Raw genomic sequence first — 143,515 nt, forward strand, 5'->3', positions numbered from 1 at the left:
TTCGGAATCTTCCAGCATGGTGGGCCGAAGTAGCCGTCTCGGAGAGCTTTGTGGGCTAGCGTTCTTGCCCCCATGTGGTGTCTGGAGATGCCTTCGTGAATCTCTGTCAGAATGAGCTCCGCGTCGGCTGGGCCGACACATTTCAAAAGTGGTCTCATCACAGACCTTCTGTATAGTTCTCCTTCGAACACCAGGTACCTTGCGGCTGATAAGGCTAAAGTCATATCACCTTAATCAAAGTAAACCTAAACTACTACTAACAAAATAGCTAGCGGTAAGTCAGGGTCGAATCCACAGGGAGGCGGTGATTATCTAGTTTGTTTATATTTAAATCTGTCTTAAAGTAACCAATTGTGGGGGTTTGTTTTGTTTGTATGCTAACCAACTAATTGCAAGTAATTTAAAGGGCAAATAACAATAATATTAAAGGTCTAGGATTTCCGGTTCACTAGGTCAATTATATGGGGTCTATTAATCAATTGCTAGATCTGTCAAGCTGTCTAAGGTCATAAGATCGATCGACTCTATTATGCCCTTTAGATCGATTCTAACATGCGGTCGCTATAATTAGATACAATCTATTTGATTATCGCAGCCTATATTAATTCTAACCCGGTCGGTGAAAGGATTAATTCGCTACACTAATTAACAACTCAGGCCTAAGTTAATTAACTAGAATAAGAACAATAATCAAACGACAACTTATATGATTTCCCTAGCAATTAATCAATTTTCCCCTTTTAATTAACCTAGATCCCCTTCATCCTAGATGAGGAAATTAGCTACGCATAATAGAAACAATAACAATAATAGTAATGGAAAACATGATGAACAATAATAAAGATAAACAAGTAATTGAAATAATAATTGAAGAAAGATTAGAACAATACCGTAATTAAAGGCAATAGATCCGAACAATAATTAAACTAAACTAAGTATTTGAGAGAGTTTTCTAAGGTAGCTATATTAAACCTACTAAAAATAAAGCATAAATAACCTAGGGTACGAGTTTTGGTATTTATAGCAATACATAACCGACTTAAGGAAAGTTGCGGGAATTATAAAACTGGAAGGTTCCTCGATCGAGCCTCATGCCACTCGATCGAGGCACCTGTTGTCGTCCTTTTCCTTTCTTTATTTATCAATTACCCGCAATTGGGAACAATCAAAGCAGCTCAAAGCTCTTAAGAGTCGATCATAAATCTGTGCATGTGCTACACAAAAGCATAAGTAGCACCAAGATATAACAGGAGCATATAAAATCAGTGTTAAAGACCGTCTCAGCATATCAAATATTTGATGACAATTATAGCAAAACCGCATCAAATTGTTAGTCCAACCAAAAGAGTATGGAGTATGAAAACACAAAGTAGAGGTCATACGAGGTAATTTATCACTCTCTACACCAGTAATCCTTATGAAACTATCGTCAACAATTACCTCTTGGTCAGGAGGTCTACCACTCCTAATATCAGAATCGTTGGCAAAAGAATATACTACCTCTACCAGGCTAGAAGTATTCATTGACTCATATGCCTTCTCATTCCCTTTGTTGATAAGCTTTATCCCATATACTTCAGCCTCTAAAGCATCCAACTCGGCTTTCCATATGGGAGATTCACCTGCACATGTCTCCAAAGATATCAAAGCATCTAAAGGGTCCATAGTAGGGGGGCCTTGTGCAGAGTATTCATCAATATCATCTTCAACATCAGAAATATCAAAATATGCATTATGCACAGGTGTAATAAAATGAACCTCCTTTGGACTCAAAATTAGAATCAAATTCAACAATGAAGGGGAAGTATCCAAAGAAAGAGTCAACATATCGTCACATGAGTCCCATTTAACCTCAAGATCTTTGAATCGCGCATCATCACTCTCCTTATCCCAAGACTCATCACAAAAGGGGTAATCTAAGGGGTCTGTCAAGTCTTCCTCATGTGACTCACTATCCGTAAAATCGCCCCGAGCATATGGTCTCATCCTCTATGTTTCCCTCAATATCCTTTTCATTCCTTAAAACGGGTTCTATGGTCTCACCCATACCCTCATCCATGTATGGCTGAAATGAAAAAGTGGGTTTAATATATTCAATAGCAAGCCATTCAAAGAAAGAAAGGACATCTTCAATATTCTTACCACCAAAATCTCCCATACCTATGGAGTCAATGTAGGCTTGGGTTTGTCTGTTCATACCTTTTATGATGGTAAGACACATAGTAAGCCGCGGAATTTTGGCTTCGTAATTATGGGAACGAATCCAATCATTCCATCTATGCATGTAATCATGGAAGTTCTCATCTTCACCCTGTAGAAACTCGATGGAAAACATTAGAACGGTCTCAAGGAACGATGTTCCCTCGAGACAAAAGACAAACTAAACAAAAACAAAAGAAAAATTGTTGCCTCCCAACAACGGCGCCAAATTTGATAAGGCTAAAGTCGTATCACCTTAATCAAAGTAAACCTAAACTACTACTAACAAAATAGCTAGCGGTAAGTCGAAGTCGAATCCACGGGAGGCGGTGATTATCTAGTTTGTTTATATTTAAATCTGTCTTAAAGTAACCAATTGTGGGGGTTTGTTTTGTTTGTATGCTAACCAACTAATTGCAAGTAATTTAAAGGGCAAATAACAATAATATTAAAGGTCTAGGATTTCCGGTTCACTAGGTCAATTATATGGGGTCTATTAATCAATTGCTAGATCTGTCAAGCTGTCTAAGGTCATAAGATCGATCGACTCTATTATGCCCTTTAGATCGATTCTAACATGCGGTCGCTATAATTAGATACAATCTATTTGATTATCGCAGCCTATATTAATTCTAACCCGGTCGGTGAAAGGATTAATTCGCTACACTAATTAACAACTCAGGCCTAAGTTAATTAACTAGAATAAGAACAATAATCAAACGACAACTTATATGATTTCGCTAGCAATTAATCAATTTTCCCCTTTTAATTAACCTAGATCCCCTTCATCCTAGATGAGGAAATTAGCTACGCATAATAGAAACAATAACAATAATAGTAATGGAAAACATGATGAACAATAATAAAGATAAACAAGTAATTGAAATAATAATTGAAGAAAGATTAGAACAATACCGTATCAAAAGTAATTAAGGGGAGGCATAAATATGTATATAATTATGAGTCATCAGCGGCGATACTTTTTATTTTCTGGGAGAGACTGCGGTTCTCCGGCAGCTCTTTTGTAAGTTTATATTTCTTTATCGGAGTCATCCACGTTGTCTCGGCTTCTATGTCGCCCACCATGCCAACGGTCTCAGTGATGCTTTTAGCATTCCTGATATCCACCAGCACGGTTCGACTGACATTCTTGATGGTTGAACTGGCAAGTTTTGAGAGAGCGTCGGCTCGGTTGTTCTCGGACACAGGGATGCATTGGATTTGGAAAGATTTCAATTTTCTTTGTGTCGGCTTTTACCTTTCCGGGTATCTTACCATCCCGTCGTCTCGAGCCTCAAACTCTCCTCTGATTTGGTTAGTAACCAATAGTGAGTCTGTCTTCAACACAATGTGTTCTGCCCCGGCGGCTCTAGCTAACTCGACTCCGGTTATCACCGCCTCGTACTCGGATTCGTTGTTTGAGGCCGAGAAGGTAAACTTCAAGGCGTACTCAAATTCGTCCCCGTTTGGGCTGATGATAAGGATGCGGCTCTGAGTGTTCGTCGTGGAGGACCCGTCGGTGTATACTTCCCATACACCGGGGTGTGATTCTTCTTGGTAAGTGCACTCGGCAAGGAAGTCTGCAAGTGCCTGCCCCTTTATCGAGGGCCTCGGCTTGTATTGAATGCCGAAGCCGGATAGCTCTACTGCCCATTTGATGAGCCTGCCCGATTGTTCAAATTTTTCTAATGCTTTCTCCAATGGCTGTTCGGTTAAGACCGTTACGGGATGCGCGTCGAAGTAAGGTTTTAGTTTCCTTGCGGCAACGACGACAGCAAAGGCTGCTTTTTCAATCAGTGGGTAGTTTCTTTCGGCGGGAACAACATGTGTATGGTGATAAAGTAGATTGGGTGTTCTTTGCTTGTTTTCTTCTCGACGATTACAGACCGACCGTGGCGAGGTAATAGCGCTAAGTATAGATATAGAGTTTCCCCGGCGTCGGTGCGGGACAGGGTCGGGAGAGTTTGTAGATGAGCTTTCAGTTGCCTGAAAGCTGTGCTCTGTTCCTCCCCCCAACAAAAGTCTTTATTCCCCTTCAACACTTTGAAGAATGGGGTGCTCATGTCGGCTGACCGAGAAATGAAGCGGGCGAGAGCCGCCATCCTTCCGGTCAGCATCATAACCTCCTTTCGATTCCTCGGCTCCGGCAGGTCTAGAATTGCTTTGATTTGAAGGGAAATATCCGTATAAAACCCATAAATTGAAGGATTATAACGCAAATTTTATACGTGATTAATAGTCATAAAACGAAAAACACAATGAAACGATAAAAATTAAGTAATAACCTCCGGTCCTAGTGCAATACGGCAATGAGAGATCAAAGTAGATCTCCTCCTAATTGTTGCACCCAAGATCGTCTGAGAAATGCCCTTGTGCTAGAAAGAATCCTCTAATTGCCTTGCAATATTGAGAGGATTGTTTTGTGAGTTTTCGTTGGATGTGAGATCCGAATTTTGAGAGGCAATTTTCTCAAAACCCTAATTATTTTGCAAATGATTATCATTAGGTTACAAAAGAGAGAGAGCTCTCTTTTGTCTATACCATTCGGCCGGCCATGGGCTACCTAGGGAAGTGGGCTTCCACTTCCTTTTAGTTTTAGCTCATGGTGCAGTTCGCAAATCGCTAAAATGTATATGACGCGGTTTTGTTATAAATCGTCATCGGTTATCGGTTATTAAAGCATCAACTAATAATACGGATTAGTTGAAACATTAATACATGTCCGACAAAGACGATATTGTATAATTATATTCAATATACATTTAATTAAATATAAAACGCTTATATTCAATTTACGAATTAATCGCTTAATTCGCCTTAGCCATTATTATTTAATCCGTATTAAATAAAATATCTCAACATCACATTTTGACTAATTATTAGTCAAATAACTCAACTAATCTGGTTAGTCAAATTTGGCATCTACATGATTGTATTTTCATACCGTCACATCTCTCAAACGTATCCTATAGGTGTGACTTTTAGGGACCAGTTGATCACCGCCATCCGTATGACAATAACGTCAAACTTATCTAGCAAGCCAACCGTTATTGATAAACGTGGACCAACCGATTATAATACAAAAGTATACCCTTTGATCCTTTTAGAGATTTATAAGTCCTTGCACTAATCAAAGGACACGACCCCAACAAGCTCCCACTTGTCCGTACAAGTGTATGTGCAATGACGTTATCCGCACTAATGGAGGACATAGCTCCAACAAACTCCCACTTGTCCGTACAAGTGTATGTGCGATAACCGATTCTCATATTCATTTAAAATTTCTCCCACTCAATGTAAAACAATTTGCAGATCCGGATCCGCAAAGGTCGTCTTTTACAATCGATCCGTATCCAGTGGTTTCCCGACTAGAGAGTAACTTAAGCGATAAAACGAATTCGTATTCGAGCATGGCCATGCATTTCGATTCTGACTCCTCGAGTGGCCCCGAGAAATATCGAGTACACGATAAAGGTGAATATTTCCTTCAACTCGAACTCCTTCCGATCTAAGCACGGCATGAAATGACCCAGAAACAATCTACTTGGCCCCCTGTTACGGATGACCGTGAGAAAGAAACCAAAGTCACCCAAAATCTGCCTTAGTCTCAAGAGACAGTCGATAGTCAAAATAATCGACTCTTAGGATCACTATGGAGGTCCTATCCACGACCGGGCACCGAATGTTGTAAAACATTTAGGACTCCACGTTGATGTCACAATTGTGTCCTACGAGATATCCGTATAAATCGCCTCGTGATTGGTGGTCAACTTTGTTGACTTATGGCTCGTTGAACCCACCATCAACCAACGTCACAAAATAATTACCTTGAGTTATCAGCTCACGTGGGCAATTAAGGACCAAAAATATAATGTTTGTTCAGTTCACTTTGTGGTGTTCAAAATTTGTCGTACAAATCCACATGAAAAACAAAATATATATAAATGTCAAAACGATGATGTCGTATAGAGTACAAAAGAGAATGAATCTAATCCATAAAAGAGTACTACAACTTAGGAACACGTTTAATTCCCATGGAATTAACATGCCCTTCATGCTTATCTTGTCGTAATGGTTTAGTGAGAGGATCTGCTATGTTATCATCTGTAGCAATCTTTTCTATCACTACTTCCTTTTGCTCCACGTAATCTCGGATTAGATGAGCTTTCGATTGTACATGTCTAGACTTGTTGCTAGACTTTGGCTCCTTAGCTTGGAAGATGGCACCTCTATTGTCGCAATAGATGGTGATCGGGTCATTCGAACTAGGCACTACGAGATAGTCCATGTAAGAATTGACGCATCCATATCGCTTCCTTTGTAGCTTCGGACGCGGCATAGTACTCGGACTCGGTCGTAGAATCTCTTTATAATGAGTTTGTTTGGAACTCTTCCGGTGACTGCAGCGCCATTAAGAGTAAAAACAAATCCAGATCGAGATTTAGAGTCATCCCGATCCGTTTGGAAGCTAGCATCTGCGTAACGATTCGCATAGCTTTTGTTCGCCTCCATAAGTCAATGCCCAATCTTTAGTCCTCCGTAGGTACTTAAGAATGTTCTTTGTGACCATCCAATGTGATTCACCGGATCTTGTTGGAATCGACTTGTCATACTCAATGCATATGCCACGCCCGGACGTGTGCATATCATGGCATACATGATTGATCCTATAGCCGAGGCATAAGGAATCCGTGTCATGCGCTCTTTCTCTTCCGGTGTCTCTGGTGACTGAGACTTGCTCAAATGCACCCTCGGAGCCATAGGAAGAAACCCCTTCTTGGAGTTAGTCATGCTGAATCTCTCTAGGACTTTGTCTATATAAGACTCTGATCGAGAGATAACATCCGTCGTGATCTATCTCGATAGATACGGATGCCTAGAATTCTTTGCGCCTCACCCAGATCTTTCATCTGGAAATGGTTTTTCAACCATACTTTCACCGAAGTTAAGAGAGGTATGTCATTCCCAATCAGGAGTATGTCATCGACATACAATATTAGGAAGACAATCTTGCTCCCACTCGACTTGATATAAAGACATGGTTCCTCGACCGATCGAGTAAATCCATTTTCTTTAATCACTTGGTCGAAGCGATGATTCCAACTCCGAGATGCTTGCTTAAGTCCATAAATGGAACGCTTAAGCTTGCACACTTTCTTAGGATGTTGTGGATCGATGAAACCTTCGGGTTGTACCATGTACAACTCTTCCTCCAAAAAGCCGTTTAAGAAGGCGGTTTTCACATCCATTTGGCAAATTTCATAGTCATGAAAAGCGGCAATCGCTAAGATGATCCGAATGGAACGCAACATGACTACGGGTGCAAAAATTTCATCGTAGTGCAAACCTGGCACTTGGGTGAAACCTTTAGCAACTAGTCGTGCTTTATAGATATCTTGTTGACCTTCCACGAAATGCTTTATCTTGTAAAGCCATTTGCATTGAAGGGGACGAACCTTAGCAGGTAAGTCAACAAGATCCCATACGTTGTTCTCATACATAGAGTCCATCTCGGATTGCATGGCCTCAAGCCATAGCTTTGAGTCGGAACTAGTCATGGCACCTTTATAGGTTGCGGGTTCACTACTCGTTAGGAGTAGAACGTCATCTATGTCATGTTCCTCGACCATACCAATGTATCTGTCTGGAGGAATAGAGACTCTTCCCGACCTCCTAGGTTCCTCAGGAATATTCACCACAGCCGGGATTGAAGGAATTGGTTCCTCCAATGGTTGCTCGGTATTTGGTTCTGGAATCTCCGACAGGTCGAAGGTTCTATCACTCTTTGCATTCTCGAGAAATTCCTTCTCTAAGAATGTCGCACTAGCCGCAACAAAAACACGTTGTTCGGTTGGCGAATAGAAGTAATGACCAAGTGTTCCTTTAGGATAACCTATAAAGTATGTCTTGACCGATCGCGGGCCGAGCTTATCCTCGTGTCTCCACTTGACATAAGCCTCGCAGCCCCAAACCCGTATAAAGGACAAGTTAGGGACCGTTCCCTTCCATAGTTCATATGGAGTCTTGTCAATGACTTTAGACGGACTTGGTTAAGTATTAGAGCGGTGACGAGAAGAGCATAACCCCACAATGAGTCAGGCAACACGGTGTGACTCATCATGGATCGAACCATATCAAGTAGTGCTCGATTTCTCCGTTCGGACACACCATTTAACTGAAGTGTTCCAGGTGGAGTTAACTGTAAGGCAATCCCACAGTCTTTGAGGTGATGATCAAACTCGTGAGAAAGATACTCGCCACCACGATCTGAACGTAGGGTTTTAATCTTTCTACCAAGTAGGTTCTGGACCCTATTTTGGTATTCTTTGAATTTCTCAAAGGATTCACTTTTGTGCTTCATTAAGTAGACATATCCATATCTACTTAAATCGTCCGTGAAAGTGATGAAATACCTATAGCCTTCTCGTGCGGTGATTGACATAGGTCCACATACATCTGTGTGTATGAGTCCTAATAGGTCAGCAGCGCGCATTCCAACACCTTTGAAGGAAATACGAGTCATCTTACCGATGAGACATGATTCACACGTGCCAAATGATTGAAAATCAAAGGCCGAGATAGCTCCATTCTTGATGAGCTGTTTTACGCGTTTCTCATTAATGTGTCCCATACGGCAGTGCCATAGGTACGTTTGATCTTTGTCACCAACCTTTAACTTTTTATTCATTACGTGTAATATTTCGGTGGTCTGATCTAAAACATAAATTCCGTTCATGGAGACTGCCTTGCCATAAATCATATCGTGTAAAGAGAAAATGCAAGTATTATTCTCTATTACAAATGAAAAACCAAGTTTGTCAAGTGCAGAAACTGAAATAATGTTTTTCGAAAGATTGGGTACATAATAGCAGTCATATAATGACAACTCAAATCCGCTAGGAAGCTGGATCACATATGTCCCCTTTGAGACGGCAGCCACTCTTGCTCCATTCCCAACACGCAGGTCCACCTCACCCTTTACGAGGGGTTCGATGTTTCGGAGCCCCTGCACATGATTACACAGATGAGAACCACAACCAGTATCTAGTACCCAAGTTCCGTAACTTGCGTGGTTAATCTCAATCATATGAATAAAAGTAGAAGAGAGAGAGAAGACATACCAACAGGTTTAACGCGACCCGCTTTTATGTCCTCATGATAAACAGGACATGTACGCCTCCAATGCCCAGTCTTGTGGCAGTGATGGCATTCCATGTTTTTGGTTTTGCTCTTTGTCGCGCCTGATGAGGTGCTCGACTCACCAGGCCCACTCTTACCTGAACCCGACTTCTTAAACTTCGGTTTGCCTACTGCTAGGCCTGGCTGAACCTTGCCCTTACCCTTGCCCTTGTTTGACACAACGAGAACATCTTGTTTCATGCTCCCACTGAACTTCATGTCCTTCTCGGTCTGTACGAGAAGGGAGTGCAGTTCGTGGGGACTTTTCTTCAAATCATTCATATAGTAATTCGCTCTAAATTGCGAAAAACCATCGTGGAGTGAGTGAAGCATGCGGTCAATAACAATGTTCTCGCCGATCTTACAATCAAGCGTCTCGACTTCTCGACATTCTCAATCATGCTGAGAATGTGTGGGCTAACTGGTTGGCTTTTTCGAGTCTCGCATCAAAGAAGCGAGTGGTATGCTCATAGGTCACGATTCTCGGTGCTTTCGAGAATTCCTTGGTGAGCGTGGTGAAAATCTTGTTTGCACCTTGGGCTATGAAGCGTTTCTGCAAATTGGGTTCCATTGCAAAAATGAGTACGTTTTTAATCGCACCCGCTTCCAAGGCGAAATCGTTATACTTGTCGATCTCGTTAATTCCAGCCGTGGGGCCTGGGTTCGACGGCATGGGCTCAGCGGAAATTTGAGCTTCCGTCGCGCCAGCAAAGATTCCGTAATCCGCTCCCGATCCATGAAGTTTGATCCATCATTCTTGATCGAGTTGACTGATTCATCTGATTCATGAAGATCCGAAGCCAGGACTCACGGTCCAATGTGGCACTTGGCATTGGGTCGTTCAAGTGACCAGCCATATTGTTATTAGCAGTTTATGTGAACGTGATCTACACTGAAAAAGAAAGAAAAACCAAAACGAAATAAGCAACTCATCGAGGTGATTTAAGTCTATTAAAATTTATTTTAAACGTGTAGACTCATTGCACTTGTATAATTGATCTCCCTCAAGAATAATACAAGTGATCCCAAGACTCAATTTCCGTAAATTGATAAGCCAACTGTTTAGCTAGTTCTTCCGTAAAAACTCTTGGTCGATAGATTTCTGGAAATCCTATCTATAGTCCACCATAATCACAGGATCGTACGAGTGACCATAGTGTTGAGATAAAATAAGTCAATCGGTTCCAACTTACCCGACGTAGAAGGGGTCATATTATGCCTACCGACGAAGAAGGGATTCATTGGAGTTTGACCTATAAAGACCGTTCTCAATTTTTGTTTATACGAGGAAGATCCCATCAACTAAGTTTCAATTCATTTTAAGTGAACGAATAACTAGCAACTGCGTGAATGAATTAATTTAGATGATGGCCTAAATCGTGTGACATACGAATGTCATAGAAAACTAACGCGTGACCTCTACATGAGTCAGTTTTCATGCAATAATTAGGTGGTTTGGTTTTTAGGCGGAAAATGATGCATACTATCGTTACGATAAGATAAATAAATGAATGCAATACGTAAATAAAAATTCCTAGTGTGGCCTATCCTAGTAAAAAGAACATAATACAACTTTGGAATCCACCGTTGGACCCGAAAAGCTTGTCTTGATGTTCCATCTTTGTCCATGTAGCGGGAGTGAGCATCCGGTCTCCTTCTTTAGTCTTCTCAAAATTACAATTAAAATTTACAAAATATAAACCTATTTACATTCTAAATAAAAACTGTAATTAAAAGAAATAAAGGAGATACGAGATCTCAAAATACAACCAAGACCGTGTTCCATCATTACGGTAACACGTTCTACTAAGGCCACACTAAGTTACAACCGTTTGCAAAATAAATAAATAAATACGTAATTAAAAGCATTCAAATTAAACAATAACGATAAATAAAATGCATCAACTAAATTAAATTTATTCGTGACATAATTCCGTAATTATGTTAAATTATCCAAACCACCAAAGATAATTAAAATTATGTGACAAAACCGCTTCATCAACTTAATTTTAATCCGAGATAATCCGTTACTATAAATCGTTTTAAAGTAACTTAATTATACGTGGGTGAACCGTTTCACTATCAAGCGAGAGCATAAATCCGTTTTATGCAAAATTGGCCGAAAAAAAAAAACAAACAACAAAATTTTTTTTTTTTTTTCTTCTGCACTGCTGTACGTGAACAGTACCAGAAAGAAAATTTTTTTTTTTTTTTTTTTTAAGGCTGAAATGCCGAGAGCCTCTAAAGGCCAAAAAAAAAAACAATCGGCTTAAAACGAGAGCAACAAGAGATCAAAACAAAACGGTTTGATAAAACACAATTGCAATTTTATTCTAATCCGTATAGAAATCAAACTACAATTGTTACATCTTCAACATATTGCAATAATTATCGGTTAAAATTACAACATGTGAAGAACGATTGAAAACAAGAGATCGAACGATCTAACAAAAATGTGTGGCACGCAAATCAATGCAAAAACAAGGAAAAACAGGCCGTGATACATGAAAGGCCACACGGTTTTCCAAAAAAAAACTGGCCGAGACAAAAAAAAAAAAATTGCCACACGAAATTTTATGCAATCATTTTGATAGATCTTTAACATATTGCGATGAATATCGATTACAAAACAATATGCAAAGATCAAAATGAAAACAAAACAAAAGACAACCATCACCGTGTATACAAGACACGGATCCCAAGGCACAAAACAACAACAAAAAAACGCAGCAATTTAAAAAAAAATTGCCGAGAAAAAAAAATTTGTGCCGTGAGGATTTTAATCAAAATTTACCGATTCAAAATCCGTTTGATGAAAATCACATAGAAAAAATTTACGTGGCCTCGCTCTGATACCACTTGAAGGGAAATATCCGTATAAAACCCATAAATTGAAGGATTATAACGCAAATTTTATACGTGATTAATAGTCATAAAACGAAAAACACAATGAAACGATAAAGATTAAGTAATAACCTCCGGTCCTAGTGCAATACGGCAATGAGAGATCAAAGTAGATCTCCTCCTAATTGTTGCACCCAAGATCGTCTGAGAAATGCCCTTGTGCTAGAAAGAACCCTCTAATTGCCTTGCAATATTGAGAGGATTGTTTTGTGAGTTTTCGTTGGATGTGAGATCCGAATTTTGAGAGGCAATTTTCTCAAAACCCTAATTATTTTGCAAATGATTATCATTAGGTTACAAAAGAGAGAGAGCTCTCTTTTGTCTATACCATTCGGCCGGCCATGGGCTACCTAGGGAAGTGGGCTTCCACTTCCTTTTAGTTTTAGCTCATGATCTGGTTCGCAAATCGCTAAAATGTATATGACGCGGTTTTGTTATAAATCGTCATCGGTTATCGGTTATTAAAGCATCAACTAATAATACGGATTAGTTGAAACATTAATACATGTCCGACAAAGACGATATTGTATAATTATATTCAATATACATTTAATTAAATATAAAACGCTTATATTCAATTTACGAATTAACTGCTTAATTCGCTTTAGCCATTATTATTTAAACCGTATTAAATAAAATATCTCAACATCACATTTTGACTAATTATTAGTCAAATAACTCGAATTAACCGGTTAGTCAAATTTGGCATCTACATGATTGTATTTTCATACCGTCACATCTCTCAAACGTATCCTATAGGTGTGACTTTTAGGGACCAGTTGATCACCGCCATCTGTATGACAATAACGTCAAACTTATCTAGCAAGCCAACCGTTATTGATAAACGTGGACCAACTGATTATGATACAAAAGTATACCCTTTGATCCTTTTAGAGATTTATAAGTCCTTGCACTAACTGTAAAGGACACCAGCCCCAACATGATTTTCTCTGGATTGGCATCAATTCCCCTGGCGCTGACAAGCACGCCGAGGAACTTGCCGGCCCGGACACCGAAGTTGCATTTCATTGGGTTAAGCTTCATCTTGTATTTTCTTAGCGAACAAAATGTTTCGCTCAAGTCGGCCAAGTGCTCGCCGTCAGACTTGCTTTTTACAATAGCATCGTCGACGTAAGCCTCGATATTTCGCCCTTTTTGGTCTTGAAACACTTTGTCCACCAGCCTAGTGTAAGTTGCGCCAGCGTTTTTCAAACCGAACGGCATCATTTTGTACATGTACGTGCCGTGTATGGTGATGAATGCGCACTTAGGCATGTCTTCTTCGGCCATGAATACCTGATGGTACCCTGAAAAGGCGTCGAGCAGGCTAAGCATAGTGTAGCCTGCCGTTGCGTCTATTAAGCTATCTATTCGAGGCAAGGGATAACAATCTTTGGGGCATGCTTTATTAAGATTTGTAAAATCAACACACATCCTCCACCCCCCTGATGACTTCTTCACCATTACAACATTTGCTAGCCACTCAGGGTAAGTACAAGGCATGATAAAGCCCGCCTCTAATAATTTATCTACCTCGGCCTTGATGGCATCATCCTTCTCGGCCGAGGAGTTCCTCATCTTCTGCTTCACAGGGCGAGCGCTGGGGAGTACGTTCAGCTTGTGAACGATAACCTCTCGGCTCACGCCTGGCATCTCGGCGGCTGAGTACGCGAAGACGTCTTTGTTCTTCCTCAGCAGGTCTAGGAGATTGGCTCTGAACTTTGGCTCCAGGCCGACACCGATAGTTACGGTGCGCCCCGGGTCAATCTCTATCTACTCGGTCTCGGCACCTTCGACCACGCCGACGTGATTGGTGCTCATCAGATCACCCTCCTGTCGTAAGTATGGGCTCTTCCCTTTCTCTGACTTTTTCGCCACTTTGAGGGACTGCATGTTGCACCTTCTGGCAGATACTTGGACATTGACAATCTCGTCCCTTTCATCCTTTGAGACGAGCTTTTGCGCCTCCCGCCGGTCCGAGACATACATCAATGTCAGGGCCCGGATGGACATTACAGCATCGGCCTCGCTCAAGGTAACTCGGCCTATGAGGACGTTGTAGGCAGACGAACCATCAATGACCACGAACTCAGATAAAACATTCTTGGCCGCATCGGCTTGTCCAAACATCACCGGCAGTCTGATAGACCCCAGGGGTACCAGGCCGGCCCCGGAGAAGCTGTACAGTGGGTTGGTGCAGGGACTCAGGTCCTCAATCTTCAGACCGAGATTGAGAAAGCATTCCCTGAACATGATGTTTGTATAGGCACCTGTATCAACCAGGCACCTCTTGACCAAGTGGTTGGCGATGTCCAGGTGGACCACCAGCGGGTCGCTGTGTGGGGCTACGACTCCTTCGTAGTCTTTCCTTCCGATGGTTATATCGGGGACGGTGTGAGCGGGGATCGCTGTGGTGGGCACAAAGTTGATGGCTTGGTAAAGCTCATTTAGGTGTCGTTTGTGCCTATTAGCCGACCCACCGTTCTCGTTCCCTCTGATGACAACCTGGATCACTCCCATCCTGTGGAATACTGATTTTCTCTTCTCCCCGCCGGAGCTGGATTCTGGGTTCCCAGCTACGTACTTGCTGAGGGCCCCCTTTTGGATCAGCTCCTCAATGGCGTTCTTCAGTTGCCGATAGTCGTCGGTCTTATGGCCGGGCTGGCCGTGGTAATCGCAAAATTGGCTTGCGTCGCCTTCCCTCTTCATCTTGGAGGGTCATGTCCACTTCTGCCCTTCGCTCTTGCTCAGGGCGAAGACCTCTGCCGGTGATTTGACCAGAGGGGTGGGACCGCTGTACCACTTATGGGTGTATGGTCCCGAACTCCCTCCGGCGCCCGCCGAGTTTTGCTTCCTGTTGGATCTTTCCGGCCGTGGCCTATTGCTGTCACGGCGTCCTTCATCCTCGTTGTCTCGGTGGCTCCTCCTTCCTGAGTGCCCAGATTCACTGTGACTTACCGAGGTCTTGTGGTAGTCCTCCACCTTTATGGCTTGGTCGGCCATCCTTCTGGCGGAGTCCAGGTTGAGGTCACCGCACTTGATCAGCTCATCTTTGAGCTCGCCTTTCGGGAGGCCCTTCATCAGTGCGAAGGCCGACAGCTCGGCATTCAGCTCACGGATCTGCTGAGCTTTCGCGTCGAACCTCTTCACGTAGCTCCGGAGGGACTCGTCCTCCCCCTGTCGGATAGTGAGGAGATCGGATGTCTCCACGGCCCTTCTCTTGTTGCAAGAGTACTGGGCTATGAAGTTGTCTCTTAGGTCGGCGTAGTAATATACCGAGCCATTGGGTAGCCCCTTGTACCAACTTTGGGCCATCCCATGAAGGGTTGTTGGGAAGATTCGGCACCAAACCTCATCAGGTTGCTCCCACACTGACATGTAAGACTCGAAAGCCTCGGAGTGGTCGGTTGGGTCGCTATCCCCTTTGTAGGATAAGGGTGGCAGCTTTAGTTTAGCGACGCAGGGACCTCGAGGACATAGGTCTTTGAGGGGCCGTCGACCACGTGTCGAGTAGCACGTGGCGATCGGCTCCTCGTGGCCCTAGTCCGGCTTCTCTCCCCGTGACGGGAAGGGCTTCTTGTTGTCCGACTTTGGAGAGTCGGACTTCTGTCTTCATTTCTTAGGGGGTGGCCTCTTTGATGCCGCGGCGACGCTGTCCTCCCTCGCGTGGGGGAAGGACTTTGGTCGGCCACTGACACCACGGGAACCGCCGGCGTCCTAGTATGCTCCACTCCTTGCATTGCCCCGGACAAGTTGTTCGGGGTCACTTTATTGGCCCTGGTCACTGCGGGTGTCTTGCCGTCACCGTCGTTGCGGCGGGGTGATCGCGTATTACCCATCAGTCCAGGAGTAGTTTCGATTTCTTTGCATCGACCACATGTCCCATGATAGTGACTTGGCCGGTAAGCAGTGGTGTTTCTGGTATTATTGGCATCCCGTACGCCGGTTGAATTACCCGGCCGGTGGGGGACTGCCCAATCTCGGAATTGTGGACTGTGTCATCCTGATAGAATGCAGTTTCTTCAGTCACAATTATTTCTTGTTGCTTTGACATTTTCTTAGCTTGTTGGGTGAGTTTTGTTTTATGTTTTTTTTTGTAAGGGATTTGACTAGCTTCCATTCTCTGATCCCCACAGACGGCGCCAATTGTTCCGGGTGTAATTCCAGAGCAGATTTGTTTACCACGTAAGCTTGGTGAAATGATGTCTTTCCTTGTCTCGACTCTTCCTTTCGGTCTCTCCTGAAACGATGAACAAACTGAGGGCTCGGCTTTGCACCGAGCGTACTCACTCCGACGCTCAAGTCAGTAAACTTAAAGGGATTAAGTTGTGTGTTACTTGACAAAGTATATTATAGAGAGATAAGGGAGTTTATACCAGATGAATAGTGAGTTTTAGGTTAGATTGTGGATCCCCTTCTCAATGAGAGAAGTGGAGTATTTATAGACTTTCACCTTTTGTCACGTAGTGGCCAAGTGGGCCAAGTGGCGTAACAGGTGGAAAGTCTGTTCTACCCTCGGCCGAGGGACCCATGGCAGGCCGGCGGGCCCTGTTGACTCCATGCCGAGGGGTCTTGGATATGAGTACGCGGATATGTCTCCCGGCTGGCTAGTTGCCTAGCCGAGACCCAAGTGATCGGCCGACAGGCTGCGTCGGTTAGGCGGTCTAACATGTTGACTTGCTGTCTTTTGATCCTTGACCTTGCTCAATATGTTGACTCGGTCAGCGGGTGCAGAATATGCCCCATCAATTTGCCCCTAGGGTAGTCTATGCCGTGGTATGGACCTTCGATGAGTGTTGAGCGTATTCTGCGCAAGTTGCATTTTCTTCCCCGGCTTCCTCTTCCCGCTTGTTGCATTGCCGCCGTACCATATCCCCCCTCCACATGGATGTGTAATGGACATCAAATGTGGAAAAGAAGGTGTCGCTGGCCGGCGGGTCCAAGGTTGAGAGTGCCAGATGCTTTGATTGCCCCCGGCCGGTGCTGCCAAGCTTGGTTGATCAGCTGGCCGTTTGGCAAGTAGATAACATGGAGCGTGTTGAAGAAGATACGTCGATTGGCATTCCGCCAAGTAGCGTGTCAAAGAAGATTGGTAACTGTTGTGACGATTGACATTCCGTGGCTGCATGCTTGACTAGGGGTGAACAAAAAGTGGTCCGGACCGGCAAATCGGACCGACCCGGACCGTCCGGTCCGGTCCGGTCCAGACCGGATACAAACCGGTCCGGTCTCCGGGTCCCAAAAAATATGGTGACCAGTCTCCGGTCCGGTCCGGTCCGGTCCACATTAAAAAATAAAAATAAATTTGCCTTATAAATTAGTACCGGTCCGGTCCCCACCCGGAAAAAACCGGACCTAAAGGGTTCTGGTCCGGTCCGGGTCCCCTTCTAAGCGGTCCGGTCCGCGGTCTTGGGTTATGTGGTTATCCGGTCCGCGGGTTCATCCGGTCCGGTCCGGTCCGGTCCGGTTTTAGACCGGTGAGCACCCCTATGCTTGACACGTGTCTCGGTGTTGATTGGTTGACGCTTCATGGGCTTTGCCCTGATTGATCGGATTTGAGTGGGCTTTGCCCTATAAATAGGGCAGTTAGCCCCTGAATTTGGACTTCCAAATTCATTCTCTCAAAAAATTTTCTTCTTTTCGCTTAGTTTTCTTTGACGAAACTTCTCTCTAGTCTTTGAAGCGTTACTCGGCGTAACACTCTTCCCAAGGTAAACAAACAAATTTTCCAACTTTTAATTGTTAAGTTTTTGTTGTGAACATGTCTTCTGCTGATGTCGGACCTAGTAATCCTGCGCCGGGGGGTTACCCGTCGCGCCTTGATGAGGAGGAGGCACTGGCCGCCATCCCGATAAGGTCCGGGGGCCCTAGGTCTCCTTCTCCTGAGGTTGATGATCAGTATTTGGATGGTTTCTCGGATGATGATGATGGTGATAATGACGGTGATGATGAGGAAAGGACTCATTCTGATGAGGAGAGGCCGCATCTCTTGGATCACGGCGACGCCTGTAAGATCGGCCCTGATCGTGCTTGGACCAACAAGTTCGCCGATTTGCTCGGGTCCCGACTTTTCGAACATCATTTCTCCTTTGGCGTAGAGAGTATAGGATTGTTATTCCTAAAGAGGGGGGGCCGTCTGTTGCTCTCCCCGGGTTGTATCGGCGTATACATGAGACACCTGGAGTATGGGCTCCGGTTTCCTCTCAATGCATACGTTTCGCCATAATTAAAGCAATGAACGTCGCTGTGGCACAGCTGCATCCGTTGGCCATCAGGACGATTGTTGGCTTTGTGTGGCTATGCCAGTTTAAGGGGGAGGCCCCAACGGTGAACCTATTCCGCCGGCTTCATCACCTTCGACTGAATGTTCAAGGTGGCAAGGGGTGGTATAGCATACAGACCGAGCCAGTTTAACTCACTATTTTAGTTCAGTTTTATTTGATTATTGCACTTCTATTAGTGTATTTATGAGTTAATTCCGTGTTCTAGGTGTTTTTGCTCGTATTCATTGCATTTTGTAGGAAATGAAGCCTTTGGTAGCTTTTTCCCGTCAAATTAGCATTCACCCACGTTCAAAGCTAATAGGAGCAAGTCTTGACCATGCAAGGACGTTCCGGAAAGTATAAGGGCATTTCGGGAAGAAATTGGAAATCCCGAACTTGTTGAAACCAACTTTGATTGGTGGACAAGTAAAGAAATGAAGTCCAAATAAAAGCCCAAGTTAAGAGCATTCATTGGATGTCATATGATCCCTAGGATGCCTTAAACGGACTCATAAATATGTAAGCACTGGATTTCGCATCACCATAAAGCAAAAAGTTAAGACGGAATTAAGACAAAGACCAAGAACATCACGTCCTCGATCGGGGTGGGGTGTCCCCGATCGAGGTTACCCCTCCTTAGATCGTTTACGTTGCACCTCTTATTCCTTTATAAGGGGTTTTAATTCGGGGCCTCTTGCACGACTCTCACGCCACTTTTAGAAGTTTTTCATACACTTTATTTCAGTTCGTAGTATAGTTTTGATTTTATTTACGCATTTCCTTTATGTTATAACAAGTTATTTTCATTTGTTATCTTGTTCTTCATTTCGAAGTCCTATTTTCATTGTTAAGATATCTTATCTTCAGTACTCCCTCCTATTCTAAATAACCCTCTCTATTTAAGGGGGGCACAAGAATTAAGGAAGAGAGTATTATATGGTAAAGTATTTGTGTGGGGGTAGGAGATTGGAGAAAGAGAAGGTATTGTGTGATTAAAATAAGTATCGTTGTAGGGTAAGGTGATTAAAATAATTATTGTTGTGGGGTAATAAGGTGATTAAAATAAGATAAAGTATGAATATTGTGGAGTATTGTTGTGGAGTGGAGTGATTAAAATAAGTATAAAAGTTTGTCAAATAAAGAAATATAGAGAGTATTGTGAATAGACGAAAAAAGAAATAGGGAAAGTTATTTAGGATATGAGGGAGTATTACTTTTGTTATTCATTTGTCATTCCCATTACTAGTTAGTATGTTCATATTTACTACATCATTTGTCATTAGTTTAGTTTTCATTATTCAAGAGTAGTTCTTTTGTCTACGGACTAGGGGAGCCATGCATAAATAGTACATGTAATATTGAATCGGCATGCGATAATATCAATTAAAAGTTTATATCATATGCTTGTATTGAATTGTTAGTTTTTTATTACTGGCCACAATCCTAGATTAAATTTGTTAATTCTTTCTATAAGTCGAGAGGCACATAACTGAATTAGCCTATGTATATTTTACACTACTACAGATACAGGTTATAACAACGGTTAAAAACCGTTGTTATATAAAAAAGCGGACGTTGTTAAAGCGTCCTTTGTAAAAGGTTTTAACAACGGTTGGTTTTCTTAAGGAACCCGTTGTTAAAACTATTAACAACGATTTTAAGTATAAAAACTCGTCGTTGTGGAAAGTGTGACTCAATTTTGGTGGGAAAGTTATAACAACGGTTGTAATATACAAAACCGTTGTTATAACTAAAGACAACGGGTTGTTTCTCAATAACCGTTGTTGTTTGTTTTTAAAAAATAAATAAATAAATATTACTAGATGCATGCATAATTACGGTCCGTTATAATTCCGATGCATGCATTATTACTGCCATCCCTGTGCATATGAATGGACAATATGGAATGAGAAGGGTTGTAATAAGATTTGAAGCAGCAGAGAGAGATATGATGATGATTATGGCACAACTTCCTAAACATATATTAATTAAAAAACAACTCAAACCACACATTACTAAGTATAAATACATGCATTATCTCAACCACCATTCCATTATCTCACTATCTCCAAACCCTAACTGCTAAAACAAACTCCAAACCCTAATTAATCTTTCAAACAAACTCCAAACTTCATCAATAAAATGAATGATATCATCCTTAAGACTCTTACTATGATCGAGAACAACAACAGTTTCATCCGCCGGTTGCTCCACATTGAGGACAGTTTCAGGCGCTACCTTGTGGATGCTCGATCCGTACTCAAGGACGCCAAAAAAGATGGCTTGACAGAGCAGCAGTTGTTGCAGCTATATGACGATATAGCAACTGCTGAACGGAACCTCCAAATAGCTAAGGAGGAGAGGACGGATATCATAGAAGAGAATAAGACTCTCTATGAAAATATAAGAATTGCATTTTTATTAATGTAATTCTTTTTTTAATTTATGTATTTATATATATATATATATATATATATATATATATATATATATATTAATTAATTAAGTTTATCATGCATTTCTCTCTATCATCTTGCTTCTTCTTTGTTTTATTTTATTTAATTTGTTTTACTAGCTAATTAAGCGAATAATACTTAGAGAAATAACATAATGATCGATAAAAACACATACATGCAAATGAAATAATTAGAAAAAGAAAATAATGACGATGAAAGACGATGAAACCAACAGTGACGGCGAGATTTACCTGATAATTAGAGAAAGTAAGAGACAATGAAACCAACAGTGACGGCCAGATGATAAAGCGACGATGAGAAAGAGAGAAAGAGACGATGAGAAAGTGTGTGTTTTGTGTTTGTGTTTGTGTTTGTCTGTGTTTGTGTTTGTGTTTGTGTTAAGGTTTGTGTTTTGTGTTTTGTGGCTGTAGCTGATCTGTGTTTGTGTGGTTTATAGTATGGAAAGTATTGACAACGGTTGTTAAACAAAAACCGTTGTTAAAAAGTTTTAACAACGGTTGTTAAAAAAAACCGTTGTTAAAAAGTTTTAACAACGGGTTTAAAAAATAACCGTTGCGATTACTTTTCACTAACTTTGCGCCAATTTTGCGCTAAATTATTAACAACGGTTGTGCATGTTTGACCCGTTGTTAAAACTTATAACAACGGTTATATAACCATAACCGTTGTAATTAATTTTAGTAAAATTCGCGCCATACGTTCTACAACGTCTATGGTGATTTTCGTGAATAAGCGTTGTTAAAGGGGCGTTGTAGTTGCCTGGATTTGTAATAGTGTTAGTAGACCGATCTAATAATAGCGAGAGCTCGCTAGGACCTGCTCTACGGTTGACAATAAGACCGAAAAGTGGTTGTCTTTAAGCTTAAACAATTATCGTTATTATCAATTTTCTAGTTTGACATGAGCATTTACATAATTTGCATGTGTTACCCGATTCCCATAGACTCTTCTTTATTATTGTTTTCTTCTATTATTTTATCATTGTTTCTAAAACCAACCAAACAATCAATTGATAACCGACCTTGATAGAGTTCACCCCATGACAACTTGTTTAGCAACTCAAATCCCTATTACTACATTCATTTGTTACTAGGATATTTATCTTTGTTAGGTGTGCGATAATCTATCAGTTCAACAAGTCGGAATGGAATTTAATGGAGTTTGATAGTCCGAATGGAATGGAATGTTGTTTGGTTCGCCAAAATTTGTAAAAGGGGGAATGAAGTTTTATTCTAAGGGAGATAAGTGACTGGTGAATATGGGATTTCAAGGGGTTAAGGTGGAGTTGGAATCCATCATATAAGTAACTCCATTCCAGATCACTCCAATCAAACGATGGAATGAATGAAATTCATTCCATTTCTTTTCAAAGTAATCAACCAAACACCTCATTAACAAGTATGAATATAGATACTTATACCCTCATTCCATTTCATTTCAAATTATGGAATCAAATGACACCTTAAATATTGTTTGGTTCACCAAAAAAATTCTAAAAGGGGGGAATGTTGTTGGATTCCAAGGCAAATGGGTGGGTATGAGATTCCATGGATTGGGATGGAGGTAAAATTGATTAGGTATCCAACTCTATTCCAAATTACTCCTATCAAACATTGAAATTTATCAAATTTATTCAATTTCATTCCAAAGTAGCCAACCAAACACTCTCTAATTGTGTGTTTTCCAAGTCTTTGATGTATGCTTGACAGGTAAGAACAAGATTAAGCTCAAATGGGAAGAAATTTCTTACTCCAAACGTGACCTTGGGGGTTCGATTCTTACACGCGATATAGTGCGCTTATTCGGAAAAAAAAATTGCTTGATAAGTTTAAAGACTATTCAATGAAGACATTAACCCTATAAGAGAAGATGTGTCACTAGATTTACTTTAGTTGTTGTTGAGTTTATGGATTCAAGTACCTAAGAGGGGGAGGGGGTGAATTAGGTACTCTTTTAAAAATTTTAACTTCAACTTTATTTGATTAAAGTAAGTTAAGTGAACAAAAGAGATTTAGAGGATACTTAGAATAATATTGAAAGATTGAACAAGTATCACGATGAATGTTTGCTGAAGTATGAAAGCAACAATCGTTCTGACTGTATCTATTTGTCTCAGTTTGTGAAGTATGACTGCAGACCAAATGCGACAGTATGATGAACTGTTGCTTCTAAGTTTAAGCGAAACAAAACAAACAAACAAAGAAAGAAAGCAGCGGAATTAAAGAGATAAACAATGAACACGAGTTTTTGAATTGGTTCGGCAAATACTAAAGTGCCTACGTCCAATCTACCTTTTTATTACTTTCCTTTAGTGATCTACTCCGACAACTAAAAGACCCTTGTAATAAAAGACGCCAACCTACTCCGGTTGCAAAGCTAGTACAAGAACTACTCCGTTCTATGACAAGCTAACTCGCAATCTACTCCGATTGCCAACTCACAACCTACTCCGGTTGTCAAGAGTTAAAGACTACTCCGTCCTAAACTCTACTAACACACTTAAAATGTAAAGGATCAAGTTTCCACTAACACATTCTTAACAAAGAATAGAGGTGGACAACTTTTACAAGATCAACACTTTTAAGCAAGAGAGTTTAGTATAGAAAAGCAACAGTAGCCACGACTGTAGAAACTGAAAGACACTTGAAGACTTTTAAAGGATTTTGCAAAAGACACGATTTTTACTCTTTAAAAACACTTTGCAAAACATGAAAGAATTAATTCAGAAAGTCTTGGGGATTTAATGAGGAGGATGCACGGTTTATATAGAGGAGGTGAGTGAAGGGGTTGCTAGGGTTTTGAAGGGTCAAAGACCTCACATGTGAAGACCATTTGCAACCACCTAATAACTTGCACCAAAAAGGAGTCTTTTGCAAAGGTAAGAATAGAGAAAGAAGGTTTGAAAGACAACCTTAAATGCTCATGCTTTTTCAGAAAAACAAAGGATGTGAGACAAGTCACATGATGACAAGTTAGCACCAAAATGGCAAAAAGCAATTTTTGTTTTCTTAAAAACCAAAGGATTGAATTTGCATAAAGAGGAAACATTTTGAATAATTCAAACCACTCTTTAAAGAATACTACCTCCTTAATAAAATCAGATTTTTATCTTTGAAAATATAAGTCACGTGAAAGCATTTGAAAGAAAAAAGAAGCTTCAAGTTTCTACGAGTTGTGGCAAAGTCCACTCAGCTGTATGCGTGTTAAAGCAACAGTCATCCTGGACTGGTTATTTCTATTACTCTTTATACTTAACTTTCTCACTTGTACATTAGATGACACACGACTAATTACAATGGGATTAGTAACAACTTCAACACTTCTTAATCCAAGCTTGATTACATCATTAATCCTGAAAAGGTGAACTAAGATAATACAAATCAAATGGGCATGTTATCATCAACATAAGGAACCCAACAAATTCCCCCTTTGATGATGACAAGCCCCAAACGAATGTATAAGCAATGTAAACACCTTGATTCAAGAATTTTAAGCAAGCAAGATCAAATGATAGAGAAGGGACAATATTACCTTACCAAGGGCAAAAGCAAGAATCAAACTATCAAGACAATTTTACATTGCCCCAAAACAAGAATCAAGCTTAAGAAGGTTAGACAAGACATTGGTTTAATCAATAGCAAGGAGATTAAGAGCATGAGTTTACCTTTTCCCCCTCTTGACATCATCAAATGGATAGAGATGTCAAAAGCATTAGAGTGCAAATAGGCATAAGAAAACACAAAAAGACACATATAAGTGTGACAAGGTAACAAGGTCAACATCAACAAGGATTAAGCATAAGTTAATCAAAGTTCAACAAAGCTAAATAGAGTTTAAAGTACACCACCAATTGTTCAAAATAACAAGCAATAAAACATAGTCTTAGAAAGGCACAACCAAGGGTGGAACAAAATGAAGGGATACGGGTAAAAGGTTAAAAGGGCCGAGAGGAAGGAGGAAGGCTAAGGGGAGGAGGCTTGTTCACCATCCGAGCCACTACCCAACGGGTCATCATCCACATGATCATCACCGACTTCTTTTGTTGACACAAGGGTGGAAATGATGTCCACCTCTCCACGGATGAGATCCATTGTGGAGGCAAGGGCCGAGATGGCCAAGTCCTTCTTACGAGCATCTTCCTTAAGCCACGCACCTAACTCTGCCACGGCATTGAGTACTTCCCGCATACCACCCGCATTCACTTGACTTGATGACCCAACTTAGGGTCCTTTTTAATTTTTACAGAAATCAGCTCATCATTCTCAATTTTGATCAACATCTTTCCCATTTGCCCATCACTCATCACATCACACATATCCAACGAACCCAAGCTAGTGTTTACCAACACCCCTTGTGCCTTGAGCACAACCGATAACCACATGCCATAGGGGAGGTAAATTATACTAGAAGAAGGTCGACGAAGCTTGGTCGAAATGAGGTGAAATCTTTTAAACATCAAACCAACTAGGTTCACCTTCTTATGGGTAGCAATATGATAGATTAAATATTGTATGGCAATGGTGAGTTTTCCTCTATCACCCGAAGGATAAATTGAGCGACACAACATGTTAAAAATGATTCGAAGAGGAGGTGGGATTTGGGTGTTGCTCACGGGTCCGGGGGAGACAGTTTTGGGACACACGGTTTGAGCAATGCTAAGAGGTGAGGCATAAGACAAAGCCACCCAAGTTTCGGAGGGGAGTTTGTCATAACCTCCAACGGGAATACCAAGGGCGGTAGCGAAATCAGATTGAGACAGTTTAAGGGGCTTACCGTTCACCTTGGCCGTAAGAGTTTCACCAGATTTATCAACCCGTACCGTAGCAAAGAATTGAATCACCTCACTAACAAACACCGGCTCTCGCATTTCCAACAGTTTTTCCCAACCTTGAGCTAAAACCATATCTCGGACTGAGTGAAAGGCAGGCGGGTCAAACCACGTTTGATTGTAAACCCGAGGGGAGTGAATAGCTTTGATGTTCATTAACCTCTCACAGTTTTTGTAAATTGAAGTAGGGAGATCAATACTCTCAAGGTGATCCCAAACCACGGCCAAGTCCCACTTCGAGATAAGGGACACCGGATCTGAGGGAGCAAGGTAGACAAGCTTTTTCTTTGAAGGTTTCGATTTTTTCTGAGGGGGTTCATTTGGATTTTCAATTGGGGTATCAACAATCGGGTTATCAACATTGCTTTGCTCGAAAGTTTCTGAAATTGGGGGTAATTGAGAGGAGGAGGCTTTTTCTTTTCTCTTGTTGTTCTTTTTCGCCGGAGTCGGGTCAGACTCGCCGGACTTTGATGGGTTTTCATTCAAATCAAATTCGGTTTCATCTTCAACATCTTCAACCAATACCGTCTTTGGTTTGGAGGAGGAGCTCGGAACAGTGGAGCTCTTCTTTCGAACACCTCGCGTGCGTCGTCCTACCATTGTGGCGATGGGTATGTCGTCGGATGATGGAGGGTCAGAGGGTTTTGGTGATGGTTGAGGGCTAGGTGGATCTGGGTTTGTCGAAGGTGTGGTGTTTGAAGTTTGTGGAGGAAAGGCGTAGGATGTTTTGACTGGGGTCATAGTTGGAGTTGGTGATATAGGTGGTTTTGATGTGACAGGGGAGGTAATTTTTGTGGGTTTAATGGGTGTGTTAAATGATGTTTTTACCATGGTGGGTTAGGATAGGTGAGATATGAGGGAGTTGGATTTGGGAGAAGAAGAGTTAGTGGGTTTAGGCGGTTTGGACGGGTAGGTGTAGGTAGTGGATTGAAGAAATTAATGGCCCATTTAATGTGGTAAGTGAGGTGGTTGGCCCAACTAGACAAATTGAATTACTCGAAATAAAAACGCAAGGTAGCATATAATAAACGTAAATTTAGATATGAGGTTGAGTGATTAGGAGACTCACAAATACGGTGTCAATTTTTGGTCTAATCATGAATTCAATGCACTTAGAACACTTAATAACATATATCCAAATTTAATTAAATCAATTAAGGAATTATGTAAAATTCACACAAAAAATCACATGCTATTAATTAACCCAATTTCTAATCTAAATTTCTCAAAATGTTCTCTTGCAAGTGGTTTAGTAAAAATATCGGCAATTTGATTTTCGGTCTTGCAAAAGATAAGTTTAATATGTCCTTTTTCCACATGATCACGAATAAAATGGTGACGAATATCAATATGCTTGGTTTTGGAGTGTTGAATAGGATTTTTGGAAATATTTATTGCACTCGTGTTATCGCACATTAAAGGAATGGAGTCAAAAATAATACCAAAATCCAAGAGTTGTTGTTTTACCCAAAGGAGTTGAGAACAACAATGTGCCGCACTAACATACTCACTTTCGGCCGTAGAAAGAGCTACCGTGTTTTGTTTCTTTGAGGCCCAAGAAGTCAAGCAAGGACCCAAGAACGTTGCAATTCCGGAGGTACTCTTTTTATCCACCGTGCACCCCGCATAGTCCGCATCCGAAAAGCCTATAAGATCAAAAGGACAATATAAGGGGTACCATAGGTAAAGATTTTGTGTTCCAATCAAATAAGAAGAAGAATTCGTTTAACGGCTTTGAAATGTGATTCTTTCGGATTTGCTTGGAATCTAGCACATAAGCATACACTAAAGAGAATGTCGGGACGACTTGCGGTCAAGTAGAGAAGTGAGCCTATCATACCTCTATACACCTTATCACTAACATTCTTACCGAGTTCATCCTTGTCCAATTTGGACCCGGCTACCATAGGTGTATCATGAGGCTTACCATTAGTCATCCCAAATTTCTTAAGCATTTCTTTGATGTACTTTTGTTGATGGATCATGATTCCATCCTTTGATTGCTTAATTTGGAGCCCAAGGAAGAATCCTAGCTCACCCATCATGCTCATTTCAAACTCCGATTTCATTAGTTACGAAAAATATAAGTAAAGGAGTTCATTTGTTGCACCAAATATAATGTCATCAACATATACTTGTACAACCAACAGTTAAATCTGATTGTTGCTTCAAGAACAATGTTTTGTCAACGGAGCCTCTTTTAAAACCATTTTCAATAAGAAATTTAGACAATCTATCATACCAACATCTTGGTGCTTGTTTTAAACCATAAAGAGCTTTGTCTAATTTGAAAACATGGTTAGGCAAGTCATTGTTCTCAAAACCGGTGGTTGCTCTACAAAGACATCTTCTTCCAAATATCCATTTAAGAAAGCGGTTTTGACATCCATTTGGAAGAGTTTAATGCCTTTGTGAGCCGCAAAAGCTATAAGCAATCGTATGGCCTCAAGTCTAGCTACCGGTGCATAGGTTTCATCGTAATCAATACCCTCTTGTTGGTTATAACCTTGCACCACTAGTCTAGCCTTGTTCCTTACGATTTCTCCCGAGTCATCAAGCTTGTTGCGAAAGACCCACCTAGTACCAATGACGGTACGATTAGGCGGTCTAGGGACTAAGTGTCATACCTCATTTCTTTTGAATTGATTGAGCTCATCTTGCATGGCAAGCACCCAATCTGCATCGATCAAGGCGATCTGTTACATTTGAAGGCTCAATTTGAGAAAGGAATGCATTATGGGCACAATACTCATTGAGGTGAGCGAGTTTGTTGACGGATGATCTTGTTCGAATTCCCGAGTTGAGATCACTTGTGAGATTAGTGAGTGGATGAGAGCTTTGATGTTTCCACTTCTTTGGAACAAAGGTTTCTTGTTCCCCCTCAATTTGCATCGATCCAAAGTGGATTGTTTCCATTGGCCTGGAAGGTTCTTCATCCTCACTTTGTTTTGGTTTTCTTGATTCTGGAGGTAGAAGCAACGATCGTTGGGTCTGTTGCTTCCAGAGAGGAATCGGAAGTACTACGTGTTCCCCCGATTCTTTGCTCTCCTTTGATGGCGACAGTCTCTCGTGTCTCTGTTGCAATTCAGTCTTTGGGGCTTCTTCATCCGTGAACACGAAGTCTTTTCGAACAAGACCAATCTCAAATTCATCATCCTCATCCTCATCATCATCATCCATGTTTTGTACCTGTCCAAGCACACTAGATTCATCAAAAATGACATGGATGCTTTCTTCAATTAACAAGGTTCGTTTATTGTAAACTTTATAGGCCTTGCTATGATCGGAGTACCCAATAAATACTCCTTCATCACTACGTGGATCGAACTTACCCAAGTTGTTTTTACCATTGTTGTGAACAAAACATTTGCTTCCAAAACATCTAAAGTATGAAATATTGGGCTTTCTTCCACGTAATGATTCATAGGGAGTTTTATTTAAGATACTCCTTATCATGACACGATTATAAATGTAGCAAGCGGTATTTACCGCTTCCGCCCAAAAGTTCTTAGGCAACTTACTAGTTAATAACATTGTTCTAGCCATTCCTTCAAGGGTTCTATTCATCCTTTCAACCACACCATTTTGTTGTGGGGTTCTAGGAGCTGAGAAGTTATGGTCTACACCATTGTCATCACAATAAGCACCAAATGATGAGTTTTCGAATTCGGTTCCATGATCGGTTCTCATTGAAACAAGTTTTAAACCAAGTTTATTTTGAATTTTCTTTAACCAAATTAGAAACTCATCAAATGTCTCATCCTTAGAGCTTAGGAAGAGTGCCCAAACAAACCTAGAGTAATCATCAACAATGACACACACGTAACGACTACCACCTCTACTTCTAGTTCTCATTGGTCCACACAAGTCGATATGTAAAAGTTGCAAAGGTTGAGATGTGCTCATAATTCTTTTGGATTTGAAGGAACTTTTAACATGTTTACCCCTAGCACATTCATCACATACTTTATCAATTTCAAATTTTATATTAGGAATGCCTTCAACCAAATCAAGTCTTTTAAGGGTATTAAGAGTTTTTGTGCTAACATGACCAAACCTTTTATGCCATAACCAAGGATCATTGTTCATTACACTCATGCAAGACATGGTGTGACCGGATAGAGAGTTCAAATTAGTTAAGTAAACATCTTTGACACGTCTTCCTTCGAGTATTAGTTCATTAGTAGTGGCATCAAAAATTCGACACATATTAGCATGAAATTCAACAACATTACCCTTATCACAAAGTTGAGAAATACTAAGGAGATTATGTTTCAAACCTTTGACAAGCCGCACATTGTCGACACAAAGTAAGGATGACTTACCAACTTTTCCAATACCAATTACTTCACCTTTCTTGTTGTCACCAAACCTTACCGTGCCACCATCATACGCTTTAAGTGAGAGGAATTGGCTTCTATCACCCGTCATGTGACGAGAGCATCCACTATCCAAGTACCAATTGCGGCCGCCTCTCACCAAGCCCTACACAAGATTAGTTTTTGAGTTTAGGAACCCAAATGAATTTGGGTCCCTTTTTGTGATCAACATAACTTGTGGTGTCTTTCTTAATGTCCATTTCTTTTAATGTTTTGGTGTTCTTATCAATGTCATCAAATCGTTTTGTGCAACCATTAAAAACATGACCATTGTCACCACAATAATTGCAAATGATGTATTCGGGAAGACCTACATACTTCCTTCCTCTAAAATCGTTTTTTTTAGGCGGATGCAACGGTCGTCGATTGTTCCATTTGAACCCCAAACCAGCGGATTTCTCACATTTCTCGGTTTGATTCGTGAGGAAGTTTAACACGGTTTGACTTCCTTCCCATTTTTCAGTGATGTTCTTAGCATTGACAAGTTCATTGGTCAAGTCATGGACACGTGAGAGAAGATGCAAGTTCTTTTCTTTTTCTCTTTTAAGTTCATCATTGTTAGCACTTTCTATGGACAATCTTTTCTCAACAATGAAGTCGTGGGTGTGATTGTTGAGTTTAGACACAAGATAAATGATTCTTTCTTTAGACTCTTCATATTTAGATGTCATCTCGTCAAGTCTCTTGCTTAGATCAACGACTTCATCGGATCTATGGTGAGGTGAAGACCTAGAAGTGCTACATTCGGGCATACCTTTTTGAAAGAAAGTAAGCCTATCATGGAGATCTTCTATTTCATTCTTGAGACAAACAACCTCACTTTTAAGACACTCATTTTCATTTTCCAACCATTCACTTTTTCTTTTAAACTTGTCTAACTCGTGGTCAGAAGCAACAGTCTTAGAGACTGTTTCTCTTAAGTCAACAACTTCAACTACAAGGTCATAGATCTCATTTTCAAGACCATCTTTGTCCTTCAAAACGTCATCACATTCCTTGGTTAGTTGGGACACTTGCATCACCAAAGTTGTGTTGACATTTTCAAGGTCAGAGACATCCGTGGGGGTCAACCTAAGACGCTCTAGTTCTTTAGTCAAATGCTTGTTTAACTTGTTGACTCTTTTGACCTCATTATATGCCTCGAAGTGACGATACTTGTGATCTGTTGCTTTTAGTTCATTTTTGATTAAAATTCTCTTGAGCAATTTCCTCAATCTCATTTTGCATTATATCAAGCTTGTTAGTTTGAGACCGACACTTATCAAGAAGTTGATCAAGAAGCTTACATACTTTCTCTTTGGAGTAAGTTCTAGCCTTGGCCTTTAGATTGTTTACCTCGTTGTCGGAATCGGAGTCGAAATCGTCGGGGTTAGCCATGAGGCATCTTAAGTGTTCAAGTTTTGAGGTTTTTGAGACTTTTTCTTTACCATGATTTGCAACACACATTTTAGCCTCAAGTTCCTCCTCGATGAGTTCCTCATCTTCCTCGGAGTCGGACATTCCCCATATAGCACTCATGACTCTATGTTTGTAGTCCTTTTTAACCTTTTCTCTTCTTTCCTTAGATTTGATTTCTTCCCACTTGGGACATTCTTTAATTTGATGAGTTTTATCACCACATTTAAAGCATCCCATGGTGGAAGTAGGTCGTCTCTTAGGAAAGCGTTTTTTAGAGTAATTATTAGTGAACTTTTTGTTACCTTGGCCATTGACCAACCCGGCTAAGTTCCTTGTGAACATAGCAAACTCGTCTTCCTCCTCATCTTCTTCATCACTTGGAGAAGATGTGAGGGCGAGACTCTTTCCCTTTGATGACTCACTAGAATGCTTATCGAGATTGAACTCGTGAGCCATTAGTGATCCCATTAGTTCATGAAGAGATAGGGTTGACAAGTCTTTAGCTTCCTCTATGGCGGTGACTTTAGGTTGCCATTTAGGGGTTAGACTACGAAGGATTTTTCGAATGATGTCCTCGGACTCGAAATTCCTTCCTAGACTTTGAAGCTCATTAATAATACAAGAAAAACGAGAAGAAAAATTATTTAAAGACTCGTCCTTTGACATTCTAAACATTTCATATTGTTGCATGAGAAGATCAATACGGTGTTTTCTTACTTGGGACGTCCCTTCATAAGCAAGTACAAGGGAATCCCAAATAGATTTTGCCGTAGGACACCCGGAGATTCGACTAACTTCCCCCTCACCAACACAACGTTGAAGAATCGACATTGCTTTGGAATTCTTTTCGGCAAGCTTGAAGTCGTTCTCATTGTAATTTCTTTCCTCTTTTGTCTTGGTGAAACCGTTAAGAATATCGGTTTCCTCAATGGCAAGAGGTCCATTTTGGATGATGTTCCAACATTGATAATCGATACTTTTGATGTAATGTTCCATTTTGAGTTTCCACCATCCAAAATTCGAACCGGTAAAGACCGGGATCTTGGAGTGTTTCTCGGAATCCATTACCCACGAATCAAACTCTAAGGCGGTTAGCCTCGATCAAGAGCACGAGGCTCTGATACCAATTGTTGAGTTTATGGATTCAAGTACCTAAGAGGGGGAGGGGGTGAATTAGGTACTCTTTTAAAAATTTTAACTTCAACTTTATTTGATTAAAGTAAGTTAAGTGAACAAAAGAGATTTAGAGGATACTTAGAATAATATTGAAAGATTGAACAAGTATCACGATGAATGTTTGCTGAAGTATGAAAGCAACAATCGTTCTGACTGTATCTATTTGTCTCAGTTTGTGAAGTATGACTGCAGACCAAATGCGACAGTATGATGAACTGTTGCTTCTAAGTTTAAGCGAAACAAAACAAACAAACAAAGAAAGAAAGCAGCGGAATTAAAGAGATAAACAATGAACACGAGTTTTTGAATTGGTTCGGCAAATACTAAAGTGCCTACGTCCAATCTACCTTTTTATTACTTTCCTTTAGTGATCTACTCCGACAACTAAAAGACCCTTGTAATAAAAGACGCCAACCTACTCCGGTTGCAAAGCTAGTACAAGAACTACTCCGTTCTATGACAAGCTAACTCGCAATCTACTCCGATTGCCAACTCACAACCTACTCCGGTTGTCAAGAGTTAAAGACTACTCCGTCCTAAACTCTACTAACACACTTAAAATGTAAAGGATCAAGTTTCCACTAACACATTCTTAACAAAGAATAGAGGTGGACAACTTTTACAAGATCAACACTTTTAAGCAAGAGAGTTTAGTATAGAAAAGCAACGTGATAGCCACGATGTAGAAAGCGAAAGACACTTGAAGACTTTTAAAGGATTTTGCAAAAGACACGATTTTTACTCTTTAAAAACACTTTGCAAAACATGAAAGAATTAATTCAGAAAGTCTTGGGGATTTAATGAGGAGGATGCACGGTTTATATAGAGGAGGTGAGTGAAGGGGTTGCTAGGGTTTTGAAGGGTCAAAGACCTCACATGTGAAGACCATTTGCAACCACCTAATAACTTGCACCAAAAAGGAGTCTTTTGCAAAGGTAAGAATAGAGAAAGAAGGTTTGAAAGACAACCTTAAATGCTCATGCTTTTTCAGAAAAACAAAGGATGTGAGACAAGTCACATGATGACAAGTTAGCACCAAAATGGCAAAAAGCAATTTTTGTTTTCTTAAAAACCAAAGGATTGAATTTGCATAAAGAGGAAACATTTTGAATAATTCAAACCACTCTTTAAAGAATACTACCTCCTTAATAAAATCAGATTTTTATCTTTGAAAATATAAGTCACGTGAAAGCATTTGAAAGAAAAAAGAAGCTTCAAGTTTCTACGAGTTGTGGCAAAGTCCACTCACCATTTGTATGCGTGTTAAAGCAACGATCATCCGGACATTTCTATTACTCTGCTATACTTAACTTTCTCACTTGTACATTAGATGACACACGACTAATTACAATGGGATTAGTAACAACTTCAACACTTCTTAATCCAAGCTTGATTACATCATTAATCCTGAAAAGGTAAACTAAGATAATACAAATCAAATGGGCATGTTATCATCAACATAAGGAACCCAACAGTTGTTATTGTAAAATGAGAGAACGAGCAAGTATTATATTGGGGAAATAAATTGAACCGTTGATAGAAATGTTCAGTTAAGGAGATGATCATAGGCATAAAAATATATTAACTTGACGTTTACAAACATTTTTACTATGCTTTTGTTTCTTGATAATTACTTAGTGTTGCTTAACTTCCTTTATTTTTCAAGTCTATCTTTTAGGATTTAAAACGTTTTAAGATTACTATTCTCGTTTATACATAATTTTCTCAATCATTTACAATATTGACCATTTTAGTCATTCTGTTTTAACACCCACATATTTCAATTTTATTCTCATTTTAAATATCCATTTCAACCGCCTCCTCTACTTTAATCAGCACCCTTAGAGTGAAAAAAGAGCCGCTACAATCATCTATCTTTGGAATAAAGACTTGAAACAATGGGCAAAAGTACTCATAATTAGTCACACAAAACAATGATAATCGTCTATATTGTCAATTTCATAAGATATAAGCAAATATAATTGAACTCAACGAAATTCATGAAAAACTTAAAAGTGTGCTTACCCGTAAAAGTAAACCAAAACATATAAGTTCTCATAACTTCACATAAATCTTTCATAAATACTCACATCCTTGTTGAAAAGACCCCCATGAATACATGAATAAAATTCACTAAACGTTTGGCTTCTTCGGGAAGTATTCCGTACCGCATATTTCCTTCTCACCGAAAAGACTATGGAGTAATAGGCAAATGCTTACTCGCCATTTCCTTGCATAGGTAAGACTGCAATTATTTAGGTCCAAAAAACTATGCAAGTTTTCTTAGGCAATTTACAAAATTAAGTTGAATTAAGTTGTCTCTTTATTACCCTTTACTGTTATTTATATGTAGAATTTTGTATGGTTGTAAGTTTTATCTAAATTTATTTTTTAATTCTTTAATGGAATATTAAAGTGTCATACTTTTCCGAGAAAAGTCTTTCTTTTGACCCTTTTATCTTATGGTTACTTCGTGGTAAATGGAAATTCTTTAAATTTCGCTTATCTTTCACATCCGCAAGGACGTTATAGGTTGATTTATAATTGTTCTTGTTTCCTTACTTTATAAAAAAAAAAAAAGGAATACGGACCGAGTACATAAAAAGTCAAACTTAACACTATATCAGCGTTTAAAAACACACACACACAATGACAAAAAATAAGTTCCTCATAATTGTAGAAATATGTCTAGAAAAATCGCTAAATAATCAATGACATTAAATAAGCAAATAAAATACCGGACTGTTCTATCATACACCCAAAAAGACTAAAAACATACGAGTTAGAATAAGGTGGTTAACTCTGTTGTTTTTTAAACGTATTTGCTATGACCTTATCTTAATGTCCTGACTCATAAACTGTATTTGACTTGATTTGTACTTTGATTTGTTTTGCATAACCTAATCCAAAGCCTTAAGTCTGAGTCCATCTATCTGGTCTAGAGGTTATAGTACAATAGATGTTTGAAAAAAAAATTGTCGAAAAGAATTACATTTAAACCAAATTTACATGGTTCATTATGCAAATTTGGAGTTAGCATCGACTAATAAAACTAAAGTGGTTGTAGAGTAACTAATCAAAGTTACTTTTAGTCGTATTAATTTAGTCTGCTAAAGTGTTGGCATGTTTAAAAGGCTAGACGCTGTAAAAAAGAATATTATGTTCAATCATAAAATTTGCAACACGGAAATAAAATGTTTGAATTAAGAACTAAAAATATACATATATCTAATATGATTTATGTATGAACATTCATACTTAATTTTATAAAATGTTTATTGGTTTTCTTAATGTAGGGCTATGCGACAAAGTTGGAAAAGTTGAATTACATTTTTGTATAACAAAATATCATTAATAAAAGTGAAAAACAAAAAAACAAAGGGAGACAAAATTATAATAAAAAAAAGTATAAAATAAAGTGACTAGGGTATAGAAAATGTACCAATATGTTATAAATTGTAACATAAAGGTATTAAAATCATACGCCCTTCAATTTTTGGGGATCGCCTATAAAATATTCCTTGCAAATCTTAAAAAGTGAGGAAAATCAAAAGAATCAGAGATTGTGGTATAAATTAAAGACTTATCTCGGACCATGAACATATGATCCGATAAGATCTGAGTCCTAATCTAACTCAAACTCTATAATCAAAACTCGACCTACCCTACTCATTTGACATATATTTACGACGTTTATTACACATGGCTTAAATTCCAGTATAAGGTAATAAACGAAGGTGAATCAAACTAAATGATCGTCTATATTTAGTTCATCATTCCATTTTAAATGGTCTCTTTATTAATTCATATAGTTAAGTACATGATGCATATGAACTTTATTAGCGTTCAAAACGTTCTCAAAAGCGTACATAACCTCTCGTGGCTAAAACCTCTATTAATGCCACGTGATGTCCTACTTCGGTTTTAATATAAAACAAGACATTTTTTTACACTACATTAAGAGGGTTGAATCCAAAAAATTAATAAGCTATTACACGGGGAATATATAGCGGAACTCCAAAAATGTCTTCACGTAAAATGGAACGAGGTTTTATCGCTGGATAGTCTAGCAAAATCCGGTCCATGCTTGAATGTACTATACACTACGATTACTTAACCAATAAGTGGCTCGGTTAGTCTCCATGTAGCAATGCTCTAATTTCATCGTCCGACTATTGTCATTATTAAATCTTTGCATATTTTCATTATATATACAGCGGAGATTGTTACTAACAAGTTGGTCTTCATTAACGTGCTGAATACAAGATTTATATAATAAGTCATAAATAGTTTTAGTTTTCATGTCATTTTGGATAACACACAACATTTTATGTTTTTCGCTATATATCCTACTATAAAGCGCTAAAGAAAAATATGGTAAAGACGACATAAATTTTAGACATCAAATTTACGCATTATAATGGTGGGCATTAATGATATGAAATCAAAATTATATAAATAACACAAATGGACTAGAAAATAAACAAAATAAATATTTCTTAAATATGATACTGTTGACACTACTACCAAAAAAAACTCCTTGATTATTGTTTTCAGTTGTGGAATAAATCTGCATTCATTTTAGACTAATTCTTAGTTAAACAACATAAATTTAGAAGTATATATATCCCATCCCTTTTTATACTAATAACTATCATATCTACCTACACTTCTAAGCTAAATATTCACCCTAAAATCAGTGAAACTTATAACAATGGTGGATTTTAGATTTACATATCACTATATTTTCATTATAGCAGGGTTCATCATTGTAGTCGAGGGGGCAAAAAATCACATCGGTCACAATTGGGAATCGGCACATGCAACATTTTATGGAGATATCGAAGGTGGCGAAACTATGTGTACGTAATTTTTCTAATCTTTGTTGTATTTTTTACTCCGTATAATCCTAAGTCGTTTCTTTTTGTCTAATACATAAATATATAATGCGTAAATATTGCTCTTATCTTGTTATATAAGTGAAAATATTTTCGGAATGATACATATAATATGAATTTTGAAACATTAATAAAGTCAATGTTTTCAACTAAGATTATAAAATGTTGATTCTATATATTGAAGTAGATGTATAGTATAACTGAGAATATTTTAGAGCACTATAGGAAAGAATAGTAGAGTATATATATATAAATAATATATATTGCGGTTCTGGATACATTAGGTACACATTAATAATGCAAATAGTTCAAAAGATAGAAACATTCTCATGAAAATTTGAAATATTAAAATAAATTTTATTATTTATTGTTATAAAATATTTTTTTAATAATTATGTTTTTGCATCATAACATATACCTTCACTACCTTTGAGTTTATTTTTATTTGATCCTTCAATATTTTATATGTTTCTTTCATATTAGGTGCACTAATATGAAAATCAACCTAAAATAAAAGTAAGTTGATCATTCAAATATTTTAGTTAATACTATTGAACCACGCTCTAAACACATGTGGTCAAATGATGTTTTTTGATAATATATTACACTATGAACTATCAAAATATAAAACAACCTCATATTCTTATAATGAAATCCTTAATTAATTCTCAAAATCATCAAAACATTAATTTTTCTAGTTTCAATATTCGAGAGTGCGTTAGACGTTATTCGGAATATGATGCGTATCGAATGCCATATGTATATCAGTATATGTATTAGCTACAAATTCTCGACTTCTTTCAAATGATTATGAGATATTTGGTTGTTATAAATCAATTAGTGCAATATATATTGTTTATCGACGTATATAGTTAAAGAAATTAATATGAAAATTAACATGAACGTTTACATCATATTATATAGATGGTGCATGTGGCTACGGAAATCTATTTGAGCAAGGATATGGACTCGAAACAACTGCCCTAAGTGAGGCCCTATTTAACAAAGGCGCAGCGTGTGGGTCATGTTACGAAATTAAGTGTGTTGACTCAAAATGGTGCAAAGAGGGGGCCGGTCCAATCAAAGTCACGACCACCAATTTTTGTCCATCAACGTACTCAGAAACCCAAGAACCATGGTGCAATCCTCCTCGAAAACATTTTGATTTATCAATGCCGATGTTTTTAAAGATGGCCGAATACAAAGGCGGTGTAGTGCCCGTCCTTTTTAGGAAGGTAAAATGCCGTAAGCAAGGGGGTGTCAAGTTCGAGCTAAAGGGAAATTCATATTGGTTGTTGGTTTTGATTTATAATGTTGGTGGTGTAGGAGATGTTGCAAGGGTGGACATTAAAGGGTCAAAAACTAGTTGGATACAAATGCAACGTAATTGGGGTCAAAATTGGCAAACTTTTGAGAGGTTAAACGGTCAAAGTTTGTCGTTTCAGATTACTACTAGTAATGGTAGGAAAAACCGTTTTAATAATGTTGCACCGGAGAATTGGCAACTTGATCAAACATTCGAGGCCAATAAAAACATGCATTGATGTTATTACATATAATAGTACCCCATAGTTTAAAATTTGGTGTTTAATTTTTGCTAATAGTCTTTTTTTTTTATCACATCATATCTATATTTGAGTGTAGCTAGATCAATGTTCCAATTAATATAATTTTTTTTATAATATATCTTACTACATTCTTTATTAGCCTCAGTAGTTTTTTTTTTTAAATTGATCACACATAGTCGTATACAAGTATTATTTAATGGCGTTTTGATTATAGTATAGCTATAAAAGAAACGTGTAAACTATGCAAGATGAGACATTATCTTTAAATCGATATGCTCAATGGTTGGTTATTGGAGCTTATATGATGACTTGACAAAACTATATTAATCCGAATGATTAGGCGTATTCAACCCACTCTACTCGTATAAGCCAAACCTAAACTGTTACGTCAGACCATTTAAAATATCTAAAAGGGTAGGATACAACTATACAAGTTCTACAACGCATTAATTCGAAACGCCCCTGGTACATTGACACTAAAGATGTCGGGCCATGAACTACAAACTTGCGTGATTATTTTATAACAAGCGTGTTGAGTTATGCAAACGGGATAAGCCACTTTACGCTTACCCTCCCACTTATAAATAATCGGGTAGTTTACGGACTATTAAGCTTATCTCAACATATATCCACATAATCTCCGAATTATTGAAATGTAACAACATACTCCGTAAGTCCGTAATAACAGTGTATTTGATGGGGAGTATGTAATGACAATAGGGTCAAGGCAGGTTGGCTCATATCAATTTTGAATATACTCCATATTGGATTAGGTGATTAGTTTACCCTTTTAAGTCGGCTCGTTTTATTGAATCTAGTTATTTCTGGTCAGTTTGTGTATCGGGTCAGTTCAGGCCTTAACAAATGTTTTAATTAAAAACGTATGACAATTGATATGATTTGTAAAAAAATAAAAAAAATTGGATAACCCGAGGATTTATATAATAAGTCACAAATAGTTATAATTTTCGTGTCATTTTGGATAACACACAACATTTTATGTTTTTTCGCTATATATCTTACTATAAATCGCTAAAGAAAAATATGGTAGACGACATAAATTTTGGACATCAAATCTACACATTATAATGGCGGGGATTAATGATATGAAATCAAAATTATAGAAATAACACAAAAGGACTAGAAAATAAACAAAAATAAATATTTTTGATTACATTCCTAATAAATATGATATTCTTGACACTAATACCAAAAAAAACTTCTTAATTATTGTCTTCAGTTATGGAATAAATCTGCATTTATTTTAGACTAATTCTTACTTAAACAACATAAATTTAGGAGTATATATATCTCATCCTTTTAACACTAATAACTATCATCTCTACCTACACTTCTAAACTAAATACTCACCCATAGTAAAACTTATAACAATGATGGATTTTAGATTTACATATCACTATATTTTCATTATGTTAGGGTTCTTCATTGTAGTCGAGGGGGCAAAAAATCACATCGGTCACAATTGGCAATCGGCACACGCAACATTTTATGGAGATATAAAAGGAGGCGAAACTATGTGTACGTAATTTTTCTAATCTTTGTTGTAGTTTTTAATCCGTATAATACCAAGTCTTTTCTTTTTGTCTAATAGATAAATATATAATGCATAAATGTTACTCTTGTCTTGTTATATACTTGAAAATGTCTTCCGAATGGTACATATAATATGAATTTTGAAAACATTAATAAGGTCAATGTTTTCAACTAAGATTATGAAATGTCGATTCTATATATCGAAGCAGATATATATAATATAACTGAGAGTATTTTAGAGCACTATCGAAAAGAAGAGTAGAGTATATATTTAAAGAATATTTTGAAGGAAAAAAATAAAAAATAATAATTTACCTCCGACTCTTGTAGGACAACGACTTTACTATTATGGATTTGCGGGTACATTAGGTACACATTAATAATGTAAATAATTCAAAAGAAAGAAATAATCTCATGAAAATTTGAAATATCTCTAATACTAAATTTTTTGCATCATAGCATATACGTCCCTACCTTTGAGTTTATTTTTATTTTATCCTCCAAGATTTTATATGTTTCTTTTATTAGATTAACTTTTATGTGCATTAATATGAAAAATCAACCTAAAATAAAAATAAGTTGACCATTCAAATATTTTAGTTAATTAATACTATTGAACCACGCTCAAAACTTGTGTGGTCAAAGCACCAAAAAAAAAAACTTGTGTGGTCAAATAATGTTTTTTGATAATATTTTACATTATAATCGAACTATCAAAAAATATCAGTCTCATATTCTTATATTAAAATCCTAAATTAATTCTCAAAATCAACAAAATATCAGTTTTTATAGTTTCCATATTCAAGAGTGTGTTGGACGTTATTCGGACTATGATGCGTATCGAATACCATATGTATATGTATTAGCTACAAATTCTTGACTTCTTTCAATGATTATGAGATATTTGGTTGCTATAAATTAATTAGTGCAATATACATTGTTTATCGACGTATATAGTTAAAGAAAATAATATGAAAACTAACATGAACGTTTACAATCATATTATATAGATGGTGCATGTGGCTACGGGAATCTATTTGAGCAAGGATATGGACTCGAAACAACTGCCCTAAGTGCGGCCCTATTTAACGAAGGTGCGGCGTGTGGGTCATGTTACGAAATTAAGTGTGTTGACTCAAAATGGTGCAAAAAAGGGGCCGGTCCAATCCGAGTCACGGCCACCAATTTTTGTCCATCATGGTACTGGGATACCCCACAAGCATGGTGTAATCCTCCTCGAAAACACTTTGATTTAGCAATGCCGATGTTTTTAAAGATGGCCGAATACAAAGGTGGTATAGTACCCGTTCTTTTTAGAAAGGTAAAATGTCGTAAGCAAGGCGGTGTTAAGTTCGAGCTTAAGGGAAATCCATATTGGTTGTTGGTTTTGATTTATAATGTTGGTGGTGTAGGAGATGTTGCAAGGGTAGACATTAAAGGGTCAAAAACTAGTTGGATACAAATGCAACGTAATTGGGGTCAAAATTGGCAAACTTTTGAGAGGTTAAACGGTCAAAGTTTGTCGTTTCAGATTACTACTAGTAATGGTAGGAAAAACCGTTTTATTAATGTTGCACCGGAGAATTGGCAACTTGATCAAACATACGAGGCTAAGAAAAACATGCATTGAAGTTATTACATTGCCTTAAATGAGAATTTTCCTTGTTACTTGTAGTATTCCGTAGTCCAAAAATTATTTTTTAGTTTTTGTTAACCGTCCTTTGTATTTGTTACATCATTTCTATATTTGAGGGTAGATCAATGTTCCAAATCGTCTAATTTCTTATTTCGTGTACTACATTCTCTATTTGCCACATTAATTCTTCAAAATTGATCACATATATAAATACTCCGTATAATTTAATGGTGTATTGATTACAATAGCAATAAAAGAAATGAGTAAACTACGCAAGATAAGACAACATCTTTAAATCGATGTGCTTAGTGGTTGTTTTCGAAGTTTATATGATGACTTAACAAAACTGTTCAATCTAAATTATTAAGCGTAAGTTAACTTGGTCTACATTCAACCCACTCTATTTGTATATAAGCCAAACTTAAATCGATAAGTCTAACCCATTTAAATTGTCTAAAAGTGCCGGATACGAGTCCTACAACGCATTAGTTCGACATACCCTCGTTACCTTGTCACTAGAGATTTTGGGCCATGAAACTACAAACTTACACTAGAGATGTTGGGCCATGAAACTACAAACTTACGTGATTAGTTATAACTAGCGTGTCCGTAATAACAATATATTTATTGGCGACTATGTAATGATAATCGGGTTAATCGAGTCAGGTTTAATTTGGGTTAAGTCAAGGCAGGTTAGGTTATATCAAGTTTGGGTCATATTAAGATAGCCTACCCTTTGTTCATTATTGAATCTAGTCCTTCCAGGTGAGTTCATGCACCGGGTCTATTAGGGTACGTTTTTTTTTTCTAACGAAATGCGCACATAATCGCATTATAAAAAAGAAAAAAGAATCCTATTATCCATAGTACATCAGCTTAACCACTAAATCAAGAAATAAAATTTAAAATAAGTATTGCTTGTACTCCAATGAGAAAACTATTTCCCTACAATTTCTTACGGAATCGGACGGGCCAACTAGTTAAAAAGAAGTCTTGTCCACAATCGGCCCATTTTGTAGATTTTGGTGGGCTTGTCCGGTCCACTAGCTAGATCAGCTATACGTGTCTACTTGTTAGGCCCTGTTCTTCCCTGCTTAATTTAAACTTATTTCAATTCAGCTTAATTATATTAAGTTTTGTCTATTCGAACGATAAGTTCTTTTCATTTTCATCTTTTACAAAGTTAACTCTTACTTCAAATTTGCATTGATTCATCTCATTTCTATTCAGTTTAGTTATTTCATCCAACTAACCAATCAATTGATTCAATTTTCGTTTCAGCCAAAAAGAACCGAGCCTTTTACTAGAGGTGGCAAATAAGTTAATTGCTAGGGTCTGTGTTGGGTTAATTTGGGCCGAGCTATTTTGAAGTTGCTACACATTCGTTGGGTTAACTCATTTTCAATTTAATGTCAATTTCGAATGTTAAGTTAAATCAATTTGGATTGAACCATTTTCACATACTCCGTATGAGTTACTTTACATTATGTCATTTTCAAGTTAATGAGTCAAACAATTTAATCAATACTGATACTATTACGAGGTTTTTTACAAAAAATTAGTTATTTATTGTGGCACGATGACAACATCGAACCCTTTATTTTAGATAATTTAGGTCTCTTTAAATTGGGTGGGTTAATTACGGATACGTGATTTTGAATCAGATCAACATTTGATTAATCATAGTTCGAGTTAAACCCGAATTAAGTGAAGTCAATTATGATTTCTGGTCATATTCGAGTCAAACAACTTCTAGTCACTTTCAAATCTCAGCTCAGTCTTACTAAAACGGGTAGCTCAAGCCCGATCAACTTTGCCCGATCCAGTTATCGGGTAAAAAGTATTCATTTTCTTAGAAAAATAAAATAAAACAAAATAAAATCACATCTTTAATACGGGCAAGTGGAGAAACACGTAGAAAAGTCTAGTAATTCCAGAGAAATCTTCAATATTCAAGACACATCCTTCCCACCTCAACAAAAACCCCTCCACCTCTTCCCTTTCCTCTCCACATTCAATCATTTTCGCACAAACAAAAACTCAAAACCCTAAAAAATTTCCAACAAAAATCATTCGCAAATTTAGTTTCATACACTCAAAACTTCCATAATCACTCAAACAGTTCAGAGTTCTTCCACATTTTGATCGAAATTTCTATTATTCCGTTTGTTATTCCATAAGGTACATTTTCTTCTTCAATTTCTTCCCGTTTTGTAATTTTTATATTTTGTTTTCGTTATTTGTTGTTAAAGTTATAATCTTATGTCATATATTTGTTATTAATTATCGTGGATTTGATCATGTTACTCTGTTTTTAAAGTCTGATAATTGATATTCTCCCTGTCCTGGTTATTTGTTTATCTATGTAACGGGTATTTTAATCAAAGATAAATAAATGATCGAGACGGATGAAGTAATTTATTTGCAATAGAACGGTTGTTATTGTGAGTTTATTGGTTACATTTGGTCATTTGGTGTAGTTATTGTTCGGAGTAATTAGGAACAAATGTGATTAATTGCATGTTGTACGAATTTCATGGAATTGTAATACTTCCTCGGTATCAATCAGTTGTTTACTTGCTTAAATTGAGGCGTATTTTAATTAAAGGTTAACAAATGATTGAGACGGGGGAGTACTGTTCTCTAGCTATCTGGTAATTCCTCTTAGATGGGATTATTTTATGTTTCTATTAATTTTTGTGGGGCGTATTTAATTAAATCTAAACAAATGATTGTGACGGAGAGTGCTGTTCTCTAGCAATTTGGTAATCGGTCTTCCTTTTAGATTTTTTAGATTTTATGAGACGTATTTTAATTAAAGTTAAACAAATGATTGTGACGGAGGGAAGCTTGTGACGGATATTGCCCGTCTTCAATTGAGATTTAGTGAGGGAGTATTATTCTCTAGCAATCTGGTAATTGGTCTTAGATGAAATTAATTGATGTTTAAATGCGAATGTTTTTAGTTGCTGATTTCTGTATTTTATTGAAAATGCAGAAATGAATCCCGAAAAATTTACCCACAAGACAAATGAGGTTCTTGTTGAATCCCACACTTTAGCATTAAACCATGGACATGCTCAAATCACCCCTCTCCACATTGCATGTGTTTTGATTGGTGAACCTAGCGGTGTCTTCCACCAGGCTGTATCTCAGGCTGGTGGCGGTGAAGATTCCGCTAAGTCGGTGGAAAGGGTGTTTACTAAGGTTCTTAACAGCCTCCCTTCTCAAAGTCCACCTCCTGATGACGTCCCGGCTAGTACGTCTTTGATTAAGGCGATTAGACGGGCGCAGTCTCATCAAAAGTCTCGTGGCGATACTCATTTGGCTGTTGACCATCTCATTCTGGGGATTATTGAGGATTCACAGGTTGGGGACTTGTTTAAGGAGGCTGGGGTTGCTGCGGCTCGGGTTAAGGCCGAGGTTGAGAAACTTAGGGGAAAAGATGGTAGAAAGGTGGAAAGTGCGTCTGGGGATACGACTTTCCAAGCTTTGAAGACTTATGGTCGTGATTTGGTTGAAATGGCCGGGAAGCTTGACCCGGTTATTGGCCGTGATGAGGAGATAAGGAGGGTGGTTAGGATATTATCTAGAAGGACTAAGAATAACCCGGTTTTGATTGGAGAACCGGGTGTGGGTAAGACTGCGGTTGTTGAGGGTTTGGCTCAAAGGATTGTTAGTGGTGATGTACCGAGTAATCTTGCTGATGTGAGGTTAATAGCGTTGGATATGGGGGCGTTAGTGGCTGGAGCGAAGTATAGAGGCGAATTTGAGGAAAGGTTGAAAGCGGTTTTGAAAGAGGTTGAGGAAGCGGAAGGGAAGGTTATTCTGTTCATTGATGAAATTCATTTGGTTCTTGGTGCGGGTCGTACTGAGGGTTCAATGGATGCAGCTAACTTGTTCAAGCCTATGCTTGCACGAGGTCAGCTTCGTTGTATTGGTGCGACCACGCTTGAAGAATATCGAAAGTATGTGGAAAAGGATGCTGCTTTTGAGAGACGGTTCCAGCAGGTTTATGTTGCTGAACCTAGTGTTCCTGATACGGTTAGTATTCTCCGAGGACTGAAGGAGAAATACGAAGGGCATCATGGTGTTCGAATCCAAGACAGAGCTTTGGTTGTTGCTGCGCAATTATCTGCCAGGTATATTACTGGTCGACATTTGCCTGATAAAGCGATTGATTTGGTGGATGAAGCTTGTGCCAATGTGAGAGTGCAGCTTGACAGTCAACCCGAGGAGATAGATAACCTGGAAAGGAAGAGAATGCAATTAGAAATTGAGCTTCATGCCCTCGAGAAAGAAAAGGATAAGGCTAGCAAGGCGCGACTTGTGGACGTGAGGAAGGAGCTTGATGATCTAAGGGATAAGCTTCAGCCACTGATGATGAAATATAAGAAAGAAAAAGAAAGGATTGATGAACTTCGACGGCTGAAACAAAAGAGAGAGGAACTCCTGGTTGCAGCCGCAGATGCTGAGAGACGGTATGACCTGGCTAGGGCGGCGGATCTAAGATATGGGGCAATTCAGGAGGTTGAGGCAGCGATTGCCAAGTTAGAGTCAAACCAAAATGAGGGCGAGATGTTGACTGAGACTGTGGGGCCGGAACAGATAGCTGAAGTGGTGAGCAGATGGACTGGTATTCCGGTTACAAGGTTGGGAGGAAACGAGAAAGAAAAGCTAATTGGGCTTGGTGACAGGCTTCACCAAAGGGTGGTGGGCCAGAACCATGCGGTTGAGGCGGTTGCAGAGGCAGTGTTGAGGTCTAGAGCTGGTCTGGGGAGACCTCAGCAGCCAACTGGGTCATTTTTGTTCTTGGGTCCAACTGGTGTTGGGAAAACCGAGTTAGCCAAGGCTCTCGCGGAACAACTTTTTGATGATGAGAATCTTCTGGTGAGAATTGATATGTCAGAGTATATGGAGCAGCATTCAGTGGCTCGATTGATTGGCGCTCCACCAGGTTACGTTGGTCACGAGGAAGGTGGGCAACTCACTGAAGCAGTGAGAAGGCGGCCTTATAGTGTGATTTTGTTCGATGAGGTGGAGAAAGCTCACATTTCTGTTTTCAACACTCTTCTCCAAGTCCTTGATGATGGAAGATTGACAGACGGCCAAGGACGGACTGTCGATTTCAGAAACACAGTGGTTATCATGACTTCTAATCTTGGAGCTGAGCATCTATTATCTGGACTTATGGGCAAGAGTACAATGGAAACCGCTCGTGAGAAAGTTATGACTGAGGTACAGCTCTTGATTCCGTTAATTGTGTTGGTCTGGCCTAGTGTAAGCCGCTTTTTGAATACGTCTTATTAACTGAATTTTTTTCTTGGCAGGTGAGGAGGCACTTCAAGCCAGAGCTGCTGAACCGCTTGGATGAGATCGTAGTGTTTGATCCTCTCTCGCATGACCAGCTAAGAAAGGTTGCCAGGCTGCAAATGAAAGATGTGGCAAAACGTCTGGCCGAGAGGGGTATTGCTTTGGCTGTTACAGATGCTGCTCTCGATCTTGTGTTGGCCGAGAGTTATGATCCTGTAAGTACTCGCTATCTACTTAATAAATTAGTTCTAAACGCATTAGTTCTAGTTCTGACATAGACGATGTTGTGGTTTATCAGGTTTATGGAGCGAGGCCAATAAGGAGGTGGTTAGAAAGGAAGGTGGTGACGGAACTGTCAAAGATGCTGGTCAGGGAGGAAATTGATGAGAACTCAACAGTCTACATCGACGCAGGAATAGACGGTCTGTCATACCGGGTGGACAAAAATGGTGGCATGGTGGATTCCGCTACGGGGCAGAAGGCAGATGTCCTGATCCAGGTTCCGAACGGCCCAAAGATGGATTCTACAACTCAGGCTGCCAAAAAGATCAAAATTCAGGAACTGGATGATGATGACGAGATGATCGAGTAAAGCTATAAGTAGATGCTCCAATGTGTGTAGAATAATAGATGTATGGTTAATCTGCAAATCTGCAGTTGTTGCAAGTGTCTTTTATGTGTTGTGTATAGTTCTGTTTTCCCTGTGTAAGTGTGTAGTCTTTCTTCTGTGTTGTTCTCACTGTTTTGTAATGAGAAACTTGTGATTTCTCTTCTAATTGCGGTTTATGTATGATACGGAGTCTAAGACCGGTGGTGGCTGAGCTCGGACGAGTTAATTGACCAGGATTTACCTCAAAGTTCATTTCATGGCATGGAATTTGAAAATATAGGCTCTGTACTGGAAGAACGGTTGTACTAATTTGTAATGAGAAACTCGAAACTAAAGTTTATCGAGTAACTTGCAAGTTCTGAGAAATGAGACGATTTCATAGAACATTTAAGACCAACTTAACTTAAAAAGGCTCTTACAAGTCTCGCCTGATTAAAATAGAGGTGGAATTGGCGGGAGAGGGAGAGAAGCGATGGCGGAGCCAAGAATTTAAGTCGTGGGGGCGAAAATTTTATTGGGCGAAATGATAATATTATAAGGGGCTCAAAAAAATTCGGAAATTTTAATGAAAATTTCGAAATTTTTCAAACGGCGTGGGGCCATTTCTCCTCCCCCCAGCTCCACCACCTAGGAGAGGTTACATGTTAAGACGGTTTTAGACAAGATAATTGTTCATAGAATGTACGAGAGTTGTTTACCCGTTAGTTATCGACATAGGTGACCCATGAGTATTCATTTCTTAGATCCAAGAGCACAATTGTTCCACATTCTTTCACTCTGAGCCAGTCGATGCGTGCCCTCAATAATAGCACAAGAAGAACGTACTGATTTCAGGACACTCACTCATGAATGCAGTGTGTCCGGCTCGAACTGTCCTGTTACGTCTCCGAACTTTAATTTGAGCGTACAATATCGTTGGTAAAAAAGACGAGAACAATGACACAATTGTATCTCCGATCTAGTAGAGCGTATTATAACTGGAAAAATTCACATAAATAATCTCAAGTTTCCTTTCTCTTACCAAAATAATCTCAAATTTGTTTTATCCTATGGTAATCCCAAGTTTTGTGTATCATCCCAAAATAGTCTAAAATTAAGGACAATGATTTTTCATTATATCTTGGGTATTCATAGTCTTTATTTATTTATGTATTTATTCTTGAAACACATAAGACTATTTCAACGCGGATCCTTGTAAAACACTGAGGAATCTCAAAACAACGCCACTAAAGTTTCCTTGTGATTTTAACTAACTTTAGTCATGAAATAAAAATGCAGTACAGTAACACTCTAAAGAAACTTTTTTTTTTGGTATGATATTACTTTTTAACAATTTGTATTTTAGATATTAAGAAAATGAATAAACTCACGAAAAAAAGTGAAAATATTACACAGGATTTAACGATTTTAGTTTGGGACATCTTGAGATGTCCTTGAAACTTGGAATTATCGAGGGATAATTCAATTTTTTAAATTATTTTGAAAATGTAAAGTGATGAACTTGGTATCATTTATATAAATATCAATTTTAGAAATAAGCAAATACTCCCTCCGTCCCGGTCATTTGTTGTCCTTTGGTTTTGGCACAAAGACGAGGAAAAGCGAACAGGCCAATTACTAAATGACAAGTGGAGCAATTGAGTGTGAATGATCAAATTACTCATCAAATTCATTCTTAAAATAGAAAGGACAACAAATGACTGAGACACCCAAAAATGAAAAAGGACAACAAATGACCGGGACAGAGGGAGTAATAAGAAATGAGAAATGAAAGATATTTCTAAAAAAAGGGCCGGTCTTACTTAAAACGGTCTTAACTAAAACATCTCACGACTTTCCTTTATTTTCAGCTATATATGACCTGACAACCGAGTCAACCAGGTTAAGTTCAGGTCGGGTCAATTCAGGTGTGGTTAATTTCGTGTTTGCAGAGTTCGGGTCAGGTCGCATAGGGCCGAATCAAATCGGGTTTGAGTCATTTTTCGGGTTAACTATTATCAAGTTATTTTTGGGTTCGAGTCAAACTCGAGTATCGGGTTCAGAAATTCGGGTTGGGTTGGTTTTACCGGTACTATTTCCAACTGTATTTTAATATAGTTTTAAAACCGTTCTAAGTTAAGACCCTTTTAAACAAGAATTAGCGAAACAAAGCGTCTTCTTTTGTGACGGGTTAATCCGCCACAATGGTGCGCAAGACTCTCACAAAAAGGAGAGGGACAAGGTGGGCACTCCCATGTCTTCCCACTCACCTCTAAATGAGTATTTTGTGAGAGAAAAAGGTATCGTCATGCTCTTGTGACGGATATCGCCCGTCTTCAATGAGATTTAGTGTTAGCGAAAAAAGAATCCTAGTGATTAGGGTATGCTTATGTTAAGTCGAAATCACGTGCAAGTGACAATCCCATCTACCACTCGTCCACTAACTCAGCCCTCACCATCTGTTGGGAGTACTCCGTGCAACACTTGTTGGTAAGTTCAGTGGTTTGTTGGCTGTCCGCGTGGAAACTTACCAATTGCTCATCCTTTGATTATAATAACTACTGACGTCATGATTCTTAAATATCTTTCATCACAAAATCTCATTTGTGACGGCATGTATCCGTCACTTTGGAGTGACGGATACCATTTTCCCTCACTAATGACCCATATAGAGGAGATAGGGAAGCACATGGGGGTGCCCCCACCTTGTCCCCCCTATTCGTTTTGTGAGTGGCATTATCCGTCACTTGCTCCGACCCGTCTTCAGCAAGACTAACTGATCTTTCATATTTATTGCTCATTTTTTGTTTCATACCTATTTTTGGCAAGAAAAAAAGAGTAATTCTACCGTCCTGCCGGAGGACGGTACTCCTCACACACAAGCCATTATAATATTCCACTTGGGTGGATTGTGTTTGTGTGTGAGGAATACCGTCCTCCAGGAGGACGGTAGATTTTTTGAGGAAAAAAATCAAGAATTTGAGGAAAAGATATTGAATTGAAGGAAATATACAAGAAAGAAAATAGTTTTTACTACATTTAAATCACTAACTTACACTATTACATACTACTTGCACACTTCTATAGTTCTATATAGATAATTGTTAAACTGAACCGATTTGAGCAACTCGATCCGAGTAATCTAATCCGCACTTGACCTGTATCCCAACAGAGAATTCTAGTTTGACCGTAATCCAAACTGATTCGATTCTAGACCCGATTGAAATATTTATTATCGTCATATACTAACCATTATCTCTAAATAACTTGAATACATCACACCCAAAAATGATTAGACGCAAACTGATCTGATCTGGACCAAACTCCGGCAAGACCAAAATGAAGCGAGGCGAATCGACCCGGTCCACACCCAACTCAATTGACGCGTTTACCAAGTCCACTTGCGCATTCTTAAAATAAAATTTGAAGAAATTATTAACACTCAAATTAAATGAGGAAAATGTAAAATATTGAGTGAGTGATTATACAGATTTTTTATTTTTTTTTTCTACCGTAAATAATACTTGGTAAAAGTAATAATATTGCATCAATAGTAATGCGAACAAGTCATTAAGACTCTGTTTGATAATGCATTTTATGTATCTTATTTGGTTAAAGTAGCTTGTTTAATCAAAATTTAGGTACCTTATTTTTTATAAACGTTTGACAAGTAGATTATTTAGGTTTTAGCTAACATTTTAATTAGTTTTACCAAGCAGAGCTTAAATATGTATTTCCCTTTTAAAAAAAATGTTGAATATGGAGGAATCTTGCACAAGATTCACAAGATTCATTGTACTTCGAGGACTTGTAAAATTTCACTGAATTTCATACTCTACCTAACTAATACGAAGTATATCCCATATAAATAATAACGACATCATTATACTTTCCTCCCAAAAACTATAATGTTCCTCTTTCCCAAAACGGATTATTCAAGTAATGTTCCCCTTTCTATTTTTAGAAACTTTTACTCTTATTTTATTCACCCCTCTCTCCTATCACTAACCCCACACAACTCTTTTACTCCTATTTTAATACTTTTCCTTAAGTATCGTGTCATTATCAAAAAAAACGTTATAATTTAGGGAGGGAGTATAGAAGGAGAGGAGACAAATTTGACCCCAACTCGATAACTTTACCTTGTCCTTATGAAAACTCATCCGATAGAGCTGGAAAATGAAGCAATTCAAAACTGACCCGAGCCGTTTGCGGTCAGACAACCGATATGATGATAGGCCTGAATCCGGATCCGTCTCAATAAAATTGTTAACATGACAATTATTAAGTTTAATATTAATTCAAATAAAGGCTAGTACTTAATTTAATAACAAAGTAATTAAACCAAATAATGGTTAAAACTAAAACTTATTGTTAAAAAAATTTAAAGAACTACGATAAAGTAATCAGACCCGATAATGACGCGATCTGAATTTGAACCACCCTGTTACATTAATTGAACCACCCTGTTACATTAATTGACCCGGACCTAATAACGATCCGAACTAAACCCGAATCTACCCAAAAGGATATGTTGATAGGCTATTATTCGAACCCGATCCGACTTGACCCGACCCTATGATCCTCACTTTAAGGACGATCATTTCTTGTTACAATTTACATATGAATATTTCAACTTAAATTTAAATAAAATACTCATACCAATCAACATTTGTCAAAAATAATATGAGATGATTTTATATCAAATACTTGTATATTTTTGAAGATAGTTAAACAAGTAACACAAACTTCTAGTAATTTTTAACAAATTAAAATCTCATGTAAAAGAGAGGCATTGTACATTTGTACCTCTATTCACATGCTTGTCTCATTAAGATTAGTCCTTTCTTTTGTATTCTTTCTCATGACTTTCATTCAAGGATCTTATTCCCAGTGGAAACCTCTACTCTTGAGGGAAATCGAAGAAAGAGCTATGTAGATGCGTAAACTATTCACTGTGACAGGAGAAGTATTATACAATAATCGCATTTTATAATTTGTGGTAACAAAATTAAGTCTTTCTTGTTATTGAAGTTAACAATAAATTACTCCGTAATATGTCACCGGGTGACGCCCAAATTGGGTACCACCCTCTCACAACAATTCTTTATTGAAGGGTCCCCACTCACCTCATGTGAGAGGGTGGCGCCCAAATTGGGTGTCACCCGGTGGCGCCCTTTTATTTTCCAATATTTAATGGGTGTTTGAAAGACACTAAAAAAAACATACAAATTAATATATGAGACGATTTTATATTATGAAGTTATCTTATATGTTACTTAAGTATCCTCTTATTATATACGGAGTATTAACTTTGTTAATTAGGTATACATACTTTCAGAAATGATATTTTAGGTCATTAGTGGATGTTCTTACATTTTAGTATAGTATACTAAAATATCAATCAAACAGTAAAAACAATATCAATTTGAGTCGGTGGAATTATAAAAATAACTATTACTATTAACTACTCCATACGGAGTACTAATTACTACACGTACCCTTCTAAATTCCTATATAAACAACAAAATTTCACAATTAAATCCTCACCAAAAAAATCAAACTCTTTAGTTTATTGACTAAAGAAGACTATTAGTTCAAATAAATTAAAAAATGTCAACTTTAGAGCTAACTTTCTACACCATAGCCCTAGCCACATTCCTCTACTACCTCCTCTCCACCACCTTCCACCGATATCCGAAACCGCTCCCACCGGGTCCAAAACCATGGCCCATCGTGGGGAATCTTCCCCACATGGGTCCAGCTCCGCACCAGGGCTTAGCAGCCCTGGCGCAGAAATACGGCCCCCTACTCTACATGCGACTTGGGTACGTGCATGTGGTGGTGGCCGCCTCGGCCTCTGTCGCATCCCAATTTCTTAAGGTTCATGACGTGAATTTTTCAAGTAGGCCACCTAATTCGGGGGCTAAACATATTGCTTATAATTATCAAGACTTAGTATTTGCACCTTACGGACCGAAATGGCGTATGCTTAGGAAAATATGTTCCGTTCACATGTTTTCGAGTAAGGCTTTGGATGACTTTACATCTGTTCGTCAGGTCAGTAATATTAATACGTTTTAAATAGAAAGATAATCAAATAACTGATCTGATACGTTTTAAAATGGATTGATTAGGTAAGTAAATAACTGAGATGGAGGAAGTATTTTGTGATTGCTCTCGGGTTTAAACCTGAAAGCCATGAGCGATTCATTTTAATCAACTGAGTTAACTCGTAAATTTTTTATAATTTTATCGAATGTTATATTATACTTTGTGATTGCTCTCGGGTTTGAACCTGAGACCCATGAGCTTGCATGCATAAGGATTTATTTATGTTATATATGTTAATTAATTAGTATCCATGTTTAGTACTCCTATCAATATATGGAAATCACCGTCATTTCTAAAATAAAAAGATAAACAAATGAGTGATCTGATACGTTTTAAAATGGGTAGTGCTAGGGCGACACCGGGTGTTACTGACTTTCGGTAACACCCTAATTAAATATAATAAAAAATTAAATAAAGCTCAAAATTAGTTTTCATTTTGCGCCAATTGTAGAAGGATAAAAACGTAATTTTTTATGTTCATCTTCTCTGAATTAAATCAAACATTTTCTATCATCAAAATACAAAATCATAGTATCGTACATCTTCTCGCAGTGCATACCACAATCAATCCCCAATTTACGGACTTCACCAAGGTGCCATCAAACCATCTTTTTCAATGTACAAATTTTGAAATTGATAACTATCTTGATTATTTGATTAATTTGCAGTCAAATAGGTTTAGAAATGGGAATTAATGAAGCTATGTTATTGCTTTAGACCAGCCATGTATCATTGTTTGATGCATCCGATTGAACAATCTTTTGAAAATGGTGAACAAGATATCATCAAAGCTTTTCGGGATGTAATTGTATTGAAATATTCCTATATTACCCTTTATTAAAAGACTAATTTGAATTTTAAGTTCTTATGGAGGGAAATGAAAACAATGGAAAAATTACTAAAATGTCCATGGTGTTACCGAAATTCGGTAACACCTGGTGTCGCTATCTCATTTTCCTTTTAAAATGGACTAGTAAACAAAACTGTCGGATTTTTACCTGAAAGCCATGAGCAATTCATTTTAATCAACTGAGTTAACTCGTATTTTTTTTTTTACTTATCGAAGGTTATATTTTACTTTGTGATTGCTCTCGGGTTTGAACCGAACACCCATGAGCTTGTCAGCTTGCATGCATAAGGATTTATTTATGTTATTTTAGCCGTATAAGTAAGTGATTCATACCAAAGTTGGCTGGTGTGAGTGGTAAGGGCTCTCATCTCTTAAACAAGTGGTCAGGGGTTCGATTCTTGACTCTTGCGAATGAAAAAGCCAAACTTGGGAGGGGTCTGTTGGAAATAGGGGCTACTATTTGCATAGTCTTTTTTCCATTTTTGTCCCACATTGGTGAGGAATAGTGTTTGTGTTGTGTTTATATATGACCACACTCCTTACCATATCACTAGTGGGTCATGGGAGGCTTTTGTGGAAGCTTTGCGAGGTGCTTAATTCGACTCGCCGCGCGCGCGCGTGCCGTCTGCGTGCCGAGTCGGCCCGGCCCGGCCCGGCCCGGATCCGGATTTGGGATTTGGGATTTGGGATTTGGCAATCGCCTGCGGCGGGCTTTGCCTATCTTTTTGGGCCAGAGCCGTTTGTTTTTTTGATCAAGAGTACCAGTCTTTGTCATTATCGCTTCTATGCACTAATCGTTGTGTCTTTGTTAGTAGTCTTTGTTAGGCTCCCCGCACCGACTGTTAGTGCCGATAGGCTCCTCTCCTTTGTGTAAATGCTTTGCATTAATAATCTTTGCAGTGGACCGCTCTTGACAAGTGACTCGTTGATCTATTTTGCTATAAATAGATCAACATTCTTCAGCATTAATCACAACAACAATCACTCTCCCTTCTCTCTAATCTCTTCTTCTCTTATCTTCTCCTCTATAATTCCTGGGTGAAGTAATAGATTCTGCGTTTCCAAGTCTCACAGTTCCGAGTGGGCGAAACCGAGTTGGAGACCGTAGTGTTATCCTTGGGGAACTACCGGCACTACCGATCGCCACCACGGCATGCCGGAATATAGTTTTCAAGGCAAAGTGGCTCCTTACCACGCACTACTAATCGGGTTATTTCTATTCGGTTTTCTTGCTTTTCATTATTCTTTGCATTTCGACTAACAATTTGAAAACTATATATCCTGTTGTTGTTTGTTCTTTGTAACAATGTCGTCTGCATTTTAGCGAAAACCATTCGACTTGACTAAACTTGAGAAACCGAACGGTCATAATTATAAGCGTTGGTCACAAAACTGCGATGTTTTTCGAACAATCGGAAATTGATTATGTGTTGTTTAGTGACCCGCCCGCTCTCGTTTATCATTTATCGTTGTTATTCGACACCGTAGAGAACTCACCCCGCCTAAATCGGTTGTTAAGTCAAACGAAGAGGATATTAAGAAATATGATAAGGACAATAAACTTGTTAGATGCCAGCTACTAAACAACATGTCTGACACCCTTTTTGACCTGTTTATGGTTCATAAGTCTGCTAAAACCATATGGGAATTGCTAGAGAAAAAATATGGGGCTGACGATGCGGGTAAAAAGAAATATGTTGTGGGAAAGTGGCTACAATTTCAGATGGTTGACGGGAAACCCATCATGGAACAAGTTCATATTTATGAGAACCTTTGTGCTGATGTTGTTAATGAGGGTATGAAATTAGATAACATTTTTGTGGCTAATGTACTGTTAGAGAAATTCCCTCCCTCCTGGTCAGACTATAGGAACCACCTTAAACATAAGAAAAAAGACCTGTCTCTCCAAGAACTAGTAGGACACATGAGGACCGAAGAGGCAAATCGCCTTAAAGACAAACCTGTTAGTCAATCGGTTAAAACAGAACGATCGATTTGTTGATGCTAACTGGTTGAGTCCGGTGGTCCGTCTTATACTTGAGAAGTTCAAGGGTAAGGGTAAGGCTAAGGTTGGTCGGGGTAAGAACCAGGGTCAAAGCCAAGAAGAATGGTCCAGGGAAGCACTCCAAACCGGTTCCTAAGATTCAGAAACCTGCTAAGGGTCCTTTTGTCTGCTATGTTTGCGGAAAACCTGGGCACAAAGCCTACCAATGCTCCGAAAAGAAAACTACTGAAGCCAATGTCAGAATCGATGACATCATTCTTTCGCTGTGGTTGTGGAAGCTAATTTGGTGGGTAATGTTGCTGAATGGGTCTTGGACACTGGCGCTTCCCGACACCTCTGTGCTGATAAGGGGTTATTTGCTGAGTTCGAGGAAGTAGCTGATGGGGGTTGCGTTTTTATGGGTAACTCTTCATCCGCACCGATCAATGGCAAAGGCAAGATCTTTCTCAAACTCACCTCAGGGAAAACACTTGCTTTAAATAATGTTTTGTATGTTCCCTCGTTACGTCGAAACCTTGTGTCTGGTGCCTTATTAAACAAAGCTGGGTTGAAGCTTGTGTTTGAGGCTGACAAGGTGGTAATGTCGCGTAATGGGGAATTTGTGGGCAAGGGTTATCTTGCTGGGGGTCTTTTTGTGTTGAACACTGATTCAGTTTTTAATAATATTGCATCTACTTCTGCTTATATTGCTGAGTCTATTGATATATGGCATGGTAGGTTAGGTCATGTGAATGTGGATTATATTAAAAAACTTAGAACTATGAGTTTAATTCCGAGTTTGACGAGTCAAGAATTCTCTAAATGTGCTAGCTGTGTTGAGGCTAAGTTTACAAAGAAACCTAGTAAACCTGTCACAACTAGGAATACGAGTCTTCTTGAGTTAATTCACTCGACCTGGTGACTTCAAAAATATTGCAAGTAGAGGTGGAAAGAATTATTATGTCACCTTTATAGACGACTGTTCAAGGTACACCGTGTCTATCGCTTAAGACTAAAGATGAAGCAACAATCGTTTATAAACTTTAAAAATGAAGTCGAAAATCAACTCGACAGGAAAATTAAAAGGGTAAGGTCTGATAGAGGTGGTGAGTACAAATCTACTTATCTAGCTGACTTTTGTGCTGCTAATGGTTTAATACATGAGACTAGTCCACCTTACTTACCTCAGTCTAACGGTGTAGCTGAACGGAAAAATAGAACCTTAAAAGAGATGATGAATGCTATGCTTTTAAGTTCTGGCCTATCCGACGACATGTGGGGGAAGCAATACTTTCTGCTTGTCATATTCTTAACCGTGTACCTCATAAGAAAATTGACAAGACACCCTATGAGATGTGGAAGGGCTATCCTCCTAACCTAAGTTACCTTAGAGTATGGGGGTGTTTGGCTAAAGTGGGCTTACCTGATTTTAGGAGACCTACTGTTGGACCAAAGACCTATGATTGTGTTTTTATAGGTTATGCTCAAAATAGTTCTGCTTATAGATTCATGTCTTTAAGTGATCGTTCTATATCTGAAGCTAGAGACGCTGTGTTTTTTGAGCATGTTTTTCCATTACAGAAGAATGTTGATTCATCTCCTAGTTTACCTTTTACATCTGTTGATATCTCTTCACATGCTAGTAGTAGCTCTTCTAGTGGTCATGATGCTGAACCTAGAAGGAGTAAGAGACCTAGATGTCCAAAGAACTTTGGAGCTGATTTTGTTTCAACTTTGCTGTCTGAACATGGATACACTGTGTGTGCTAGTGATGAATTTGTTTCAGCCTTTTTAATAGAAGATGACCCAAAAACGTATAGTGAGGCAATGAAATCCATTGATGCTAATTTTTGGAAAGATGCTATTAAAAATGAACTTGACTCTATTATGTCAAATCAAACTTGGAAGTTGACTGACTTACCTAAAGGTAGTAAACCCATTACAAGTAAATGGATCTTTAAAAAGAAAATGAGACCTGACGGTACAATAGAGAGGTTCAAAGCTAGACTTGTAGTTAGAGGCTTTACACAAAAGAAGGGTATTGATTATTTTGAGACTTACTCTCCTGTGACCAAAATCTCGACTATTAGGACTCTTGTCGCCTTAGCTGCTATTCATAACCTTATTATACATCAGATGGATGTTAAAACGCTTTTTGAATGGTGAACTAAGGGAAGAGGTCTACATGTCTCAACCTGAAGGGTTTGTGATTGAGGGTCAAGAGAGTAAAGTGTGTAAACTGAACAAGTCTCTTTATGGACTGAAACAAGCACCTAAACAGTGGTATGAGAAATTTAACAACACTTTAATAAGTAATGGCTATGAGGTTAACCATTCTGATTCATGTGTTTATTCAAAGGTAATAGAATCCGTTTGTGTGCTCATATGCCTTTATGTTGATGACATGTTAATACTTGGTAATAATTTAGAGGTAATTATTAGAACCAAAGATTTTTTGTCATCACAGTTTGAGATGAAGGACTTAGGAGAAGCTGATGTTATCCTAGGAGTTAAGGTCATCCGAAACTCCAATGGAATCTGTCTAAGTCAATCTCATTATGTTGAAAAAGTGTTGAAAAAGTTTAATCGCTTTGATGATGTGCTGCGAACACCCTATGATTCTAGTGTAGCATTGTGTAAAAACTTGGGCAATAGTGTTTCCCAAGAAGAGTATGCTAAAATCCTAGGTAGTGTGATGTTTTTAATGAACTGTACTCGACCAGATATTGCTTATGCAGTTAGTAGACTGAGTCGTTATACACATAACCCTAGCAATGAACACTGGAATGCTCTTCGTCGTTTACTAAAATACCTGAAGGGAACAATTGACTTATGTTTGCATTATAGTAATTTTCCTGCTGTGTTAGAGGGATACTGTGATGCTAACTGGGTTGCAGGTAACGATGAGATCTGTTCTACTAGTGGTTATGTCTTTACCATGGGTGGAGGTGCTATATCGTGGAAGTCTTCTAAACAGACTTGTATTGCACGCTCTACCATGGAATCTGAGTTCATAGCTCTTGAGTTGGCAGTGGCAAGAGATTTGAATGGTTGAAAAACCTTTTAGCCGATATACCAAGATGGGGCGGACGGCTAACACCGGTCTCCCGTGCGTGACTCGCAGCAAAGCAATTGGTGTTGCAAAGAAACGGTGTCTACAATTCGAAAAAGAGACATATTCGAATAAGACACGCTGCAGTTAAACAACTCCAAAACAATGGAGTGATTGCTTTGGACTATGTGAAGTCCGAAAACAATCTTGCTGATCCCTTTACTAAAGGGCTGGCTAGGAGGCTAGTCGTTGATACGTCAAGGGGAATGGGGCTTAAGTCCTTAGGTCAAGAGTGAGACTTGACTAGGTATAAAGCTTTTATTCCTATGGCGTTGTATGATTCATAGCCTTAATGGTAGTGCTTTTGAGACGCACTTGATGAATCATACACCAGGTTGGACTTAGGTCCTTAATGACTCATGTGAGAAGTGCTATTGAGAAGCACTTGAGTCACCTACGTAGGTGTAACGATCATTAGACTATGAGAAGTCTTCTGAACACATCTATGAGTACCGAGGTAAACGCATAACTCTAAAAGAGCGCGTTGCACTTTCGCGGAACGATCTTAATCTAAAGGTATGATATGTGTTGTGGGGGGGTATCGACCGAAGCTCGGCTAGGAATTCAAATCGCAAGATATTCTCTCGTTGTAAGTAAGTTGTTTCCTCATTTCACTAAAGTGTCAATTCAAATCGAAAGATATTGATACCTAAGTATCCAATCCTTCCTTTACCCAGAATTCTTCTTCTTTCTCTCTGGCGCCCCTAGTGGGGATTGTTGGAAATAGGGGCTACTATTTGCATAGTCTTTTTTCCATTTTTGTCCCACATTGGTGAGGAATAGTGTTTGTGTTGTGTTTATATATGACCACACTCCTTACCATATCACTAGTGGGTCATGGGAGGCTTTTGTGGAAGCTTTGCGAGGTCTTAATTCGCAGCTCGCACACGCCCGTGCGCCGTGCCGTCTCGTGCCCGGCCGAGCCGGCCCGGCCGGATCCGGATTTGGGATTTGGGATTTGGGATTTGGCAATCGCCGCGCGCGGGCTTTGCCTATCTTTTTGGGCGTGAGCCGTTTGTTTTTTTGATCAAGAGTACAGTCTTGTCATTGCTCTATGCACTAACCGTTAAGTCTTTGTTGGTAGTCTTTGTTAGGCTCCCCGCACCGACTCGTTAGTCTTGATAGGCTCTCTCCACTTTGTGTAAATCTTTGCATTAATAATGCTGCAGTGGACCCGCTTCTTGTGGTGACTCGTTGATCTATTTTGCTATAAATAGATCAACATTCTTCAGCATTAATCACAACAACAATCACTCTCCCTTCTCTCTAATCTCTTCTTCTCTTATCTTCTCCTCTATAATTCCTGGGTGAAGTAATAGATTCGTCGTTCAAGTCTCACGAGTTCCGAGTGGGCGAAACCGAGTTGGAGACCGTAGTGTTATCCTTGGGAACTACCGCACTAGTGATCGCCACCACGGTCGTACCGGAATATAGTTTTCAAGGCAGTGGCTCCCTTACCACGGCACTACTAATCGGGTTATTTCTATTCTGGTTTTCTTGCTTTTCATTGTTACTGCAGTTTACGACTAACAGGGTCAACCCATTAAATCGCTTCGATCTCGGGAAGGAGATTAAAAAATTTTGTCGCTAATAATCATGCATTAATTTTCATAAGCGTTACGTAGTGAACTACGTAACTCCCGAATAAACTGTCTGCTAATATTAATTAACGGTAGCCAATATTTTAGGCTTAATAAGTTGGGCGTACGTTTTTAGTTGTAATTAAGTAGTCACTCCTTTGCCTTACTAGTTAGACTACTTACTAGTTGCAAATGAGACCGAAGGAGTATCTTTTTGTTTTTGAGGTAAGTAAATAATTGGGACGGAAGGAGTAATTAGGTCAGCTCGCTTTTATTAGAAATACACAAATATGAAAATGGAGGTCTTCTGAAATGAAAAGTCTAAATATCCTCGGACTTTTGCGTTTAGAAATAAATGTATATCGTCTTGTTTTTCATAGTATGAGGTATTATGTTGACATTTAGAACGTGAAGTGATAAGGACATTATTACAAATTAAATCACTTCGAATGAATTGAATCATAGTGTTCGGTCTTAAATGAGAATTTGTGAAACAGAATATACTACCTTTTTTTTATATTTTTTTTTCCCTATTTTTCGATCTTCATGATGAACTTTTCACCGGTTTCAATCTAAAATAAAATAATATTTTCTTAAAATGTCTTGATAATAAATGTAAATATTTTAGTTTTATCTGTTAGTAGTTTTTATTCCGTGACATATTTAATGACATGATTAATTGAACCTTATTTCATGCAGGAGGAAGTGTCAATACTTGTAAATGCGCTAGCAAAGGCAGGCGCAAAGCCAGTACAATTAGGACAACTCCTAAACGTATGCACAACCAATGCCTTATCAAGAGTGATGTTGGGAAAGAGAGTTCTCGGTGATGGAACCGGGAAAAGCGACCCAAAAGCCGAAGAATTCAAGAACATGGTGATGGAATTGATGGTGCTCACCGGAGTTTTTAATATCGGCGACTTTGTGCCGGTATTAGAGTGTTTGGACTTGCAAGGAGTTGCATCTAAGATGAAGAACTTACATAAGAGGCTTGACAATTTTATGGGTGCTATACTGGAAGAGCATAAAACTAGTGGTAAACATGGTGGTGATTTGTTAAGCACTTTGATATCTTTGAAGGATAATTATGATGGTGAAAGTGGACAATTTACTGACACTGAAATCAAGGCCTTACTCTTGGTAATTGTTTCTAACTTACTACGGAGTACTAATTTTATTATCATTTGTTTCCGCTGTTAATTATGTGCGATAATTATATGATGCGACATATTAAAACTGATCATTTTATGATAAATAGTGACCGTTTTACGGTAAAAAGTGACCATTTTTCGAAGAATAACGTTGAATTACCATAAGAAAAATAACATTAATTTCTCAGCTACTCAGAAGATCCAAGCTTGCATAGTATAGAACTTTAAGCTTTTCAACTATGTGACCGTTTTTTATCTTCCAAAGTGTCCACTTCACAGAAAACATTGAAAATTAATATGAGTACCCCCGTATAATTTCTCACTAAAAAAATCGAAAATTATTGCTGAAAATTCATAAAATTTGTCATTAATAATACGGAGTATGATATTTCTCATCTATAAAATACTGAAAATTACGGCTAAAATTTTATACTCAATACAATTTACAATTTACAAAGGGTTATTTAGCTTGAATACTCCAAACTATTGTCCTCCTTCTCATAATACTTTGAACTTGAATTTAACTTACAATAAACTATAGTATTAGCCCCATCTTCTCGGATTATACTCAGATAATCGACTACCTGTCTAACAAGTCACTCCCCTTATTATCCTTACAAACTCACCCATGACACATCCTACCATTATCCTCGACAAATCACAACACCACAATCACCACCGTCCACCCATAACCACTTACACGCAAATCACAACCGCCTTAGCCCAACTCTCAACTGTCATAATGACACCAACCACGACCCCCAATCAAGCACCAAATTAATATTTACCCTAAATTGATTTGAGATCTATGGTTTTAGAAATTTATAAATTGATATTTACCCCCAATCAAGTACTAAAAATATGTTCTAATCATACTGTATTTATTATTCTCATAATCTAATGTAAAAGTAGATCATTATATCATGTACAATTCACGCTCTTACAATATTTTATGTTGATACACAATTCTCATTTACAACTTACTACAATTAAGCCTGCCACCGTGCTCTCTCATAACTAACCTAGTATACGTGATTTCTAAGCTATTACGTATACGGTATACTCGAAAATTATACGCAAGCACCCCCGTCGAAAATTGACACGTGTAATAAAAATAGTAAGTGCAACAAGATTAAGAAATGTAGGGAGAGTAAAAATAGACTAGTCGTTAAAATTTAGAATCCAAAAATTATTAAATGAGAAAGGGAGGTCCACGAACAACGTACGTAGAAAAGCAACTTTTGCAAAGTTTTGATATGCTTTCATTTATTTATGTCCTCTTAACGTCTAATCTATTCTACCTACCATTCTCTCTTTCATTATGCTTACGTTCCACTCTTAATTACCATTCAAACTCTAATATTATTCACATTTTTGACAAAACTTTTTTCTTTGATTGAACTTTCTTTCATCCCCTTATACTAAAAGAATAAGAGTTCTCAGAATTTTCCCGCCTAAATTAATTTGGCTATAATTAGGTTTTATTATAACATATCTGTTATTGGGCTTTTATTATCTTATATCTACATCTGGATTATAAAAAACTTTCCTTTTCCACCGATTAATACAAAATATTAATTATAATAAATTTACAATTAAATTTCAAATTGAGTTAAATATCATTTTTATTATTATTTTCTTTAATGTTTCTATCTAAAATACCGCGCATTCGCGCGGGATCTATACTAGTGTTCTATTAATTGTTCTATTTACGTTGATAATGACGTACGGTGTACTACTACTACTAGGTTTTGAAGTTAGAAATTGCTGATAAACTTTCATTTCAGACGGTCTTTATTAACTTAAAACAAGAAAAAAATTTACCATTTTATAATAAAAAGTGATTATTTAATAATAAAAGGTTTTAGCTAAAATTGTCACTTTATAACAGTAAATTAGTGATAACTTTTTCTCAGAAAATATTCACATTTTATTGCAAAATTATTACATTTTATTTGTCTTAACTTAAGATGAATATCGCCCGTCTACTTACGGTAAATTCAAATGGTAAGGGTATTATAGCATGAAATTTATTGCTAACGTGTTTCTATATTTACATTTAATTAGAATCTTGATACTCTTAAAGATACAAGGACGTTAGAGATGAAATTCACTGGCATAAATTACTCGGTTCATAAATTATACTACCAGATACCACAGATGATATAGTTTGTAAGTTTATAATAAATTTTTTTAGTTTTAATGTATAGTTTATGAGTTTTAATATAAAATTTATGAATTACTTCACATAAATATCAAACTAAAAACTTACAATGTCGCTCAAAAAGTTAAACCTGATTTTTAATATCTAAAGATTAAGTTATACTCGTAACTAAGAAACTTTAAAGTTTTCATAAAAATACACGTAAACTCAGTTAACTCTAATATAGTTATACAGTGTTATTGTATCTCTAGAGACTAGAGGTATAATCATTTTGTTTTGATTTGACTATGATACCCTTATTTTTATCAATTTATGAGTAGCTAATTTATTTAATTTAGTGTCATTATGACATCATCATCATGTTGCTATTACTGTCCTTATCCGTGGAGCTATTGTTTGTCGTCGTGGATTTATGAGCCCCCTAGATTTAGAAATTAGAAATACCGTAGACTATAGATTTACTTGCCATATAGAATGTATTTTGGGTGATGTTTTTATTTTATAATAAAAATTTTAACAGAAACTTATATCAAATTACTCATTCGTGTTCAACTTAAAAAGTGATTTCACAAAGATATGACCTTCATTTTTATTTATATAATTTCTGAGAGATGTTTAAATATATACCGAGGTGAAGAAAGACGGTCTTTTATAATTACATCCTCAAATGTCTAATATTCTTAGGACCATTCAATGGTGAAGCCAGATAGGGGCTAATAAGGTCAATCGTCCCCGCTAGTCAATGAAAAATATTGATTTTGGTTGAAAATTTTGATTTTTTTCTATCTCAAACTCTATAACATTATCAATTTGCCCCGTTAAAATTCCTTGCCCCTAACGTCAAATCCCGACTCCGTCACTCGGATGACCTACCCTTCTCCTTTATTAAGCTGACGTTCAGCTCTGTTAAGCCTCAAATATTGTTAACACAATTGACCAATGTTGAATTGATTTCTATTGATGTTGATATCCTCCGTATGTGATTGCGACGCAATAACCACTTTATGGCCTTCACTCACATGTACTATCTGTTCATCCATTTGGATTTACATGCCCTAATAATTCTCCCTCCATTATTTTTACACCTTTGACATTAATTTCGTTAAGGGGGTGTTTTGTAAACGGTATATTGATCGATTATTAACATATTCAAGGGTTTTAGCATGTTTGACCAATTAATATGCTAATTTTAGTGTTTGGTAAACAACATATTGATACCGCATATTTGGGGTCAATATGTTGTTTCATAATATGCTGTTTACCCCAACATATTGGTTAGCATATTGTAAAATAAGAAATTTTATTCCATTTTACAAAGAAAATTAACAATCTACAAATTAATTCTGCTAATTATAATACGCTAGTCAAACCTTCTGATAAAATCTGCTATTTATAATCTACTTTAATTACAATCTACTTATGCTGAAATTAATCCGTTGTTTACCATATGGCCTAAATATTTTGGACAAAAAATTAACATCTCCGTCCAATCATTTGTTTACCTTTATTGAAATATACTCTGACAAAGAATAAAAAAGTAAACAAATGAATGGGGTAGTATGAATATAAAACAACACTTTATTTCGTAGTTTATATTCCTGTATTTTTGTGATGTATAGTAATTTTTGTAAGTATATCAACGGTCAAAGATAACGTTACGTAATTTTGTTATAGAAGTTATAAATTACAAAAGAAATAATAAGATTTCATCACCAGATGATATTGAAATTTACTATCATCCTCTTATATTGCATGTATAATAAAACATTCTTCGTCTAGTGGTTAAGACGGAGGTATTGTGGACAATAGGTCCCAGGTTCGAATCCCCCCTCTCCTATATTGTAATGCGACTAAGTACGCGCTGAAGAGAATGAGATAATATGTATATAGTATTGAATGAATAGAATAGGTTACAAGAGGTTCTATTTATACAATTGTTAAGCTAACAATATCAGTAGAAACCTAAGCTAACTAATGCTAGATATTAGGAAGAGGAGTCTAACTAATTGACTAAGTAAATACAAAGGAATAGGAGCATGTGCACATAAGATTAGGAGTTTGTTACGGGAGATTATAGTTGACTGAAGATCAAGCTATAATATCCTTAATACCGTCCCTCAAGATGGACGGTCGTAGAGTAAGTCCAATCTTGGAAGCGAGAAGAAGGAACCGAGACTTGGACAAGGGTTTGGTAAGAGTGTCGGCAATTTGATCGTCACCATTGATATGTTGCACGCGTATGGCACCCAACTGAACTTGTTCCCGAACAAAGTGAAAGGCAATTGCCAGGTGCTTCATCCGTGAATGAAAAACGGGATTTGCGGAATAGCTTGTGGCACTAAGATTGTCACAGAAAATAGTTGGAGCAGACGATAATGTAATACCAAGTTCAGACAAAAGCGATTTCAACCATAAAACTTCAGACGTAGTGGCCGCAATAGCTCGAAATTCGGCTTCAGTGGAGGATTGTGAGATGGCTCGCTGCTTTTTAGAAGACCACGAGATGGGATTTTGTCCAATAAACACGACAAAGCCAGTAGTTGAGACATAATCAGACCGATCACCACCCCAATCCGCGTCACAAAAGGCATGAAAATTAAACGGAGTATTTTTAAACAGGTGAATGCCGTGATTAACAGTGCCCTTTAAATACCTAAGTAGTCGTTTGAGAGACGTCCAATGATGCACAGTGGGATGAGTAAGAAATTGAGCAAGCTTATTAACGGGGAACGCAATATCAGGCCGAGTTAGAGACAAATATTGTAGACTTCCAATGATAGCACGATAGTCAGAAATATTTTCAATCGGAAGGTTATCTTGTCGAGTAAGAGGCGGATGAGGAAGCATGGGTGTTGTAGACGGGTTACTGTCGATCATGTTATAGCGAGTGAGGATATCAGCAACGTACTTAGATTGATTTAAGTGCAAACCTTTCGATGTCGGGGTGACTTCCATCCCAAGAAAATAAGACAAGTATCCCAAATCCTTCAGCGAGAACCGGGATGAAATTGCAGCGATGAACTTGTCGACAGCAGTAGCACTAGTTCCTGTAACAATGATATCATCAACGTAGACTAAGGCATACAGACGGATATTAGTAGTAGCGAGAATAAATAATGACGGATCAGAAATAGAGTTGCGAAAACCAGAGGAAAGAAAATAATGTTTGAGCTCATTATACCAAGCCCGAGGAGCTTGTTTGAGCCCGTAAATTGCTTTCGTTAATTTGCAGATATGTGACGGAAATTTCGAGTCTATGAACCCGGGAGGTTGGGCCATATATACATCCTCATTCAAAGTACCCTGCAAGAATGCGTTATTTATATCGACCTGTCGCAACGACCAACCATGGGTGACGGCGAGAGATAGGATGAGTCTAATGGTGGTGGGTTTAATAACTGGGCTGAATGTATCGGTGTAATCGAGTCCGGGTCTTTGGTGGAATCCTTTGGCGACGAGGCGGGCCTTATGTTGTTTTAAACTACCATCCGGGTTATATTTGATACGAAAAACCCACTTGCAACCGATGACATTGGGAGCCGTTTCAGGAGAAACTAGGGTCCAAGTGTTATTACGGGTTAAAGCATCATATTCAGCTTGCATCGCAGCACGCCATGACGGGTCAATAAGCGCCTGTTTTACGGTGGAAGGAGTGACATGTGGTGAAGGTATGGTTGAGACAAGAGCTGTGGTTCGTTTGGAGGAGGTGGTAGGTTTAACGTATTTCGGGTTTGGCTTTATTATGTTATTGGACAGTCGAGTTGTAGGGCGAGATGAGGGTGGGGGTGGTGGCGGTGGTCGTGGTGGAGCAGAGGTGGACGGGGCAGAGGAGGGAGAGGCAGCAGGCGTGTGTGGGGGGGTGTTTGTCGCGGTAGTAGCAGGGGAAGCAGGGGTAGGGGTGTTTGTAGGAGGTGGGTCGTGGGGTGAGGATGGTGTTGCGGGGTCAGGGGTGGTGGTGGCAGGTACGGGTGAGGGGACTTGAATGACGGGGACGGAAAACTGACACCAGGCTGTGGAATTGATGGAGGATACAGGGGTTGATATTTGTAGAAGAGAATTGTAAGGGAAATTATTGTCAAAGAAGCGAACATGACGCGAGGTGTATATACGGGACGTGATGGGATCAAGGCATAAATAGGCACTTTGGGTCGGAGAGTAGCCTATAAATACACATTGAACGGAGCGGGCTTGAAGTTTATGAGTCGTATATGGACGGAGCCAAGGGAAGCAAAGACAACCAAAGTTATGAAGTTTGGAAAAATTCGGATTGTGACGGAATAATTTGAAATAGGCAGACTCGTTTTGTAAAGTAGGAGTAGGAAGACGATTAATTAAATATACCGCTGTAGAGAAAGCATAAGGCCAAAGTGATGATGGAAGTTGAGCATGAGTGAGTAGGGATAAGCCGGTTTCAACAATATGTCGGTGACGACGTTCGGCAAACCCATTATGCTCAGGCGTGTGTGGCGGGGATGTTAAATGCGTAATTCCATTAATATTTAGATGAGAAGTTAATTTGACAAATTCACCGCCATTATCGGAATAAAACTGTTTAATCGGTTTGTCAAAAAATTTCTCAACTATGGCACGAAATTTTTGAAAGACAGTTTCGGTCTCAGACTTTCGTTTAAGTGGGTAAATCCAAATATAGTGTGTATAGTGATCGACGAAGACGACATAATACCTATATGATTCGGTTGAGATAATGGGTGACGTCCATAAATCGGAAAAGACTAAATCAAGAGGAGCTGCGGATATAAGAGTAGATTGCCCAAAAGACAATTTGTGACTTTTATTAACTTGACACGCAATACATGGATCGGAAAGGGAAATACGGAAATTAAACTTGGAATTTAAAACTTGAATGACTTTGTTGGAGGGATGGCCAAGACGGTGATGCCAGGAGTCTTGACCAGGGGCGACGGCAGTGTGTGCGTGAGGCGGAGATGGCGTCCATATGTAAGACCCATCAATAAGGGATCCTTGAAGTAGAACTGCTCCCGTCGTTTTTGCCTTAAAACAAAAAGAGCTCGATGAGAAAATAGCAAGAGCGTTATTGTCATGACAAAATTGAGTGACGGATAAAAGTTTACGTGATATAGATGGAACAATTAAGACATTATTAAAAGAAAGAGAAGAGTTAAGAAGGGGAAAGCGAAAAGAACCAGTGTGTGTGACGGGAAGAGTTGAACCATCTCCAATTACAAGATCATCACCATCATACGGTTGGTGAATGGAGAGAGTATTGAGGTCATCGGAAATATGGTGCGAGGCACCACTATCAATAGTCCAAGCATTCGAGGGTTGGGTCGATGGGTGAGAGGCAGAATGGGCTTGAGGGGTAGGGCCACGGCGCTGTCGAGTTGGGAAAACAACATCAGGATACTTAGCTTGGAAGTCGCGACAGTCGGATGCGACATGACCAACTTCATCGCAAAAGTGACAACGACCTTTATAAGGTTTGGAGTAACCAGAATGGGAGTTCTGTTTTGGAGTGTAGTTGCGGGTTTGTTGATTGGTGCGGGGAGTGTAGGTGTTGCGGGTTTGATAGTTGGCTTGGGTGTGCTGATGGCGGGTATGGGCAGCATGGGCAGAGGGCGTGAAATTGGTGGATGGGTTGGCAGTGGGTGCGTGTTTAAGGCGGAGTTCTTGTTGGATCAGTTTCTCATGAAGCGATTCAAAGGATATTGACGTATCACGGGCGCGCACTGCCTCAATTACGGAACCATATTTGTCATAATTGAGGCCATGAAGGATGCGAGCAGTGATATCATCAACATCCATCGGATGTTCGAGCTGAGCCAAGTCATCGGTGCAAGCCTTTATGGCGGTCATATATTCGGTAATGGTCATGTTATCAGTGTGAGTTATATTTTCGAGGCGGTCCTTAATTTGGAGACGGTGTCCTCTAGAGGAATTGGCAAAGGTACGACATAGGGTGGTCCAAGCGGCATGGGAAGTCGTGTCATTGACGATGAGAGCGGCTATCGGGGGTGCAAGGGTACCGGTAAGGCCTCCTAAAATGAGTTGGTCTTGCCTATACCATGTGGTATAGGCAGGGTTGGGAGCGGTTGTGGTCTTAGTGTCGGGTGGGGTAGGGTCGACTGTGATAGTTTTGGCGGGAGCAGTGGTGGTGCCGTCAAGATAAGAGAAGAGTTCAAGACCGTTCATGATAGCACGGACTTGAAATCTCCATTGACGGAAGGTTATGGTATCCTTAAGTTGAATGCAATTCGAGAAATTGACGAGAGTAAGGGGATGGGTCGGGTCGGCAGTGTTGGCGAGTTGCATTTGGTTGGTAGCCATGGTGATCGTGTGAGATAGGTCGGGGTCGAGTACAGTGATGAAGACGTAGTTTTGATTTGATCGTGAGGATCGTCAGACTCGTGATACCATGAAGAGAATGAGATAATATGTATATAGTATTGAATGAATAGAATAGGTTACAAGAGGTTCTATTTATACAATTGTTAAGCTAACAATATCAGTAGAAACCTAAGCTAACTAATGCTAGATATTAGGAAGAGGAGTCTAACTAATTGACTAAGTAAATACAAAGGAATAGGAGCATGTGCACATAAGATTAGGAGTTTGTTACGGGAGATTATAGTTGACTGAAGATCAAGCTATAATATCCTTAATACGCGCTTCGATTGACCAAAAAAAAAAAAAACATTCTTCGTGGCCTTTGGATATGGTTTGCAAGTTACATTATGCATGTAAATAAAGTAGATGTAAACTATTTACTGGGACTGAGAGAGTATAAAATAAATATTTTTATATCTATTATTGGTTATTTTATTTTTGTTAAATTATTGACGAACATTTTTCCCGTGTTTCTATGATATAGGATTTATTCTCGGCAGGAACAGACACATCATCCAGTACAACAGAATGGGCGATAGCAGAACTAATTCGTCATCCAAAAATCTTAGCCCAAGTCCAACAAGAATTGGACACAGTTGTGGGCCGAGACCGACTCGTAACCGAAGCAGACATACCGAACCTAACCTACTTCCAAGCCGTGATCAAAGAGGTATTCCGTCTTCACCCATCCACACCACTATCATTACCTCGGATGGCGGCCGAGTCATGTGAAATAAATGGCTATCACATCCCTAAAAACACAACATTATTAGTTAACGTATGGGCCATCGCTCGCGACCCTGATGTTTGGGCTAATCCGTTAGAATTCCGACCCGAGAGGTTCCTCCCGGGCGGAGACAAGCCTACTGTGGACGTCAAGGGGAATGATTTTGAGTTGATCCCATTCGGGGCGGGCCGGAGAATTTGTGCTGGGCTGAGTTTGGGCCTGCGTATGGTCCAGTTGTTAACGGCGAGTTTGGCCCATGCATATGAATGGAAGTTAGCTGATGGGCTTTTGGTTGAGAAGCTCAATATGGAAGAGGCTTATGGGCTTACATTACAGAGAAAAGAGCCACTAATGGTCCACCCGGTCCGTCGATTGTCGGCCCATGCTTATGGCACGACAAGTTAAAGAAAATGAAATGTTCGTCGACTGTCGGCCAGTGCTTATAGCACGGCCGATAGCACGTCAAGTTAAGGATAATCAAATGCTTGTCCGAATTTGGATCATATATATTTTAGAGTGAATGGATTTTAATTCAAAAGTCGTAGAAGGGTTCGATCATTACTCGTTGGCCTATGGGATCTTGTTTGTACGATCGACAGTGGTATTTGGCTAGTTTGTGAGAATTTCATGGTTTTCTATTGTAATAATAAGTGGTCAGTACTTAGTAGTTATGTTCATTTCTAAATGTGGTGTGTTAATGGACAACTGTGAGTTGGTATAAAAAGCTTAGTAACTCTCAATTATAATAGTCTAAAAACACCAAAGTGCAACCATAAGACCATCTCCAACCATACTCAATACTCTTCCTCATCACATTCTCTGTTATCAGTTCTTACTCATCTACCTCATTATTCCTCTACTTTTCAATTTACAAACAAAACACTCTTCCAACAATAATTTACACTTATTCCTCATCGTCTTTCATCATTTATCTCTCTTACTTTAAAATACCCCCTACACATTTTTTACATTAAAAATATATTTTCGTAATTTGTTCGGGTTTACAACTCGATAATTACCGACTTCGCTTTTATTATAGAAAAAAGTAAGATGTTTTTTTTTCTTTAAAAAAAATATTAGTTATTGTATTGTATTATCTCCCATCTTTATTTAAATTAAGAGAATATCCATGTTTGGTAAAGATAAGAATGAGATTAATTTACCCCACAATTACGAATTCTTAAACGTCTATTAAAAAACGATATTTAAGAGAGTAAACAAAATCAAAGAAAGAAGTGAAGGAAAGATATGTGGATATATGTCAATATTACTACCTATTTGTAGAGAAAAAAAAATAGCATGGTGTAATTATTTTTTTGTAAAAAACTTAATTACATATTAATTATTAGAAAAAATAACATTTTGAAGATAAATTAATTAACAAAATACAACCACCATTAAAATAAAACTCCATAAAAAGTGGGTCGCACAACTGGGAAACATTGGATTGTATTAAAATTGTACAATTGGTGTGGAATTTGTCCTTCAACGCTGCTCGTTTCAATCTTCGACTTTACGCACAACGTTTTCTTCCTCAACCATTCACTGAAGTAAACTCATGGTTGGAGCACTTTTATTCCTCAATTATGCTCTTCCTTGATTTGTTGAGGAGTCCATTCCTCATGGTTGAGGTCGCTCTAATAATAATTTTAATAGATGATTACAAGAAACGTTTAGATTGAAAAAGGTAAAAAATAAAGATATAAACATAGTTACAGAGATACATAGAAGAATTAAATTCCCTTGATTAAAAACATTGCCCGATTTGAAACCCAAGACAAACTTTTCTTCCATGTCCATCCCATTAAACATCAAGGACCACGACTCTTACCAGTCACCACAACCCTCGTTCCCCATTGTAACCACTACCGCATTGCACCATAGTAGAATCCTAAAAATATATTACTTGTAACAATAACGGGTTACGAAACTATTGTTAAGTAGTGACACCAATAACGCCTTGCTCTTGTGAACATAATTCCAATTCTTATAAATACATACTCGGATAATTCAGTATCATTTCATTATTATTGTTGTTGTTGTTATTTAGTTAAGGTAAATAGATCTTTGTTTAGTTAATCAATTCAATTTAGTTAAGACGACTTTACCTTAAAAGAAAACCCGACTTAACACAATTTGAATCTCATAAGCAGTAGCCGACTTAATCAGAAGTCTCGTGTTCGAGTTCTGGAAATACAGTAGTGTTAAAACTCATGAGAGAGAGCGCTTTATCGGCCGAATAATCCTACCCGACTCAAATCCGGACTAAACCAGATGATTTAGAAAAAAAACGGAGTAGCCGACTTAGGACTTTAGGAGACGCACGACTACGTGAGAGATAAGTACATAAGTACACCCTTCTATTTTTCGATTTCCTCTCCTCATCCATATTTTCCCCAAATCACAAATCCCAGAAAACCCTAAATCGCAAAATCAATGGCGATTTCCGACCGACGCAACGGCCGTTACTCACCCAAATCCGACGATTCACGCGATATACACCGACGTCATCGCAGTCGTAGTCCATCATACCGGCGATACTCTCCAGAACTCCGCCGTCGTCGAAACCCTAGCCGAAGCCGAACTCCTCCTCCGCCGCCTCCGCTCGACGATTCACGTGACATACGCCGCCGTCAACGCAGCCGTAGTCCGTCATACGCGCGATACTCTCCTGAACTCAGCCGCCGTCGAAACCCTAGCCGCAGCCGAACTCCTCCTCTTCCACCGCCACCGCCATATCGCAAACCCTTGCCTGTTAGAGATAATTACAATAATCGACGTGATAGAGGTAATTACGGTAGAATTCCTGATAATGAATCCGATGAAGAATTGCGTGATTTGAGTTTCGAGGAATATCGTCGTCTTAAACGCCAGAAATTACGCCGTAATGCTAGGCATTGTATTTGGCAAGTTACTCCTAGTCCTCCTAGATCTCAAAAAGACGCGTCTCGTGATGGTTTTGATGAAAATCAAGATGATTCTCATGATGACGATGATGATGTGATTCCTCCTAAGTCTGGTTCTGGTTCGGATTCTGGTTCGGGTTCGGATTCACGATTGAAGAGTAGAGGGAAAAAGAATGGTAAGGTTAGGGTTAGGGGTAAGGAATCCGAGAGTGATTCGGATACGAATACAAATACAGATAGTGAGTCGGGTTCGAAAGATTCTGATTCTGGTAGTAGGAAGAAAAGTAGAAAGAGGAGGCATAAGAGAAAGAAGAGTTCGAGTTCGAGGTCAAGGAGAAAGAGTAGTAGGAAATCGTCTGATTCTGAGGAGGATGATGAGAGTGAAGATGGGGTTGATTCGAGTGAGGAAGATAGGAAGAAGAGGAAGTCGAAATCGAAGAGAGGTAGTAATGGAAAGAGGAAGAAGAGTAGTAGTAAGAGGAGGAAGAGGAGAAGAAGCAGTAAGAGTGAAACGGAAGACGAGAGTGAAAGCGAGGGTGAGAGGAGGAGGAAGAGGAATAAGAAGAAGGTGGTTCGAGAATTGAGTGAGGAAGGTAGTGATAGTAGTAGAGGGACAAGGGAGCTGGTGATTGATGAGACGAGTTTGAAGATTGTTGAAACGGGCAATGTAGATGATGATGAGATTAATCCTGAGGTGTTGAAGTTTAAGGTAATGTTGGAAGCTCAGAAAATGGAGGCTGCCATGGTGAATGAGCAGCTTGTAGGCCCACAACCCTTGCCAAAGGCAGAAGGGCATATTAGCTATGGTGGTGCGCTTAGGCCGGGTGAAGGTGATGCTATTGCGCAGTATGTGCAGCAAGGAAAGCGTATCCCACGTCGTGGAGAAGTGGGTCTTTCTGCTGATGAAATTTCGAAATTTGAGGATCTTGGGTATGTGATGAGTGGTAGTAGGCATCAAAGGATGAATGCCATTCGTATTAGGAAAGAAAACCAGGTTTATAGTGCTGAAGATAAGAGAGCTCTTGCAATGTATAACTTTGAGGAAAAGGCGAAGCGCGAGGGTAAAGTTATGACTGATCTTAAGAGACTTGTGCAACGTACTATTGGGCAGGAGGTTGCTCCTAATCATGACCCTTTCGGTGCTAAAGATGAAGGCGATGTGGAACCGTAGTGTTTTCTTTTTGGTATTAGTTTTCACAATACTAAGGCTATGTTTTGTCAACTACTGATTTTTTACAAAATTCAGCATACTACTTTATGATCGATCTTCTTCATGTAATGTGCACTTTGGAATCTTATATTGTAAGTTCTCAGTTTTTATCTCCACATATCTCGTTTATTGTGAAACTGGCTGGTTATGCATTCCCATATCAAGCATTCAAGCATATTAATGTAATTGATGATATTTGGTTGTTCATCCATGCTTATCACGTATGTTCGATGTTCTCTACGTTACATGAAGCATATGTTCTGAAGTTGGCGCCAATTATACATGGTTTTGGTGACAGAATTCATGTGGTATTATTGTGATTGATGCTACATGCTTTTTATGGAGTTTTTTGTTTCCTATGTTGATAGTTGCGTGTTTTTTTTTTTTAACTAGGTTTCCAACATGTTAACAACTCTTCCTCAAATCCCTAATGTTTCTGCAAACAGCCGGGTTGGGGGTCAAATATAGGCAACACTATCCCAAATCCGTAATGCCTCAAAGGCTTCTGCAAACAGCCGTGTTGGGGCTTGTATGTAGGCAGCCTTACAGGTTGTTAGCAACACAGAGGCTGTGGCGGGGCTCCAGATGACCCAAAATATTAGTTCCATCGATAATTACATTAAATGCATGCCAATTTACAATAGAAAGAAGCCCTGCGCCCCTGCCTAATCAGTGAGCCATTTTGCTTTACTCCATCATAGTTTTGAACCAAAGAATAACGAGCCTTTATTTTGTTCCACTGGAAACGGAAATGTTCCCAATATGTTGGCTACTTTACTGGCTCGGTCCTGCGTTTTACCCTTTGTTGGCTACTTGGCCGTAAAAGTGTGTGCATTTGTTAACACAGGATACCTGTCATCTAGGCCAGTTAGTGCAACAATGGCTCTTTAACTTCACTCCTTGCTCCAAGTCAAAAGCTGTAGCAAATAGCATACTTGTGCCAAATGACCGAAGATTAAAGAAAGTGGTCATCTTGTTTTGATTTTCGTGAGTTTCCCTTTCCAGTTTGCATCAGACTTCTCTTGTGTCGTCTTTTTTTTTCCTTATGAATACACAATTGTCGTTTCCATGCTGAAGCTATTACCTGTGTTTAGTATTGATCGATAAATGTAGGTAGATTTTCCTAATGGCCATAGCATCCTCCTCCCCTCCATATGCACATAACTGATTGTTGGAATTACGCCAGTGAAAGTCTAACCAACGCACAGTGTTAATCGTTTGAGCCTTTCGGTCATATCTACCAGTTGCCAGTATGTGGCAATTTTTAACACCCCAGCAACTCACAGGAGTTAAATTTACTTCAATTTATGTCTATTAGGCCTGGCAGAATCGATAGCTAAAAGGACACCGCATGGTGCCTTGCACCTCTGTGTGGCATGTGCCTTCAGCAGTTTCGAAAACAATCACTCTCATCGGAGTGCTTCAGATGTGATGCCTGCTGTGGATCATGGTGTCCTGCGCTAACTAATATCTGTTTTATAATGAGTCCCAACTTTAATGTCTGATGCCTTTCTGAGTATTCGTATTTCCAGATATAGTAAACTAACAGCTGGCCAGCTGGTTGTTCAGAAAGAAATTTGGCTCGAATGGCTGTTGTTTACTTTCTCTAAAATATGCGGCCTTTCTGACTATTCGTATTTCCATTAGTGTTTACGCTGTTGTTAAGTGTTTGTTTCTTAGATTTTGAGCAAGTGCCATGATAAATTACTCTAGAATCGCTTCAAGTCTCATTGGGGGTCTAGTGAATCCGGACATCCGGTGACGTAGCTTGTATTATAGTGAGATACAGTAATGTTGCAGCATTTTAATTAGCTAATCAAGTCTGCAAGACTTTTATAAAGATTCAGGTTTGAGTTGTGATCTTTGAATCTTTTTTTTTTTTTTTTTTTTTTTTTTTTTTTGTTGACAGAAGGTGAATAACTTACATTATTGTAACCAATACAAAGTAAGCTACTCGACTAGGTAGCGCCAGACCCTTGACATCTAGAAGGTGAATCTTATTGTTAGTTCATAAGATCTCCGCGCCTTGGGTTTTCCAGAAATTGAATTACTTACTAGATAATCATATCTCCTTGTTGATAATCGAATTTCTACTTTACTTGATATATCTCCGTTTTCTGTATTTTCCCTTCTGACATTGAATATGTAGATATTACAGAGTATTTAAAACCTTTTCAGGCATAATTGAGGAAGCCTGCAGTTTGCTCAAAGTTGTTTTTGATTGGAATTCCACCCAAATTGGAGTCTTTTACTTGTTCTTTAATGGCATCATTCCTGAATCCTGACTGTTCGTCTACAGAAATAACGTCATTGGATTTCATTTGTTAGTATCACTATATCGTTTCTTGTACTGTCACAGCGGTTTGCAATATATGCTGAAATACAAGCTAGCAGCAAGATCATTAGTTTTGCCTTCTCTTCCTTGTGCATCAGCAGATCTTATAAAATTCTACAAGAACAAGTGTTGATCATCCTTTTCTGAAGGTCAGGTCTGTTCCTGAATTGATTCTTTTACCATTCTTTCATACAGAGTATCGCTATATTGTTACTTGTAGTAGCTCTGCATCCTACTCCCTACTATGGAAATATTGGCCTGAAGGTGGCAATCAGGTTGCGATTAAGGTAGCATGGACTATGTCGATTTCTGCTTTTGTTGGGTACTTGGGTTAGTATCAACATCGGTTATTTGCTGTGTTTTTTTGGAGTCTTTTATTTTGTCAAAGGTATTGTAAGTTATTAATTGCTGACTTTTTTTTTATTCCATCACAGTTTGATGTAATAAAAGGCCATTTTGTAAATGAAATTAATTAGGAATAACCACTGATCCCTCCGACCCTCCAAAGTTTAATTGGTTTAAGGGAATAATGAATACCAGTCTGCACCACCCTGAAAACCCACTCCTACCCTAAACCTCCCACCTCAAAACCTATACTGCCGCCACAATCTCAGCTGCACCCACCCTTAGCCACCACCTCCCCGTCGAAACGTATCGTCACCCACAACACCACCACCCCCATCCCGAAGTATTGTTTTCTTTTGACATTTTGATAGCATTCTTTTTTATTTTTTTCGTTTTCTTTTTGCTTAAATGGTTAAAATCCATGAAATGGTACGGACTACGGAGTAGTAATAACCGGATTCAAATATGGGGTGCCCGTGCTTCTATTCACAAAATCTCATTGAAGACGGCACGTATCCGTCATTTTGGAGTGACGGATACCATTTCCTTTCACAAATGACCCAAATAGAGGAGAGAAGAAAGCACATGGGGGTGCCCCCACCTTGTCCCCTATCCGTTTTGTGAGTGACATTACCCGTCACTTGCTCCGACCCGTCTTCAGCAAGACTAACTAGCTTCTATTAGATGCTATTCCCTTTGCTATTGCCTTTGCTGAAGGGTAATGTCTTTTTGAATATCTGACATCCATCATAGTGAGTCTTGTTATCATAGTAAAGTTTTGAGCGGTGTTCCTCATAACCTTAGTTTGAACATGGTCAACAATATATTACCCTTGTGGCTCTCTTTACACCCAAAAAAACAAGTTATTTTTTTGAGGTTCTGGTTTCCCGTTTACTAAGAAGTGAGAACAAATGTATTTATTATACTAAAGGAAAAAGTTTTTTTATGGTAATTCTTTTTACCATTTTCAAATTTAGTCTTTTTATGAGTTGAATGCGAGCCCACAATTCACTGAAGCGTGGAACAGCAAGGACTGTAGACTGTAGTCCCGTGGGTGATCCGTGAAACAAGGAGTACAAATACAATAAATTACACTGCACGTTTATATAGTCCACAATATTAAATAATGGATTGTTTACATTTAGACTAATACTGATTTTACACAAGACATAAAAACCTTTGAAAGGATGATGGAGAGAACGTTTTCGGAATAAAGTTTCGTGTCACCTTTCTATTGATTATTGTACGGAGTATCGAATATATACTCCGTACGTGATAATATAATATACTTATCGAACCCGAGTATTAACTTGATATCTAGAATCACGCTTATTAACCTTAGTTTAGAGGTTATTTCGTTCAAAAGGTCGAGATAAATTAAATCCTCACTTAAAATCCAGTTTTTTTCAAAAGATATCACAGCTTAATTGAATAAAATATGACCGTTGTTTCTGAATTTGCGATTGCCAATTGGTCTCCCTTGTGACGGGTTACCATTTGTGACGGATATTTTGTGAGATAAAATGGTAACAAAATGGGTTAGTGGAGAAAGGGGACCACATGAATAGTGTTGCAGAGAGAGAAAAAGTGGGTACATTGTGAGGTAAAATGGTATCCGTCTTCAGCTTGTGACGGATATGTCATGTCTTCAATGAGAATTTGCGATTGCTAAAAATCAAGGAAAAGTATGTACTAGATCAACAAAAGCTTGGTAGCCGACACACATGAAGTTTTGTAGGACCACGCCCCACCGTTTTGTGCTGTCACACTCTCATTCTAGCTGCGTCCTGTGAGTGCACCATTTCGTTCCATCGAATTAATTTATTTTTTGTACACTATTTATAGATGAGGAAAATTTTAAATACAACTTTTAATATACTCCGTATATCACAAAAGATAGTCAGGTGAAGATAATAATAAATGAGTTATTGTTTGTCAATGGACTGTTTCACAATGTGTACCGTCTTATGCAATAATTTTCTGTTTTTCCTCATAAATAAAGACCAACTCAAAAGCAAAAGCAGGGAATTTAATACTAAGATTTTTTTTTTTTTTTTTAAAAAAAAAAAATGTAATGTGTTGAGTCTAGAGTGTCCTTGAAATGCAGCGCATGCCAATTTACACACCTTATTTCTTTTGTCCAATCATACCTCTTGACCCGTCTTAAAGTTAAGACAGATATATATCCGTCTTAAATGAGAATTTGTGAAGTCGAATAGTCCTATGTCCCATACAAGTTAACTTTCTCTCCCTTAATTCTGCCAATACCATCACTACACACAACCGACTTTCTGACCATCTTTGTTCATACTCTCCAGTCTCCAATAAACTGTGCTGTGTGCTACTCTCTACACACTTTCTCATCCACAAAACACTCAAACATAAACAAGAAGAAGAAGATAGAAACTAGTATGAAAATGGCTACTAACACTATGCACCTTGTTTTTGTCTTCCTAATCTTTGGCCTTGCTCCTCTCTCAAGTATGTCACTCTCTCTATACTCCCCAACTTTTGCCTACCTTTAGATGTCATCTAGCTTAGCCAGTAAAATCATGAGTGGTGATATTCATGACCCGGGTTTAAAGTTCAAACCCCGTCAGCATCATAATCACGCTCTTAAAAAAGAGTCTTACCCTTTATTTTCTGAATTTCAGTTTTTAGCTACAATTTTCTTTAGTTGTTTTGTGTTGATTTTTTTATTTTTTATTTTATTTTTATTTTGTGTGTATGTGTGTGCTTTTTGCATTAAGTGAGTAATGTTAATGTGGGTGAGTATTATTTTAGTAACTTAACCTTTCCAAGGTGTATTTTTTAATAATAGAGTATATTTTCGAGGGACGTTATGACCAACATATTAACTTGGTATATTCCCTTTATTAATCCTTTGTAAGTTGTGTTTACCTGCTAATTTTTGTAACCTTTCGTAGTTTATACTCCCTCCGTTCACCGTTCCTATCATTTGCTTACCTATTCCATTTTTAGGCGTCTAATTCATTTGACAAGGACGGAGGGAGTATAATTTACTGTCATTTCATTTTGTTCAGCCAGATTTGTTTAGTTCTGTAATTTCCTTGAGTGTTTTTTCTGTCTTTAACCTTTACTCAGCATCAGGGGCGGACCCACCAAGTAGCAAGGGGTGGCGTCCGCTACCCCAAACGTAAAAAAAATGGTTTATAAGACGGTTTTTTGCTACCCCAATTATTGTTAAACAGTAGATAAGTAGATATTATTCTAGTAAATCTCCAATAAACATCTTCTAGTTCAGTGGTAAAGGCTTCGGTTTTTCACCAGTTGGCCCGGGTTCGAATCTCCTTACATGCATATAAAGAGTAATTTTTTGGTTCCGCCCCTGCTCAGCATACATACTATTTACAGTTGATTGTTTTGAATGAGTATGGACTGAACCACAGCATCGTAGACGATTATTGTTGCTGCAAGAACATTAACCACCTAAGTAACATCAAGATTTCATCTTTTTACAATTTTATTAACATCTTCCTAGTTTACTGATTTTCATAAATCAGCATTGACAAATGAGGTTGGGTTTGGGTCAGGTCGGATTACTCGACTTCAGGTGTATTATTATCGGGTCAATTATGGATTATCTGCCCCTTTAGGGCTAGCAAAATTGCATCAGTTCAGGTTTTAATCAGATCATTCTTTTAAATCAGGAGTAGGATTGATTAACGAATTGCAAACGATTATTGGTTTGCAGGTGCATCGTTCTGTGTATGTAAGTCAGGCTTACAAACTGCAGCATATCAGAAAGCAATAGACTATGCTTGCGGAGCAGGAGCAGATTGTAATCCGATAAGACCAAATGGGCAATGTTACAATCCAAACTCAATTCAAGCTCACTGCTCTTTTGCTGCCAACAGCTATTACCAAAAGAACGCTGCTAAAGGCGCCACCTGTGATTTCCAAGGAACTGCTGTTCTCACTAATTCTGACCCCAGTATGTACTCATTTTTCTCCGTTTTCTCTCGAGTAACTTATGAAGTAGCTCTTATAATATAGATTATGAAATACTCCGTAATAATGTTAGTAATGTTTGATGTATTGATCTAATTCTATAGGTGGTGGAGGCTGCTCATTTTCTGCAAGCTCTGGGTATGTCAACTTAACACAAAAACTGAGTTTTTTTTTTTCGATATTTATTTAATGTATACGTGAGTATGTTTTGTGGGATGCAAAAAAGAAATAGTCGAGAGTCGAGACACTTGATGTCACATCATCCATATACTTTATAGCATATGCATGTGTGAATTGTGAACATTCTGAAATTGCTGGTATTGATGTCGAAAGCTGTTTTTTTTAATCGCTGCAAATTAGTTCAATTGTCACAAGAAGTCTTTTTTTTTTTTTTTTTTTTTTTTTTTTTCCTTTAGAATGTTCACAAAAAAAATACTCCGGTGTGTTGGCCTTTTGGACGGCTGCGGGCCAAGTCATATTAGGCATGCTTGCATTCGGGTTAGAATTTATATTGATTTAGGCTGGATCATTTCAAGCATGCTTCCGCCTTCCGGTGTGTTATTATTGAGGTTGAGAAGGAATGATTGATTTTGAATATAGGAGACTAAAGTAAAAGAGACCACCTTTGCCAAAAGTTACAACTTTATCCTGTTTATAATGGCGGAAAGGATAGCCGTCTTTGTCAATTGTCACTGTAATTTTCATTTTGACAGCAATTCTATATGGTTGGTTCTTTCTAGATTACTTATTGAACGGTAGAAGATATCTTACTTAAACCACTTTTCCTTTTCACATAAGGTGATAGATTAGAACCACTCCTTTTTGTCATCTAGTACCGGTTATCGTATTTAACTCGAATGATTGTGTTTTTTACTCATCTGTCAGCATCCATGAGTTAAGGCTGGAGATTATAGTGCCAAGTGGTTGTCACTTCATTAAAGACGATCTTATTTTCTTTATTAGGTGTTGATAATCGAGCTGAACCGAACTGTGAGCTCTAGCTTAGAGCTCGTCTTAGCTCGGTTCAATCATCAATATTTTTTTCAATTTATACAATTTAATATGACTAAATATTTTAAAAGATAAATATAATTTTATAAATGTTATTTAAATACTATAATTATAAAATACTAAATTACCCTTCAAAAAAATAAAAATGAGTCCACATTAAGTGAGTTTTTGATCCGAGTCTTACTGAGCACATGAGCATCTGGGATTTAATCTAACTTTTGATCTCTGAGTCTTACTGAGCATATGATCGTCTAGGAATTAATCAAGTTTGGCTCAGGGTCGATCTCAGATCAGTTTGACCAGGCTCGAGCATGGCTTTGACTAAACCAATTTTGATGTGTTCATCAAGCGACCTTTGCTAATTTACAAGATAGGAGGACTTGGATTTTGGCGGACTCCTTGTTAGTCGATTTTGGCTTTTGAGGATCAAATTTAGTGTAGTAACTAGGCTTATACTAGCAAATATTCTCGTCTTCTCTCATCAAGACCGCAAAAAACATAAAGGAAGAAAAATAGAGTACAGTAAAGGAAAATGAGTCACTCATCAATTTACCCCTTATTAGTTATTATCCTTGGTGTCGATGTGTGTTATTGCTAAGTTACGAACTAGGAAGAGTAAAGCACAGTTGGAAAAGGACAAGTCCAGCCTCGTTAAACATCTGTATGTGTAGCTATTTAGGGTTAAAGAGAGAAGTTTTAAGACTAATCTCGAACTTCCGTGACAAATGAATAGACTTTGGTGTGACATATCACATTAATAGTACTCCAAAACAAGCTTGGTGTGGACTAATAGACCATGGATGTTTGTCCTAATCTTTTTTCTTTGGCAAATTTCTGTGGTTTTGCATTTGCAGTGTCTTTACCTCTTTTGTAGTTGGATCTTAGTTATTGTTTTTGCAACATAGGGCTGAAATCTTATCTATGCATCATATGGTTTGAAGTTTGCAATTTTTCTATTTAGATTTAGTCGTAGAAGAACGTATCATGCTAATCGCTAAACTGAATAAACCGTGCTATATGAGGTTGCTTCTGTTTTATAGTAGCTCAGTTCATCATTTTGTGTTAAATGTGAAGCGGCTCTACAAGCACTGGAACTCCGACTCCCATCACAAATGTGCCAACAACATCTCCCACCACACCAAGCACTACTCCTGTAACTCCCGTATATGGTGGTGGTGGTGGTGGTGGTGGTGGTGGTGGTGGTACCATTCCGATAACTCCAGTATCTGGCAGCGGGACCCCTCCATCCGGCACAGGCACAGGTATGGGCACAGGCACAGGAACAGGAACTGGCACCGGCATCAACCCAACCCCCACATCTCCTTACGCACCAAATGTGGGCAACCCAACTAGCACCGGGGTTCTTGGTGGGTCGGGGTTTGGATCAGGGTTGCCCCCAACTGGATCCATGGATGACAACCATGGTACCAAACCGAGCTTATTATGGTCAGCTCTTCTTGCACCGATGATGTTAGCCATCATGTACATGTGAAATGGAGAATTCACAGTCCAAAGCAGCTTCTGGTGGTTCATTCGGGATTCCAACGGTTCAGTTATCGTATTAGTAGGTCTGATTCGGTTCAGGTCATATGATGAAGCTTTACTGTAAGCTAAATAGGAGTATTTTGGTCTCACTCCATGTCCTTCATCTAGCATATTAAAAACAGTATCGTCTTTCGGATGGTGTTTTAGACTTATGATTAGCTTATGAGGAAGTTGTATTTTTTATCTATTCTATGGATATATTATATATTAGAATTAGATAGCTAGCAAGGCTGAAAAAATGCTATTATTAGGATTTATTTTGGTGAGCAACCTATGTTGGCAAAAATATGTACTCGAAGATTTTACGAGTATTACTCCGTATATTAGAAAGGCTGAAACAATGCTGCTACTATCATTCTCTTTTTTGTAATCCCTTTATCTCGATCATCTGTTTAACTTTGATTAAAATACTTCTTACAATAAAACTATGATAATGTGAATTCTGAATTATTTACCGATACATGTACAATAATACCACGGCTTAAGTTATAAGAATGTATTTTCCTGCTAATTATTTTTCTTAAAAATAAATTAACCTCAAAAGGAGCAAAATATCATACATTAAAATTCCGCAAAATATAGAATATAGAATAAGACGATCTTATGTTGTGAAACAGTCGATAATAATTATTGTAAAAATCGGTATTTGGTGCCAGTGATTCAGGTCACTTTTGTTGTTGGTTGGAATCCGAAGCTGCTACTTTTGACTACTAAAGATTAAAGTTACGTTGCTCGTGGAGCCAAAATTATGGCCTTTGGCCCCTCTGGGAGTGGCAAACTGGCAATATCTGTCTTTCATTTTCTTCTTTATATACGATGTACTATTGTACCGTATCATTTATCTAACGACCTTTTATAAAGGGTTCTCACAAATTCACGGGGTGAATGTATGGAGCCACGGATGTTCCAAACATAAATGCCCCTAAAAGAGTGCTTTGTGGGCCCTACACATAATGCTGCAATACATAAGAAAGGATGATTTAGGCATATGGCTTATATTTCCCGTGGATTGGTCTATGCATCCCGCGGAAATATGAGCACCCTTTATAAATCGTCCTGACATTAAAGACGTAATGGACCTCTCTGGGATTCTTACTCGAAAATAAGATGGCGTCATTATTCAGTAGCACCCTCTTACATACATATATAATTCCAAAATTATAAAGATAGACTTATGGTTGGATACTAAAATTTGCAACGGATTAATATTACAAAATACTCAAATGTTATTTTTAATAGCAATAAAGACAGGAAATGAATTATTCAGGATAAACTTTACCAAGTTACAAACAATATGTTTTTTTTTTACTTGGTTAACAGCAATAAGTGCAGAATTACTAAGGAGTTTCCACTTGAGTAATCCCATTTGAATGAGCATGCCCCTTCAAGAACTCCTTGTACCAAATGGCAGATAATTTCGGTTTTCTTTTCCGGTCCGGGTCTTCCAAATCAACATGGTACAGACCATAGCTGTATTTGAAAACCTCAAGTAGATCCAAGAATGACCATTGGAAATATCCCTTTACGTTCGATCCGCCCCTTTCAAACAAATCATGAACCATATTAGCAAACCGCATTTATAAACCGAGACCTTGATGTCCTGATCTTTGACTATTAAAGGTCACAAATGGACTAATGGAGGGGTAAGTAACATAGGAGAAATAATATCTTTACTCGATACGTATCCGAAATAATCCTGAGGTATATACCTCATAGCATTGAGCATGCTAGCAATAGAAGCAGTATGATATTTAATCCTTGATGCATCATTCAATCCTAAGTCACGAGGTGTCCAATAACCTTGCAAAACAAAAGATTCGTCAAAATTAGGTCCTGTTCTTTTGGACTTAATTTCACCTCATTAGTCATTTCGATTTTTCAATTTCTACTCTATTCGATTCAATTTAGCTTTTCTCGCGACAAATTAACTCTTTACTTCAATTGATTGATTTAGTTTAGTTGAGATCCATTAAGTTGATTCGATTCAAATTTCAATTCCACTGAGTTGATTAAGACAGTTTGATCAGGACAAATAATTGAGACGAAGGGAGTAGAAAGAACGGTAGGACTAACCATTTTCTTGTATGTAAATGGGTGGATTGCCATAATCTCTCTTGAAGTATTCCAACAATCCCTTCATATACTAGTTTGTGAAAAAAAAAAAAAAAAAAAAAAAAAGTAAAAAGTGAGTTAGTTGCAAAAGATTAATTAATAAAACTCGAAGTTTAAGTTTTCAACATGAGAAGGATAAATGAAAGTTGTCGTCTCACCGCTCCTCCTAGTTCTCCTTTAGCTGCAACCAACATTTAAACGAATATCAACCAAAAGATTAAGATGATAGTTGAAGCGGAGTATAGTGTATACTATAGTAAATGTAAGTAGATAGGAAAGACGTACGAGAGAGTTTAGCGGCCAAATCAGTAAGTAAAGTTTTAACTTCACTATCAGAGCTACTAGGATTATCCTCAACAGAAGTACCGACGTAGCAATTCAATCCTATGAAGTCATATGAATCTTTTACGATTTTGGATTCATCTTCTGTAAATGACGGGAGTCTTGTTCCGATTTGTTTCTTCAATGAATCGGGATATTTGCCATGAATTAAAGGATCCATGATCCTGACAACAAAAATGATGAGTGTATGACTCCCGCAAATTGCAGATAATAAAAATACGGTAGATAAGATATTAAATAAGAAAATCTATTATGTTACTCACCACCCAATGGTAAAATCGATGGCTCTTTTAGTTGCGATTGAATGTCGTTCATCATCGTTTTCTGGAAAATACCAGCTTGCATATAAATTCAAGCCTACAAATCCATGTTGGGTTTCCTGGAGAGCATTTTCTTCACGACGTCAGTACATTAGTGCCTTTTCTATTTTTTTCGCATTTTTGAGTTGTGCGTTCACTCATGGACGGTTCTAAAAGATGATTCATGTCAGCCGACCCCAAATCATTTTGGGATTGGCTCTGATGCTGCTGCGCATATTTTCAGGTAAATTCTATGATGCTAAACCTTTTTTTTAGAGAGAATCATATACCTTGTATTTTTCTCTGTATAATTTCACAGCTGAAGCATGTGCTAGAATTATATTGTGAGCTCTAATATACGGCTCAGACGATGGAGAAAAACTGCCCTCATCAAGACGCAGAGTTGCGAAATTATTTGCTTCATTGAATGTCGTCCAATACAAAACTCTGTCACCGAATTCTTTAAAGCACACTTCTGCATATGCTATGAAATCTTCCCTGTTTAAACATGTAACAGAAAATGAGAGTTTGTAATAAATTTCATATTCTAATACGTCAAATAAACAAATGACTGACACGGAAAGAGTAATATACAAGGAAGATTAATAAAGTACTAATGTAAGATGGTTACACAAATTGGTGACCCTTCAACCCATTATAAGCAGCCATAAGGGAGTCTGGCACGTCGAAATGCAACAAAGTGACATGTGGTTGAATTCCTACGAAAAAATGATACGAAGCCCAATTAACTTGCTTATAAGAATTCAAGAAAAAATTAATTACATTGACTTGTTAATTTTGTTTTCTTACCATTTTTGACGAGTTCGTTGATAAGGTTGTTGTAATACTCTAGTCCTTTTGGGTTGACGGGTCCTTTACCTTCTGAAATTTACACGAATTCTTGTATGAGACAATTTAAAATGAATTAATGACAGTTTACTTCCGAAATGAACAGAAAGATTGTATTTTTGTTACTAAGGAAAAGAAGAGGTACCAGGAATTAGTCTAGACCATGAAATGGAGAATCTGTATGCATCTAATCCTGTTTCCACCATCAATTGAACATCTTCCTATCACATACCAAAAAAAGTGAACGTAAGAAAACAAGTTGGGAAAGTCACGAGGGGTGATACGCAATTGAATATTTATTATCGTTGTTTGAAATTGGCTATGTTCTTTAATTACAACTGTTTAAATTAGTCTCTTGGTGTCAGGGCCAAAATAAAAGGCTCAAGCCTTTCAAAAAAAAGCCGATCGGGCCGAGTCAGGTCAATGGGCTTGAGCCATTTAATCACCTCTAAACAAAACATAAGTTAAACTAATTAAAATTAAATTAATTTGAAATTAAGCTTAACAAATGTTACTGACCTTGTACTTTTTGTACCCTTCTATTCCTTTAGTCAAATCATTTCCACTCATGCGACCTGCAATAAGTTAAAGTGATACAATGACCGGAATGAAGGGAATAGTAAAGTGCTCTGTAGTTGGCTAGGTGTGTTAATGTGTACTCCCTCCTAGAGATAGAAGTGGACCGTGCCTCGTGCTGGTCTACCGTGCCTGGAGGAGAAAAGGGCATGATCCAGGCACGGGAAGGTGGGTTTATTCGTGTCGTAGTATGTCATGCCGATGAAATGGAAATAACGGACTGGTTGTCGACTTGTCGTGCTTGGGCGTGTTCACGCAATACCTCCACTTAAACCTCACCAAACAACTAACCATTAGATCGTTTCGGGATAAAATCTTGGCCATTGAGAGGTCATGGAAGGAAATGAAGAGGGGAAGAAATGGAGAAGATCGCAATTAATAAAGTAGTGCCAGCAATATCATTCCGTATACTTGGCATACTCCTTCGGATTAAAATACCGCTCATTAAAAATAAAAAGGTTAATAAATGGTTGGGGGACCAAGGGATATTCCTAATAGATAGTACTCCTCATATTCTCAATCATTGTCTCATTTACTTTTGGGACAAAGATTAAAGATTAAGGGAGTGAATATAGATTCAAATCGTCTTTGCATGACGCACATTTATCGTCATGGTCGAAGACGGATAATCTCTCACTGTGATAAGGCAGTGTGGGGAGGGCAAGTGGGGGAAAATGGAACACCCCATGGATAGTGCCACTTGTATATTGTGAAAGGGGCACTATCCGTCTTCAGCTTGTGATGGATAGTGTCCGTTTTCAATGAGAATTTGTTATATAGATTACACAAACACACCACCACACGTTCAATTAAATTTGCATCATATAAAACTTCCCAAAAATGGAAATAGAGAAGATAACCCGAATAATAGGAAAACACAAAAACTCCGGATAGACGGTCTCTCAAGACCTCTCACATGATGGGGAGAGGGACCCACTGATTTTTTTTCCCTACTATGTCTCCCACTAAATTAGTGAGAGACGGTATGATCTACTGGAAAAAAAGGAAAGGGGGAAGTTATTGAGAATAGAAGGGCGTATGTAATAAGCATAATCGTACTTAAAAATGCTTCGAATGCAGTGGATGTCTTCCCATCCTCAAGTGTTGCACCCTCTACCTGCAATAACATAAATATGTTTGAACATAAGATAACTATACTACAACTATGCTTATAGCAACAATGTGAGAATACATATTAAGGCAGGCAATAGCGGAGCTAGAATTTAAAATCAGCGGGGTCAAAAGATGATAGTACATTAGTACTCCCTCCATACCAGACCAACCGTAACACTTGCCTAATACGGCCGTACCAGATCAAATGTAACATTCTTTATTTGGCCCACAACATTACCAAGTTATCATTGTACCCATTCGATATTTACACAAAATGCCATTACATACCCCACCTAAGAACCCACAATTACATACACCACCTATTACCCCTGCTTTTACCCTCTTCTCTAAAAAAACCTCATTTTTTACCATATTACCATTGGTCTGGTATGGAGGGAGTATAAGCTCGGAAAAATTCAAAAAATGTAACTAAAAATTTCAAATTTTCAAATGTCAGCCGGAGCGAAGGATAATAATATAAGGGGTGAATACATATAGTTATTCCCCAAAGAATGCTATACAAATTTTGCATCACGAAGATTCAATTCTTTGTAAAAACTAAATTAAGAAACTTAACTTTACTTAATAAATGAAATTAAACAGCACAAGAAAGAGTGTGTAAAGAAAATTTCCTGAGAAGCCGATGTGCCGGACCCAAAAATGAAATCGGAAGGGAAATCTAATCGGCTAAGGGCGGTACTCATGACTTGGGTTTGCGTTACTTGTGTAATTAACAAAAAATGATTATTTCTCTGTATTTATTTAGGAACACTGAAACGAGAATTAGTGAGGTATACTTTGTAGACCAATATAAGCGATTTAAAGTTGTAATCATGCAATAAGTTGAGTAAAAATAATGGACAATTGTTGGAAATTAGCTGAGCATTTTGTAATGTTTACAAAATTGGAGCACGTGTAAGAACCTAGAAAATAACATTAATGTTAGAAAATAACCTTAAGATATACAGTAGGTTTTTTCTGTCAATAACTGAATAAAATGTGATAATTTTACGATTAAAGGTAAATATTTTCTTATAAAATGTCGATCTTATCTTAAATTTTACAGAGTAGGTTCTTATTATCGTAGCAGAGCGTGCAGCACGAGGGTAGGGTCACGAGGGTAGGGTTACGGCTCGTGCACCACGGGATTATATTGAGTATGGCACTGTGGGCCTGTGGCAGTGGTAGTGGGAGGGCCCGTATTCGCAATTAATTCTCTAGTACTAGTAATCTGGTATTGGTCCAAAAGGATTTGTCAAACTTGATTCGATCACAAATTGTTGTATAAGACGGTCATTTACTATAAGACGAGTCCATTAACTAAAATTAGGCCCAATTAAAACCAAACTGCATCCACGCCTCTCACCCTTCCCACGGTTTGCTCCCTTTGGCTTTTGCTACTTCCATAGAATGATTTATCGTCGACCAGTCCAGATCCTCTGTCCCATTACCGTGTCCCATCTTGTGTCCCATTGCTTTAATATTTTGACACCGATCCAGACTAATTGCCGACCGCCTGACTCGCCGCTTCGCCATGGATGTTGATCGCATTCGACACAGTTCTTTCCCCTAGATATTCTTCTCAAAGTAATGTGTTTTTAACTTAAAATACCAAGTAATCAAACTAAATATGCTAACTCTTAAAACACTAAATTATCAAACTAAATTTATTGGTAAATAAAACATGAAACAACTCAAAGATTCTAGCGAAACAATTAAGGCTTAGTTTTTATCACAAAATATGGAATTTTCAAATTAAAATTGCAAAGCTTTGAAGTTATAACTACTAGCAAATAAAACATGAATATTTAAAGCTAATAATTTCTAAAACTAAAAGTTTTCAATACAAAATCAAAATACTCAAGTTAAAACAAGTAGTTATCAAAAATTGAAAAATTAAATTTTCATCTTGAAATCTAGTATTTGTAAAATAGAAATTCAAACCTTTTTTTTGTTGATTTCGGCCACAGTTTTCGACGTTCTTCTTTTTGGGTTGATTAACTTTAGTAGTTAATGGTAGGCTTGGTGGTGAGGCGAGGACAACGGAGGTGGTGGCGACTAGGGATGAAAATCGTCGGTTTTGTGGCAAAGGACCAGAGTAGAAGACAGGGACGAAGCTTTTATTCATTGGACTAAAGGAGATAGTCCTCAAACATTCTATCGAGTATTTATTCTAGTTGTTTATTGGGCTAATTTCTACTATTGAACCCGTCCTATGCTATAGGACGGTCCTATAAGAGAGTTGCTGAAGCCACGGTCTTTTTAGAGTCAAATGTAAAGCCCAAGCCCATCAAAATATCAAGTTGGACCGGGTCGAACCGTTGGGCTTAAGATATTGATTAACTCTTGATAGAACCAAATCATCCTTGTGTATTTGTTTTAGGCTCTTTACAAATCCACTTAAAAGCCCAATAAATGGTCAGCTCACTTGCCCTTGAGATACCCTCTAATAAATCCACATTTAGTGACCTAGTCCTAGTCAACATATGGACCAAAATACGCATAGATAAAAAACCAATTGTAATTGGCATTCCCTTCAAACTTTCAAAGTCACAATCGCTTAAACAAAATATATATCGTGTGAGATCGGATGGTAAATAGATAGGACAAAATATATTGATTGTCTGATCCGCTAGAAGAAAATGGACCGTCCATTTCTTTTAGAAAATGGAGAGGATCTTGACTCCGATTATACCCCTTGAACAAAATTAACAATTTTCATGTCCTCGGATTCAACGCCTTTTTGTTGTTGTTGTTGTATATCATTCAGTTTAGTCCGAATTTAAGCCGGTTAAGACCACTTGGATGATAAAACACTCTATCATGACTTTTAACACTAATATTCGTATTACCATAGTTTAAACTGAAAATCTTTGATTAAGTTGGAATAACTCATTACTAATTGATGCAAGTGCTCATGGATTGTTTTTTTACTCTTATAAAACGAAATGTAAATACTCCGTTCACATGTCTAATTTAGTTTGTAAAATCATGCATGATTGATCAATCATGATCAGGTTTAAACTTTGTTATTATTAATATGATCATGATAACAAATGCCCAGGGGAGTTTGTTAAGGGTAGTTTTTCAGACAAATATTATTAAAATACAAAAACTCTTTAAAATTAAAAAAAATCATTGACAAAAAAAAAATCATTTACTGCAGTCGATCATCACTTCATTCCATAGTTTTTGCCAACATGATCCTTCCATAGTCTTTACCATCATGATGGCAAAGGAACTACAAGGGCGAATATAATGCTGACGGGACGTGAATCCAGATCATGAATAGTTGAATACCATCTTTTATGACTTTATCAGCTAATATTTGCAATAACGAAAATTTGTTACGAGACGGTCGTCCGGGAGGATCTACTCTCCTATAACCTACCTAATCATGTATTCCACAACAATGTTGTTAAGATTAGAATTATACTTTGGATCAATGGGGAAGGTAGGATTGAATCGGTAAAATCGGATAGTAGAATCGTAAGATCCTCCAAACTCTGTCAATATAGTTTTTATTTGGTAAAAACATATAATTAAGATCAAAATACTTATTTATTAGCATTTTTTCCATAAAATACTGATAACTAATGATTTTAGTATCCTTGTATAAACATGTTTCTACTTTCTACAACTTACATGAAATTTGGGTTTTAACTTTTAAGATAATATATAAAAAAATATATTAATATTTTCACTATGGAATCAAATGGTAAGATGATATTATTACCCTATCTATAGAAATTTTCCAATAAATAAAATCGTAAGATCCAACCGCCATGATAGAATCGTAGGTTTGAGAATCGATCAAGCATTTTTTAATCGTACAATCGTAGAACCGAATAGAGATTCTGAATGCGTTGCTCCACAACTACACTTCTAACATTACAAAACGGAAATTAAACCCCCCCTTAGATAACAAATGCAAGGGCTCTATTATTTTGCCAAAATGAACTAACAAGAACAACCGCTTCTTTAATACCCAAAAACGTCTCTTTTTTTCCAAGTTTTGCAGCAAACTTCAGATTCTTCTCACCAAACTTGTGTCACTCCCAACTCAACTCCTCTATCTCCACACAAAACCAACTCTTTTTAACTCTCAATCATCATCATATCTCTCAAAATTTATTACTACATTGAAAAAACCCCCTTTTTTTAATTACGTCACAACATTCATCAACATCTTCTACAAAGTAAATTGGATGCTTTTGTTGATGGGTTTTGCAATTCATGTGTTGCTTTCAATTGGGTATTTCTCGAATTTGTCGATTTCTTTCTGAAATTGAAGTTTTGGGTTTCTTCATTTCCCTGTTTCTGGTAATGGGTTTTCTTTAATTTGATGTTTTCAAGAGAAAGATTAAGTCTTTTATTAGTTTTAGATTGTTGCAGTTAGGGTTTTGATTTTTTAGGGTTTTGGTTTTTTAATTTGATTGGTTGACTAATTTGTGTTTAGTTGCATTCAAGGTTTAGAAAGCTGCATTTTTGTATTAAAGAATTGATTTTGTTGATTTAGCAGGGTTTTCGACTTTCGTGTCGTTAATTGTTCTAAACAAATGGAATTTTGTTGATTGAGATGGTGGACTTTATGAAAATTATATGGCATTGGAGATTGACATTTAGAATTGGAGAAAAATTGATTATTAGTGTTGTTGAATTCGGATAGCGAATCTCGTCATTTAGGGTAGGAGATTAAAGGTGTGAAATGGATTTGTGGGTGGTGGCAGCTGCTGCTGGTGCTGGTTATTTAGCTAAACATTGGCAGAACATTTTTAGGGAAAAAGAAGGCGCATTGGGTTTTTCTGTTGGAAGTTCCTTCCTTGATGAGCCTCAATCTCCGTCATTGATTGAGATTTTACGTGAAAGGACTAACCCGTTAAAAGAGTTAGCGCGAACTGGATCAGACATTGGAAAGGGTGACCAATCGGGTGAATTATTTGTCGAAACATCTAGGAGAGGTAGGGAAGCGACTTGCTCTAGTGACATGAATCATGGACAAGAAGTTGGAGTTCATGATGATGGAAGTGCGAATTCTGAATACGTGTTTTCTTCAGGATTTGGGAATGATAAGAACTTTGAGTGGAATAGGGGCGACTTTGTGTTAGATGCTGATATGAGTAACATACCTGAGGATAGCACTTGGAAAATGGGAGGTTCACTTGCATCTAGAAGAAGCAGAAACACTAAGAGAAGCAGGCGACTTCATTTGCCATTTATAAAGCCGCGTACTTCCTTAGACAGTTGTCTCATGGCTCAAATGCATAATAGGGAACGTAATGAATTGGAGGAATATCTTCTAACTCCACTTTCATCTCCCCGTACTCCAGCTTTGAGGCCGTTTCTTGTCAGTGATGGAAAACGATTAATTAGTAAAACCAGGGGTTTGTACAAGGAAGTTTACCCTATATCAAATAATGAAGTTATCGGGGTTCCTCGTCTGCCTCAAACTAACACCGTGGATTATTCAAAAGAGAAGTTCAGCATTAAGAACCAAATGGATAGATTGCTCTTTAGAAGCAAACTGATGCAGGTTGATACACGGGCAGGTATTGTCTCGTTAACTCGGTAATTTATCTGTTAAATTCGGGCTGAACCTTTTTGCTTTGAATAAAATAGAAATGGATTCTACAAGTATGTCATTGGCTGGGCTGATTCTTATATCATTTTCCCAAACGGGCAAGGATGTGTGGATTATTTGTTGAAACTTTAAAAGGTTCTAGTAGATAATTTGCGCGACTTCAGAAATTGAGATTTTAGTTGATATTCGTGACTATGAAGATTTTTGAACTTGCCTAAATTAAATTGTTGTAAACAGCCTTGTAACTAATCCCACTTATACCCCAACTTCTCCACATGTACCATGTGTGGGCCGTGTAGTGTGTGGATCTCTTCTAGCTGCTATTTTGTTGCCATTACATCATAAAGATGCTGCTATGTTCATGTTTGAATGTCGGTGTTTCATCTAGAAAAGTTTCCACAATGGAGAAATCACTTTATGATACTATGTCAAACCCACCATTGTCGCAATGTCTCAAAGAGATTTTTTTGCTAGTCTGGGGGATAAGCTCAATGGCTATCTTTTATTTTCCTTTGTACTGTCTCAAGGAGTGGAGCTGTCTTTATCTAGGTTTATGGTAAAAACTAATTGCTGAAGAAATTTTAGGTGAATTGCTACTTGCTTAACATGATACGAGTACTTTATTTTAATAGCCTGATGATGAAATTGGGTTGCTACTCTTCATGAACTTGCAGCCTGGTTTCTCTTGGAATAAGGCTTTAGATTGTTTGTCATGTTCCAGTAATATACTATTCACTGAAGCTTACGTAGCTCAATGGAAAAAAGTCACTTCTTTGTCCCGTTTTGAACATAATGGCTTCAGGTTCTGAAGTGAGAGGTGTTATTTCTGTCAGGAATCTCGAGTGGGCAAGCCCTTTTCTGTCTTGGGATCTCAATGGGCATACTATCTACTATAATAGCTAATAAGGTGGAATTGGAGAAGTTGAAGGAGAGCCTAAAGCAAAGTGAACATTTAGTCGAAGATCTTCAAGATGAGCTAGAGATGAAAGATTCATTAACTGTAAAAGAGCTTGTCAATGACGATGATTCACAGGATATACACGGAATATTAACTGGTACCGAGATTTTGGATATGAATGTGTTGGTACAATTTGCTGATGAAGAATCGGTGTGTCTGAAGAAAGATGATTCAATCAGTAATATTGAAGCAGAGCTTGAAGCTGAGCTGGAAAGACTCGAGCTGAGCATGAAAGGATCAACTCTTCCAGGAGAGGTAAAGCTGTTTATTTAAATCTCTGCCGCCACTCTGCCAGTATTTACTTGGAACGACATTTGATAGAATAATAAGCTTGATCTGCTTAGTCCATTCAGTGTGGCAAGCTGGTTTTGAGATGCCATACTGAGATGAAATACTTGACATGAATAATATGTAATTGAGATTTGAGATGGAGATGGCCGAATAGGAAGAACATGGCTTAGAGTTTTTATATAAGGCCTTAAGAACCCATCTCTGTCAGTTTATTTCACAAACGGGTTTTCAAAAACATTGCTGCTTATTTAGGCATGTAGAGTTGTAGTGTAGTTGCACCATAGGATTAAAACTTAAATTTAGCATTGATCTCTAAATCGATCGTTGCAGCCTCATCTCGGCTGTTGCATCATAATGGCAGCTGAAACCTTAAAAATGTGATAATATTTACCTTGAAAACCTTTATAGACCTGTCGTGATGCACTGTTGCAGCACAAATTTATTGCCATGAGTCTCACATGATTACTTTGAAAGAAGCTACTTAAGAAGGAAGCCTAAATTGTTTTCCGTCTTTTTTTATCTATTATCTTTGCCCCTTCCTGAGCACTGCCTTCGTCTATACCAAAATCATTTTATATCTAAGCTCATACACATAAAATAATTATCCCCCCTTACAATTTTTAAGAGATTGTGAAATTTCAGTATCTAAGCTGCTGTGTCGCTAATGTAGTTTCCAATGTCAATGTAGTTGAACCACGAATTTGACGAGGACATGATTGCCGATTTGGTGTCTGGAGAACTACAGGCTGATGCTGTTCGTAGGAGATCGAGCTCTGAAAGTACGCTCGGTCGAAGCTCACACAGCAGCCCGACCCCTCATTCCACAAAGGATGGTGTCTCACCTCGGGAATTGAGCTTGCGCTTGCATGAGGTTATTCAGTCGAGATTAGAAAAGCGTGTAATGGAGCTTGAAGCCGAATTAGCAACAAGCCAAAACCATATAGAACGCCTGATTTCTGAGAGAGCTAACTATTGGAGAGATGTTCCGGATAGTGGGCGTACGTCATCCAGGTGCAGTCCACGGGTCATAGAAACTCGTGGACCTCGTGGCCCATCTCCCAGGCCTCTCATTATGAATTTGTCGGGGGATGCTCTTGATGCGTACAATGAAGCGTTTGAGGAGCTCGACAAGCTAAAACAAACAGAAGACAGGGAAACCCCATTACAGAGCGATGGACTAACTGGGTTTAGTGAGGGAAGCAAGGCATGGCTTGCTGGAAAACAAGAGGAAGCGGTTCCTATAAGTATAACAGGGATACCGTCAAGTGAAGATAGTCCAAATGACAATTACGATAGTGATGAGGATGACGATGATGATATGTTGCTGATTAAACAGATTGTTGAGAAAGCTAGGCAAGGCTCTCCGGCTATTATGAGGGCTCAGAAGGCTATGGTGTATCTAAATAGAGATCACTAGAAATTTAAAAATTTTGTGCAAAACTGTAAAAAGATGACTGAACACTTTCAAGTACTCCTAATAGATTAGCTGATAATCATTCTCTCCTTTTTTTCCGGCTCATGATTTTCCAGTGTCAAAATTCAAAAGGCTACTGCTCTACCAGTGTAGAGACTAATAGAGCTGTTAAACCGGGTTGGGTTTGAAATTGGGATCATTTGTAACCGGAAATGGCTCTAATTGACTGATGATCGGCCAATGAGTTAGTTTAATACTGAGCCCAATATGATGAAACTAGTATAACATTTTAGTTCAAAAACAAATTAAGTTGGTCTTATGATAGCCTAAACATGAAATTATAGTTCAAATTTGATTATAACATGATGAATTGTATGGAGTACTATGTTAGTAACCTTATCTGATAGTTACCTGAACCGGACAGGTAGACATGTCACCCGATCCAATCCGATTATTCTACTATATCAAATCTGACTCAACTCGAAAGATTATTGACCAAGCAAAACCCACATAGTTACAATTTGATCTGCCTCGGCCCAGTCTAAACCAGTCTGAGTGATCAAGGGATTCAAGACTGTTGCTTATTGTTCAAAATTTAATCAATCCAAATGAGATGTTTGTTCGTAACCTAATCCGATAGTGACATAGTAAACACCTCGACATCTCACGCGATAATGATGCAATCCAATGAAGGCCTTACCGGAAACCAACTCCAACCGAAGATATTACTCTTATATCTTCATTCACCCATACCCATAAAGAATATACGATAATCCACTTTTTAGGATAATGATGCAATCCTATGAACAGAGTTAAATGATTGTATCTAAGAAAGTCATGGTTTCAACTTCAATTTGTTTGTAATGCTACCCATCCATTGTAGATGGGTGTTCAATAATTGTATCTCAAAATGCAATATTAGTGCCCTTCATTTCTTTGTAAATACTATGTAGATGTGTGATTGAAGTTGGAAAAAAAAATGCAATCATGCGAATGTCAACTAGCTTAGTTGACACAGCGATAAGAGAGTATTCATGACCTGTGTTTACATTCCCGTCAGCATTAAAATCGCCCTTGTAAATCCTTTTACACCAAAAAAGGACACTACAATCATATCTAACAAAACCTAAAATTGGTACGAGTATAATCTAATCCGTCTCAATCAATCCAAAACTAACCCGAGTAACCTCGATTACCGATTAAAAACATTTCTAATGTTAAATCCGTTAACAAAATTATCCACCAAGAGTACCATCTTTGGCCAAACAATCGGATCTCACCCACATTCCATCAAATTCCATCATCAAATCCCCAAAAGTTCCAATCTTTCAATCTCAAAATGGACAGAAATCAAAAACCCACAAGCATAATCGACACATTAGGTGAAGAAATCATCAGAATCATAACCCCAGTTTCAATTTGCATGTTTTTAGTTGTTTTATTAGTCCTAACCCTAAATTCTGATCCTTCATCTTCATCTGGATCAAATTCAATCATCACAATTGCTAATTTAGCTTATGATGAAACCAATTCAGATTCAATTTGGGATAAATTTGAGGGTGCCCTTTTAAATTCTCTTGTATTTGTGATTGTTGTAACAATTATTACTTTTGTTTTGGTATTTTTATTTTATATTAGATGCACTAGTTTCCTGAAATATTACATGGGTTTTTCTGCTTTTATGGTGTTAGGGTTTATGGGTGGTCAAATTGCTATTTTATTGATTGAAAAGTTCAGTTTACCTATTGATCCATTCACATTTATGTTGCTGTTGTTTAATTTCTCTGTTGTTGGTGTTTTAGCTGTATTTACGTCGAAAATGTCGATTTTTGTTACTCAAGGTTATTTGGTGGTTATTGGGGTGTTGGTTGCCTACTGGTTTACTATGTTACCTGAATGGACTACTTGGGTGCTTTTGGTTGCTATGTCTCTGTATGATTTGGCTGCGGTTTTGTTGCCTGTTGGACCGCTTCGATTGTTGGTTGAGCTTGCGATTTCTAGGGATGAGGATATACCGGCATTGGTTTATGAAGCCCGTCCTGTTATTGTTGATGAGTCTAGTGTTACAAATGAGAGGAGGTTATGGAGAGATAGAAGGGATGGTGAGGGTCATCATAGGGTAAATGTCGAGATGAGTACTGATCAACGAGGACTTTCGTCTGTTGACAGTGGACTGAACGAGCGAGATTTAGCTAATGCAGAAGAGGGTCAGGTTGGGATTAATGGTGATCAGGAGGTTGATGTGCCATTACTTGAGAATCATGTGAATGTTGAGCAAGCTGTGGTTTCAGATGAAGGTATGGCGTTTGAAGGGATTGGTCTAGGATCTTCCGGTGCAGTGAAACTAGGGCTTGGGGATTTCATCTTTTATAGTGTTTTGGTCGGAAGGGCAGCAATGTATGATTTTATGACCGTGTACGCCTGTTATTTAGCTATAATAGCCGGTCTTGGAATAACCCTAATGTTATTGGCCTTTTATCAGAAAGCTTTGCCTGCGCTGCCTGTGTCGGTCATGCTTGGTGTGCTTTTCTATGTCTTGACTCGGACATTACTTGAAGAGTTTATGGTGCAGTGCTCAATAAATCTCATCATGTTCTAGTACTAGGCAGTATCATTTTTGTGTATTGTTACTTGTATATTGTCCGAGTGTCATTAACTTGTATTCCGTATTTTGGTTTGCTATAGACGTTAAGTGAAACCAGAAGATCGTTACTTGTATAATATCCAGACTAGGGTGTTTTCTTAGTTTCTAGGATTATGCATATTGATGGCATTGCTTAATGTTTCATTCAAGTGTATATTAATAAAATTTTCTTGCATTTCGCTTTGATTAATCCCTATGAAATGCTGAATCATTGGTCTGTCCTTATCTGAAAGAAAAATGGCAGCTACAGACAGTGTGGCGAACTGTCAGTCTGGTGAAAGCCAGAAGGAGGTCTTTTACTGTGGTTTGAGAAGAAAGGTTCGACCTTTATGTTTAAATGTTTATTTGTTTTAGCTTCGGCCACCCCGCTGCAAGCAACCTCCCATTCCATGCTGAGTATCCCTAGGGAGTCATTTTATTTCGCATTTGGCGGCAAGGCTGGTGGAGGAGCATGGAGGTTAACTGCATTTGTATTTGGCACGAAGGTCATGGTGAGAGCAAACTACAAATCCACTTCTCGGTTCAAATCTGCTCTCCCCCACCCCTCATCCATTTTTCGTCTCGTCACAGTTGCTAGTAAACCAATCTTCGTTGCAGTGGAGGCAATGCCAGTACTTTTTTTTAGAAGCTTTGAGGTTGGATAGGGCGCAGTTTGTAGGGGCGTTGGTAGACTGGTCGAGCTGGACTGTTTGCTTAAGTGGTGGGGTTGCGGTGGTGAATATGCGATTGCTGATTTATTAGAACGCCGACTAGGGAGGCTGCCTATAGAAAAATACTCTAATTTGGTGATAAAGGAAGATTTATCCGAGTGAACCTTTAGTATTTAGGTTACGACCGGGTCAGGGATTAGATTTTGCTGTTGAAGATTCAGCACTACATGAAATGATATTGCTGTTTGACACAGTCTTGACACTTTCATTCCCATCAGTAGTCAGTAGGACAATTTGTCCGAGTCTAGCAGCAATGACAAACTGTCGGCTGAAAGTTGAATCGAACTTCGTCCGGACGAATAAAAGTTCAGGCATTTTCGACGAATGTATATTTTGGAATTCGAAATACGTTTTTTCGATATGGCCCCAAGATCGATTAATTTCGGTTCGGTCCGAATGAACCAAAATTTTAGAAGTTTTTGAATAATTTTCGCAACTACGTAGAGTAATCAAGTCTTTTATCTTCAAAATAATATTGTACAGCAAACTTTATAATAGTGGTCATTTTATCTTCATTTATGAATTATACTTTAATATGCTAGTTTCTTTGTTTTAATGAAATTAAATTTTAGTTATTATATACTTAATGAAAAATTATAAATTCCGTTCCAAGATCGAACCGGACCAAAAAAATACTTGTTCAATCTGGTTAAAGACTGAATTTTTTAGGTCTGATCTCCGGACCAAAAAAAATACTCTTCCCTGACTCCACCACCAATAAAGGGTCATCAGAGCATCGACATTGGTTGGTTTTCACTTTCCCAAATGCACTCTCTCTTCTTAGTTGGGGTGCGACTGGGTCGCAATGGGAGTTACTATATGCTATTTCAACCCTAAATAACAAGTATTTATACTTACTTTTACTATATCCGGATTTCGGTTAACCTAGCTTATCGCATACCGGCACCCAAAACGTCTTCTGATGGTGGTCAAAATTTGTCTGGTCGCTTTATCTGACTCGAGAAATCGTCAGTGTGATTTTCGGACATTTTTGTTCCGGGACCTTGTAATCCCGAAAAACGTGTATCAATTTGAGTCGTTCGGGAGGTTATACCGGGTCATGTGTCATTTTCATATGGGTTCTCTACCACATGTCTCGGGTCGCAACAAGAGTAACTACATGCAATTTCAGCTCCAAATAACATGTATTTATACATTTTTTTACTATTTTCGGATTTCGGTTGAGCTTGGTTTGTCGCATACCGACACCTCAAAAGTCTTCTGATGGTGGTCAAAATTTGTGTGGCCGCTTTACCTGACTCGAGGAACCGTCAGTGTGATTTTCGGACATTTTTTTCCGAACCCTGTAATCCCGAAAACCGTGTATTATACACTTCAATTTGAGCCGTTCGGGATGTCATACCGGGTCACACGTCTTTTTTTTCCTGGTTATTCTATCACATGTCTGGGGTCGCTGCTAGTCTTCGCTAACGGGTCAATCGGGTCGGGCCAGTTCAGGACAGGTCATTTCGGGTTTATCAATTTTTCGGGTTAGTTCGGGTCGTGTCGGGTCATTTCGGGTTACGGGGCTGTTTCGGGTTTGTTGGTCGGGTTTGTTTCTGGTCAAGCGGGTCGGGTCATTTTCGGGTTAATGATTAAGAGAAAAAAAGGCATTTTAAGTCTTATGTGGTCAATTAATGTTACGGTCGGGTCATTTTCGGGTTGTGTGGTTTCGGATCGAGTCATTTTGGGTCGGGTCTGTTACAGGTTCATAGAAGCTCGGGTCATTTTTGGGTTGGATTGGGTCAATTCGGATTTTGAGTGTCATTCGTGTGCGGTAGTTCGGGTCAATTTGGATTTTGAGTGTCATTCGGGTGCGGTAGTTCGGGTCAATTTCGGATCTAGGGTTAGCCTATTTAGAATAACGAAGTTGATCAGTTCGGGTTGATTTGGCCAGGTTTATTTAGAATAACGAAGTTGGTATGGGTGATTTCGGACTCTTGGTACTTCTCCTTGTCCAAGTGTCTTTTAGTGCGTTCATTGTTTAGTCTTCCGGAATTTCTATAATAATATGCTAAAATTCCAGTCAACATGCTTCTGTATGGGCATCAAACGTATTCCGGTCATAGCTACCTTGATTACAAACTATACTACAGGTGATAAATAGAGTAATCGGGTTGGGTTTCGGCCAGCTTAGTTCGACATTGTCACACATTTTGTTTCGGGTCAGGTTGGGCTGAGTCAATTTTTTTTTTTTGATTTTGAGTAAATTTCTGATGTTAAATTGTCGGGTCATTTCAGATTTGGGTCACTTCGGATTCGATCACCTCACGACGGGTCATTTTGGGTAACTTTAGATCATTTGGATGGTGGGTGGTTTTGGATCGCTCAGGAAGGCTCAACATTGGGTCAATCAAGGTTCAGCTCGGGTCCAGATCTAGGAGGTCCATCTACCCTTTTTGTTTTTAACATTATTTAACTTGGATGTGAATCGTCACAAGCGTGTGATCTGTTGCAAGTAATAACTTGTGACCTGTGAATGCATGCTGCCCAAATGAAATAACCTTTAATCAATGGAGGTGCATCTACACTTTGGATTTAGCTGATTTTTATGTACAAACACATCCATTAAAACAACAATTCCATTTAGTCTATATGCATCAGAATGTGAAGTTTTACACATTTCGATTCAAAGTTTATTCACGAAAATTACACAGTAGGGTTTGTTCAATCCCGAAACATATGAGTGGAATAAGTACATACAATGACAACCTTCTCAAACACAAGGAATGAAACAGAAACTAAGCAAATCTATAATTAAATCAAACAATGGCATCGCCTCCATGTTTCTTCTCTCCCGCTTTCTCGTTCTCTCATCTCCTACCCCCACGCGAGTAATGCAAAGATTTTGGGGATCCTTCGAAGAAATCTTGGAGAAGAGTCTCCAACTCATCGGAATCATACTTAACATACTTCTCGATATCATACTTGTTGTGCCTTCCGATAAAGCTCTGGTATGCCAATATGACTTTTTGTGAGATGGAAATCCTAAGCTCCTCCTTAAGCTGCTCATCCCGGATAACCCAACCTGTTTGGTTCCTGTAAACTTCCTCGAATGCAACACTAAAGATCCGAATCTTCTCCTTGAGAAAATTCTTAACCCCTGAACCCGACCCAGATGGAATCCCGTCCTCCCTAAGTGAAGCCACCACTGAGCTCCAAGTAGTCCTCACGTAACTCGTGGCGTGCTGCTGGTAACTCACTATCTGGGTTCGAATCCAGTCATCCCCAATTATACTTCTTAGTTCCGAACCCATTATCTTGTTCTGAATATAATGCAAGTTGTTCATCATAAAAACATTTTGAAGGGCAACATCCTTGTATAAATGGGATTTCTTTTCAAGGTTGGATTTCAACTTATCCCCGAGGGAACGAAGGTGGGACCCCAACAAGCTGTCTTTTGGAGTGATCGGGGGGTCGTCACTCTTATCCTGAACTAGGGTGTCGAGGGTTTTGAAGTAGTCGGGTAAATAGACTGTAATGTAGTTCATAACCCAACTGGTTAACGGGTGGACCCCTCCTCCCGGGAATTGGTCTACAGACGGGTCAGATAGAATGACATTCCCAAATCCTAAGAAAGTTGCTTTCGCGGAATCTCCCATTCTCTCCATCACCTCTTCAAATTCCGCCCTAACAAATGAACCATCCTCTGCGGAAAAGAGGGCGTTGATCTGCTCACGTACATCTGCTAGGGCCTCGTACATATCAAGGAGGCTAAAGAGCTTTTCAGGCGTGTGAGGCCCGAGAGACATAGCATGGCCAAAGATCAAGAGACACGACATGGAGGACTTTGCCGTGTTAACAAAGCAAAGGGAAGCATCCGGCCCTGACTCCCCAAAGATCTGATTGCAGAGCTGCTTCTCAGCTCTGAGATAAACATGAACTGCGGTTTTGATCATTTGAACCCATGTTTTAATCTTCGAGTCCAAAATGGTCCATTCCATTTTAAGCAGTTCATCAATGCTGTTTTTCTCCATTCCGAGCCCAACTAAGCAATCTTCCAATACTTCCTTTTGGGTTCGTGTATACGCTGCACAAAATTCCTGATCATAGTTTGCAGCAAACATAGTACTCTTAACCATTTTCAGGAACGGCACCACTTCCGGCTCAACCAAATCAAAGTCAATCAAACCAGGTTCTTCCACAGAAGCAACATCATCGCCTTCTGACCCGTCATCCTCAGCTCTAAACGGTTCATAAGACCGCCTTTTCTGAACAAGAACATACAGCAACTCCTCTTCTAACCTAGCCATAGCTATCTGCAAAACATCCTCAGCTTGGGAAATACTCTCCTCAATCTCATTCCCCTCTGAACACATTCCCCTCAATTGCTCAACCAAACCAGACACTTCCTGAACCGCGTTTATATACTCGTCTGAAACTTCAGAACCCGATTCACAAATCATTGCATTATTAGATTCCCAACCCATGATAACTTCCTTAACAGTACTTAATTTCCCCTTTACCTCATCAAATTCATCCTCTTTACTCGATTTTTCGACAGATTCACTAGTTTCACTCTCAAGGGACAAATTCTTAGACAGTTTTGTATCAATATCTAATAAAATTTTCCTCATTTCATCAGTAAGACTTTCATTAGCTTCCAATTCTTTCAAAAGATTATGAGCTGCAATTAAGCTCTCTCTTCTCATGGGTGCACTAGGAAACATCCTAATATCTCCCATTTTACTGATATAATTAAGCAAAAGATTCAAACTTTCTTAATTAAATTACAAAATTACAAAATCCCAATAAAATTACCAAAAAAAATGAAGAAAGTTTTGATCTTTTTGGTCAACAGATAGATATAAACATGAAAATATATGAAATTAAGCAAAAGAATTGGATGGTACCTCTCTTTTTTTGCTGAAAATCAGACAGAAATTTGGTCAATCATTAAACATGTTGATGATTAAGAGCATATAAACATGATTAGCAAGATAGAAAGAGGAAAAAGAGAGCACAAAGAAACAAAAAGATAAGAATAAGAATTGAATATAAACCAAAAATAAAATATTCCACTACACAAGTTGAGGACCTTGAATCAATCAAGAAATTTAATTTAATTAAATTATATTAAGATCACTCAACTACTAATTTTAAAAACCCAGAAAAACCCATAATAGGAAATCTTAAAATACCCAAGTCAATGTAAAGACTGAAAAGGGTGTCAAACCGTCTTAAATTAAGACGGTCTTAAACAAGAATCGGAAAAATGTGGGATTTGGAGGACACTTAAGAGAAGAGGGACATGAGAGGAAGTGCTTGAAAGAGTGTCTGTTTTTGTAGGGAAGAAATTAATGAGAAAACACAAGTAATTTGTTATACAAATTCATTTGTTTTAAACTTTAATTTTGAGTTAATAATCCTGAGGAAGGAATCAAGGAAGCAACCAATCTTGACTTTTCTGGGTTCAAATGTTATGAAGTGGCATGGCAGGCAGTCTATAGTCAAAGTAGGGCCCTCAATAATTATTTTTTAATATGAATGTCTCAATTTCTGATTTTTCTTGTCTAATTTTAAAACGGTTTAAAATGATTTTAAAATGATTTGTTCATCATATCATTAGATTAAGAATCACTAATTTCATATCAGACAGACTATTTCGTTGAGAATAGAATTGATTTCTCTTGTCTACTTTTAAAATGATTTGTGTCTTGTTAATTTGTTCATCATTACATTAGATTAGCTATTTCATTTTATAATATTTTATTATATCTGGTTAGTGTTAATGATCATATCAATTAACCTGGTCTATTATGATTGATATTTGATAGTTTTAGGCTCTGTTTGGTAAAATTGGTGAAAAGGATTCAAACCCGAAAAGTCGCAAAACGATAAGGGATGAAATTAAAAGGTCATGAAAAGTTTGAAAATTGAAAATGATAAGGAATTGATTAATTGTAAAGTGTGTGGTAAAACTAACTGAAAAGCTAACTGATTTTTTGTAAAATGACATAAAAAGACATTAATAATTATAATAAATTAATTTAAATAAATGGTAAATATGTAAAGTAAAACATTTAATTTTCTGAAACTTTAAAAATTTCTACGGAGTAGCTTTTCATTTCAGTCATCTGCGAAAAGTCATTTCAGTCACGAAATGACTTTGCCAAACAACACTAGGTAAAACAACTATCTGGAATATTAGTCAAATCAGGTTGCTTGGTCAAATCAGGTACCTGAAATGTCTTGCCAAACATAGCCTTAGTATTTGTTCTGTCGAAAACGTTTTGATGTTGAGAACATTACTTGAAACAAAGAGTATAAAGATCTAATTCGAGAAAACCATGAAACCATAACAAAGAAAAATTGGCAAATTTTATAGTTTAGCCTTTTTGAAATCGGGTGGCCACCAGCTTCTTGGACGTCCATACATGGTCAACCTACAAGATTAGGATATGTTTTAAGTGTTTAACATCCCCAAATTATGGCACTAATAGCAATTAAATTCTTTTAATGTCGCTAAAGAATCATTTATTCTCCGGAATTGACCTAATATCAACATTGTGTTGCTAAAATGTTCAATCGCGAATCCAAAAGTCTTTTTTTGCCAAGTGAAAATATATCATTAGTTACTCATAAACCCCTAAAAAACTTTGTAAATTATAGCTATGTAAAACAATAGTTGGTTAAAATGTTGAATAACACGGTAAAAATTGCAACCAAAACTTGCCAAAATATTGCTGTTTAATCTTATTATATTTGTTTTTCTTACCTGGATGACAGATAAAATAATTAACAAGAAAATGTATTTCGAGACATTTTATTATTTTTCTTCTTACTCGTAACATATTTGTCACATTTACACATTTCCACCTTCTATTTTCACCTCTTTTACCTCAATTTTATTTTTTTTCTCTATCACTTTTACTATCACCTTTCTCATTTCTCTAGAAAAACAAAATTCCGAAAATAATTTCTCTTTTTAGTAAATAAAATTCACTTCCATTACTTTGGTTGATTTCAATAATCTATTCATTAATATTCTTGAGTTTTGATTATCCTTGCTCCATCAACCACTAATTTCATAGGTAATTGCATTTTTATTAATGTTTTTTTAGTCGGGTAGGACATTTGTTTTCATGTTGCTCTATATTAAGAGAATCTCTAGAAATTTTTTACTATATTGTTTTGACATAACAATTTTATTTGCATTTTATCATCAAATATTTACGTGTTGACGCGGGTTCAGTCTAGGGATGAAGCTAAGCACATGCCGCTGACCAGGCTATGGCCCCGGCCCCAACTTTTCATTTCAAAAATAATAATTATGATTACGTATATGTAAGATTGATGTTTCGGCCCTAAATAGAATCTGAACCTACTTCCGTCCACATTCACAACAAAGCCTTCCTTTATATGTAAAATCTTGAATTAACTTGAATACTTATAAGTTTATTTTTCATTTTCTTTTCCAGTGTGTAGTATGATACTCATATATATGACCATAAGAGAAGAAGCATCAAAGTAAGCATCAAAGTATTTCGGAAGTGTTGAAACCTCGAAACATGGCGGTAAATAACGATACCATTGAAAAAGTCGAAAACTCTATTGTAGAAGACAGATTAAGGTCTTCTTCTGTATCTTCTAGATCATCCAAATCAGGATCATCTGAATTCTCATTTGAAGATCCAGATATAAATGAAGAAAGTAAGCTCAAAATCTCAGCAACTGATAATGCCTTGATAATTACTGTATTAACTATTAAACTATTATCTACCCTTATTAGATGTCTTAGACGGTTTCAGATGATCAAAAGATGACAGGGTGGTTGTTTTGCAGGTATTACTGTTGCACCAGCAACCCCAGAGTTCACACCAAGGTTAGAAACTCCGCCGGTTCAAGTGATGGAGCGTCCTCCTAGTGGGTCGGCGGGTTACAGGATTCCGTCACATGTTTTTGCTAGAAACAAATCAAACAACCGTAATCCAGATTGGAGCGCAGCTTCCAATGATTCGTTATTTAGTATTAATACCGGGAATATGAGCTTCACTACAGATCAATTTACCGGTTTGCTAAAATCATGTGAGCTAGGTAAATCCGGGGAAGTCCCTCATCCTGCACCTAGAATTGTGCTAAAGTCAGTCGAGAAAATGACGCTTATACCGCCTGATCAGACACGTAAATCAGGAGAAGAACAAGTAATAGTAGCCACTCCTCCTCCTGCAGTAAATACGCCAGCAGCTGATGTTGAAGTTATAGATGAACCTGAAGTGATTAAAAACGTTATTGTTACTCAAGAGTTAAATGTAAACGTAAACGTAAACAAAGATGATGCAAAGGAAGAAGTAGAAGTTACAAAGAATGGAAGAAGTTGTTTACCAGATGATGAAGTATTACCTCGAAAAAGTGTATCACCTAAGTCGAAGGCAAGCGGTGAACAGTCTTTTGCATTTCCGGTGTAAGTTAGCTAGCATTCTATGTTTTGTGATTTGTGAAGGTAATTCATGAAAATAAATGGCTGTTTTTTTTTTATAACTCGGATTTGATTGCAGGTTTTCAGAAACCGACAAAGAAAAATCAGTAAATTCAGGGGAAAATCGGGTTGAGCAGCAAAAGGACCTGTCTTCTGTTGATTTAGATCAGGGACTCAAAACACAAACATCTGCTCCTGGTGCCGCTCCTCCCTCCGCCTCATGGCTTTCATACTTCACTTGTGGCCCATGCACCTAAGACGATAATTGAGAGAACAAATTACATTGTATGGTTGTAATCGGGCAAGCCACAACCCAGTGGGATTACCTCGAAGGCTTGAACTGATGTTCGTTCCCTACCATAGGGCGATGAATATACTATCAATGTAAATACTCCCTCCGTTTCAATCAGTTGTTTGTCTTTAATTAAAATACCACTCACAATGAATGTAAGAGGTAAACAAATGACTGAGACGGAAAGAGTCCCAATTAATTGGGTCATTACTTGTGTTTAGATCTTCTTTTCTATTTTTATTTGCAACTCTTTTTGACTACGGAGTACTCCGTTTATGCATTGTTCCCAGTTCAATGGTACATAAGGCATTTCACTTTAAAATGCAAGCATGCAATGAGATTCGAACCTTGGTAGATAGATAGCATACAACCTACAAGTAGGTGAAGTGTAGCCGTATAGGTCACTAATTCACCATAGAGCTGGTCAAACCTCAGGACCGACCCGCCTCGCAGCTAGATCATTTTTTCCGCGTGACCAATGTCCGATCCGACCCGCCCCTGACCCTACCTCGGGCCGATGACCGACCCGCCTCACAGCTAGATCATTTTTTCCGTGTGACCCGAATCCGGCCCAACCCGCAAAAATTAGGGCCGGGTGCGAGTCAATCCTGACCCGCCCCTCGACCCTACCTCGGGCCGATTCAGGGTCCACCTCCACCAGATAATCAGGCACAACCTGGTCCGTGTTGACCCGCCCCCTACCCCGAGACGGTTCTGAGTCCCGTCTAGCATACCCGGGTCAGCACGGCCCGAGCCCGCCCACTCATTGGACCAGGCCTAGGTCACTACATGTCTACATGCAAATATGCAAATCAGCCAAAACCAACTTTGCTTTCAAGTGTAGAATTCTGAGTTTTAGTTTGACGAGCTTTTGCTTCAGTTTTTTTTTTTTTTTTTTTTTTTTTTTTTTTTTTTTTTTTTTTTCAACACTATATTGTTATGTTAGTGGACCCAATTCATGGCAAAGTTGCTTTATTATGGACCTGACAAAAGAACTTGATTCTACATGGACCCGTTTAGAGGATCAAATAATTGAAATAAATCCTAAAATAATTATTTATTTTTTGGTGAATAAAATAATTATTTATTAAAAACATTGAAAAAATAACTTCTTCTTGATACCTAGTAATTAAAACAAAATTATAAACTTTACAATATACATATCTGATGCGAAAATAGATAGATATACGATACAATACAATTATTTTTCAAAATAACATATTGTTTTTTAGAAGACCGTTATCTTCATATAATGATTTATGTATGAGTAACTTACCCGTTAATCATTTAATCAAACAAACTTACTAAACCTCTACACGCACGGTGTAACCATTAATCATTTAAACTTGTATATCGAAACAATGATTAATAATGTGGAAAAATGATAATCTCATGGTAACTCGTGTTTTACACTTTTACCCTTTTAGATCTAGTGATCTGTCAATTAATTTTACAGCAGTGAAAATCCACGAGAATCTGTTAATAACAAACTAAAAGCGCACGCTTTTTTACTGTTTAACTAGTGTAGCGACAGATAACAACTTTACTGGCACACGTTTGGCGTACGCCTAACAACTTCGTCACACTTTCTCAACTTCCCACTTTACCCCTCCAAAATTACACTCAACAAAATCAATTCCCCTTCAACAAAGGGTATTTTAGTCATTTACACGCCTACAATTTCTCATACATAACCAACCCAACGTAACATTTTACTGTCCCAACAATTTTTCTAACAAAAATAACAAGAACACGTAAAACTAGCCATGACCATGAAGCAAATCCTTCTCATCTTAATCATTTTCGTTCTCTCCGACCACGCCTTCGCGAAATCCGAGGAGAATGCCGCGAAGTGCACGTCAGCGATTCTCGGTCCATGTCATAATAAGAATAAGGCCCTTAGGTACAACTACATTGCAATAGGTACAATACTAGTGTCTAGTATAATTGGTGTATCCTTACCCTTATTTTCCCGTGCCATACCGGCTTTTCAACCTAATACAAGCCCGTTTCTCCTTTTACGTTCATTTGCGTCCGGTGTGATCGTAGCAACCGGGTTCATGCACGTAATGCCCGATTCCTGGAATGACCTGACCTCGCCCTGTTTACCCGATAACCCTTGGAGGGTTTTTCCGTTTACTCCGTTTATTACTATGCTTTCGGCCTATATGACCATGATGATGGATTCATTTACTATAGCTTATTTTGAGAGGAAAAATAAATCCAAACAACAAATTTATGATAAAAATGAAAATAAAGACGACGAGACCGACAAAAATGATCAATTAGGGTTAGGGAATCAAGGAAATGGAAGTTGCCATCACCATGGCCAATTTTTGGACGTAGTTAATAAGGACTCTAAATTGAAGGACCGAGTTGTAGCCCAGGTAATTTGCTTTTTTTTTTTTTTTTTTTTTACTAACTAAATTTTAAGTTCAATGAGATCTACTTGTATTTGTTTTTATCAGAATGTGTTCATATACGTAGTATATTTTTAGCAGTTATTCTTACTTGTGACGAGAATGTACTTGTGACATTTCAGAATAACCTTTCCTTTTTATCATTCACTTGTGAGTTGTGAGACACGGGGATTTGTGTATTTTAAAATACTAATAACAAAATATTAGCTAGATTTTTTTTTGAGTTTTCTATTAAATCTATGCAGTGGTGGAGTTAGGGGGCTAGCGGTCGCCCCCCTCCCCCTCTGGCGGATAAAATTTTCGAAGATTTTAGTTAAATTTTCGAAAAAATTTCGAGTGTACCTTATGAAATTAGTAGCTCGCCCCTCCTAAAAAATTTTCGCCCCCCTAAATTCAAATCCTGGCTCCGCCACTGGATCTATGATAATTTTTTTAGCCACATGTCTTCCTAACAAGACCGTCACTGATACTAAATCTCGAATTAGTTTTGTTTAAGACTGTCTTTATACATTGGTATGTTAGAATTAAATAATTTTGTATATAGTAATTTTTCTTTTTCCATTAAGAATTTTATTAGACTAATTAAGTTGTTATTTGATCGAATTACGTTGTTTCGTATAATTATTATGTTAATTAATCAAATTATGTTCAATAATGCAGGTTTTAGAATTAGGAATTGTAGTGCACTCAGTGGTAATTGGTTTATCAATGGGAGCATCAGATAATTCATGTACAATTAAACCACTTATTGCTGCCATATGTTTTCATCAACTATTTGAAGGCATGGGCCTTGGTGGTTGCATTCTACAGGTGATAATTCTTATATAAAATCGTTTTACACAAATATTATTGTAAAATCAAATAATTTTTTACTTAAGTAATCCCACTAAAATCCAACCTTTACATACCTTTTCCATGATAAGGGCATCAAGATTTCGTTATATGGTTTTATAATTTTTTTTTTTATTATAAAACCGTTTTACAAGAGACTAACTCGATTTCATGGTAATGTTAAATCAGGCCGAGTACGGGTTGAAGATAAAAGCCATAATGGTATTCTTTTTCTCGGTGACAACGCCATCGGGGATCGTCCTAGGAATATTGTTACAAAATGTGTACAAGGAAAATAGTCCAACGGCGTTGATAGTGGTTGGAGTTTTGAACGCGGTGTCAGCGGGGTTGTTGATATATATGGCGATGGTAGATTTACTCTCGGCAGACTTCAAGGGGCCTAAACTTCAGGCTAACATGAAGCTTCATTTTTGGTGTTACGTTGTAGCTTTGTTAGGGAGTGGTCTCATGTCTTTGATGGCTAAATGGGCATAATGACTAGGTTTTATATATGTTGCTCTTCAATGTAGCCAATTAGCCATGTAGGTAATTTTTTTTACCGCTCTTGCATAGAAAGGTAAAGGTATATACGAGGTATTACGATGGTGTTTTTCTTAAAAAATTAATTAGTTTCGATAGAGTTAAAATTGTTTGTTGATAGACAAAAGTTGAGATAAAAAGCATTAAACGACCACCACCTTATAAAGGGTAAATGTTAAAACGAGATGTAAACATATAAGAGTACGTCCTTTAGACAAAAAAAAAAAAAAATAGTCCATTGCTCAATTATTTGTTTGCTTTTAATTAAGACTCCTTTAATTAAAATATCTGTCACAAAGACTGATAAACAAAAAAGGCATAAATGGAGTATAAAAATGAGAGATTTGGACTTTGATGGGGCATATTCTGCACCCGCTGACCGAGTCAACATATTGAGCAAGGTCAAAGTCAAAAGACAGCAAGTCAACGTATTAGATGACCTAACCGTAACGCAAAGCCTTGTCATCACTGTCACTTGGGTCTCGGCTAGGCAACTAGCCAGCCGGGAGGCATATCCGCGTACTCACATCCAAGTCCCCTCGACATGGAGTCAACCAGGCCAGCCGGCCTGCCATGGGTCCCTCGGCCGAGGGTAGAACAGTCTTTCCACCTGCTCTGCCACTTGGCCACTACGTGACAAAAGATGAAAGTTTATAAATACTCCTCAATCCTCATTGAGAAAACGATCCAATAATCCACAATTCATCCATAAAACTCACTATTAATCTGGTATTACCTCCCTTATCTCTCTACAAAATACTTTGCCAAATAACACACAACTTAATCTCTTTAAGTTTACTGATTTGAGCGTCGGAGTGAGTACGCTCGGTACCAAGCCGAGCCCTCAGTTTGTTCATCTTTACAGGAGAGACCGAGAGGAAGAGACAAGAAAAGACGTCATTCATCAAGCTTACGTGGTCACATACTAAAAGCTAGTCACCTACCTTACAAAAAAAAAAAACAACCAAAAACCATTCAAAGAGCTAAGAAGATGTCAAAACAGCCAGAACTTGTGAGTGTAGAAACCGAATTCTACCGGGATGAGACATTCCCTAATTCGAGATCGGGCGGTCCCCCGGCCGAGTGATTGAGCCGGTGAAGTACGGGATGCCAAGAGAGCGTAAACACCGCCGACCGGCCAAGTCACCTGTCATGGGACATGTGGTCGATGCACCAAACCGAAGCTATTCCCGGACCTCGATGGGTGGTACGCCGGTCACCCCCTGTCACGACGACGATGTGGACGGCGGCGCCTCCACGGTGACCGGGGCCCACAAAGTAACTCCGAACAACTTGACCGGAGTAATACAAGGAGCTGGGCATGCAAGGACGCCGGCGGTGCCCGTGGTGCGGTGGCGGACCAAAGTCCTTCCCCACTCGTGGGAGGACAGCGTCGCCGCGCAAACAACGAGGCCACCCCCGAAGAAATGAAGAAAGAAGTCCGACTCTCCAAAGTCGGACAACAAGAAGCCCTTCCCGCCACGGGGAGAGAAGCCGGACGAGGATTGCGAGGAGCCGATCGCCGCGTGTCATTCGGCACGTGGCCAGACAGCCCCTCAATGCCTTTGTCCTCGAAGTCCCGGTGTCGACCAAACTGAAGCTGCCGCCCCTATCATACAAAGGGGATAGCGACCCAACCGACCACGCCGAGGCTTTCGAGTCATACATGTCGGTATGGGAGCAGCCTGATGAGGTGTGGTGCCGAGTCTTCCCAACGACCCTCCATGGCATGTCTCAGAGTTGGTACAAGGGGCTACCTAATGGCTCGGTGTCTTGTTATGCCGACCCTAAGGGGACGATTTCATAGCCCAATACGCTTGCAACAAACGAAGGGCCGTGGAGACATCAGATCTCCTGACTATCCGACAGGGGGAGGACGAGTCCCTCCGGAGCTACGTCAAGAGATTCGACGCTAAGGTTCAGCAGATTCGTGAGCTGAACACCGAACCGGCGCCTTCGACCGATGAAAGGCTGCCGAAAGGCGAGTTCAAAAATGAGCTCATCAAGTGCGAGGACCTCAACCTAGACTCCGCCAGAAAGATGGCCGACCGAGCCATAAAGGTGGAGGACTATCCCACAAGACCGGGTAGGCCACGGTGAAGTGGGCACCCAGAAAGGAGGGGCCGCCGGGACAACGTAGACGAAGGACGCCGTGACATGAATAGGTCACGACCTGAAAGATTTAACAGGAAACAGAACTCGGCGGGCGCCGGGGGGAGTTCGGGACCATACACCCCGAAGTGGTACAACGGTCTCACCCCCCTGGTTAAATCACCGGCCGAAATCTTCGCCCTAAGCAAGAACGAAGGGCAGAAATGGGCAAGGCCCCTCAAGGCGAGGGGGACGGCGACCTTAGCCAGTTCTGCGACTACCACGGCCAACCCGGCCATAAGACCGACAACTGTCGGCATCTGAGGAACGCCATCGAGGAACTGATCCGAAAGGGGGCCCTCAGCAAGTACGTAGCTGGAGGCCCAGAAACAAGCTCCGACGGGGCGAATAGAAAATCAGTATTCCAGAGGATGAGAGTGATCCAGGTTGTAACCGGAGGAAACGAGAACGGCGGGTCTGCTAATGGGCACAAACGACACCTGAACGAGCTATACCAAGCCATCAACTTTGTGCCCAAAACTGCGACCCCCGCTTCCACCGTCCCCGATATAACCATCGGAAAGAAGGACTACGAAGGAGTCATCGCCCCGCACAGCGACCCACTCGTAGTCCACCTAGACATAGCCAACCACTTGGTGAAGAGGTGCCTGATTGACACAGGCGCCTACACGAACATCATGTTCAGGGAGTGCTTTCTCAATCTCGGTCCGAAGATTGAAGACCTCGGCCCGCACCAACCCATTTGTACGACTTCTCCGGGGCCGGCCTGGTACCCTTGGGGGTCAATCGATGCCGGTGATGTTCGGCCAAGCAGATGCGGCCAAAAATGTTTGGTCTGAGTTTGTGGTCATTGATGGTTCGTCTGCCTACAATGTTCTCATAGGCCGAGTCACTTTGAGCGAGGCCGATGCTGTGATGTCCATCCGGGCCCTGACATTGATGTATGTCTCGGACCGGGGGGAAGCACAAAAACTCGTCTCAAAGGACGAAAGAGACGAAATTGTCAATATCCAAATATCTGTCAGAGGGTGCAACATGCAATTCCTCAAAGTGGCGAAGAAGTCAGAGAAAGGGAAGAGCCCATCCTTACAACAGGAGGGTGATCCGATGAGCACCAACAACGTCGGCATGGTCGAAGGAGCCCAGACCGAGGAAGTGGAAATTGACCCAGGGCGCACCGTAACTGTCGGTGTGGGCCTGGAGCCAAAATTCAGAGCCGATCTCCTAGACCTGCTGAGGAAGAACAAAGACGTCTTCGCGTACTCAGCCGCCGAGATGTCAGGCGTGAGCCGGGAGGTGATCGTTCACAAGCTGAACGTACTCTCCACCGCTCGCCCTGTCAAGCAGAAGATGAGGAACTACTCGGCCGAAAAGGATGAGGCCATCAAGGCCGAGGTAGATAAACTATTAGAGGCGGGCTTTATCATGCCTTGTACTTACCCTGAGTGGCTAGCAAATGTTGTAATGGTGAAGAAGTCATCAGGGGGGTGGAGGATGTGTGTTGATTTTACAAATCTTAATAAAGCATGCCCTAAAGATTGCTATCCCTTGCCTCGAATAGATAGTTTAATTGACGCAACGGCAGGCTACACTATGCTGAGCCTGCTCGATGCCTTTTCAGGGTACCATCAGGTATTCATGGCCGAGGAAGACATGCCTAAGTGCGCATTAATCACCATACACGGCACATACATGTATAAAATGATGCCGTTCGGTTTGAAAAACGCTGGCGCAACTTACACTAGGCTGGTGGACAAAGTGTTTCAAGATAAAAAAGGGCGAAACATCGAGGCTTACATCGACGATGCTATTGTAAAAAGCAAGTCTGACAGCGAGCACTTGGCCGACTTGAGCGAAACATTTTGTTCACTAAGGAAATACAAGATGAAACTTAACCCAATGAAATGCAACTTCGGTGTCCGGGCCGGCAAGTTCCTCGGCGTGCTTGTCAGCGCCAGGGGAATTGATGCCAATCCAGAGAAAGTCCAAGCAATACTAGACCTGCCCGGAGCCGAGGAATCGAAAAGAGGTTATGATGCTGACCGGGAGGATGGCGGCTCTCGCCCGCTTCATCTCTCGGTCGGCCGACAAGAGCACCTCATTCTTCAAAGTGTTGAAGGTGAATAAAGACTTTTGCTGGGGGGAGGAACAACAGAGTGCGGCTTTCAAACAACTGAAAGCCCACCTACTAACTCTCCCGACCCTGTCCAGGCCAACGCTGGGGGAGACGCTATACCTATATCTAGCAGTTACCTCGGCCACGGTCAGTGCCGTAATCGTCAGAGAAGAAAACAAGCAGTAACACTCAATCTACTTTATCAGCCATACACTGCTGCCCGCCGAAAGGAATTACCCACTGATTGAAAAAGCGGCCTTCGCCGTCGTCGTTGCCGCAAGGAAGTTAAAACCCTACTTCGACGCACATCCCGTGACGGTCTTAACCGACCAACCATTGGAGAAAGTCTTAGAAAAATTCAAAAAATCAGGCAGACTTATCAAATGGGCAGTTGAGCTATCCGGCTTCGGCATTCAGTACAAACCAAGGCCTTCGATAAAGGGGCAAGCACTTGCATACTTCCTAGCCGAGTGCACATAGCAAGAAGAATCACATCCCGGTGTGTGGGAAGTATACACCGACGGGTCCTCCACGGCAAACAGCTCAGGAGCCGCATCCTTATCATCAGCCCTAACGGGGACGAGTTTGAGTACGCCTTGAAGTTTACCTTCTCGGCCTCAAATAACGAATCCGAATATGAGGCGGTGATAACTGGAGTCGAACTAGCTAGAGCTGCCGGGGCGGAGCATGTTGTGTTGAAGACAGATTCACTCTTAGTGGCTAATCAAATCAGAGGAGAGTATGAGGCTCGAGACGACGGAATGGTGAGATACCTGGAAAGGGTAAAAGCCGACACTGCAAAATTGAGATCTTTCCAAATACAGTGCATCCCCAGGTCTGAGAACAACCGAGCCGATGCTCTCTCAAAACTTGCCAGTTCAAGTATCAAGAATGTCAGTCGAACCGTGCTGGTGGATATCAGGAATGTTAAAAGCATCACTGAGACCGTCGGCATGGTGGGCGACATTGAAGCCGAGACGACGTGGATGACTCCGATAATGAAATACAAACTGACAAAAGAGTTACCGAAGGACCGCAGTCTCTCTCAGAAGATAAAAAGGATCGCCGCAAGGTACTTGGTGTTCGAAGGAGAACTATACAGAAGGTCCGTGATAAGACCACTTTTGAAATGTGTCGGCCCAGCCGACGCGGAGCTCATCATCGACAGAGATTCACGAAGGCATCTGTGGACATCACATGGGGGCAAGAACGCTAGCCCACAAAGCTCTCCGAGCCGGCTACTTCTGGCCCACCATGCTTGAGGATTCCAGAGCAAAGACCAAGAAGTGCAAGAATTGTCAGATGCATGCTCCGGTGATACATGCTCCTTCCCGAGACCTGCAACCGGTGCTTAGTCCCCTTCCATTTGCACAGTGGGGGATGGATTTACTAGGGCCATTTCCGACGGCCTCCGGAGGAAGAAAGTACCTAATTGTCGCCGTTGATTACTTCACCAAATGGGTCGAGGCTTTCGCGGTACCTGCCAAGACCACGGCGGCCGTAAGAAAAGTGATTTGGGAGAACGTCATAACCCGTTTTGGGCTACCCCAAGTCATGGTATTTGACCACGGCCGAGAGTTTTGGAGCGACATGGTGATGAATTGTTTGGAGGAGCTCGGAATCAAATTTGCATACTCCTCCGTCTGCCACCCTCAGAGCAACGGCCAGGCGGAAGCAGCTAATAAAACAATCCTAAACGGGCTGAAAAAGAAGGTTGAAGATCTAAAGGGAAGGTGGGCTGATGAACTACCCGGCGTCCTGTGGTCCCTTCGAACCACGGAGAAAGAAGCAACGGAGTACAGTCCATTCCACCTAGTCTATGGGTCTGAGGCCATCTTGCCAATTGAAGCAGCGGTGCCGACATTCAGAACGCAAACTTTTGACCCAGTCGAAAATGAGGAAGGCCTGAAAGCCTCCCTAGACCTGGTCGAAGAAAGTCGAGACACGGCACGGCTCAACTTGGCAGTCTATCAAAACCGAATGAGAAGAGCATACAACCGAAGGGTCCACAAAAGGGACTTAAGAGTAGGAGATCTAGTCCTAAGAAAGTCGGCCGCCACAAACAAAGGAAACGTCCATGGAAAAATGACGGCCAACTGGGAAGGACCCTACAAAGTGGTTGAAGAAATGAGGCCGGGGACATACCGGCTGACAGACATGGAGGGTGTTCCTCTAATGAGCCATTGGAACACAGACAACCTAAGGAAATACTTCGTATAGCGGCGGAGGTGTCCGAGACCATTGTGGGCACCCCAACGCTTGATTATACCTTATGAAGAACAATCCAAGTTTTCCATCAAAGTACTTGTCCCCTCCATAGTCATGCCAGAATAGACGCCACGGCCAAAGCCGGGCAGTCACGCCAAATGCAGTTGATACTCGCGAAAGCGACCAACATGCTTAGGAACGTATAAGTACAGTTGAGACGCAATTCTAGCCGCCTCGGCCAACCGAAGGCCCGGCAGAGGAAGCGATCAATATGTCTACAGATACGAACGCTGTCGAAGCCGTAACCTCGATTGCCTCGGCCAAAACCGGGAGTGACGGGGACACAACGACCGATACGCTAATAGGAACGTATAAGTACAGTTGAGACGCAAATCTAGCCGCCTCGGTCAACCGAAGGCCCGACAGAGGAAGCGATCAATATGTCTACAGATACGAACGCTGTCGAGCCGTAACCTCGTTTTACCTCGGCCAACACCGCGGGCGACGGGGACACAACGACCGATACGCTAACATGTTCACAACGGTGGTTGGGAAGCACAAATATGACCGCCCCGGCTAAGACCGGGGGTGGTGGAGGAAGCGACCGACATGCCAACATGTTTAAACGTTTAAGTACAATTGAGATGCGCCTTCTAACTGCCTCGGCCAAGCCGGAAGTAAAAACGAAAAAGCACTCAATATGTTGAAATGTAAGAAGACAACTTAATGGAGGCAAAATAAACAAACTTTATTAAAAATGTTTACAGGATGAGGCAAAACAAAGTCGACGGCCGTCCCCATAGGGATAGCCTAAACACAACCTACCAAAAGTTTAACAAAAACAAAAAGTCCAACAAAAGGTTACAGACATAAGAGTTGAAAGCGCCAAAAGGATGGCAGGGAGGAAAGGCTCAATAGTTGGCCCCCGAACAACTGAAGCTGTCTGAAGGGCCGGGTGAATCTGGTGACGACCGCCCGTCTCCCTATGCTTGTTTCGCCGCCACCGCATCGCAGCAACATCACCATCGGTGGGCGACCCGAAGCCGACTTGGCGGCTTCACTGCCTTTGCCCTCTCGCCTTCCTCCCTGGCCGCCTTCACCTTTTCAAGATGGGCCGCCTTGGCCTCGGCCTCCTCGGTGAGCCTTTGCCGCCTCTCGCCTTCTCGCATGACCTTTGCCTCCGCAGCAGCCGCCTTCTCATCAAGAAGCCGGTCAAAACCTTGCCACGGGAAGGGGTCTTTAGGAAAGAGCTCTTTGATTACTTCCCTAGTAGCATCTTCGGCCTGGTCCCGATACTGGGCACACATGTTAGGGATGATGACGTTTGGAGCGTCTCAATGTCCTTCTCCTCCTCCGAGCAAGGATAGCCTTTGTGTTCCCGTGCTCCTTCGCCTCGGTCGGATGCACGGGGACTTCCAGTTTTCCCTCGCTCAACCATAGCATCATAACCGCCCGAAGCTTCTCTCTCTCCTCCCGCAGACTTAGCGGCGTCGGCCAACGACCTCAACCTTGGTTCTCTCGGCTAGGACCCGCTTCTCAGCTTCCTCCTTAAGCTTTCGCTGAGTGAGGAGGTTCTCCCTGGCGGCGACGAAGTCCTTCTTCGCCTTCTCGGCCTCTTCCTTAGAAGCAGCAAGCTCAAGCCTAAGCCGTTCAAGCGCAGGGGCAGCCTCAGCCTTGAGCTTTTCTTGCTCTATAATGTGAGCGCCGGCTATTTCAGTCCACTTCGCCAGCCTCTTGGACAACCTTGCACCCTCCGCCGCAATCTGAGCGGGGGAAACCTTCAGGGATGAGGAGTCGACGGTGACATTTTGATTGCCCGTCTGCACAGGCCGCTTCTCCAATTGCAGTTCAGTGGGACCGGCAGCCGGTGGCGGTTGATCTACAAAAAATTAAGACAAAGCATCCATGTCAACATTCATTGACATGCCAGAGAGCCTGTCATCAGGAATGCCTAAAGAGCCCGCTAAATCCGAGCCGTAGGTTAGATCCGTACCAGCCTTGGCCTTCTTGGTTGGAGGGTCGGCTGACCCCTTTTCCTTCCCGGCAATGGTAACAGCAGCGGCGAAAGGCGTTGGCTCTTTTCTCTTGTTTGAAGGAGGAGGACCCTCCGCGACGGTGACCTCCTCTTCAACATCAACGATGACCACCTGCTCCTTTTGGACAACGGGGATTGCAGATTGAGCTGGGGTTGATGCCGTTGCCGCCGTAGACGTTGTCTTTGGTTTCCGGCGCGGCACGTTACCGGCAATCTGCGCCTGAGCCGCCGTCACATCCAGTGCCTTCAACTGCTGCTCCATAAGTTCGTGAGGAGCCGGTCTGCGATCACGTGGTCCGGCCTTAGGATGCAGCTCAACAACTCTCCCGTTCTCGTCAAGTCCCAACCTCTTGAGGACGGAGACAGCAGCGATTCCGGCCAAATCGGTCGCGAAGAAACGAAGCAGGAGTTAAGTAAAAGAAATAAACCAAAATTCAAAAACAGAAACATAAAAAGCAAAGATGGGCCTCACACCGACCCCACTCACCCTGTTCGAGGGCCGGTATGAGGCCGACGTGGTAGAGCAGCTCATCCTGAAGAACGATCTGCGTCGGGGGCATCCATCCCTTCGGCGTGCCATCCTTCTCAGCCTCAAACAGCCTCATTGCCCGCGTTTCGTCCTCATTAAGATAGACCCTGCTGGCGTCCATCTTAAGCTTACTCCGGGAGACATATTTGTCATGCTCCCCTTGGTTCTCACACCGCAAATTGACGCGGCTCTGAAAGGACCGGGGCAACGAGTAGTCCTCCGGAACCTCAACGTATACCCACCGCCCCTTCCAGTCCTTGCAAAAAGTAAGCTTAGAGACGGTGATATAACCCGGCTCAGTCTGTATGCTATACCACCCCGGGCCACCTAGGACAGTCTGTCGAAGGTGGTGAAGCCGGCGAAAGAGGTTCACCGTTGGGGCCTCCCCTTTGAAAAGACACAACCATACAAAACCAACAATCGTCCTGATGGCCAGCGGATGCAGTTGGGCCACGGCGACATTCATGGCTTTAATTATGGCCACGACGTATTCTTTCAGAGGAAACCGGAGCCCATACTCCAGGTGTCTGATGTATACGCCGATACAACCCGCGGGAGGGCAACAGACGGCCTGACCCTCCTCAGGGATAACAATTCTATACCCCCTGCCGAAGGAGTAATGGTGTTCAAAAAGTTCAGAACCGGAACAACTGGTGAACTTGTTCGTCGTGCACGGTCGGTCAGATCGATCGAGCAGGCATCACCGTGCCACGAAATAAGCGGCCTCCTTACGACAGAAGGGGTCGCCTCATCATCGTCATCATCAATACCCTCCAAATATCTCTCATCAATTTCAGGAGAAGGAGACCTAGGGCCCCCAAACCCTATCGGGGTGACAACCAGCGCCTCCTCTTCATCAGGATGCGACGGTTCGCCCCCCGGCGCAGAGGTACTAGGTCCAGCATCAGCAGAAGACATGACAACAATTACTTAACAAATAAAAGTTGAAAAATTTGTTTGTTTACCTTGGAAAAGTGTTACGCCGAGTAACGCTTTGAAGACTAGAGAGAAGTTTCTTCGAAGAAAGCTAGAGAGAAGAAATTTTTTGAGAAAATGAAATTTGTGCGGAAAATTAAGGGGCACACTGCTCTATTTATAGAGAAAAGCCCATGAAACGGACCAATCAGGGCAAAGCCCATGAAACGTCAACCAATCAATGCCAAGCCACATGTCAAGCATGCAGCCTTGGAATGTCAATCGACATACAGTTACAAATCTTCTTCAACACGCTCCTTGGTATTACTTGCTAACGGCCAGCTAATCGACACAGCAAAGACAGCACCGGCCAGGGGCAATCAAAAGCACAAACGGCACTCTCAACCTTGGTCTCGGCCAACGCCACTTTCTTTTCCACATAGGATGTCCATTACACATCCATGTGGAGGGGGGATATGGTACGACCTGAACAGAACCAAGCCGAGGAAGAAGAAGCCGGGGAAGAAATTCAACTTGCGCAGAATACGCTCAACACTCATCGAAGGTCCATACCACGCCATAGACTACGCTGGGGGCAAATTGATGGGGCATATTCTGCACCCGCTGACCGAGTCAACATATTGAGCAAGGTCAAAGTCAAAAGACAGCAAGTCAACGTATTAGACAGCCTAACCGATGCGGCTGTCGGCTGTCATTTGGGTCTCGGCTAGGCAACTAGCCAGCCGGGAGGCATATCCGCGTACTCACATCCAAGTCCCCTCGGCATGGAGTCAACCGGGCCTAGGCCGCCATGGGTCCCTCGGCCGAGGGTAGAACAGTCTTTCCACCTACTCTGCCACTTGGCCACTACGTGACAAAAGGTGAACGTCTATAAATACTCCTCAATCCTCATTGAGAAAACGATCCAATAATCCACAATTCATCCATAAAACTCACTGTTAATCTGGTATTACCTCCCTTATCTCTCTACAAAATACTTTGCCAAGTAACACACAACTTAATCTCTTTAAGTTTACTGATTTGAGCGTCGGAGTGAGTACGCTCGGTACCAAGCCGAGCCCTCAGTTTGTTCATCTTTACAGGTGAGACCGAGAGGAAGAGACAAGAAAAGACGTCATTCATCAAGCTTACGTGGTCACAAACTCTGCTCCGGAATTACACCCGGAACAGACTTATTTTTGTAATCTATCACTAAAGCTTTGTTTGGTAAAACTAACTGAAAATGTAGCTGAAACCTAAAACGCTAATTGAAAACTGAAAAGCTAACTGAAACCTGAAAAGGTAACTGATAAAGTAGCTGGAAATTAGAAATTGATAAGATAACTGGTTATATAAAAAAATGTTTGGCAAACTAAAAAACTAACTGATTTTAATAAAATGACGTAAAAGGATATGATCATTACTCAATAGTATAGATTTAAGGGGTAAAAACGGAAAATCAAATCAAATCAGGTACCTGAAATCTCAAATGCTACCCTAGGTAGCATTTCATTTCAGGTAGCTTATTTGGTTAAATAAGTTACTTGCCAAACAATTACAAAAAATAAAGTACCTGAAATTTTGATCAAATAAGCTACTTTGATCAAATTAGGTACCTAAAATATCTTACCAAACGAAGCCTAACATTACATCGGCCCAAACTCTAAGAGTCCTAACCATCATACTAATAAAACATCTTTATTACATCACATGAGGGCATAACATTTGATATTTAAGTCTTTCTTAGCTTGTAATGGATAAGATTAAGGTATTGTGACAATAAAATACGCGGGCTCAAATCCCTCTTGGCTTTCTCTTTATAGTGTTATAGTCGTGTGCCTCATTTGAAACAAAAATAAATGACGAGAACACCTTTCAATTAATCTTTATCTACCACTACAGCTAAGCTAACTGGAATACGAATGCATTATTTTCTTTTAAAGTTATGAATACATAAGAATGAATAGACCTATTTCCTTTAAAATATAGGATTTTGCATCGAAATAGAATCATATGATCCCTATTAATCGTTTATTTGAAATAGGAAACATATACACTGATGGAGTATCTTGCTAATTATGTGAACGTTGGTGCAATGATTTTAACCACAATCATAGAAATGCATTCCCCCCCAACTTCCCCGGTAGAATGTACTCCGTATATATTATGTGTATATAAAGGCTGGTTGTACATGTGCAATTAATCATAATACATTTTGAAGAATCAATACAAAAAAAAAAAACATTTTCAAAATTTTAATCAATTGTTTGTAATTTTATTTGTCGACAAAGATGAAGGGAACCTCAATCAAATTCGCTTCGATTCTAATCATTTTGGTTATTGCATCAAGTTAGCCTCCAATTCTTAACTTTTTTTTTTGGTCTCATGATGACTTATAAATCTACATTTCCCATGCAACATGACGTTTTGTTTTTTTTCTAACCCATGTTTCCTGATTTTCGTATATGTTATTGTCAAGTTTTGTTATCCAAATTAACATATTTCAAGATGCTTAAATGTAGACCGAATGAAGAACATGTGTCAATGTCATTACCGATCTAACATGAATTATCAATTGAAATTGCAGGTATGACAATAGCCACAGCAGGGGGACTAGGACAGTGCAAAGTAAATAGCGATTGTGCAAAGTATTGTGAAGGTTCAAGGTTTGCACAATGTTCGGAAGGCGCGTGTTTTTGTATGAGTCAACAAGCTGTCGATCAAGTTAATCCTAAATATCAATGTCGCTCTAATGCTGATTGCCCCTTGCCGTGTCGCCCTTGCTTACAACAACTATGCGCCGGTTGCCTTATTTAAGTACCTTAGTTTATTGCATGTTTTGTTCCTAATTTGTTATTTTGATGAGTTAGACGACATAAATTTGCAATGTAAACACATTAGTTTCAAGGTTAATTTGTGGTTTTGTCAATTATTTTTAATGAATTAAAGTGCTCGAATTGTTTCCAATGTTAGTACTATGATTTAATTATCATTATCATCTACTATCTCCTATTGAGTCGACTTTTGTGGCTTTCAACCATAAAACATAACTTTTGTGATTAAATAAGAAAAACATAGATTACGACTTAGTAAGAAATGAATGACACCTGACCTTGCCACTTGTAATGATCTCTTCTAATCAATTATGGTACAATACGGATATATTCGCACTACAAAAAGAATTAAAACAGGCGACTGATTTTGGCGACTGAAATCAGTCGCCAAAATCAATTTGGCGATCAAATCGATCGCTAAACGCGTCGATCGCGGACCTTAGTCGCCTTTTCTAGCTTTGGCGACTAAAGTCGGTCGCCAAATTTGGCGACTGCCAAATTCCAAAAATGGCGACTGATTGGGTAGTCGCCAAATTGGCGACTGATTAAAGGTAGTCGCCAAAATGGCGACTGAATAGCAGTCGCCAAATGCCAACTCAGTCGCCTTTTTTGGGTGACGTAGCCAATTTGGCTGACCAAATTTGGCGACTGAATTGGGATTTAGCGACTGCTATTCAGTCGCCATTTTGGCGACTACCTTTAATCGCCGCCAATTTGGCGATCAATTTCGATCGCCAAATCACAAATCATCGCCAAACCATTGTATGTTTTGGTGGTTTTTTCGTTTTCATTGCTAGCCAAAAATTTACAAACTCGCATACAAACCGATGTTCCACAACACCATACATCCCATTTCAACACACACAACACCATACATTTCAACCCAACACCTCCCAATTTCTCAAACTTCATTTCATATATTGAAAATGAAAGTTTTACAAGCTAAGCTATTCTAAATGTTCAAGTCTAAATGTTCAAGTCTTACAAGCTAAGCTAACCTCCCAATCATCTTACTTGGAAGCCAACACCGGCTCCACTCCCCCCATGTGGACCATGCGGATCATTTGGATCGTAGTTGGGTCCAGGTCCGGGGTTACAACCTTGCCACCAAGTCTCAAACATTGCCATTCTTTCCTTCATTTGGCGCAATTCTTCATCACGTTTGGCATCACGTTCATCACGCTCTCTTATTTGACCTTGAAGTTGACTAATAATTCCCGGTTGATACGTGTTGCTGGGAATTGTTGAAGTCGATCTCCTACGCGTTTTCTCATAGAAAGCCGGTGTTGAACTTCCGGTACCATACACGTGCCCTTTCTTGAAGCCATCCACCAACTTATACCATATGTCATTATCCGGAGTTTCTGGATTGGCGGCTTTTTCTTGTTCAAATGCTTCCTACAATATTAAACAAATGGTTGTAAGTTAATATGGTAACCACCTTATATACGACATTTTAAAAGAGAGTAAATTAACAAAAATTAAGTGTTACGGAAACTTACATATAATTGCTTGTCTTTTGGCTTAGTCCAAGTTCTAACCCCTTTGTGGTCAACCCTGGAATGCGTGTCGTAAACAGGTTAATTACCGTCGCAATCGGCCGTGACTTCTTCTTTCCTCTCGAATGAAAAAAAAAAAACATACATGTTAGAAAATCAACAAAAAATCTAACATAAAATAAACATGTTGCATTGAAAACAAAAAAAAAGTGTCAAATAATAGACAAACTTACCCCCAACATACGATTCCGTAACGATCGTGAACCGCGTAATGAGTAGGCTCGTTCGGCGTCTTCCTTTCCTCCTCTTTTGTTGAGGGATGCTTGCTTAGACTTCTTCTGAAAAGCGGGAGTTTTGGTATGCTTTATTAAGCCTTCATACTTGTCACCTGCAATTACACATATGAAATCATAACTAATAAGTTACTGATATTATTTATAATATAAGAGAGTATATACTAATTAATACAAATAACAAAACAAGTTAATTAAATACCTTTCATGTGCTCTGGTTCCTTTGGGCGCCTAACTACCTTCCAAATCACGTCCCGATATCGTCGAGTACCGACTTCCTCGTACCTGATACGGACATTCCGTTCTTGAGACGGTGACCAAGCATATGCTTGCTACAAAAAAAAGCGACAAAATTTCATATTAGTATTTATAAAAGTATAACCTTGGTTATTAAAACAAAGAAATACGGAAAATATATACCCGAAAGTTATTGAACCACGCATCTCTTTGTGTAGGAGAAGCTTGTGTCCACGATGTAGGAATTGGACCCACGAAATTAGTCTTCGTGCTTTTCGTGACACCTCGTACCACGCAATCGTCCATAAACCTGCATTTATTTTGAACATGTAAAATTACAAACAATTATTATTTAAAAAAAAAAAATAAAAAAAAAAAATAGTAGACTAATAAAGAATAAAACTTACCATAATCCCGCCGGCTCAAGAATTATCTTATGATCCGAAGTGTACCGTATCGGCACCCGTGGTGTCTCGTCGTAGCGTCGCCTCTCCTCACGTCACCGTCTGTGCATCCGCATCGGATCCCCCGCACAAACTCCTCCTCCCGCTCCGGACGCGTACTCTGTCCTCCTCCTCCCGAGCCGCCTCCACGCTTCCTACCTCGACCTGCTCCAGCCATCTGCAGTAATACAAATAAAAATTAACACAAATAATGATAAATGAAAATTATACAGACTTCTAAATTTTAATAATTTACTCTTGAGGAATACAAAATTATACCAATTTAATCATCTTCATCTTCAAACCCCTCGTCCTCATCCTCATCCTCTTCCTCATCGTCATCATCGTCATCATCATCATCATAATCATCTTCATCTCCAAACCCCTCGTCCTTCCTCCTTTTCTCCTCCTCCCTTCTCCTCCTCACCTCATCTTCCCCCCTCCTCTCCTCCTCTTCTTCTCTTCTCTCCTCCTCCTCCTCCTCCGCCTCATCCTCCCCCGGCAGTCTCTCTTCCACATCATAAAATTCTTCCTCTTCCATGTCTTCACCATCTTTATTCTCATGTTCATAGTTGATTTCATCGGGTGGAGACAAAAGCGTTTCATTTGAAACGTTTTCTTCTTGGAAAAAAGTTGTATCAACTTGTGACCGTGCCTTTGTCTTAAAGATTGCACACCACGCATTTTGATTTCTATCATTTGTTGTGCTTGGATAAGTAGCAAAATACACTTGATGAGCCTGATGTGCAAGTATAAATGGATCATACTTAGAGTATGTTCTAGTACGATTCACTTCTACAAGCTTGTATTGTTCATGTACTCTCATTCCAGCCACAGAATTATCCTTCCAGTCAACCTTGAATAAGACAGTTTTATAAGCTCGGTCACGTCCACTATAACTAATTTCAAAGATATCTTCAACTATACCATAGTATTCGTTGTCATCAAGAGAAGAAATAGTAACCCCCCAATTGCACCTAGCCTTACCTTTACCGTGGTTGAATGTTTGAAAATTAAACCCATTAACCGAGTATCGATTCCACGTTCTTACCATTTTTAAAGGACCAAAAGCTAAACTTCTTATCAAATCATCTTGAATATTCAACTCAATTACATGTTTCTGAAACCATGATGGAAATTGGTCCTCATGTTTGTCCCAAACATCATCCTTACTTATATTAGGATTCCTCAGAATGAAATCATTAACAAAGCGTGTGTTTCGTATGGCTCCAAGAGGTCACAATTAGATAGCACGTAAAGGTGGGCACGATTATACTCTTTATCATCCAAATATCGTGTTTGCCCCTTTGATGAACACCCTTCATCATCTTGAGTTTGAAAAAAATTCGGGTAAACTTAGTCTACTTCATCCGGTTTCTCAACATTCATGTTTTTTGCTTTGGTTTCTATATGTTTTTCAAAGTAAAGAGAACAAAAGTTTGCAATCTCTTCCGTTAAATAAGCATTTCATATAGAACCTTCCACCCTAGCTTTATTACCAATTTTTTCTTCAAATGATTAAGAAACCTATAAAAGTTAATGATGAGTTTTATTAATAATAAAGTTAACATATAATAAATAGATTAGTTATTATTATTAATTTTAATTTAAAAGTAGCTAGATTATCTTAATTACCTTTCAAATGGATACATCCACCTATATTGAACGGGTCCCCCAACTTTGGCTTCATATGGCAAATGAACCGGTAGATGCTCCATGGAGTTAAAAATGCAGGAGGAAAGATCATTTCAAGCTTACACAATATCTGTGGTATTTGCTCTTCCAGACGAATCATGTCATCAACACATATTGAAGAGGCACATAAATCTCGGAAGAATTGACTAATCTCAACAATTGCATTCCAAACGTTTGTCGGCACGAGGTGTTTCAAAGCAACGGGTAATAATCGCTCCATGAATACATGACAATCATGACTTTTCAAGCCTTGCAACTTGACTTCTTAAGATCAACACATCGACTAAAAATCGATGCATACCCATCAGAAACTTCAAATTTTGTAACCACTCACACAATACTTTTCTCTTAGCTTTGTCGAGAGTGAAAATGGATGTTGGCTTAGACCTGTCGCCGCGAATGTGTAATTTGGGACGATGACAAAATTTCTGCAAATCTTTTCTAGAAGCAATGCTATCACATTTTTCACCTTCTACATCCATGATCATGTCAATTAGTTGCTCAAAGAAATTCTTTTCTATGTGCATTACATCCAAATTATGTCTTATCAACATTGTCTTCCAATAAGGAAGGTCCCAAAGAATGCTTCTTTTAAACCAACCGTTTTTTCCGCTTTTTCAATTCTTTAAATTCTTCCTCGGTACCATCAATAGGGGATGGTAAATCACATACCGTCTTCCATATCTCATCCCCAGGCACTCGTTTCGGAGGGGCATCAAGCACCTCTTTACCTTTTGTGAAAGCTTTCTTGTTCTTCCTATGTGGATTTCCCTCTCGTAAGAAGCATCTATGACAATCAAACCAGCTTATTTTCTTGCTATTGGGAAGCCAAAATGCTTTACTTTCCTCCATGCAACAAGGACATGCTTTTTGTCCTTGTGTATTCCACTTGAGATAGCATACCATAGGCGGGAAAATCATTTATTGTCCACAAAAGGGAAGCTTTAAGTTAAAAATTTTGTTTTTTAGACACATCATAAGTTTCCACCCCAACTTCCCACAAATATTTCAACTCCTCCACCAATGGTTGTAAATAAACATCCAAATTACGTTTCGGGCTTTTGGTCCGGGAACAATAAGTGACAAGAAGATAAATGGTCTTTTCATACATAACCAAGGTGGTAAGTTGTATGGTGTGACCATAACGGGCCAACAAGAATACTTCCTCCCAAAATTACCGAAAGGATCAAATCCATCCGTACACAAGCCAAGTCGTACATTGCGGGGTTCCTTGGCAAAATCAGGATACATCTGATCAAATCGTTTCCATTCTTCCCCATCACTAGGATGACTCATCTTCCCCGGAGCACGTGGGTTTTCTTTGTGCCATCTCATTTGTTCGGCAATGTTTTTGGTGGCATAGATTCTTTGAAGTCTTGGTGCGAGAGGAAAGTAAAACAATTGGTTACATGCTATTGGTTTCTTACTCTTTTTGGCCCTCTTACTACCGTTGCCTTTTTCAACACCAAAACTGTATCTCCTTCACTTGTCTCATATCTATCCGCCCCACAATCTTTACATTTGTCAAGCAAAGCATCATCTTTCCAAAATAGCATACATCCTTCAGGACATGCATCAATCTTTTCATGCGGTAATCAAGACCTTTAACTACTTTTTGGTAGTATAGAAACTTTGGTCATGATATTATCATCGGGAAAGATTCCTCAAGGAACGAGGCAATGCCATCAACAGCAACAAATGGCATATTGAACTCACATTTCAAGGTAATTAGCCTAGAAGCTGCTTGTAACAATGTCATTCTGCTTCCTTCATACAAGGGTTTTTCTGAGGCTTTTAACATGTCAAGAAAGGCTTTTGCTTGTGGGTGTGGCGGTTGTTCTTCAGAAATAGTTGTATGGTCATCACTATTAAAAATAGTGGAATCCATAGCATCAACAACCATCTCTCTATATGGGTTCTCATCATTTTGTATTTGTTGGGTGTGAGTTTGTTCATGAATTGGAGAATATGCTTCTCCATGTGAAATCCAATTGTAATAATTTGGCTTAAACCCGTTTATAATGAGATGTTCTTCTACTACAATGTCAAGCTGGTATTTCAGGTTTTTGCATTTGGCACAAGGGCACCTAAGTTTTTTGTCTACCAAGTCATATTCATCTTGTTGTTTAGCAAATTCAATAAACTCGCTAAAACCCTTTATAAATCTAGCGGTAGGACGTCTTTTCTTATTGGAATGGTCTAATCTTCCTTCATACATCCATGAACGTTCCAATCTCTTCATTTTAATCTAAAGAAGACCCCAAAGAAATTTAAACATTTTTAAAAAATAACAATAATATTAAATACAAAATTTAAACATTATACTCCACATTATACAATAAACATATGAAAACAATATATAAATATTGTCAATAAGTAATCCATCTTCGAATGGGGTCCTTATCACTCCAACCTAAACCCGTCAATGTACGTTTCAAGTCACTAGCAAACACACTTGTAATTTATTAATGAGGAAAAAATTGGGCAGCAATTCCCTTGATTCTCCAAATACACATATACATGTATTCGGAGAACATTAAAGGGATCGCCACCAAACTCATTCCTCATTAATAAATCACAAGTACGTGTTTACTACCTAAATGACTTGAAACGTACAAAGACAGTCCCAAAATGGGGACTATTCAAGAATTACTCCTAATGAGTAATTCTTGAACGGGTACTAAGTCAACATCAAATCAAACAACAACACAATCAAGTACTAAATTAATTAAGTCAATCAATAGCCCAATTCAACCACATAGTAAAGGCTTCTATCCTAAAGTCCGTAACATAATTTGAACTAAAATTAGTAAATTTAAAAAGTAACTGGTAAGAGGAGGTTACCTAATCAAGTAAAAGCAAAAATGAAAAGAAAACAAGAAGCAACGGCTACATCACAGACGGTGGTGCCTAGCGTATGCGGTGACAACCCTGAAAAGAGAAAAGAAAAACAAAAATAACAAGGTTATTCTACCTCAATTCATCAATAACATGAATTATCAAACTAAATTTATCAAAATCAAGTCCTAAAGAAGGTTCTACTTAGCTAATAGATAATTTCTCTTAATCCAAAAGACGGTTCCACTTAGCTAATTCCATTAATGCAAAGGACGGTTTCACTTAGCTTAACATTAATAATAATAAGGCGGGTTAATTAGTAATAATAATAATAATAATAATAATAATAATAACAATAATAATAATAATAATAATACTAATACTAATAATAATACTAATACTAATAATAATAACAATAATTCCCTTCCCCCACCGCCACCACCCACGGCCACCCTTCCCCCACCGCCACCACCCACGGCCACCCTTCCCCCACCGCCACCACCCACGGCCGACCAAACCCCCACCCATAACCCTAAACCTAAACACAAACCCCCTTAATCATTCCCTTTTAATTCAAACACAAATTAAACTAAATCTAACTACAAATTAATCTAACATACTAACTACAAATAAATCTAACAAACTAACCACAAATTAATCAAACTAACTACAAATTAATCTAACAAATTAAACAAATTAAACTGAAATTAAACAAAAAAAAACTAACCTAATTAAAGAGAGTGATGGAGGCAATGAGAACGGTGGTCACGGTGGTGGAAGTGGTGGAAGTGGTGGTGTGGTTGTGTAGTTGTTGTCGTTGCCCGCTGCTTTCCTCTCTTTTTTTTTTTTTTTTTTTTTTTTTTTTTTGTTTGAAAGAGTAAAGCAGGAGAGAGGAGTTCCGTTTTTCTATAAACAAATTTGGCGATCGAAAAGCCATTTGGCTTGCATTTGATCGCCAAATTTGGCGACTACACATACATCAGTCGCCAAATTTTAAAACTCGGTCGCCAAATTGATTCCTTTTTTAAAAAATGACAGCCTGGTTTCTACTAAGAAAATTGGCGACTGAAATTCATTTTGGCGACTGAAGTTCAGTCGCCAAATTGGCGACTACACATAAATCAGTCGCCAAATTAAAACTCTCGGTCGCCAAGTTTGATTCCCTTTTTAAAAAAGACAGTCGCCAAATTGGCGACTGATTTCAGTCGCCAATTTAAAAATCAGTCGCCAATTTGGCGACTGAATATATCAGTCGCCAAATTTCGGTCGCCTGTTTTAGTTTTTCTTGTAGTGTCGTCCCAAGCTTATGACGGGTCAAGTATCACCTACATGAGCGGATAAGATAAAAAGTAAAATGCATAGGGAATCTCAAATAATTTGTCTTTATTTTCCTATGTGAGTTTTATTTGACCCGTTACAAACTTATGACAGATATCGACCGTCACAAATGAAAACTTGTGATTATGGTAACAAACTAACAATGCATGTCGAATACCTTGGTTTAAAGGCATGAATGCAACATTTCGCACAATACAAGTAGTATTTAACACACTCTAGCCATATATTTAAGTAGGTCCATGTAGTTTAACAAACAAAATTGAAATCAATCTGTTTACAGTAGAGGGACTAGGAAAGTGCAAAGTAAAAAGCGATTACGTAAAATATTGTAAAGGTTCAAGCTTTGCACAATGTTCAGAAGGCATTTGCTTTTGTTTTGGCAATCAAGCTGCCTATCAAGTTAATGCTAAACAACAATGTCGCTCTGATGCCGATTGCCCCTCGTTGTGTCGCCCTTGCTTGGATCAACAATATTGCGGCGGTTGCCTTGTTTAATACATTAATCTATTGTACGCGACATTGGTGAAATTGATATTAATTTGTTGTTTTGTCAATTATTTTTAATGAATCAAAGGGCTTGAATTGTTTCCATTTTTCGTATGATTGAATTATCATTATATTACAACGAAGTATATATTTTAGTATTTTATATTTGCGGATTATTAATAGGCAATACGACGAGATTCCAATGCAATTTTTCGTTTATGTGGCTTTCACCCTTAAAAAGTTAAAACGTAAAGTATATTAAAACATCTTTAGATATACTTACTTGTGCGCAAATTCGCCTGCGCAGCCCTGAGCCATTTTGAATAGCTGGTTTTCCCTTCCCGGAAGACTTAATTGAATTGAGTTTGAAATGGATGGATTCATCACCAAATAATTATGGGGTGTTTTGATACATTCAAATCAATTTTAGTACTCTTGGTCCTAGGTCTCTAAAGTCGAACGTAATAAGAGTAAAGAAATAAAGGTAAAAGATTTTTACTTTAGCATTCTACGATTTTCACACTAAGATAAGGAAAAGAGAGATTGAGTTAGGGCGTCACAAAGATTGAGTGAAGGTAGACCTGGCAAAATGGGTCAGACCCGAATGACCCGACCCGAAAAGGCTGACCCGAGACCCGAAAATGACCCGATCTTCCTTAACCCGAATACGACCCGAAACCCGAACTAACCCGACCCGAACATTGTCGGACCCAATGTTGACCCGACCCGAGGTGATCCAACCCGAAATGACCCGACTCATAATTGACCCGGTCCCAAATGACTTGAAGTGACCCAAAATGACCCGGGATGATTAGTACTAAGTCATATTAATATTATATATATAAAAATAAAGTTTCATTGGCTACAACATTCCCTAATAAATAGTTAAATTTGCAAAATAGTATTTCTTAATCAAAATAGTACTAACTTAAGTGCTTAACCATTAACTCAAAAGCAACCCAACTTAAAATGACCCATACCCGAAAATGACCCGACCCAAAATGACCCGGCAATAGGTCACCCGAAATTGACCCGAAACCCGAAAGTGACCAGACATGACCCAACCCGACCCGAAATATGTGACGGACCCGAAATGACCCGACACAAATTGACCCGACCCGAACCCGACCCGAGTGACCTGTTTTGCCAGGTCTAAGTGAAGGTTAAGGTTGAGAGGGTACGTCTTAGAAAGTCATGTACGACACCTAAGTCCACCCGCTCATAGCGGTTTCTAGCAATTCATGCCCAATATATCTTAGTTTAGATGCATGAATGCAATAACATTTCTTACAATAGTATTTAACACACTTTAAATGATATTTACTAGTATCATCATATATTATATTAAAGCAATAACCACCAACCCCTTTGATCGCCACATGTCACTGCCTTCTTTAGAAGCCACGTGTCACTCTCCACTTTATTTAAATAATAATAATAAAAATAATAATAATAATAATAATAATAATAATAATAATAATAATAATAATAATAATAATAATAATAATAATAATAATAATAATAATAATAATAATAATAATAATAGAATATATAAGGCAATCACGTAAACATTGCTAAAAAAATTGGAAGTTGCTGATTTTTTAACATTTTCTTTAACATATTTTCGGTATAATCTTATTAGGAGATATTTGCGCAATTTTTAAGGAGATATATATAGTAGAAGTTGCCCAAAAGTATCAAAAAATATATTATATTATGATACAAAGATTATAGGAAAAAAATTATATTTGTTAGGAACTATAAAACCGATTGAAAGATAATATATGATACTTCCTCCATTCTCATATGATGTACCCATTTTATTAAAATACTCCACTCATATATTCAAAAAATGGGTACATCATATAAAAACGGAGGAAGTATATGATTCCATATAAGCACACAAAAAATGCCGAATTTAACTCCAAAAATATCGCTCTACTCTGATACACTGGAAATCATTTTTATAGAAAGATTATAGGAAAACGATTTTATTTGTTACTGAATTTTTAATTATTGATTGTAACCTTAATTAGTTAGAAAGATTATAGGAAAAATATCACAAATCTTGCCAATTTTAGTTCGCCAAAACTCTCGCCCAAATCAAATCGATTATCATACAAAAAATGCCGAATTTAACTCCAAAAATCTCGCCCTACTCTGATACACCGAAAATCATTTTTTTAGAAAGTTTATAGGGAGAAGATTTTATTTGTTACCGAATTTTTAATTATGGATTGTAAGCTTAATTAGTTAGAAAGATTATAGGAAAAATATCATCAAAAATTTCCGATTTCAGTTCACCAAAAATCTCGCCCAAATCAAATCGATTATAAGAAATAGTATTGAAATATTCCTTCAATTATACGAAATAGTATTGAAATATATTCCTTCAATTAATTTTTTTTATGTTTATCATATTGTTCATTTTCAGTTTGCCAATGATTGTTTTATTTAGTTCCGTTTTTCGTTCTTCCCTTTTTATAGTTTTATATTTATCCTTCAAATATTAGAGAATATTAGATAGAATAAGATAATAGGAAAGATGTTATCTATGTTAAATTGTGTAGATACCTCATTTCTGCACCTCCCGCAAACCACCCGGTGATGATTGGGCCGCATGTTTGGTACGCGAAACGATTTGTGACAGTTCGTAAGTTTATCGTCAAGTGATTGCTCAAACACTGATGTCTACCTCTTAGTTATCATCTACGCGCCGATACGGTCGTTTTGACAGTAATTAGAGTACATTTGGAGTCCGGGCCTAAAACCGTCTTCATTTTCTAATAACCGTTAAATCCCAAGTCAGAATGTTCTGGAATGTTCCGGATATTTCTATTCCATATTTTATAAATATTTCGTAATCTTTTAATCTTTGGTAAATAATTTCCTGTAATATTCATACAAAATATTAAGGAAAATAAGATAATCCCGTTATTCCATAAACCAAACACGGAAATCTTTCTTCCGCAGGAGGAAACCATCTGGGAACAGACGCAGCAGGTGTTGCGCCTCATCCAAAAGACGCAGTGTCTGCTGCGCCTCTTCCCAGGTCCTTTTCTGCGTATTTTTCATATCTTTTCATATCTTTTCGAGATTCACTTCCAAAGACTCTCCGAAAACCCTATTCCTTCACGTGATTAGTATAAATAGGAGCCTTCGCTCCTCATATTTCTCACGCGAGTGTCCGCCCTTCTCTTCTCCCTTTGCATTCTAGACCACGTTCTTACTTTTTGGCGTCTACGTGCTTGAACCTTCGACCACGTAAGCTCGGATCTTTCTAAGTACCAGCCTCGTTTGCATGACCGACCAATTTGACCAACTCCACATCAATCAACTTAACTAATCTTAATCGTTTTCCTCCTACGAGGGCACTTTCGTTACATTCGAGTCGAGCATCACTAATCGTAAACTTAGTTCATCTCGTTTCGTCAAACATGTAAGTCTGAGGGTGTAAACCTCTCTTTTGTTATTGTTATTTACTTTTTGTATCATTAATGTAAGGTTTATGTCGAAAATACTTATTAAAACCGATTTCTAAAACCGTGTTTAAAACCCCTTTTACGGATTACCAGAAGATAACCGTCGAGAAAGGACGCAGCAACTGCTGCCCCTCTTCGAAGGAGCGCAGTACCTGCTGCGCCTCTTCGTGAGGCTGCCGCAGTTCCTGCTTCCTTTCTTCTTCCTTTGTCCTCTGTGAATTCGTTTTCTTTTATTTGTTTTCGTTTGTTTTCTTCAATTCTTTGACACAATAGCATAATAATTTCGCATGTACACTATTTATCATTCATTAGCATGTAATTTAATCATTAAACCCTGACTTAAATCCCTTATAATCCAATATTTGCGGGTTTTCGTCATTAAACTCAATCCGGGTTGAAGAAATTCGATTTGTTTATATTGAGTTTCTGGAATTCGATCTTTGATATATTTCCATCTGTCTATTGTCATATTCATCATTAATTCGTCATTAATTCATCATGTTTAATCTATTTAGTTCACCTATGTCACTAATCAATCCTTCGTCCATGTAAATAATTCGTTTGTATTCGCTTCATCCATGTTTTATTGCTTTTATGACTCATTCATATGTAATTAATGAATTAAATCACTTCCATCCGAGTAAATATCATAATCAATCCTTAAAATCATCAATTAACATTAACGATTTGCAGTTCCGGCTTCACAACCAGAACTCACCCTTGGAACAGACGTAGCAACTGCTGCGCCTCTTCCAAAGGGCGCAGTCCCGCTGCGCCTGTTCCAGGTTGATTTCTGCCTCTGAACTTCCGTTCTGCCTTGACCTAGTTTAATTAGTTTATGTATAATTAACTATTAACCGTATTATCGCCTATTGATTTGTTCGTTGATTCATTCTTTTATTCTTTTTCTTAAATTATCCGTTTTAGGAGTATTTTCGACATAAATCGCTAAACCCATTGTAATTGTTGTATTTTTATTGTATTTATCATTGTATTTTGTATCATTTGTATGCCTTCACATGTAATTGAACCTTAATCCCAACTTCGACCCAATTGTTTGTTAAATTAATTGTTCACCGACTTAGTTAATCTTCACATGTTAGGATTAAAACGTTGGATGTTGCATTGCATGCATATAATCGACGATATATCAAGTATAGATGATCTTCCCTAATCATTAGTAGAGGCCGCTATCGAGGCGGGCGGGATTAGGTGTTCGATCAAAAGAGCTTCCTAATATGTACCCTAACCCCTTACTTCAGATCTCTGTGAACATCCGTGTTCATTGGCATCCACGAGAGTCATTCTAGACATAGAATGCTAAGGGTAACGAGTTCTTGGTGTTCATGTCACTACTTTGTGTCTTGACATGACACGAGGTATTCGAACGGTTTCAATTTCCCATAAAAATTGGTGGCGACTCCACAAATGCAAACGCTTGTTTCCCAAGCGCCCCCGTGGCCCCATGTCCACAAATTGTTATATACTCGATAATGTTATTGCTATCTTACATCAATGTTACTTTTTTTTTTTTATCATAAGCAACTCTAAATGTTCTTTTATAGTAGGACATCTTGATGGATACTTCGTATTGAATGCCATGTGTCATAACCAGGTGAAAGACTATATATTAAAATATTATTACCATATATTATCATAATCATATATTATATTTGGCAAACTGTATTGTTAAGGATTGTAAATTTACATCAAATAACAATAGTGTGATTTGCGTTAAATTTGTCAGCTGTAATTTGAATACTATCCTATTAACTTTAAAATACAACATCTCCCACAAAATTAAGAAAAAAATGGATTCATTTCCAATTAGAAAATTAGCATATTAATTTGGCCAAATTCATTCAATATGATTTGGATTATGATTATGATTATTCCAATTGTGATTATCCTCATTAACGTCAAAAAAGGATTCCTTTCCCATTAATATTCCAATGAGTATATTGGACAAGAGTACTGCATACTACTCCCCCCCGTCAAAATTATTTGTTTATCTTTAATATTCTCTGTGAGGCGCCTTTTAATCAAAGGTGCAAAAATAAATGAATTGGACGAAGAGAGTATCTTTCAAGAAATGTAACTAACACAGATTGATTGAATAACTTATTGGAGACGAGTTAGATAGAAGTTAGTATTGGATTCGTATAAATTGATATGTTAAAAAATCATCCTTTGATTCATCTTTTTTTGTGCTCTAATCTACTCTTTACAGTACTTCTTTTAACTTGCAGTTACTCTAATTAAAGTTGATTTACAAATATATATATATCTACCATATAATTTTACACAAGTGACAATACAACACTAACCAATGACGTCGAAATTCACAACGGTTATGGTTGTATTTACCACCATTTAGATACTTCACATTATAAATGCATAGTTGGTATTTCTTAAGACGGGGTTAAATAACACCGTACTTGGATGGATCGGACAAGCTTATTATTAATCCCTAGATATTATGCTTTTTTCCTATGTGTTTTATTTGATCCGTTTTAAGTTTAAGACGGGGTATTAGAATTTAGAACGTAAACATTGATATGCCAATGGGGTAGGAAAAGCATTTTATACATCTTTACTTAAATGCGTATGAGAACATAAACATTGATACGTCAAGGGGGTAGGAAAATAACATGTGTCGCATTGCAAAAGTTTCAGTTTCTGTAATAACAATTGGGTAAATAAAATATGAAGTTTCATACTCCCTTGAGTCCTTTCGTCCCGATCATTCGTTTGACTTTGGTCTGGACACAAATGCCAAGAAAGGAGGAGGGGGTCAATTATTAAATAACAAGCGAATCAAATTGAGTGTGGAATACCAAATTACTTATCAAAGACATTCCTAAAATATAAAGGCACACAATTGATTGAGACAACCCAAAATGGAATAAGCAAACAAATGAGCGAGACAAAGGGCGTTTCATGTAAGGAGTTACTTATCCATTGTTTTACACAATTCGGGTTCAGATCAAGCTTTGGTCCTGAATACGGGTGTCGGGTAGGGTTATTAGGATCAGCTCAATTTTGACAAGTCTAAGTTACCCGAGTCACTTACTTCGACTACTTGCCAATTACTTGTCAAAAGTCGAGAAAAAATCATAGTATTTCGAATAAAAAAAACCATAGTATCAAAAGTGTATGGGTAATAGACAAAGTGAAATTTTCTAAAATTTAATAATTTACTAAATCCAAAAAATATGTAAGTTGTTACTTTTAATAATACTTTCTGTTTCCACCCGTGCAGTGCACGAGTTCAAAAACTAGTTTAGTATAGTTTAACAACCAAAATTGAAAATCATTCCTCTTTTTACCA

General features: G+C 38.8%; 13 protein-coding genes and 1 long non-coding RNA gene across 14 annotated transcripts; 10 read left to right on the forward strand and 4 right to left on the reverse strand.

Moving 5' to 3' along the window:
• The first annotated feature begins 37,437 nt into the window (after nt 1–37,437).
• LOC141652746 (expansin-A23-like) lies at nt 37,438–39,363 on the forward strand. Its single transcript, XM_074460341.1, has 2 exons — nt 37,438–37,665; nt 38,626–39,363. Exons 1-2 carry the CDS (start codon nt 37,518–37,520, stop codon nt 39,243–39,245), a joined length of 768 nt encoding a protein of 255 aa, XP_074316442.1. The 5' UTR covers nt 37,438–37,517; the 3' UTR covers nt 39,246–39,363.
• A 1,287-nt stretch (nt 39,364–40,650) lies between these two features.
• On the forward strand, nt 40,651–42,456 carry LOC141652747 (expansin-A23-like). Its single transcript, XM_074460342.1, has 2 exons — nt 40,651–40,808; nt 41,834–42,456. The coding sequence occupies exons 1-2, from the start codon at nt 40,661–40,663 to the stop codon at nt 42,451–42,453; spliced, it is 768 nt and encodes a 255-aa protein (XP_074316443.1). The 5' UTR covers nt 40,651–40,660; the 3' UTR covers nt 42,454–42,456.
• Nucleotides 42,457–44,375: 1,919 nt separating this feature from the next.
• On the forward strand, nt 44,376–48,548 carry LOC141652748 (chaperone protein ClpB1). Its single transcript, XM_074460343.1, has 4 exons — nt 44,376–44,640; nt 45,458–47,697; nt 47,790–47,987; nt 48,071–48,548. Exons 2-4 carry the CDS (start codon nt 45,460–45,462, stop codon nt 48,362–48,364), a joined length of 2,730 nt encoding a protein of 909 aa, XP_074316444.1. The 5' UTR covers nt 44,376–44,640; nt 45,458–45,459; the 3' UTR covers nt 48,365–48,548.
• Nucleotides 48,549–53,912: 5,364 nt separating this feature from the next.
• Nucleotides 53,913–73,133, forward strand: LOC141652749 (flavonoid 3'-monooxygenase). The gene is made up of 3 exons (XM_074460344.1): nt 53,913–54,421; nt 62,701–63,141; nt 72,167–73,133. The coding sequence occupies exons 1-3, from the start codon at nt 53,975–53,977 to the stop codon at nt 72,812–72,814; spliced, it is 1,536 nt and encodes a 511-aa protein (XP_074316445.1). The 5' UTR covers nt 53,913–53,974; the 3' UTR covers nt 72,815–73,133.
• A 1,624-nt stretch (nt 73,134–74,757) lies between these two features.
• LOC141652755 (uncharacterized) lies at nt 74,758–76,662 on the forward strand. Its single transcript, XM_074460350.1, has one exon. It carries the CDS (start codon nt 74,846–74,848, stop codon nt 76,484–76,486), a length of 1,641 nt encoding a protein of 546 aa, XP_074316451.1. The 5' UTR covers nt 74,758–74,845; the 3' UTR covers nt 76,487–76,662.
• A 4,764-nt stretch (nt 76,663–81,426) lies between these two features.
• LOC141652756 (uncharacterized) lies at nt 81,427–86,088 on the forward strand. The gene is made up of 4 exons (XM_074460351.1): nt 81,427–81,686; nt 82,921–83,160; nt 83,282–83,315; nt 85,263–86,088. Exons 1-4 carry the CDS (start codon nt 81,617–81,619, stop codon nt 85,678–85,680), a joined length of 762 nt encoding a protein of 253 aa, XP_074316452.1. The 5' UTR covers nt 81,427–81,616; the 3' UTR covers nt 85,681–86,088.
• An 823-nt stretch (nt 86,089–86,911) lies between these two features.
• LOC141652757 (cyanidin 3-O-glucoside 5-O-glucosyltransferase (acyl-glucose)-like) lies at nt 86,912–91,750 on the reverse strand. The gene is made up of 13 exons (XM_074460352.1): nt 91,656–91,750; nt 90,971–91,027; nt 89,855–89,910; nt 89,481–89,556; nt 89,297–89,368; nt 89,118–89,205; nt 88,777–88,984; nt 88,451–88,566; nt 88,131–88,351; nt 88,004–88,026; nt 87,807–87,876; nt 87,443–87,533; nt 86,912–87,272 (listed from the first exon to the last, which is right to left on the reverse strand). The coding sequence occupies exons 1-13, from the start codon at nt 91,726–91,728 to the stop codon at nt 87,071–87,073; spliced, it is 1,353 nt and encodes a 450-aa protein (XP_074316453.1). The 5' UTR covers nt 91,729–91,750; the 3' UTR covers nt 86,912–87,070.
• Nucleotides 91,751–94,963: 3,213 nt separating this feature from the next.
• On the forward strand, nt 94,964–99,349 carry LOC141652750 (uncharacterized). Its single transcript, XM_074460345.1, has 3 exons — nt 94,964–96,573; nt 97,439–97,818; nt 98,543–99,349. The coding sequence occupies exons 1-3, from the start codon at nt 95,733–95,735 to the stop codon at nt 99,269–99,271; spliced, it is 1,950 nt and encodes a 649-aa protein (XP_074316446.1). The 5' UTR covers nt 94,964–95,732; the 3' UTR covers nt 99,272–99,349.
• A 1,144-nt stretch (nt 99,350–100,493) lies between these two features.
• Nucleotides 100,494–102,028, forward strand: LOC141652752 (presenilin-like protein At2g29900). Its single transcript, XM_074460346.1, has one exon. The coding sequence runs from the start codon at nt 100,608–100,610 to the stop codon at nt 101,865–101,867; it is 1,260 nt and encodes a 419-aa protein (XP_074316447.1). The 5' UTR covers nt 100,494–100,607; the 3' UTR covers nt 101,868–102,028.
• A 3,140-nt stretch (nt 102,029–105,168) lies between these two features.
• LOC141652753 (exocyst complex component EXO70E2-like) lies at nt 105,169–107,594 on the reverse strand. The gene is made up of 2 exons (XM_074460347.1): nt 107,476–107,594; nt 105,169–107,311 (listed from the first exon to the last, which is right to left on the reverse strand). The coding sequence occupies exon 2, from the start codon at nt 107,305–107,307 to the stop codon at nt 105,436–105,438; it is 1,872 nt and encodes a 623-aa protein (XP_074316448.1). The 5' UTR covers nt 107,308–107,311; nt 107,476–107,594; the 3' UTR covers nt 105,169–105,435.
• Nucleotides 107,595–110,114: 2,520 nt separating this feature from the next.
• On the forward strand, nt 110,115–111,298 carry LOC141650998 (uncharacterized). Its single transcript, XM_074458728.1, has 3 exons — nt 110,115–110,275; nt 110,408–111,026; nt 111,121–111,298. Exons 1-3 carry the CDS (start codon nt 110,134–110,136, stop codon nt 111,296–111,298), a joined length of 939 nt encoding a protein of 312 aa, XP_074314829.1. The 5' UTR covers nt 110,115–110,133.
• A 1,753-nt stretch (nt 111,299–113,051) lies between these two features.
• On the forward strand, nt 113,052–115,225 carry LOC141652758 (fe(2+) transport protein 1-like). Its single transcript, XM_074460353.1, has 3 exons — nt 113,052–113,720; nt 114,414–114,563; nt 114,774–115,225. Exons 1-3 carry the CDS (start codon nt 113,100–113,102, stop codon nt 115,077–115,079), a joined length of 1,077 nt encoding a protein of 358 aa, XP_074316454.1. The 5' UTR covers nt 113,052–113,099; the 3' UTR covers nt 115,080–115,225.
• Nucleotides 115,226–129,674: 14,449 nt separating this feature from the next.
• On the reverse strand, nt 129,675–130,152 carry LOC141652015 (uncharacterized). Its single transcript, XR_012546937.1, has 3 exons — nt 130,086–130,152; nt 129,868–129,997; nt 129,675–129,760 (listed from the first exon to the last, which is right to left on the reverse strand). It is a non-coding gene; the product is annotated as an uncharacterized LOC141652015 (long non-coding RNA).
• A 332-nt stretch (nt 130,153–130,484) lies between these two features.
• On the reverse strand, nt 130,485–131,409 carry LOC141652016 (uncharacterized). The gene is made up of 2 exons (XM_074459684.1): nt 130,625–131,409; nt 130,485–130,523 (listed from the first exon to the last, which is right to left on the reverse strand). The coding sequence occupies exon 1, from the start codon at nt 131,397–131,399 to the stop codon at nt 130,629–130,631; it is 771 nt and encodes a 256-aa protein (XP_074315785.1). The 5' UTR covers nt 131,400–131,409; the 3' UTR covers nt 130,485–130,523; nt 130,625–130,628.
• Nucleotides 131,410–143,515: the final 12,106 nt, after the last annotated feature.

The sequence above is a fragment of the Silene latifolia genome, chromosome 4 (assembly GCF_048544455.1).
Source record: "Silene latifolia isolate original U9 population chromosome 4, ASM4854445v1, whole genome shotgun sequence".
Classification (NCBI taxonomy): Eukaryota; Viridiplantae; Streptophyta; class Magnoliopsida; order Caryophyllales; family Caryophyllaceae; genus Silene; species Silene latifolia.

Excerpts from the sequence above, each read along its gene's own strand:
- LOC141652746 (XM_074460341.1), top strand. The coding sequence starts at position 37,518 with ATGGTGGATTTTAGATTTACATATCACTATATTTTCATTATAGCAGGG. Across the intron at positions 37,666-38,625 it reads CGAAGGTGGCGAAACTATGT|ATGGTGCATGTGGCTACGGA; the intron begins GTACGTAATTTT and ends CATATTATATAG.
- LOC141652747 (XM_074460342.1), top strand. The coding sequence starts at position 40,661 with ATGATGGATTTTAGATTTACATATCACTATATTTTCATTATGTTAGGG. Across the intron at positions 40,809-41,833 it reads AAAAGGAGGCGAAACTATGT|ATGGTGCATGTGGCTACGGG; the intron begins GTACGTAATTTT and ends CATATTATATAG.
- LOC141652748 (XM_074460343.1), top strand. The coding sequence starts at position 45,460 with ATGAATCCCGAAAAATTTACCCACAAGACAAATGAGGTTCTTGTTGAA. Across the intron at positions 47,698-47,789 it reads GTGAGAAAGTTATGACTGAG|GTGAGGAGGCACTTCAAGCC; the intron begins GTACAGCTCTTG and ends TTTTCTTGGCAG. Across the intron at positions 47,988-48,070 it reads TGGCCGAGAGTTATGATCCT|GTTTATGGAGCGAGGCCAAT; the intron begins GTAAGTACTCGC and ends GTGGTTTATCAG.
- LOC141652749 (XM_074460344.1), top strand. The coding sequence starts at position 53,975 with ATGTCAACTTTAGAGCTAACTTTCTACACCATAGCCCTAGCCACATTC. Across the intron at positions 54,422-62,700 it reads ACTTTACATCTGTTCGTCAG|GAGGAAGTGTCAATACTTGT; the intron begins GTCAGTAATATT and ends TATTTCATGCAG. Across the intron at positions 63,142-72,166 it reads AAATCAAGGCCTTACTCTTG|GATTTATTCTCGGCAGGAAC; the intron begins GTAATTGTTTCT and ends TCTATGATATAG.
- LOC141652755 (XM_074460350.1), top strand. The coding sequence starts at position 74,846 with ATGGCGATTTCCGACCGACGCAACGGCCGTTACTCACCCAAATCCGAC.
- LOC141652756 (XM_074460351.1), top strand. The coding sequence starts at position 81,617 with ATGAAAATGGCTACTAACACTATGCACCTTGTTTTTGTCTTCCTAATC. Across the intron at positions 81,687-82,920 it reads TGGCCTTGCTCCTCTCTCAA|GTGCATCGTTCTGTGTATGT; the intron begins GTATGTCACTCT and ends ATTGGTTTGCAG. Across the intron at positions 83,161-83,281 it reads TCTCACTAATTCTGACCCCA|GTGGTGGAGGCTGCTCATTT; the intron begins GTATGTACTCAT and ends CTAATTCTATAG.
- LOC141652757 (XM_074460352.1), bottom strand. The coding sequence starts at position 91,728 with ATGAGTACCGCCCTTAGCCGATTAGATTTCCCTTCCGATTTCATTTTT. Across the intron at positions 89,369-89,480 it reads ATGGTCTAGACTAATTCCTG|AAGGTAAAGGACCCGTCAAC; the intron begins GTACCTCTTCTT and ends TGTAAATTTCAG. Across the intron at positions 87,534-87,806 it reads CATTTACATACAAGAAAATG|GTTATTGGACACCTCGTGAC; the intron begins GTTAGTCCTACC and ends TTGTTTTGCAAG.
- LOC141652750 (XM_074460345.1), top strand. The coding sequence starts at position 95,733 with ATGGATTTGTGGGTGGTGGCAGCTGCTGCTGGTGCTGGTTATTTAGCT. Across the intron at positions 96,574-97,438 it reads GCAGGTTGATACACGGGCAG|GAATCTCGAGTGGGCAAGCC; the intron begins GTATTGTCTCGT and ends TATTTCTGTCAG. Across the intron at positions 97,819-98,542 it reads GATCAACTCTTCCAGGAGAG|TTGAACCACGAATTTGACGA; the intron begins GTAAAGCTGTTT and ends ATGTCAATGTAG.
- LOC141652752 (XM_074460346.1), top strand. The coding sequence starts at position 100,608 with ATGGACAGAAATCAAAAACCCACAAGCATAATCGACACATTAGGTGAA.
- LOC141652753 (XM_074460347.1), bottom strand. The coding sequence starts at position 107,307 with ATGGGAGATATTAGGATGTTTCCTAGTGCACCCATGAGAAGAGAGAGC.
- LOC141650998 (XM_074458728.1), top strand. The coding sequence starts at position 110,134 with ATGGCGGTAAATAACGATACCATTGAAAAAGTCGAAAACTCTATTGTA. Across the intron at positions 110,276-110,407 it reads TCCAGATATAAATGAAGAAA|GTATTACTGTTGCACCAGCA; the intron begins GTAAGCTCAAAA and ends GTTGTTTTGCAG. Across the intron at positions 111,027-111,120 it reads CAGTCTTTTGCATTTCCGGT|GTTTTCAGAAACCGACAAAG; the intron begins GTAAGTTAGCTA and ends ATTTGATTGCAG.
- LOC141652758 (XM_074460353.1), top strand. The coding sequence starts at position 113,100 with ATGACCATGAAGCAAATCCTTCTCATCTTAATCATTTTCGTTCTCTCC. Across the intron at positions 113,721-114,413 it reads AGGACCGAGTTGTAGCCCAG|GTTTTAGAATTAGGAATTGT; the intron begins GTAATTTGCTTT and ends TCAATAATGCAG. Across the intron at positions 114,564-114,773 it reads TTGGTGGTTGCATTCTACAG|GCCGAGTACGGGTTGAAGAT; the intron begins GTGATAATTCTT and ends ATGTTAAATCAG.
- LOC141652016 (XM_074459684.1), bottom strand. The coding sequence starts at position 131,399 with ATGGTAAGAACGTGGAATCGATACTCGGTTAATGGGTTTAATTTTCAA.